The sequence below is a fragment of the Saccostrea echinata genome, unplaced genomic scaffold, assembly GCF_033153115.1.
Source record: "Saccostrea echinata isolate AGI-Se365-2 ecotype Australia unplaced genomic scaffold, CSIRO_AGI_Sech_v1 ptg000029l, whole genome shotgun sequence".
NCBI classification, from domain to species: domain Eukaryota; kingdom Metazoa; phylum Mollusca; class Bivalvia; order Ostreida; family Ostreidae; genus Saccostrea; species Saccostrea echinata.
The window spans coordinates 9,726,248-9,854,189 of record NW_026889778.1 but is presented as its reverse complement, the minus strand read 5'-3'; the positions used below and the strand labels follow the sequence as shown (position 1 = coordinate 9,854,189).

Below are 127,942 nucleotides of genomic sequence, written 5' to 3'. Positions count from 1 at the left end.
TCCATTTTATTTACTTGTATTTTTCCTTTGGTTCATTTTTATCATGTATAGTTACACTATTCTGAGAGAATGAGATTGTTATCAAAAGTAATGTACGAAAGCCCAGAAGGCTCATTCGAGATTCGAGTTTCGAAACACGAGATTCGAAATTCGAGTTCCGAGATTCAAGATCCAAACTAACCAATCAAAAGGCGGTTTGAGATTCAATTACTCCCCTTTGCTAAGTTTTGACCTTCAAGAAATCGTTGAATATATTCAAACCGAAGAGGTCATTTGATCATTTTACAATGCAAGAGAGAGTGTTATATATATCAGAACGAAATACAAAAAAAGAAAAAAAGAAAAAAAAAAAGAAATGGGTTTTTGGTCGGCAAAATATGCTTCAATTTATATTAAAACTTTTTAAATATTATAACAGGTTTATATCAAAAATATTTATATCGTATCATCTACTTTGTTTATAGGGTTGATGTCATTATAATAAATATTATCAATGGGATGCAAATATAATTGGGAGGGGGGGGGGTGTAGTCGATGAGAATTATAAGTGTGCAATTAAACAAGTGACTAGTGATTAATAATAATTAATTAAGTAATACGGGTTTCAAAGTGGATATAGTTTGTGACAATGTATTAGAAAGTGAACAGTGACTAATACGGGTTTTCAAAGTTTAGTGTGCAATAAAACAAGTGACTAGCGATTAATGACAATTAGTAATACGGGTTTATCGGTAAAAAATATAAGGGGAAGGAGAGGGTTGGGGGGGGGGGACACGAGCCCAGGGTCATATAGGTATGTTGTTTAATTTATTACAACGGTAGACAAATGGTCGGTTATCAACATTCAGTGTCAATCTTGCGATGCATGGGCAGAATAATTATATATTCGACAAGTTTGGCTTTCCAGAAAGCCTGAAATATCATCTCTTTGGCTTCATGAATGTCACAGAATAAACAGTGGAATGTTATATCATTTTTTCATCTATTGAAGCAGTAGTATCGCTTTTGAAAAAAAAAGGGGGGGGGGGCAGAAAAAAATCGACGACTTATCTGAACAATCTTTGACAAGGGGAAAAAGGGTCTGTCCAAACTCAACATTTTCATTTCTTGGAAGGGGGGATTACAACTTTTCCAACAAACATATTTTGTATTATAATACATTCCCATGGGATGATTTGACGTACGATACTGCAACAAAAGATGGAAGATGAGCAAGGGCGTGCCTTTCATTGAATATTTTTAAATGTTTGGGAAAAAAAGTGGAAGGGTCCGACCCTCCTGATGCTACGTGCCTGTATTATTTTACCTGTTGTAAATATGCTTTATTCATTTTAAATATTGTTTGTACAATGTCCGTAAAAATCTAACCATTGAGAAATATTCGTAAAAATTACATGTAGATAACAATTTTTCCGTATGAAGATGGATATAAAACCTTAGCCTTCCCTTTGACTTTAGTTCTTAGTCGCCTTAATGTAATCCAAACCTCAATTAATTTCCAAAGATTTTCCTTATTTTCCTTAATCGTATCCTCTGAAGTGACTTGGCCATCGAGCCACTGGGAATATAAAAAGGAAAAATTGAGACTCTCTTGTCTCATACCCTTCTGCTGTCCATGTAGATTCATGTTTTAACGCTATATTATGTATAATACAAGTGCGTGTACATGTATACGCTCCTGGGAAAATAGCATGCATAGAAAGGTTATAAAATTGAAGTTACCATTTAAAATTAAGCATTTGCACAATGAAAAGAACCCCAATCTACCAACATCGATTTTATAGGCTGTTCCATGAGACACACATTTTATAATTTTGGCTTTATTTCAAGAATACGAGGAGTGATTTTTTTACTCTTTCCTATTACATGTAGCAAAAAACGCAAATTAGAATTGCATAAAGATAATAAGTTGCTTTATTTTTTAATCCTTAAAAAATCTGAGCCAAGTAAAGTAAATTGTGTTTTTCCTAAAACTTTTCTGCAGGGGTAAATTTAAATAATAATAAAAAAGAATAGTGCAGACATCCGAGAAAATACTCGTAATGATTCTTTATGATCTTTATGCCAATGCCTGCAGCACTGAGTTACTTAAATCAGAGACATTTATGTTTCTGCTTAATTTGTGCTTTTAGGTAAAAAAAAATTTTCTTCGAATTTTATTTATTTTGAATCAGTTCTTTTTTATTTTACATACAATATATATACGGCAGTAATTATCGATTGATTATTAAGTACACATAAAAGTTAAGTTTTAGCCATTGTATATATGCATTTAACGTGAATGTTTTCACTGTTTTCTTTCGTCAGTAAATCTTGGATCCACACCTTGGCTGATACGTTTTGTGTGTTTTGATCCCCGCGCGCTGACCATCATTTTACACAATAGCCTAGATACAATGTTTATGTGTACTTTAAAGACCACCACCACCCAAGTGAATCTACCTCTATTACCCTTAATGAACCCTGTGTAGTTTTACTTTAAGAAGGACCATTTTGTAATAATAAGACAGAACGCTCAATTTTGTTTACATCTCTATATCATCATCAGGTCATTTGCCAGACCTACCAGCTTATCGATGGCAGCTTACACTAAGACTTCACTTCCGGATAACAAACTTAATGTGTCCTCTCCCGAGGGAGATGACAATAATTACTTATAAGGAAACCGCTCGGGTCTCGCAAGATACATAACCAATCAATACACAAGTTCCAATACATGATTTAATGGCCACAGAGAAAAAAGATATAAAAGTATTTGATATAAATGATTAAAAAAATAATTTTAACAAAACAATGGACCCTCTATACACCTCTTTAGTGTACCCAGGGAATCTTGAAAGACGTAGTAGTGATAAAGAAAAATCGCGGACGTGCTTTTCCAATGGCGCATTTACATGTATTCAATATGTTGCCTACACATCATTTTCTTGATGTAAAATAAACATTTATTTATACATGTATTTTGCTGAAAAATGGAGAGAGTTGATCATAAAGCGTATTTATTTACCAGTTATTAGAATATTTTTTCATCAAATGCAATAAAAGTATTTTTAGCCATCCATACTTTTATGCCTTTCAAATTTTTACAGCATACAAAACTTCTGATATAAATCTTAAATTGAAACGTTACCTTGAAGTCGATATCAGACTATTAAAAATGACAGAAACCTGGAGTCTACGATTAGGACAGCGAGTAGAAATTAGGAAATATGTTTGGGTTAATAGGAAGTCAAACAAAAACACATTTTAAAAATTATATTTATGTTTAAATGATTTATAATTATTTTCACTGGGAAAATGAAAATGATAGATGTCTCCAAGATCGCAGAAAGTGGTCCTACGACTCCCCCCCCCCTCCCCCTCTATTGAGAGGGGCGATTCCCTCCTTGCCTATCTGCAATTCGGCAATGATGCGCTTTAGGTGAAATCTGTGACTTCACATTAGCCTACACAATAGCAGAAAGGAATATACACCACTGTTTCCCAATAGGAGAAATACATAAGAATTAAGTTTTCAATTACTTATCTTGGTCTAAGGCTTTGCATACTTGAATTAATTAAAAATTATATATATACAATACAGACTGGAATTTATTTTATTCGATATCAAATAGTAGATCAGTCTAACTGCAAAAATACACGCTTAAATGTAATGAAATGTATCCTTAATTAAATTACTGTGCAGTGTATAGACGATCCTTAGTATTTCATATCAATAATAATTTTCTCCCTCATCAATAAGCTTATCGAATAAATTATAGACCTACTAACTTTTTAATTCAACGATAAGGCCATATAATATTCTATATACGTATCTATTGTTTTTTTTTAATGAGGAAAATAAGATTTTATATATATTTTTCAAAACGTTGCCCAAAACTCATTTTATTTTGTTTTGAAACATATAACATTTTTTCTTGCATTATTATTTAAGCAAATGACACATTTGTTATAAATATATTCAATGATTCCTTGATAGTAAAAACTTAGTAAAGGGGAGTAATCATTTATTGAATCCGCCTTTTGATTGGTTAATTTGGATCTTGAATCTCGAAACTCGAATTCTGAATCTCGAATTTCGAATCTCGTATTTCGAAACTCGAATCTCTAATGAGCCTTCTGGGCTTTCGTAGTAATGAGAATTTTTTAGCAAGTACATTTTTAGAATGTACACACATAGCTCAATAAAAAAAAAAACCAAAACAAAAAGAATGTGGGTTAATGCGTTACTTTTGGCGCTACGGAGCATTTAATATGACCTTTTTGCACTGTAATTAAGTCTAACACATAAATCAGTGTTTCAAAGTTTTTCTGCAAATATTTTTTATTCAAATAAATCATGGGAACAAACAAAATCTTATTTCATCTTGAAAATACACATTAAAATTTGTGACAACAAAAAATTTTCAACTTATTTCTCATATTCAATTATATGACTTTTCTGCACTCAAAAAGTGTCATTTATTTGGTATTAAAATTTTAACAAGCAATAAAATCATTTGAAAGTATTGTTATTTTACTAAACTTAAGCAGAATGGTTAGAATTATCCTATTTATTCAGAAAAGAAAATTAAAGTGGGGGGTCTGTGATGTTAATTTTTAGATATTACTAATAAAGTGTTAATTTTAACTTCACTTGGAGCTATTTTTTTATCTGGACTTTATGATAGAAATCATGACGGTCAATTTATTATATAATTTAATACCAGCATAAAACAGTTCACTGCACAAAATAATTTTGTGTGCAGGCTGTATGGAGAAAATAGGAATCCAAACTTAACAATACTGTAAATACTTTGCAAGAGAAAAATTTATGTCTTTCATTTGATTCGATACGCAAGAGCATGTTCTGCGTATGTGCAGTTTCTACGGCAGTTTCTCCGTCAACAATTCATTGGGTAAATAATGGCCTAACAATTGGTATGAAAAACGTCATTCAGCATTTGGCTTAATGATAGGTTATATTTGCTGACAAGGTCATTGTATCGACCATGGAAATTACGAAATGATGACTTTAAACGAGACTGTTGATATTCTTGTTTCATCAACTTGTTTGTCAATAATATACCACGTTTTAGACATTGTTCCTACGTAGAGCATGTTCTTGCGTATAGAACCATCTGAGAGATATAAACCTAATATGCAGGTATATTGCTGCATAAGTAAGGGAAGTTATCTATTGAAGAGTTAAAGTCATCACGTTTCTCATAAACCTTGATTGTTAGATTACCATTAACGTCTTTTTCTGGTAAAATATCCAAATATGAAACAGATGTGTCAGAATCTGTGGTATCTTTTATTTAAGCTCACTGGGATATATCGTTCCACATATGAATGGAAATAACTATTGATAATTGATAATACGTCGTCGATATATTTAAATGTCGAGTTGAAGGCCACAGCAAGTGTTTTCTTTTTCTCATGCATAAGATTTTGAATAAATTCTGCTTCATATGAATATAAAAAATAGGTCTGCTAGTAAGGGGGCGCAATTGGTACCCATGGGAATTCCAACAAATTGTTGGAAGACCGGACCCCGGGATCATGAAGTATCTAAAGCTTTAGTCAACATCTTAATATTGCACTAATTCTTATAGAAGTGAAGCAGAAGAAAATTATTTTTTTTAGTATTGGTTTACAAAAGTATTGTTATCTGAAAATTTAAAAATAAATTTAATAATTAATAAACATTTTACAGGCGATTGAAAATTTGACTTAAGTCTAAGTCTTTTTCATGATCCTGGGGCCTGGTCTCCAAAAAAAAAAAAAAAAACAAAAAACAAACAAACAAAAACGCGTAGATATTGTCAATGAGATATTCAAGCATCTTTTTAATATCAACTTCAGAGTACTTGTGTGTACAATCAGAATATTTTAACAAAACAAGTTTGCAAATAACCAATGACAAGGTAAGTAAATTTACAAGTTCGATTTTTACTGAAAAAGCAGCTGTCAATGATGTCAAAAAGCCTGGACATAATCTATCATGGTGAATGGTTGTATATAGAGTTGAAAAATCGTTACGTTTTGATGTTATTGATAACGAAATATTTTGTGGTTAGCAATCACTTCATTATTTGATTAATTATCAATCTAATTCTTCTCACAAGTATGCAGAAATTTGCTTGAGTTCTCAGTCATTCCAAAATAAAATGATCAATTCAGCGTATAAAACATGAAAAAAAAAATATTTCAAATAGCAAATAGAACATCATAATTCTCTAAACGAATATCAGTGAACTTGATTTTAAAAAAAAATTGTCCACGAATCTGGTGAAGTTAACTTTTAACATCAATTTCAATTCATCATTGATTTTAAGGTAATGTTACGGAAAATAATGCTTGAACAAGTCTTATTAATTTTCAAATAAAGCTGAATTTGACCAATTTTTCTTTTTCTGATATTCATTATAGAACGCTAAAGTATGATTCTTGAAGTCTGACATGAATCCGATATCAAGTAAAAATTTCGGTAAAGATATAGTTACGGAAGTTAATTTCGAGCAATGAAACTTGAAATTCTCGGCAATACTTAAACTTAAATTCTGTTTTAAGATGTTAAACAAGTATGAAGCATTTCGCTCCCAAACTAATAAAAATGTTCATACCTATAATGCAAAAACATTCCTAATTTTACCGTTACGGTAGTTATTTTTTTTTAAGAGAGACAACTGTTTTTGTCTAAATCAGTTTGTTATGTCGAAATTGTAATGGTCTTAAGTAGCTGAGTGGCAACTAAAATCGATGATATTAGGTTTCATTGTCACTTTCAGATAACTTTCAGTTCTTCTTTTTTTTAAATCTGCATTCTTTGAGTTTTATTTTAACCAAAATAATTACTGAAGTTTATTGATTTTCAGCGACATTCTATGATTTCGTATGAAACAAGATTCATGCATTTCTTTGCGAGAAGTGGTTTGTTTTCTCTTTAAATAGGAAAAAAACTTTTTTCTTTTAATATGCATTGCAATCTACTGTATTTAGAAATTTGTAAATGAATGAAGCGACATTAAAATTTGCAGTGAAATATGCTTTCAACATTATTTTGTGTTCATATCAAAACTTTAAATGGATATATATACATTTACAAAACCATGTACGTGTGTTAATTCTTAGAGTTGAAATCGATCTTTAAAATTATAGTTAAGATATTACAATGGTGAATTTGTAAGCGACATAAAAAATTCTTAATTGGGCATGATTTTGTAGAATGAATGACTGTTCTTCATTAACGATTTTTATGAACATTAGTCTTTGAAGACCTGTTCGTCTAATAAAAGCAATTCCATTAGGCTTTTGTTATGACTCAAACCTTGACCGGCCTGCCTGTATGCTATTAAGAGGAAGAATTTATTTAGAAACTAGCACAAGTGAAGAAGAGCCTTCCTGTTGCTTCAAATTCGATATTTAGACACACTGAGGACTTTAATTTTTATCGATTAGAAATATCCCTTTTCATTCATATATCGGTTTGAAATATCCTAGTAACATATCCATATCCTAGTTAAATAAAATACACCGAAGGGATTCCTACATCTGTTCCATATTTGCAACAAGCAAAGTAATTTAAAGTACGCAAGAGTTTGTCAAAAATAAAGAAGTAAAACAAGTGGGGTTACACGTTTATAATTTCATCTTACATCTTATGCATATGAAGTATATTGATAGGGAAGCGATATAGAGACCAGATTACAGCAAAGTTTATTATCTAGGTATATTCAATGAAAAATTTAAGAAGTATATACACCGATATATTTACATGTATGATAAGTCTGAGAGGTAGAGTAATATTGATTGTCACGCAAAATTTTAAATACAAATAATGTGTCAATTTTGTTGTCGTAAGGGATGATAAGAGCCTTTGAAACAAGCAATGATTTTAGTGTAAAAACAATTTTAGGATGGACTTTACATGTATTATCTTTTCAATAAAAAATAACATCCGCATATTGATTGTGGAAATAAACATAATAAATAAATAATGAGACTCCCAATTGTGAATTACATAAGCTTTAAATCAGTGTATTTGAAGAATGATAGAAAGACATGATTAAAAAACGATATCAAGATAAAGGTCAAGCAGCTCAAGGAAGGTTTATTTATTCCAGCCATTACCTCAGGGAGCAGGAAAAGGCCACAATATATAAATTAACTATATATAAACATTATATAAATATATAAAAATTTTCTTTTCAAGAACAGCAAGGACACGTGTATATCAACTCATTAGGGATGTATTTTATATCGATGAAATAGGGGAAGATAACGAAACTAGGTCGACCTAAAATACCTACAAACAATTCAAATCAGTGTACAGATAAACACGGACCTCTAGAAATTCCACGGGTGTGATCATAGGTGTCAAGGAAAAGTGAGCATCCCCTATAGAGTAAATTTATATAGCTTCAAATACTAGTAACACTCCCTCAGACCAGGGTAAATAGGAGCACAGAAAAGGGATCAACATCTAACATGCGAATATAAGTGAATATGTACAAAATATTTGCTCTAAACGCATGACTTTATTTAATCTTTCAAAATGAATGCATAATCACGTACATGTAATGAATATAAATTTAATCTTGTTTAAATAATATTTTAATGAGCTAGAGTTTAAGCCACAGTAGCGAGTCTGCAACACAACAAGACTACGTGTGATTACAAATTTGGTCACACTATACATATACTATAGAAATTAATTAAATCGTGGTTGTTTTTTTTTTTTTTTTACGTTTTTGATTACATATTAAGAAGGTGTTATATTTCAACAGGATACTTTTTGAAGAGGCAAATATCAATATTCTTATCAAACAAACTGTGAATTTTTTCACGACTTCATTAATGCATTCTAGTAATTCATAATCTGTACACACCGTTTACGGTAGCTCAGTCGGTAGAGCGCTCGCTTCGTGATCGGGAGGTCGGGAGTTCAAATCTCGGCCGCGACTGATCTAAGTCGATAAAAAATGGGTAGCAACTGTTCCTTTGCCATGCGTTCAGAGCATTGAAGTGAAAGTTGCGGGTCCTTCGGATGAGACCTTAAAACCGATGCCCCGTGTCACGGCAGGCGTTGGCACGATAAACATCCCTCACTGCTTAATGGCCCTGAGTGCCGAGTAAAGGTCAAATTTAAAGCCCCTCACCGGTATATGATGACGTTTCTATATGAGTGAAAAATTCTCAAATGGGACGTAAAACAACATACAATCAATTAATCATAATATGTACATTATTTTCAATATTCATATCTAGTCTGGAACAGTGATTTTTTTTTTTTTTTGAGGGGGGGGGGGTCATCATCTTGATATTTTTTTATACCGATAAGTGATAATTTTATTATCATGTACGGATATCAATCCTTGTCTTTCTCTTCACCAATTACATTTATAAAGTATATAGAATGTATAGGTTTTGTCCATTTCCCAATTGTTGTTGGATTTATTCAATAAATATGCTTAAACCATTATAGCTTTCGATTATTGTGAAACACATTTTGTTTGGTGGGGAGTTTTCGTTGCAATAATTTTATCAAGAAACCAAAGAATTCATGTACTCCATGACATTTTAAAATTCGAACTACATATTGTTTTTCTCCTGCCCGCGAAATAAACTCCCCAAACACCATGCAAGATTTCATCAAACCACAAAAATTGGGCCCTGCCAAAATTTGAATTTTTCAGTAAAAAGTTTCTGTGATTCAAACCAATGAGCAATTTTTTGACGTCTATGATGATAATTTGTTCCTTTTAAAATATATGTATGAAACAAATTACTTTGTTTGACTCTCAAAGAGCATCCCCCAAACCTCCTACCCTGGGCCACAAATTTCTAAATTTTGGAAGAAGCATTCTTGCTTATTATAACCATGCACCGAGTATATTTGCTATATATACAAGGAGAGAATTTTCATAGAAGTAATAAATTTTCACTTTATACTCAATAGAGCCCTTCTCTTGCGCACAGGACCCCTGAACCAGGGGACAAGAAATTCACAATTTCGGAAGAGGTACCCTTGCTCATCACCATTACTATACACCTAATTTGTTTGCTTTATCCCATGAGCAAAGTTTTTCAAAGTAATAATTATTTCACAATTTTGGAAGAAACACCCTTGCTAAAAATAATCTGTTCATCTGCCAAATATACAGGGGCAGAAAAGACTTTTTAAATAATTGATGAATTTCATAATCATTAGACACCAGCTGCAGAACCCCTGACCCTGGGGTTGTGAATTTCAAAGTTGCTGTAGAGGGTTCGAAGCTTGATACAATTATGATAAAATTTTAACGGTTAGTCCCTACCAAAAATACTATAGTTAACTATTGTTTACAATAGTTTACTATTGTTTACTATAGTTTACTATTCTTAACTATAGTTTGCTATTGTTTACTATAGTTTACTATTGTTAACTATGGTTTACTATTGTTAACTATAGTTTACTATTGTTTACTATAGTTTATTATAGTTTACTATTGTTTACTATTGTTTACTATAGTTTACTATTATTATCTATAGTAAATTAAAGTGTAAAAGTGATCACTTTCGTGTCAAAGTGATCACAATAGTAAATCAAAGTTTTCAAAGTTAACACTATAGTGTCATAGTTATCATTATAGTAAATCAAAGTTTTCAAAGTGATCACTATAGTTTCATAGTGGTCCCTATAGTAAATCAAAGTTTTCAAAGTGATCACTATAGTGTCATAATTATTACTATAGTGATTCAAAGTTTTCAAAGTTGACACTTTAGTAAATCAAAGTTTTCACCGTAGGAAATCAAAGTTTTCATAGTGATCACTATAGTAAATCAAAGTTTTCATAGTGATCACTATAGTAAATCAAAGTGTCAAAGTTATCACTATAGTAAATCAAAGTGTCAAAGTTATCACTATAGTAAATCAAAGTGTCAAAGTTATCACTATAGTAAATCAAAGTTTTCATAGTGTCAAAGTTATCACTATAGTTAACCATAGTTAACTATAGTAAACTATAGTTAACTATAGTATTTTTTGTCAGGGGTGTCCAGATTTATAGAAGATTTTTTTTAGGATAGCACGTATTTTGGCGTGCTATCTTAGTACGAAGCAGTGACAATGAAACCTACAATTTTTGTACCCTTTGACCCATTTATACTTTATGACAAAATTGTTTCTATGGTTCAAGAGAAGAAGCAGAATGTTTTCGAAAGTTTACGACCGACGAATGACCAAGACGCACAATGGTAAACGAAAACAGAAAAGAACGGGTTGCTTGAGTGACTCGGGAAACTAAAAATACAATTGAATATAAAACTTAGGTAACCAGGTTATAAAAGAAAAATGACTTCATATATGCAAATATCTTAGTAATTTAATGATAAAAATGCAAAATAAAAGCCGAAGTTGTTCACATTAGTATGTTTATTTTTCTTTTAGATAAGAGTTAATAACCTTCACAGCTTCTTTGTTTCTCAAACATGGATAGAACACACCGTTCCATATCAACAGAGTTGTGAAGGATTTCACTCTTTTGTCCTTGCAACTGTCCAGAATTTTTGTTGGCCTTTGAGTCGGTTCACATGAATGTATTATTATCAGCATAATTTTTCCTTAAAAATAAAGACAATTGAACAAATAATTTGAAACCCATTTTAAAGAGAAATGTTCTTTACTACGAAAAAAAAATCATACCTTCATAAGAAATGTTTTCTAATGCCGTATCAACTTCGTCCTTTAATCGAGAGGAAGCGTAACAAACAACTAGCACTAATGAATCCAGTGGAGGAGAATCTTTTTGGTTGATGCATTCTAATGAGTAATTTGGATATTCCTTGGAGAAAAAGTTCTCAAACAAATGACTGGATTTCAGTGGGTGTTGTATGTAAAACACTTTTTCTGTAAGAAGAATTAATTAGCAGCAATTTGCAAAACCTATATTAACCTTTAGGTCATTTTCCCAAAGCATGATAATATCCAGATTTTATATTCCTTAAAAAAGTTAAATCCTACGTATGCAAATTCATTACAATTAATTCGTCTGGGTACCTCGCGCACAACTCTTACCAGTTTTTCTTTTCGACCATTTGGGACATATGTGCATAAAAGCTAATGCTCCAGAAACCATTATTACTGTGTTTTTTCCTACAAAACACACAGATAAAATGATCAAATAACACTCTGTTCTTGATTTTTTCTTTAAGTTATATTTACAGTACTTTCTTTCGTTTGTAGCACTGTCGCACCTCTTTGTACAATAAATCCCTTACAAACGAAAGAAAGTGTCTGTAAATGTCTTGTGTCATGGTCATTTGCATAGTCACTTCTCCAGCACCAATCTGCTAGGGGTGAAACGATACACCCCCTTCACGGTTCAATACGTATTGTATAATTTTGTCTCGGTTCGGTTAATTTCGATACGATACATTTTGATAGAAGGAAACAAATTCAACGTTGTTTTATGCTTTCTTTTTCTAAATCTGGTCACATATTTTACGAATTTTATTTGCAAATTGACCTGAAGAAATTGGTTAAAATTATTTGACTGTCAAAAATCATTTTACAAGCTATCAGTCATAAAAAATTTACATTTTCTATACTTATTTATACTGAGTAACGTGTTTTACAATATGCCAAACCTGACTGAGTAACGATCCCAACCGAAAATAAACCGAACCGAAAATTAGAGATTTTGCACCGTGTATCAAACCGAGAAAAAATACCGCGGTGAATCGATACCGCGGTGAACCGTTTCACTCCTACAATCTGCACGCGACATTACGTCACAGGCCTTGGTCCATCGTAAGTGTAAATGGTGTTCAAACAAAGCTGAAAGTACGAAGGAGATGGTGGCATTGAAAAATCAAGCGATGTAAAACGAGCGTGCAATTGTATTTGATGGATTAATTTAAGCAGTATGAGTTTTTCAAAAACCATAATATACACAGGCACAATACTGGAAACTTTGATTCCCCCGCACTTTGATCCGCTTCATTACTGTTACTAGGAATACGCTTGCATGTCCTGAGGAAATCTGAGTCAAGTATTGTAGCCACAAGTGTCAAAATTATGGAATGTAGTGTGAAAGAGTCCAAATACATGCATATACGAACATGTATCCGTTTGCATGTAACTCAAGCATAGGGACTTGAGACAATCTTAGCAAAATTGGCTATATAGTATAATAGTGGAGAAGGGACCTAACGAGCCGCCATTAATTCCTCGGTGGAGTTCGATGATTCCCTTAATAGCACCTGTTGAATGAAATCCGCACTGAATGACTAAAGTTCAAACGCTGATTGATTGTATTATATTACTAGTTGTTTACGGAATCAAATATGGCTGACCCGATTGAACTCTGAGGCTAATCGAAGGTGAAAATGGAGCTGATCTCTCGAGACGGACGATCATCGGTCCCTCAAATATTGTGAGGATGACCAAAAGCAGTTATATTTTTAAAGGTGCTCTAAGATAGAGTGCAACATATGACAAGTGCGGAAAAATTTAGGTAATGCACGAAAATTGCATGGAAAAAATGGTGTAGGGTTAACGACGGCGACCCAATTCTCGGAAGTTTGAATATTTTTTCTAAGTTTTAATTAAGTAAGGTAAATGATCAATTTATGACAATAAAGGACAACATTCTGCCTTTCGACTGGCAAAACTTTTTCATGGGTTTTTTGAATAAAAATCGAAGTTTTTAGAGTTTGAAGCAAGGCAGCGAGGAATTAATGGCGGCTCATTAGGTCCCTTCTTCCCTATTATACCATATACCCGATTTTGTTATGATTGTCCCAAGTCCCTGTGAACTCAAGGAACCCAGAAAACAGGTGCTATTAAGGGAATTATCGAACTGCACGTGTTTTCAATATTGTCACATTTCAATTATCTGTTTTAATTTGAATACATGAAAATCTGTGTATTTTTAAGAGTTTTCGTTTAAAGCAGTTAACCGAGTTTCCCTGTATTCCTCTTGAAAATGGTTCTCACGTATGCATTTTCAGACTGAAGGGAGGGAGGTTGATTTTGTGAGGTTTCTCATGTTTCCTCTGCATAAGTTGTATATACTTACAGAAATTGAAGAAAAAAATATTCAAAAAGTATTGAGTTCTTTTGGATTTGGAAGTTATTGTACAGTGCATTGGAAGTTATTGTACGGCTAAGCTATGCCCCCTAGAAGTTATAGTACGTTGGAATTCAGCCAACGCTTTTCTATCTGATTTTAAGTATGGCTAACATCAAAAGAAAAAGTACCGCACCATGACACAAGTAATAATAATTCACACAAAATCTAGATGAAATTAAAAATAAACGCAAGTCTATCATGCCAAAAGAATTCCAAAAATTAGAAAAATCAATGTACGCGTAAGTAATGAAAATTTTTAGAGGAAATACAAAGCATTTTCTTTAAAAAGGCCGGTCGGCAAGAAATAATTTGTTTTAAGGTTGATAGAAAAGTTGATAACACTAGAAAATTTCGTTTTCTTAGCGCATTTATATGGTTATTTTTTGTGTTTGGTCATTGCAATACATGCCACCAACCATTAAACAAAAGTGTTCCAGGAACACTTGTGTCGCCTGCGTTATAGCATCATTTAAGATGCAAATAGATATTATAAAGGTGAACTATTTATTTGTTACTAGAATTATAGTTTATGCATTTGACTGAAAAAAAAAATTCCAAAATAGTAGACTGATTCCAAACATAGTAATTTTGTGATAGAATCAGAAATATGATTTCCCACACCATCAAAGTTTAAATGAATAATGAAATGGAAAGCATTAAAAAAGCTATTTACCTTTTTTAATTTAAGTGTTTAATCCAACAATCCCCCAATAGAGATTTCAGACTGTTTTTACTGTAATTGTCAGTCTGCAACCATCCATTTTGGTATACCGATCCCGATTTATTTTCAAGATAATTAAAATTCAGTTCGTATGGTAAGCTCAGGAACATGTGATATAATTGCTTATTAAAAACCTTCCCCTAAATATTCAAATGGATGATAAATTAACCGTCCAGATTATCAAGGTTAAGTAATCTGTGACGCTGGTATGTTTTTATAATATTTTATGACAAACTGTGGACCTGCTAAAAAGCTGAACTAACCAATAAATCGTCAAAAATATGCTGTATATGAACTATTTTGACACGTAGGTCAAATGTCATGTTCAAGGGTCAAGAGGTCAGTGGAATTTGGTAGTTTACATAAGCCATAATACCGAGCAATACTGAGTATATGTGTAAAATATCAAAACCATACCTCTTACAGTTCTCGAGAAATAAGATGTGGCAGACGGAGAGACAGACAGACATCTAGACAGACACAACAGACGCCGGATAAAGTGATCCGTAAGTGTCGCTCTGCTCTACAGGCGACACAATTAAAGATAAATGAATGAAAAAAAAGTTTATACAGCTGTATAGATGTATCAGAGAAAAATGCTAAATGCTTAACAGATTGCAGTTTAAATATCTGTACGTTTCGAGTTTTATAGAAAAATAAAGGGTATATGAAACTTATTTTAATGTGAATGTTACTGAAACAACAACCAAAAATAGCATACGAACCTGAACAAATATTATGGATTAAGCTGCGAGCAAAACCATATTGTGCTAGGAATCCTAATTTAAAGGAATAAAGAATTTACAGATATTAAATTTCTAAATAATGTGTATTACATTGCATTTACTCTTCGTGTGCTACTTTTTATGCATACCAATTTAAAGTCAACTCTTCATCAAAGTAAATTATAAATTAGAATGCTGTTTTCATCTAAACCGGGTATGTATATACACTGTAGGATATTGTAGGAAAGTTTTGTTTTTTTTTCTAAAATGACTTCATGAACGGAACTTCAAATTATTTAAACACCCTACAAGATCATAGTAATACTTTAATTGAATGAAAATCTAATTAACGTCTCTATGAAATAAAGAAGTTTTATAACGTGGTTAAAACTTGCAAAATATTTTTGTTCTTACCTAAGTCTAGAATATTTCCAGGCTTGAGTACAATATCAAAGGAATCACATATGCATGGGAAATCCATCTACAAAGAAGAAATTTATATCATATATCAGGTGTATTAGGATATAAACCAGGACACATATTTTCTCTTTTAACATATCAATTTCTATATCGTATATAATAATATATTGTATCAAAAAAGTCAACGTGTTACATTGATTTTATGCATCAGGTACTTTGTACATGTATATAAGGATAATATGATTCAATACAATTTTTTTTTTGGGGGGGGGGGTGGGGGGGTTGTTAGCATCATCAATTTCTATACTGTATTAATGTCTCATTATGTCAACATGTTACACTGATTTTATGTATCATATGTTTATACATGTATATACAATACTTTCTATTTCCATTACTGGAACTCTTCAAATTAGAGGCGCGTTTGTTCGTCTGAGTGGGACAATGCGTAGCGGAGAATACAAACATGCCGATCTCAATCCAAGTTTAAATGTTAAATGTATTTGTCATTCCACTTAAAGAATAGAAGAACTACATGTAATAGGCATATGTGAGATTGCGAAAGCCCTGAATGTATCATCCATTGATAAATATTACGACGTTTCTCAGACTGAGGCATGTACACTGTATTCAGAGACGAACCGTCAACACTAAGTCTTGTCAACAACTTCCTGTCAGTGTGGTGAATAAATTAATGATGTTGTTTCTACTTTTGATGCATGCTAAGTTCACAACAATACCTTGTCTCATTTGTATGTTTGTTAAGCTTTTTTTCATCGACATTCAACATACTGTTTAGATTGTCCTAGAAATCCAGCGAGATTTGTACATTTTCCGACTTTTGCACGAAAGAGTGCGCTAAGAACTATAACTTTTCCATATGGAAATAGAAAGCATTGGGAGGTTATCCTATTTAAGTTGTAAAAAAAAAATCGTTTGTTTAATTTTAGAAGTCAGTTCCTAACTTTCTATGTTGGAATTTTACTCCATATAGATTATTTTCATCAACATTTGATCAATGCAACTTCTTTGGAGATTGTTGTTATTCAGATTAGATCACCTTAAATCAACATGCGGAATAAAGTACTGAAGATGGTGAACAGCGATCGCATCACAAATACTCTGAAAAACATAGGACCCCTATGAAACACAAGAGGTGGAATCAGTATGTTAAAGGTGCTTGGACACAGATTTGAAGTTGATATTTTCTCAAATTTTCTGTATAATTTTAACGACTTATATGTTGCTATAGCATTTCATACTAAAATAGAATAAAAATCCTATTTCATCTCGTAGTTATTGAAACTTCAAATTTCTGAACGCGTTTGATTAACACATTCTTGCACTTTCACAAATTTCAATTTTATTTTTAATACTTAAGAAAAGTGGCAATTTTGTTGTGTATTAATGAAAAATATTAAAACTATAATCCAGAAAATTCAGAGTAGAAATGTTCGAAAGCAAAACCCACTCACAGTATTGTCAGTCCGTGCTCAGTGGTGTGTGCAGACTTTAACAATTGAACACACCCGGTGAATCGTAAACATTAACAATAACAGAGCTCGTGTCCTGTTTACAAAAACAGTTTACGTTTCAAGGGTGTATTCAATTTGTTAAACTCTGTACACAACACTGAGCACGGGCTGACAATATTAGTGAGGGGGTTTGCTTTCGCACATTTCTACTCTGAATTTTCTGGATTATAGATGTAATATTTTTCATTAATACACAATCGCTTCTAATCGCTTCTTTTCTTAAATGTTAAGGATAAAGATAAAATTTGTGAAAGTGCAAGGATGTGTTAATCAAACGCGTCCAGGAATTCGTAGTTGCAATAATTTCCAGTTAAAATAAGTTTTTAATTATATTTTCGTGTGAAATGCTATTGGAATATATAAGTCGTGATATTATACAGAAAAATTGAGAAAATGTTAACTTCAAATCTGTGTCTAAGCACCTTTAAGAAAAAGAGTAGGAATCCCTTGTAATGCGGTCCTTAGATCTTTTTATTGTTAAAGTGAAATTCGCATAAAAAATGGTTGAATTTTTTTTTTTTTGCAAAATATTTGTAAAAGTTCGATCCAGGATAAGGTTGAATTTGCCAACGAATTTATTATAAGGACCACGGAATTAATTAAATGGTGGCTTTCGTGTTATCATAACTCTTTAAATCCGTCTAATATCAACTTATGTATTTATAAGTAAACTGTTCTGGTTTAAAAAAAATGGTAGTAAACACGAATGGGGCTGCTGCTTTCTGAATCAGCGGGGAGATATAGACACCATATTCATGTAATAATGGAATAGTGCTACATAAATAATAGAAGTTGACAATGGTAATTGTTTGTTTGTTTGTTTGTTGTTTTTTTTTTTTTTCAATGAAAAAAAAAAAACATTTTGAAAAAAGATAATATTTCGTTTCATAAACTTGAACTAATAATAGTAACATGGACCTTGAATAGGGTAGTATAACTGTTAGTAAATGCCAACATGAGTTTTAGGAAATATTTGAAGCTAAGTAAATAAATAAATACATTATTGGCAGTAAATGTTATACGATGCAAAATTCTAAGTAAAGCTATAAATTAACGACTCACTTTACACTAGCGAAAACTAATTTTGGTCACTGAGAAAATTATTTAATGAAAAAGTGTAAATTTTGAGTCTTCAAAGACAACAAAGTATTGATAAATAGAAATCACTAGTTCTTAATTAGATGGAGAAAATACACAAAACTAAAGTGGTTCATAAAATTATATATGATAATATGTTAAAAATGCATAAATTGGTTACAAATTGTCAATGAGCAATTCACTGCATATCATAATTTATTTCAAATTACAAGTTTCTAGTTGCCTAAAAAAATTCTAAAAAGTGTCTTTACCCAAGCTTTTTAACCTTTTTTTCTTATGTAAACTTTAACGTTTGTCCCTTACATGTATATACCCATCTTTCTGTGTTTTCTTACGAAAGCGTATTACTGCCAATTGAAAAAAAAATGTTCTAAGTCGTATGTACGAGATACTACATGTAAGTCGTACGTATGAGATACTAAGTCGTACGTACGAGATTATATGTTGTTATCAAGATTTGTTTATAATTTTATGAAGCATCAAGTATGGACGGCGTAAAAACAGTTGTTGTGCTTGTGAAGTTTATTCTTGTTAGGATTTTACCACTGTGACAACAAAATGATTTTCCGGGAAAATCGCGTTTGAAAATCAAAGTTTCGTTGTCAAGTTATTTTTTACAATATATATTTCTAAATATTTCAGATTTGAATTTAGAACCTAAATTTCATATAAGCAATTTTATGATTAACCTTGCTTCAAAGTTATTTAAAAGAGGGTATTCATGGTAAAAAAAAAGTCTATTTTTGCATGAATATTGACTAAGAAGTCCGATCCAAAGCAGGCCTCCCAACCCCAACCTCCCCCCTCCCAACCCAACCCCCCACCCCCTCATATTTTGATAGGTTTAGATCTAAGGAATATTTATGAATAAAACTTTTCAGGGGTACCGATGGGGTTGAAATGTACAAAAAACCCAAAAATGCAAAATCATAATTCTGTAATCGTGGTTTATATTTATGCTTAATGTCGTTTTAATTAGAAAAGCTCGGATGGTTTGAGACTGACATTGAACATTTTTATAGTGGCCTGGTTCAAATCACCTGGTGGCACACGTCAGTTTACTTTTATAAAAACAGTATTGTGTATTTCTCTTCTATTTTCTTCCATAATTTTTCTTTCCTTTTGAGAAAAACGACGTTTATGACAATGCAGATCATAAATATTATTAAACTAAAAATAAAAACAAACAATTGGAACTATTCTAGAGTGTAAGCACATTTTTTCTGAGGACAAGAATTATTCACTCTTTCTTACTCGATACAGGAGTCACACAAATACACTCACGCCCCCCCCCCTCCCTAAAAAAAAAAAACAAAACAAAAAAAACAAAAAAACAAAACAAAACAAAACAAAAAAACAAATGACATGTAGTTGATCCTATACATCTTAACTCGGAAAAGTTTCTTACCAAATCAACCAAAATGAAATCGCACAAATCGGTGATATGAGGAACAGACTATCGTCAAGATTTGATTTTAGGAAGAGTATAAATCTATTAATTTATAAAAGATAACTTTTTTCTAACAGGTCTTACGTGTATGATCAGATTGAAGATCTGGGGGCCGTAACAGAAAGCAGGTTATTAAGATTTCAATTGACTTAAAGCAGGCGGGTCACAAGTCTAAAATATATGAAAATTTTCTTTATCAAATAAAGAAGCTGTCAACTATTATTTGATAAAGAAAAAATTCATATATTTTAGCTTTTAAATTTTATCATTTTTCTTTATCTTTATATGGAGCTCTTCTTCTTCTTAAGGAAAGCAATATAGTCTAAAAATGGCCATGCCCCCCAGCCCTCTTAAGAGATTGAACTGTTCATATCTATATTCAATATATAGCCAAAATTTTAAGTTAAAAGGGGCCGAAATTCCCAAAAATAAAGAAATTTCTAGGTAATATATGTACATCTAAATATTGTGTCCTAATTACCTATAAGGTTTCATGAAATTCTATGCAGCGGTTTAAGAAGAATTATGCTTATAAAGAAATAAAAATAAATAATAAATAAATAAAGAGGACTGACGGACAAACTGACGGGTTAAAAACATTATACCACTCGTAACTTGTTATAAACTTTGAGTTATTCCTGTTCGCTCCCTGGGGAGCATAGGGCCGCAACCACACTGTGCCATCGGACTCTGTTTTGGGCTGTTTTTTAATTGGATCCAGGTAAAACCTGCCTCTTTTGACTCCATGTTGTTATAAAAGTAATTTATAATTTTTATCCTACATTTAAACACTGTTTCTAGACGATATCCTAAATAGCCTTTTACTCTTAATAATACGATTTTAAGGCCGAAATTAATTAGGCTTTAAAAATAGGCAAGGTCATATGTCAAGGCAATATACTTTATTGCATAAAATCGTTATCCCTCCTATTCTATAATTTGTGAATTGTAACAAACTAACAGTTTTACAGATAAATAAAAAATGAAATATATAAAATCCCGAGTTCGAATCCTGCAAGGAAATTTGTCTGACAGTGTATTTAATGAATACGATTTTTAAAAACCGCACTTTTATCTAAAAAAAATTGTTTTTTTTTTTTTTTTTTTTTTTTGTTTTTTTTTTTTGTTTTGTTTTGTTTTGTTTTGTTTTGTTTTTTTTTTTTGTTTTTTTTTTTTTGTTTTTTTTTTTTTTTTTTGCTTATTTGACTTGTGTACATTTTATGCATCATGCTATCTTTCAACAAATCTTGAAAACTACATATTTCGTACGCACGACTTAGTATCTCGTTCGTACGACATAATTTCTCGTACGTTGGATTTAGTGTCTCGTACGTACGGCTTAGTATCTTGTACGTACGACATAATTTCTCGTACATACGACTTAGTATTATCTCGTACGTACGACTTAGTATCACGTACGTACAACATATAATCTCGTTACGTACGTACGACTTAGGAAAAAAAACCCAAATGGCAGCAATACGCTTCCGTAGTTTTTCCACTTTGTTACAATTTCTTTTTTTTTCTTTTTGGCCACTGAAGAAAAAGAAAAATACTAGGGATGTCAGAATGAGTATTTTTTCATTTTTGATTTGTACTTTTTGAATAATATTTGATAATTCGAAGTTTCATTACCACTGTCAGGAACCTTTTGTTTAATTTTTGAACAAAAAAATATGTTCAAGCTAACATAACATTGGAACTTGGTTGTTCTTGAAAATGATACACTGAACAACATATTGCAAGTTGTCGCAAAGTACATTTACATTAATCAGCATTTTCACTTACTTTATTTAGATGACAGTTTGAGTATGGTGTATTTTTTTTTTTTTTTTTTTTTTTTGACGACAGGGAGTTGGGATGTGTGATTTCTTTCCCTGAGTGAATTTATACTAAGACCCTTTGTAAAAACAGAATCAAATGTCTGCGGAATTTTAACCTTGAATTTTGAAAGGGATAATCCTATTTGGTGCATTCTGTGCATTGTAGGTTGGTAACTGTACAGCGAAGAAAATTTTTAACGCTGGATGCTCGAATTCATGAAATTTAATAAGCGTATATGATTCATGTGTCAGTCGGAGTTTAAAAATCACCTATGCTGATCACGATAGAATTACACTAAAATTGACATGCATGCTGTACATGTAATTACATGTACTTCTCTCTTTCTCCTTAATCTTATTATTTATTTGACATGATTTCCTATGAAATAGTTACGTATGAAAGACTTTTAATATTCTGCATGTATTATGACACTTGCAACATTTGTCATTAAAAACATGAAATTAAAAGGAAGCAAATGTTGATCATCAGAATCCAATCAGCAGTGTCGCTTTTGGTGGATGTAAATAACTCCCTCTTTTTTGTACAAGCAATGCATAGAGTTTTTACTGTTTTGTCCTTCACAAGAAAGACAAACAGGATTGGGCAAACTGTGAGGTATTTATTTTCAAATTTTTTTTATAACCAGCTCTTGTTGACATTATGCACATGGCAAAATCATTATTTCAATGAATTATATCCATTTTATTAGAAGGGGGCGTCCTCGATTTATCTCCAACGAGCATATATCTCTTATCCATATTTATCTCCAACGAGCATTTATGTCTTCTCTCTCTTTCTTGCTCCATATAAAAACTTCACATAGTATATTAACCGAAAGTAGAAGAAAAGTTTTAAACAAGGCTCAATATTACCTTATTTATTTGACATAAATCCAGTCCTTTTATTCAAAAAGCAATCAACATCAGTATCAATGTTCAACTATCGTTATGCTTCAGTAGTTATGTATAACTAGCTATTGTTATGGTCGACTTTTAGAACACTGCATAACGCAATATTCTAGAGTGCATCATAATTAGCCAGCAGAGCGATAGTTATTTATAAGGCCATATTCACTGATTAACATTGATCATTTCTTAAATAAAACTAACTTCAACGTTTAAGTCAGGTACATGTAGTACAACTAAAAAATATACCACCAATATTGGCAACATTGGCCTGGGGATATATTTGAAAGTAAATAATTAAAGAATGTATAACCTTCTTTGCAGACAAGTTTAGCGAAAGGTATTTCTAAATTAAGATATAAACATGTAATGACCGCTCTATTTACTTATGAAAAATATTATTTGGGCAATTTCTTAATCGGAAGTTGTAATCATTGAGGTAATCATCTTCTTTATCAGAAAAAAAAACCCGTTTACATTACTTTCTTAGCATGACCGGCTAGTGATTGCGTCTTTTAGCTAGGCCGTTAGGACAAGGGTTGCTATACCTCAAACAAAGAGATCTCTCTGATATTCCGAACTCTTGAATGTGATCATGGTCACATGGCGTGTATGTCAGTTTTGAAACTCAAGAACCGCACTGTGTTCACGGCAGATGATGTAACTTATCCAAATTTTGCGCCAGAATTAATATGTATACATTGATTATTTTGGTATTCACTTCTTTTTGCGTGACCCTGAGGTCTGGCAGAAAATCTATAAGCGAGGTTAAACCAGATGTTACAGGGAAAGACCAGCTTGTGCATGCTCCAGAATATTAGACAAATTGCAGGCCCGTAGGAAACAATTTCAGTTTTGGGGCGGGGGGGGGGGGGGCACAACCATACATTTTCAGTTGAGGGAGCACCCAAAAATTCCCGACCAGTAAAAAAAAAGGGTCATCAACTACCAAAATTCCTTGACAACCAAAAGAAAGAAAAGAAAAGAAAAAGGTCATCAGACGTGCCCCATCCCCCACCCCCCGGTTCCTACGGCCATGAATTGTCCCGACGACTACTCGCTCGTCGGACGAATAGCCGAACTCGAATTTAAAAAGTTTTCCCACCATCCACCATATCGGTACAATTCAAAACCTTTTAATCTGCAGAATAAAAGTGCTTGATATCGTATTTATTTATCTAATAGCGTATCCAAGGTCCGAATCCCCTCTTAGATACAATTAATTAGTAAATAAAAATAGTTCTTCATGTTCTAATACAATATAGTTTATCAATCCAATCAGCGTCGATTTCAGCGGAAGTATATTACATGTAGCACTCTCTCTTTGTGTAGAACGCGTGCATATAGTTTTACAGTTTTTGACCTTCACTAAACAGACACGACAGCAGGAGTGGGCAAACAGTGAGGTATTTATCTATTTAGATACTATTTTTTTCTAGAGCCGGCCCTTGTTAATATTATGTAATCATGTACATAATTTAACAATATTTCATGAATTATACCAATTTCATAAGGTGGGAATGTCCTGGGTTTTTTTTATTTACCAAAAACACATGCCTCTTCAGCCATAACTCTATAATGCACTCTCTCTCTCTCTCTCTCTCTTTCTGCTTAAATATTTTATATGGTATAAACCGAAAGAAGAACAAAGGATGTAAAAAATGCTCAAAATTACCTTATTTCCTTCGAACCAATGAAGTCCTGTGATTCAATTGGAGTAAAATATTCTCCTGAAGCATTCCTTCAAAATCCAATACTTTTATATATTTGTTTTGAAGAAAATTAAAAGAAAGTATCATTCACGTTGCCTGCATTAGTACGAGGCTAAAAGAAAGATAACTGGTACAATGAAGCATACTTCCGTTTTAAGTGGTGCCTGAATTCAATGGTAAAAATTGTTTCCATAACTTCTTTGCCCTTGAAATTTCACCCTCTATGTATCTATTTGTAACAATCCAGAGAAAGAAAATATTTTTTGAATATAAAGGACAGGTATGTCAAAAAGGAGATACAATTGTCCAAAATAATTCAACAACAAGAGGCCCATGGGCCATATCGCTCACCTGAGCACTTTGATTGGAAAAAAAAAAAACAAACAAAAATCAGTTCAGTATTGAAAAGTTGAAATACATGTATATAAGTGGTCCCTACCTATTGCCATCGGGGGGTCATGGTTTGAACAAATTTGAATTAACACTACCGGATGATGCTTCTTTATTAAAATGCTCATCATGGCTTTCCTGTTCTTTAGAAGAACAATTTAAAGATAGTTACTCTATACTTTCATGGAAAACTTTGATCGCTCATTGTTGCCCCATTCTTCCCCCCTGGGTCCTGATTTGACAGACTGAGTTCTACACTACCTGAGGATGTTTCCACATAAGTACATGCATCATCTTCAGACCTGCTTACCCTTCCGCTTTTGGCGTAATTTTTCCGCTTTTTACCACAAAATTACGCTGTTACGCCATGAAAACTAATTTTACGCTTTTAAATATTTTTTCATAAACAACTTAATGAAAGGCTAACTTTGGAGTTAAAGTAAAGGCTTTCCTTAATGAAAACGAGAAGGTAATTAATACTTATTAATAGAGGGTTTCGGTTTTTCACGATATGATTATTTACGATACAAACAACATACGTAATACACGTTGTAGTTATGCCTTTTAAACGGGTGGCATGCCAAAATTAAGGAAACAAAACTTTTGAATGATGTGTGCAATAAGCAAAGTCAGTTTAATTTTCAATTCGGTTTATTCTTACATTGCTAAGAACAACATAGAGACAAGTAAATGTAAGAAAAACAAAATCGAAATAGCGGAATAATGTAGAATTTGTATTAATATGCGACTGAAACTCTGAATTATGTGATTTGCTAATTTTTTTTCCAAACGTTCATTAGGAATGTTAGATAAATAAGTTTGATTTGACTGCAATTAGGATACCAGTTTTTACAACAAAGGGACTTTTTGTCTATAAATGATTTGAAAAAGAAACATTCATGCTTGCTTTGTTCAATGATGTACAATTTCAGGTTGATTCAGACAATATAGTATCATTGCAAAACATCAAAGTAGGGAAACATAAAGGATTACGCCTTTACCTCATAAATTCCACTTAATTGAGTCTTGAAATTACACCCTCGCAATGAAAAGGGTAGGCAGGTCTGCATCTTCCCTGGCTAAAGAGAGGACAAGTTTCCAAAGATGGCATTTGTTTTTCACGAATTCGTAATTATACGCCCTTGGAAAAAGGCGTGGCCTTTCAATTAAATATTCTAAATTCTCTTTACTTTAAGGATTCGGCTCAGGTGAACTTCATCTCTAACCCTTAGGAAGATTGAAAACCAAGTGGGGATTGTGGTCTGGCTCTCTGTGATCACATGGTCACTTTGATAAAGTATAAAACAACTAAATGCTGGCTTTTACCAACTAATCTATGGTCTCCATGACTTTACCTAATAATTATACGTCAATTGTCAATCATGACACAATATACACTGTACAATTGGCTATTTCGCTACATAAACAATCTTTATGGCAATCTTTTATACTGCTTTACAGACAAGAAATCGACTTTGAGCATGCTTTGCTTATTTGAACCAAATATTCATTTTTATTTTGTTTTTTTAAGTATAACATTCTTTCTTGTATTCTCATTATACAGTTATTGACTGGGTATGAGGGCAACATATGATTTGTTGGACCTGAAGGTTAAAATGTTGCCCGAGGCCGCATGCCGAGGGCAACATTTTCACCCTCAGGTCCAACAAATCATATGTTGCCCGAATCCCAGTCTATATAACTGTTTTGTTATACCCTTCACATAAGATAAATACATATTAAAACACTAAAGCAAAGATTTCACAACAGATTTAATCAGTTTATAAACAATAATTTCATAAGCACATTGTGGCTTAAACAATAAAAAAATTAACAAAGAATGAAAAAATTAATTATGTAATTATTATAACAGAGAAATTATATAATTAAATAACAGAAATAATCATTTTCTTTAATCAAAGTTTAATAATCACTTTGGTTATTACAATCATTTATCACACGGAATATATCACAGGTTATTTATAACTGAGCCTCTGTACTGGATGAATAATTGTTAATTGTAACAGTACAGCCATGAAAGTTATAGGACATTGCAGTGGACACTGCAGACTTTGGAAATTCTGGAACATTTGCATAGATGGTAGGGTCATCTAGAACTGCTGCCAGTGCCTCATCATCAATATCACCGAGCCAGTCGATGGACTCCAACAATTGTTGTACGATTTCGTTCGTGGCCCCGGGGCCTGTATTTGAGATTGGTTGGACAGTCGTAGAAGATGAAGGTCCAAATGAATATGTGATGGGTTGAACACTTGATGATAAAGGCCTTGATGGATATACTTCTGAACTATGAAATTTTGACTCATGTATTTTCCTGCTCAAAGCATCTGGCATTTCTCTTTTACGTTTTTTGCTCAATTTTTAGGGATAAAATTTTAGACTTGTCTCAGACTTGTGCTTTGATATCCCCATGATATGTCTAGATTCATATCCTGATTCGTCCAAGATTGTAATACATGTGGCTCTAATCGAATGATTAGTGTATACTGTGGTGAGTTTTGCCTCTCTGTTGATTATCTGCATAAATTTCCCAAGTGTATTCTTGCCCACTGCCATATTGTCATACCACAGGTCAAGGTTATCAGGGTCAAATGATGTTGGCAGGGATTTTGGTATTTGCCACAATGACTTGCGTTCTGGATTCAGTTTTTAATGTATTTTTTAAAGCTTGCCACTGGACAGTTGGGGTTTCCTAAAATGATTTTGAAAAATAATATAGCGCTTATATGGTTTTTCCAAAATAGATTGATTAAAATGTTTTTTTTTTAAATATTTGGAATAATAACAAGAATAATCTACATACCAGATTGTTCATACATGCGAGCAGCATTGATATCATCATCCCTTGAGTCTCCCCTGTGGTTTTTTGTGAGTCTGGATACATTACTAACAACAAAACGCCTTCCATCCACATCCGCATTAATGACGTAATCATCCTTTCCCATGTTCCTGAGGTTTTCTCGCCCTCTGTTACAAAAATATAACATTATTTCGAAAAAAAAATTTCCTGCAAAGTCTTGGGATTATCTACACTAAACACACCACAATCATATTGTTTTTGTATGTCTCCATCACTAATGATATCTTTATGTTTTACTTCTCCAGTCCCCTCGTGCTTAATTTTCACAAGACAAGCTGAAAACACAACATTTGCTCGACTAAATTCTTCATTGTTTACAATGTCAATGTCATTTGATCATTTCATGAATGACTTTTGAAGTCCAAACCTCATGGATATCATCGAAGACTTTGCGTACATCGATCCATCTTGTTTCCGAACTCCACAGTAGAATTTCTCCAGTACATTGCAGATTTCGATTTTAAGCGTAATTCCGAGAGAGAAGAATCACATGTACACACTAAAAAATCGTTCAAAATGTTTTCAGCTGATCGTATAACGTTCTTGATGTTTTTACTGTCTCTTTCATTAAGTATACATTCAATTTCACGTTCGTCTGTAGCGGGAAACCATCTTTCTAGCAAACGACAACTCTTGCAGCACTGAACTTCGGTTATTTCCGTGTCGCCGAAATTGACCGACAATTGCCTGTGACGTAGCTGTGACGTTGCGGTCAAATAATTCTTATGTTAGACTGACAGACCGGTCAACAATGAGATTGTTAGACCGATGAAAAAAACATTTACTTTGTTGGACTTTTTATTTGTAATAAATATATACAAAGATATTTATAAGGGTATAACAATGAATCATATACATGTAACCTGTTGATTAAATCATATAAATACATTTCTTGATTAATACAATTTAGCAAAGTGGAATAACTCTAATTTGCTACACTTATTACAATTTTGAGCTCCCTTTGCCTCCTAGATACCCAGGAACAGAGAAGAGGCACATTTATTTATATTTATTTATTTACCTTAATATTATTGCATTGAGTTTGTTTGCTTAATTCTCGAGCAGAGGAGAAGATTTTTAAAGCATGAATGCATTTTTGCTAGAAAGTCAACAGAACCCCACCCCAGCACCAGAATCCCTGACTCTTTTGTTCCCCTTCACCTATAGATGTTATCTGCCAAAATCGGTTAAAATTGGTTCAGAAGTTCCAGAAAAGAAGCTGAAAAGGTTCTAAAATTCACGACAGACAAACGGCAAACGACGGACGAAATCAGATAGCAACAGGTCACCTAAATGACTCAGTAGACCTAAAATCTTTTTTAGCTCACCTGAGCCGAAGGCTCAAGTGAGCTTTTCTGATCAAAATTTGTCCGTTGTCTGTCGTCGTCGGCGTCGTCGTCGGCGTCGTTGTTGTCGTAAACTTTTCACATTTTCATCTTCTTCTATAGAACTACTGGGCCAATATCAATCAAACGTGGCACAAAGTATCCTTGGGTGAAGGGAATTCAAATTTGTTCAAATGAAGGGCCACGCCCTCCTCCAAGGGGAGATAATTACGAAATAGCAAAAAATTAATGGCATTATTGAAAAATCTTCTTCTCAAGAACCAATGGACCAGGAAAGATGAAACTCATGTGGAATTATTGTCAGGTAGTGTAGATTCAGATTTGTTCAAATCATGGCCCCCGGGGGTAGGGTGGGGCCACAATGGACGATCAAAGTTTTACATAGGTGTACAGTGTATATAGGAAAAATCTTCAAAAATCTTCTTCTCAAGAACAGCAAAGCAGTGAATGGTAATATTTATGTGGAAGCATCCTCAGGTGGTGTGGGTTCAAGTATGTTCAGATCATGACCCCCGGGGGTAGGGTGGGGTCACAATGGACGATCAAAGTTTTACATAGGTATATATAGGAAAAATATTCAAAAATCTTGTTCTCAAGAACAGCAAAGCAGTGATTGATAATATTTATGTGGAAGCATCCTCAGGTGGTGTAGACTCAAGTTTGTTCAAATCATGACCCCCGGGGGTAGGGTGGGGCCACAATGGATGATCAAAGTTTTACATAGGAATATATAGGAAAAATCTTCAAAAATCTTCTTCTCAAGAACAGCAAAGCTATGATTGGTCATATTTATGTGGAAGCATCCTCAGGTGGTGTAGATTCAAGTTTGTTCAAATCATGACCCCCGGGGGTAGGATGGGGCCACAATGGATGATCAAAGTTTTACATAGGTGTATATAGGAAAAATCTTCAAAAATCTTCTTCTCAAGAACAGCAAAGCAGTGATAGGTAATATTTATGTGGAAGCATCCTCAGGTGGTGTGGGTTCAACTTTGTTCAGAACATGACCCCCGGGGGTAGGGTGGGGCCACAATGGACAATGAAAGGTTAACATAGGTGTACATAGGAAAAATCTTCTTCTCAAGAACAGCAAAGCTATGGTTGATCATATTTATGTGGAAGCATCCTCTGGTGGTGTAGATTCAAGTTTGTTCAAATCATGACCCCCGGGGGTAGTGTGGGGCCACAAAGAAAGATCAGTTTTACATAGGTGTACATAGAAAAAATCTTCAAAAATCTTCTTCTTAAGAACAGCAAAGCTATGATTGGTCATATTTATGTGGAAGCATCCTCAGGTGGTGTAGATTCAAATTTGTTCAAATCATGACCCCCGGGGATAGGGTGGGGCCACATTGAACGATCAAAGTTTTACATAGGAATATATAGGCAAAATCTTTAAAAATCCTCTCAAGAACAGCAAGGCCACGGCAGATCTCCAGGGGTAGGGTGGGGCCACAATGAAAGTTCAAACTTGTAGAGAAAAAAGTCACAGTTAGTCAAAACATTATGTAAGCCTCCTTCGTTAGTGTAGATTCAAGTTTGTTCATATCATGACCCCCCCCCCCCCTTCACTTTTAGGGGTAGGTAAGGACCACTTATGCATATAAGCTTTTCAATACTAAACTGATTTTTCCTTTTTTCCTAGCCACAGTGCTCAGGTGAGCGATGTGGCCCCTGGGCCTCTTGTCTTAAGAGCCACTGGACCAGATAAAAAGAAACTTAAGTGAAAGCTTCAGAATTATATTTTAGATTTAATTGTCCCCTGCTTTCAATGAAAGTTGAACATATTAATTTCAAATTGGGTCTGTCTGTCCGTCCGTCTGTCTTTCTGTCTGTCAGTAACACTTTCGTTTCCGCATGATATCACGAGAAGCCTTTGAGCTTTTGCTATGAAATTTACCATACCATCTCCCTATGCCCTAAAGAAGACCCAATCGATTTCGAAGTCAAAAGGTCAAAGGTCAAGGTCATAAATTCATAAGTTCGGTCTGTTTTTTAACACTTTCGTTTTCCCGCGATATCTCAAAAAGCCTTTGAGCTTTTGCAATCAAATATTCATAATACAACTCCCTATTGCCTAAGAAAGATTCCTATTGATCTGGACGTCAAAAGGACAGGGTCAATGTCGTATATTCATACGTTCTGTTTGTAACACTTTCGTTTCCGGGCGATATCTCAAGAAGCTTTTGATTTTTTGCAATGAAATTTTATACCACAAACCTCTATGGCCTAAGAAAGATCCCTAATATGTTGACGGTGCGACCGTTAGGGCGAGCGCAGATACCTTTCAGTTTTAATTTAGAACCGCACGTGGCATTTGCTACGTCTAGACTCTGACGTCATATGACGTCGTATGTATGTTGCATTACCAAAACGAAGTCTGAACAGTGATATTTTTAATCAAAAACGAAAAACGTTTTATCTACTATTCCTCTGATATATATCAATTAAATCAAGGTGATTTCATATTTTGTTGAATTTTTGTTGCTACCGCGAGAACGTGGTTTGCGGCGAGATGCAATTCGCTAAGCATTATGGGACCACAGGTAACTGCGGAAAAAAATTCACTTGGATCAATGTGCAAAGTCCGAATTTTCTCTTCGCCCAGGCGTTGCTTTAAGAGCTCGCAGTGACGAGTGGCGCTTGGCGCCGCTCGCTGCGCTCGCTATTAATTTGGAGGTCAAAAGGTCAAAGGTCAAGATCGTAAATTCATATAATCTGTTAGTATGTAACAATTTCGTTTCCGTGCAATATCTCAAGAAGCTTTTGAGCTTTTGAATTTAAATTTTATACCATAACTTTCTATGCCCCCGGCCGCCCCTCTCAAAGTGCCCCCCTCTTTTTTATTTTGGTTGTTTTCTTTTTTCAAAAGTCAGTTTGTTGACATCGATTTTGCTCAAAGTTTTAGAGACACTCCCCATTTGTATAAAAAGTCGCACGACACTATTTTTAGCACAGGGAGATCTGGAGAGTTATTACATAAAATACAGGTTGTCGACGGACTTTATATTATAATTACGTCTATTTGAACTGTTTAGTAAAGACTAATATAAATTAGACACCAGGTGTTGTGTAAAAATTTGTCAATATCAAACATAAATATATACATGAACTGTGTCCTGCTTGCATCTGACTTGTATCATGCAATGTCAAGCGCCTCGTTGGTTTTTTTCTTTCTTTTTTTTTTAATGTTTTATTTTTTTTTAAATCAATTTCAAATTACGATCCCTTGGAGTAGAGTGGGTGCATATAAAGTCATCAAAGCTTTACATAAGAATATGTAGGAAAAAAAATATGCTGATGAGGAACAGAAGGGATATATATATATATATATATATATATATATATATATATATATATATATATATATATATATATATATATATATATATATATATATATATATATATATATATATATATTGTTACTCAGGTGAACGTTTTTCCCCATGGGTCTCTTATTTTTCATGAGGCTTTTTCTCAGCTATAAAAACACATTTGTTATGATTTTCTATGACTTGGTTGATCACGTGACAGATAATTACATGTTTCAAAGTGTCACAGAGAAATCGCTTAGACGCAAATAGTTAACACAATTATTTATTATTATTTATAACATAAAAGAGCTCATCCTATCTAAGAGTAAAAAAAAAGTGCGTGGGAAAAGTAATAGTTTACTCGAGTTTAAAATATTTCATCCGAATTTTATCATCCCGCACATCCCAAACATATTCCACTTTAGAATTTTCTAAAATGTCCAAAGTAAATCATCACCCGCGTTAGTCATTTTTAAGCACAAATAGTCTGCTTCCTCCAACCATAGACAGAGAAAAAGAAATGTCGGGGTCTTTTATTTCCCCGCATTCAATACGCTGAATTTTAATCAATGGCATTTTTTTTAAAGGTATTCAAAATTAATTATGGTGATTTAATTCTACACGTGGAAATCCAACTTATACCCATAGCTCCCTTTCTAAGAAGGAAATTCTTCAAAATCATATGTCAGTTTTGAATATTTTTAATATTCCCAACAACCAAAATGAATTTGAATTACCATATCTATATTGGATTCCGAAACTTCATAAAAATCCTTATAAATAAAGATACATAGCGGGTTCCAGTAAATGTTCTACCAAGCCTCTTTCTTTACTCCTCACTAAGATATTAACAGTAGTGAAGGAGAAACTTCAAGAATACTGTGCAACAATATATTTGAGAAGTGGTGTAAATCAGATGTGGATACTATACTCTTAGAACATTTGAAATCACAAAATTTTACCAAAATCAACAACTTAAAAACTTACGACTTTGCAACTTTATATACGACTATTCCCCACGATAAATTAAAGTCCAGACTTTCTGACATCGTTGACAGCTGCTTTTGCAATAAAAATGGAACTCATAAATTTACTTACCTTGTCATTGGTCATGTGCAAAATTACTTTGTTAAAAAACAATCTGATTGTACACACAAGAACTCCGAAGTTGACATTAAAAAGATGCTCGAGTTTCTGACTGACAATATCTATGTGGTTTTTGGAGACCAGGTCTTCCAACCATCTATTGCAATACTTATGGGTACCAAGTGCACCCCGTTATTAGAAGACCTATTTTTGTATTCATATGAAGCAGAATTTGTTCAAAATCTTTTACGTGAAAAGAAGAAAGCACTTGCTGAGGCCTTCAACTCGACATTTAGATATATCGACGACGTATTGTCAATTAACAATGGTTATTTCTATTCTGATGTCGACGCGATAATTCCCAGTGAGCTTGAGAAAAAAGATACCACAGAGTCTGGCATATCTGTTTCATATTTGGATATTTTATAAGAAAAAGACGTTAATGGCAATCTAACAACAAAGCTTTATGATAAACGTGATGACTTTAACCTTTCGATCGTCAACTTCCCGTACTTATATATGCTGCAATATACCCTTATCACCTTCATACGGGGTTTATATCTCTCAGTTGATTCGATACGCCAGAGCATACACTACCTATGAACCATTTCTTAAACGAGGTAAGTTATTGACAAACAAGTTGATGAAACAAAAATATCATTTCGTAAGTTCTATGGTCGATACAATCACCTTGTCAGCAAATACGGTCTATTATTAAGTCAAATGCTGACTGACGTTTTTCATACTAATTGTTAGGCCATTATTTACACACTGAATTGTCGACGGATTTTTCCGTTATTTTCCGATTATGACAAATAGCACACGTTGGGTGTGACCGGTCGGCAGGGGATGCTCACTCCTCCATGGCACCTGATCCCACCTCTAATGTCTTAGAGGCCCGTGTTTGTTCTGTTTCTATTTTGTAATTTTTAATGGACTTCTGAGCTCGAGTACTGTTCGTTATCTCCACATATTTCATGAACATAGACCCCCGCAGATTAAAATAATTCCACAGTAATTCTAAATGCATATTGTATTGATATGATTTTAAATGTAAAAGGAGAACATTTGTTTTAACTTCTATGTTTCCTTCCGAGATGAATCCCCCCTCGCCCCCTGTACATCATTTAATTTTGTTGTTCTCGATATAGCCTAGAGGATTGGATAATTGTTAATAAAGACTATACAGATATTAAAATCCATTTAAAAAGTGATAATAGTTATGGAATAATTCAGACTCAACTTATCAGCGGAAGTTTCTGTCAATGTACCATTTATCATTTCCTGTCAGAAGATATTTTAAGCTTGTAAAAATTCAAACCTACTTGATTATTTGGAACTGAGTAAAGAGGGATATTACGGAATTTTGATATAAGGACATGATTTGTTTTATGAAAATAATGATCTGACTTTGAGCCTTGTTTGCAACACGTATATATATATATATATATATATATATATATATATATATATATATATATATATATATATATATATATATATATATATATATATATATATATATATATATACAAATAGAAAGCACAAAGAAATTGACTTTTAGAATAATCCGTCTCCTAGCAGTACAGGATTAGAGCGCTAGACCACTAGGCCATCTAGGCATGTCAAAAAACTTGCTTGAGAATTCCATAGGTATCGAAAGCAAGCTTTTTGACATGCCTAGAAGGCCTCTCTCTCTCTCTCTCTCTCTCTCTCTCTCTCTATATATATATATATATATATATATAATATATTATATATTATATATATATATATATATATATATATTACGTCATTTTTGTGTCTGTAGAATTTAGTCCGCATCTACGTAGATCTACTTACAGTCCCTGAAACGTTCTACTTTCCCATTTTTCCGTTCGCTCACCGTTCGTTCACCGTTCGTTCAGCGTGCGTTCACCGTTCGCTCTCCGTTCACAGTTTTGCGTTCACCATTTACCGTGCGCTCGCGTTCACCGTTCACAAAGCGTTCACCGTACGCTCTTCGTTCGTTCACTTTGCGTTCACCTTGCGTTCAGCGTTCACTTATCGTTCAGTCTTCAGTGTCATTCGGAACTCCGAAGTGAAAGGACTTATTTTTTTTAAAGTAAGGATTTAAAGGTTTTGATTTTAATAAATAACGTACCGTGTTTAAAGAATCATTATTTCATGGGAAAAAAACAATATTTATTTTTATTATTCTAACTTAGCTGTTAGGTTATTTATAAAATTTATCTGGAAAATAAATGCTGTTATAAGTACATGTATGTACCTATGCAGAACGATGCTGAAAAATTAAATTCAAATACGGGCAAAATACTCATACGTCAAGCACTGCAACATTTTGTTGTTATGTTAAAGACGACAAATCGTTTATGGATAGATAATAATCGAAGTCAATTAATTTACCAACTGCAGCAAAAATACGAAAATATTTATTTCTATCGCATTTACTTTTTCAAATAATACAGAAATACATGTTAGAACTTGTTCTGAGAATGAAAAACAGTACTGCGGATATCCCGGTTAATTAAATATCTTTAGAGCCAATTAAATTGATAGTGTGGTATAAAAAAATATTTGTTTAAAATGTAATACATTAAAAAAAAATTTTCTACTTTACAAATATAAAGTCTTTAACTAGTGCTAATTGTAACGGGAACCGTTACAGATGTTCCCCAAACGGCTCCCCAATCCCTTGTGATGCCCCATTCCCTACAAGCTTCAATAAATTAGACAATACTTTTGTAATATAGATGGACACTTTATTTTTAAGGGTATTTCATTGGAAAACTACTCCGATATAGCCATATGGGTATGAGCCAATCTAATAGCTACATTTTTCACATTAATTATCTTATAGTGTCTCACAATACATACATTTGTTTTAAATATTAAAGAATTTCATTGAAAAATAAGAGAGATGTAACCCTTTAAGTATTAGCCAATCAAAATTCAGCATACGCGCATGCATGGCCTTGCATTCAAATTTGATAGTATCATAATGTAGGAGCTCTATGTGCCTATCCATGTCGTAAATTTCATCCTGTTTTGTTAAAAACCAAGGGAGTTAAAGACATTTAAAGTTTCAACCAATCAGTTTGCAGCACACCTGCATGCGCGTGTTTTCAAGAAATTTCCTATATAACATGTTGTAGCACCTTATAATATATACTTATATTCTAAATTTCAAAGTATTTTGTCAAAAAACAAGGAAATTATTGAGATTTTTGTATCAGCCAATCAGAGAAGAGCGCACATGCATGCGCGTGAGTTCACGCTAATTTGACCATGTTGTCTTGTCTAGACTACTAATATATCTTTATATTTTGAGTTTCAAAGCAATTGATCAAGAAATATAAAAGTTACGGCTTCATCAAGTATATCAGTCATTTCACTCATTGCATGCGCGCGCACGTGCATGCATGTGCGCGCAAAATGACCTTCGTTCCACACACCTACACAACATGCCTATTAACCCTAAAAAGGTTTCATGTCAATCGGATGAGTGGTTCTATGAGAACACTCCCGGACAAAAAAGTACCGGAGAAGAAAGTAGAAAAAAAGAATAATAATAATAATAATAATAATAATAATAATAATAAGAAACAGAGTAAAAACAATATGTTCCCAAACTTCGTTTGGGGAACATAATTAGAGAGAGAGAAATGCCTTTATAACATGATTATTATTTATATAACCAAAGTGATTCTCCAGTAATGATATTTTTCACCGTAACTTTATATGTTTGTCATTTGATATTATAAAGAGCCCCCCCCCCCTTTCCCCTAAATCAGTTACTTAGTTAATATTTCCAGTATATTTTAATTAACATTTAAAAAGAAGTTAATGTGTTTTGTAGCACAAAAATTTCAGTCTCAAAACAAACATGCATCTAAACAAAGTCATTAAACAATAGTAGTTCAAAATATACATGTGCCGGCGGTGATATTTTAAATTGGCATTGAGTATGTTTCAAATTCAAGCAGCTTAATTATTCCAAGTATTTATTCCCAATGTATTTTCTTCATTTATTTATTTATTTATTTTTTAAGAAATGTTGGAATCAGATCTAGAAATGATAAGAAAAAATTTTAATATTTCTTGGAAATACTAACACTTTGCCTTCAGTGTGACGAAACTTTCACCCCTGCACAGTGTCGAATGATTTTGATTGACAGGTCAAGCACGTGGACTTCGTGTGAACTTGAAGCAGGAAAATAAAAACCGATTATGACTGTCAAAAAAATGGATTTGTCGATAAAATAATGGTTACTTTCACTGCCTGATATACTTAAAGAAAAATAAAAAAATTAGATTTTTTTGTTTGATATAGGTACAAACATTTGAGGAAGGGAGGGGGCTTAAACCGAATATCTCTCTCTCTCTCTCTCATTTGTCTGTTTAATGAAAACTATGACAGCATATTACTTAAATATCAAGTTGTGAAAATTTAATATATAACAAATAATATGATTGCCTCTTTGTATCATCTTGTCCGATTATAATCACGACCGGGAAATGTCTACAGATACATGTAGAAGTCTGCTCAATAAATCATCATAAAAAATAAAACTGACACATAAATATATTATTGCATTAAAATCTTAAAATACGAGTGTATATATGCAATACGTCCACATACCTTTGTAAATTTTTTTTTTTCTTTATTTTACACGGAATCGCCTTGTATGGTTGTCACAACCGTTGTAATTCATTCTATAAGTCCGTAGTTTTCTCTTCTAAAATCCACATTATTTGTAATGGTTTTATATATCAAATAAAAATAAACATATTTATTTTACAACTAGATTAATTTCATTTGTTATACTACAGCGTTCGGTAACAATTACAATGTTTTACAGCGATAAAAATCGTGTTATCAAAAGTTGAATTTAAACATCGTACATATGTGCAGAAAATATTGTAAGAAACTTAATAATTTTACTTAATGTGCATATATCGTCTTTCCTAGGACAATTTTCATTGATCTGTTTATTTATTTATTATTTATTATTTTTTTAGCACCAGGCATTAGAATACAATAGAATAGTTTCAATGCAAGGAAAAGATCAGAGGCATTCCGAATAAATCGTTCATCTTGCGTTCACCGTTCGTTCACCGTTCACTTCGCGCTCGCGTTTGCGCTCCGTTCGCGTTCTGCGTTCGCTCACCGTTCAGCGTTCACACATCGTTCACCAAGTTGCGTTCAGCGTTCACACATCGTTCACTCACCGTTCGCTCTGCGTTCGTTCAGCGTTCGTTCACCGTTCGTTCAGCGTTCGCTCACCGTTCAAGTGGGAAAGTAGAACGTTTCAGGGACTGTATAATTCAATACACAAGATCAATAAACAATACAAAGAAGAGTAAAATACCGTATAATTCGCTGTCAATTACTGTTATTATACATCTACTGATTTTTTTTCCCTATATAACATTGCATCTTAGATGTGACTAATTTCCTAGACATCGTTATGAATGGACTAATCCCCGTGCGTTAGTCAAGTGAGCTAATCCCTGCTTCGAAAGCTAATTCCCGATTATCCGGAATCCTCTAGATTTTACCTTTACAATGGTATGATACGTGAATTGACTAATCCCCTTGTGTTAGTTCAGCGAGCTAATCCCTGATTTAAAATCAAGCTATCTGATTCCTCTAAATTTTAACGTTTGTTTCGGTATAATAAACAGTTAAAAGTGTATCATTGCGGGAGTTAGCAAGATTCACCTCGGGAAAAAGTCCTTGCCTTGGGGAACTGGAATCTTGCTAACTCCCACAAAGATATACTTTAACTGTATAAAATACCGTACTTTGTTCTTTCAATCATCAAATTCTGTAATTTCAGACAGATAATAAATTTAGTATATTAAAAACTTATATTTATTAGAGACCTATGGGCCACAAGTTCAAATGAGCATTTGTGACGGTACATATTGTCGTCGGCGACAAAATGTACCTACCCTGACTGCACATATTGTCGTCCATCGGTACATATTGTCGCCGGCGACAAAATGTACCGAGACGAGCCTTATTTTCCTCCTGCATAATGGACGACAAAACGTGCAGTCAAGCACAAGCACATATTGTCGTCGGCGACAATATGTACAGTGAAGGTTGGCATATATTGTCGTCGATATATTGTTTTGACGAATATTTACTTGAGAAAAGAAAGAGAGATTGACAAACACACACATGCACGGAGGGACACAGACAGGATCACTTGCAATACTGTATTGAGAATACTTTTCAGTCAGCAAATTCTGTCAAGGATTGATGTACATTACTCTGTATTACGAAATATCTGACGTTTTCCAGGCTTTTATTTTTAATGATTTTGATATTTTACGTATCAGGAAAACGTAAAAATATCAAATCCAGAAAAAAGCCAGGAAAAACGTCAGATATTTCGGACTAATCACTATGATATGTCAAGATACCGTTATTCTTGAGATATCTGATAAATCAGCCAATTCTTTTTTTCTTGTAATATATACTTTGAAACTAAATACATGTATTAGACTGTTTGTTTGTTTTGTTTTGTTTTGTTTTTTGTTCAGGAGTAATGATTATTTGGAAATTATTTTTTGCGTTATTTTTATATACAATCATGTGCCGATAAAATTGGTTTTGGGGTTGACATTTTCAGATCATTTTAACTGGAAGTTGAAGTGAGTTTTTCTGATCACATTTTGTCTGTAAACTTTTCACAATTTCAGCTTCTTCTCAAGAAAATCTTCTCAGGAACCACTGTGTCAGAAAAGTTGAAACTTATATGAATGCTTTATTATGAAGTGTAGATTCAGTTTTATTCAGATCATGTCCTTTGGGGGGAAGGGTGTGGCTACAATAGGTGATCAAAGTTTTCAAAGAATATTTAGAAAAATTCTTTCAATTTTTTTTCAAGAACTACTGGGTCAGAAGAAATGATACTTATACAAAAGCTTCATTACATAGCAGCGTTTAATTTTGAGGTGCTGACACAAAAAAGATCCCTCACTGCTCAATGGCCCTGAGTCTAAATGTGTAGCCCTCCGTCTGGAACTTGTGACATCTACATACGATTGAAAAATTCTCGAGAAGAACATTAAAACAACAAACAAACAAACAAAAACGGAATCAATTTTGTTCAAATCAGGACCCCAGGGGTAGAGTGGGGCCATAATGGGTAATCAAAGTTTTACATAGGAATATATATAGAAAATCTTTAAAAATCTCAAAAACGAGATAGATGTAGCATCGGCGGAACCCTCCCCCCGGGTGGTTTAATTTTTTTTTTTTTTAAATTCTGTTTGTTTAACTTGTATATACTCACAATTTATTCCACAGATAAGATTTCATAATAAAATAATTTACTTAAAATACACCTTTACATACAAATAACTTTTTTTGTTTGTCAAAAAAAATTCTGAACCGCATCCCTCCCCTCCTCCGTTCTAAAATATCTAGATCCACCACTGAGGAACAGCAGAGCTGTAGGTCCGTCAATAATGATGTTTATATGGAAGCATCTGTGACGGTACATATTGTCGTTTTGTACATATTGTCGTCGGCGACAATATGTACCTACCCTCACTGCACATTCTGTCGTCCATCGGTACATATTGTCGCCGGCTGAAAAGTTACACATGTACATATTGTCGCTGGCGACATTATGTGCCTCACCCTCACTGTACATATTGTCGCCCCACATATATTGTTGCTTAAAGATTTCTTTTGTTGTTTTTCAGTAATTTTATGAATGTAATTGGTGTGTGAATTACACTGACGTGTCTCATGTTATTTCATGCAGCGTGTTGTGACGGTACATTTTGTCGTCCTGTTCATACTGTCGTCGGCGACAATGTGTACCTACCCTCACTGCGCATATTGTCGTCCATCAGAACATGTCGCAGGACAATGCATGGCAATGCTCCATGTAAATGTCTTAATCATTGCTTTGCTCTTTTTGAGAAGATAATTTCCATATACATGATTGTATTCATATATAATTTAATTCTGGTTATAACACGTTATTTGATTGGATAAAAAATTTACTTTATATCGTATAAATTGGGTTGCCTAGGTCACAATGACTTGCGTCAAAACGCATCGATCCGCCTTACTTTACATTTAAATTTTGTACAACCTGAAGTCATTTTTTAAGGACAATAATCTTTTTTCTTACACTAAATGAATGAAAATAAAATTATAAGGAATGAATTTAATAGCAACCCAATTTATACGGTATAAACTGGGTAGGAACAGTTTACGCTTTTATTTAAACCGCTTCGCGGTTTATAAAGCGTAAACTGCCCCCAACCCACTTTATATCGTATAAATTGGGTAGCTATTAAATCCATTCCTTAAGTAAAACTTTAATCGCCCATTGTGGCCCAATGTACCCTAGGCCCGGTTTGATTTGAAGATACTTGAATCTGTACTACCTGAAGATGCTTCCATTTAAACATCACTAATCACGGACCTACTGCTGATTCTCAGTGGCGGATCCAGCAAAAAAGAAGTCATTTGTATGTAAAGGTGTGTTACTGTATATGTAAAATAAATTATGAAATTTTAGCTATAGACTAAATTGAGAGTATAATTATTATACAAGTTTTTACCAAAACCACAAAAAAATCAAACCGCCAAGCGGGGGTTGAGAAGGGGGGCGGGGGGGTTGCGCGGGTGCTTCATCTGTCTTTGGCTTTTTAGAAGATTTTTAAAGATTTTCTGTATATATTCCTATGTATAACTTTGATTGACCATTATGGACTTATCATACCCATGGGTTTATGATTTGAACAAAATTAATTTTGTTTTTGTTTGTTTGTTTGTATGTATAATGTCCCTCTCGAGAATTTTTCATTCATATGGAGACGTGACCACTTGACGGTGGAGGGCTGCAAATTTAGACCTATACTTGGCACACAGGGTCATTGAGGGATCTTTTGCGTGCCAGGACCTCAAAAGTGAACGTACGCTATGTAATGAAGCTTTCTCATTAGTATTTTCTGACCCAGTAGTTCTTGGAAAGAAGATTTTGAAAGATTTTTTTTTCAAATATTCTATGAAAAAATTTGATCACCTTTTGTAGCCTTCCCCCTAGGGACATGATCTGAATTAAACTGAATCTACACTTCATAATGAACCTTTCATATGAGTTTCAACTTTTCTGACACAGTGGTTCTTGTGAAGATTTTTAAAAGATGTCACTAAATTTTCTGAACTCCTTCCCTTGAAAGAGGACATGGCTCTTCATTTGAACAAACTTCAATCCCCTTTATCCAGGATGCTTTGTGACAAGTTTAGTTGAAATTGACCCAGTAGTTTTTGAGAAGAAGCTGAAATTGTGAAACGATCACAGACGGACGGACGGTCAGACAAAATGTGATCAGAAGAGCTCACTTGAACTTCCAGTTCAGGTGATCTAAAAATTAACCCCAACACCAATTATATCGGCACATGATTGTATATATAAGAAAAACGCAAAAAATAATTTCCAAATAATCATTACTACTGAACAAAAACAAACTAATACATGTACATGTATTCAATCTCCATGTATATATTAAGAAAAAAGAATAGGCTGACTTATCATATATCTGATGAATTACGGTATCTTGACATACATGTATCATAGTGATGTACGTCAATTCTGGACAAAATTTTTTGACCAAAAAGTTTTCTTCCTACAGTATTGCTAGTAATGCTGTCTGTCTCCTCCGTGCGTGTGTGTGTTTGTCAATCTCTTTTTCCTTTCTCAAGTAAATATTCGTCAAAACAATATATCGACGACAATATATGCCGACCTTGACTGCATATATTGTCGCCGACGACAATATGTGCCGATGCTTTACTGTACATTTTGTCGTCCATTATGCAGGAGGAAAATAAGGCTCGTCTCGGTACATATTGTCGCCGGCGACAATATATACCGATGGACAACAATGTGTGCAGTGAGGGTAGGTACATATTGTCGCCGACGACAATATGTACAAAACGACAATATGTACCGTCACAGCATCCTCAGGTAGCGCAGATTCAAGTGTTTTTTTTTTTTTTTTTTTTAAATCAAACCGGGCCTAGAATGGAGCCACAATGGGCGATCAAAATTTAACATAGAAATATGTCGGAAAATTCTTTAAAAATTATCTTCTCAAAAATAGCAAAGCAATGATTAGTCATATTTATATGGAGCATTGCCGTGCATTGCCATACGACATGTTCTGATGGACGACAATACACGCAGTCAGGGTATGTACACATTGTCGCGGCGACAATACGAACAGGACGACAAAATGTACCATCACAATCACGCTGCATAAAATAGCACATGTGACACGTCAGTGTGATTCACACACCAATTACATTCACAAAACTACCAAACACAACGAAAGAAATCTTTAAGCAACAGTATCTGCGGGGCGACAATATGTACCGTGAGGGTGAGGCACATAATGTCATCAGCGATAATATGTACATGTGTAACTTTTCAGCCGGCGACAACATGTACCGATGGACGACAATATGTGCAGTGAGGGTAGGTACATATTGTCGCCGACGACAATATGTACCGTCACAGCATTTTTTACTCCATTTGACAAATACATGTATACATTCTGTGTTAATCATAGAATTATTGTGTTTTATTCCCTGGTTACCCAAATATAAAGGAGGGTACATTTCGAGGCAAAAGTAGAAGTGTGGGTATATTACTGTTATATTTTACAGCATCTACTTTATTTTTACTTCTTTTTACAGGACAGGCTATGGGGAACGGTAGTTCTAATGTTGGTGAGTAGAAGTTTGTAAAATTTGATGTTGCATGACTCAATAAATTATGGTTGTTTGATGCAGGTGCTGCTATTCAAAGGAGAGAATATAAGAAGCTATTATTAAAAGCATAAGTAATATCTTATTATAGTGAAATTCTCTCTCTCTCTCTCTCTCTCGTTATATATATATATATATATATATATATATATATATATATATATATATATATATATATATATATATATATATATATATATATATATATATATATATATATGTACAGAAGTAATGATCCTTGTGGTCTTTTTGATAGAGAACATCTAGGAATAGTAATTGATTTTTACTGGGATCTATTGTACATTTGATGTTGGCATTCAATATTTTATGAAAGACTTCTAATTTTTCGACACTTTCATCCCATAAAATAAAGCAGTCATCTAGGAATCTATTCCATTTAGATTTAAGGCTGTTGGCTATATCTTCTCCCCAGTTTGTATTCTAGGATACCTAGAACATAAAATTTAATTACCCTGTAGTTTGTATTCTAGTTTATTCAAGGATCATTACTGATATATATTACAAAGTGACGGATACACACCAATACTTACATTTTGGTTCTTGTCATCCAAATCATACCAAAACAACCTTTCCTTATATCCTCGCCAGACGTATATGCGCCATTGTCAGTGAAAAAGATACAAGGGACATTCGTTTATGTGAACTTAAAACCTATCTTTTAAATCAGAAATATCAAGTCCAACTTATATACAGTCCCTGAAACGTTCTACTTTCCCATTTTTCCGTTCGTTCACTGTGCGTTCACCGTTCGCTCTCCGTTCACAGTTTTGCGTTCACCGTTCACCGTGCGCTCGCGTTCACCGTTCACAAAGCGTACAGCGTTCGCTCTTCGTTCCGTTTACTCTGCGTTCACCTTGCGTTCAGCGTTCACCTATCGTTCAGTTTTCATTGTCATTCGGAACTCCGAAGTGAAAGGACTTATCTTTTTGTAGTTAAGGAGTTACAGGGATTTTTTTTTATTTAATAAATAACATATCGTGTTTGAAGAATTATTATTTCATGAGGAAAAATATCTACAGTACCCGCATCGTTATTCTTTACAGGATACACGAACAATACGATAGGATAAACGCACGATATGATAGGATACACGCACGATAGGACAGGATACACGCACGATAGGATAAACGCAAAACACGATAAATGCAAAACACGATAAACGCAAAATACGATAAACGCAAAACACGATAGACCTGATAAACGATCTTCACAATAGGATAAACGCAAAACCTGATAGGATTGTTTCAAAATGCAAAACGTTTTTTTGACAAGACGAAAAGTTTCCTTTTTGATATACTGTAGTATGATAATTTTAATTACTTAAAAAGTCGCAAATCGAAATGATAAAACATTTTAAATTTATCATGATAAAACATTGAAGTAATTATGCTTTGTAAAAGATACGTTTTTTTTTTTTTTTTTTTTTTTTTTTTTTTTTTTTTTTTTTTTTGGTCAATAAAATTGATCGTCATCAAATTAAAACTATAATTATTTTAAGATTAATTCCACTCTATGATGGAAATTAGGCAATTTTTTGTGTAATTATACAAATGTCGAAATTCCTTCGAATCGTTAAATTTGAATTTTGAGTCCGTAGACAAGCGAAGATTTACATCCAAGTGCAATAAATTCACGAAACGCTATAAATATATTCATTATTTTAACAAATAAAACCTTCATAACAAACATAGACTATTTTTACGGAAAAACATGTAAAAAAAAAAATTTTAAATACTTGGATTTAATATCTTTTGCAAGATGTCTGCGAAGTATTCAAAATCGCTTTTAATAGTTTATATTTAATAATTAAAATCTTACAAAAAAAAAAAATACTAGTCATAATTTGGGGGGGGGGGGGAATTGAAAAATTATTGTTATAATTATTTTAAGGTTAATGCTTTCTCCTCCAAGTTTTTACGAATTTAATTTATATTTTATATAAATTAATTAATTTTTTTGCGTTTTAAAATTGCTGAAATTGCTAGTTGTATTGAGACAGACCGTGCACTGGACTGTGATTAATTAATTTCTCTAATATATAAATATATATGTCGCACATATCCCATGCACATAGAAATTATTTACATATTCCAAGTACATACATTGTATATGTATATATGAGGAAGGAGACCGGCGAAAGAAATCTAATTTAATGAAATTAATAAACGTCACTAGATCTGTCATCATCTATTATCCGAAAAAATACCGCATTTCCATTCTTTTGTATTTATTTTGGTATTTTTAATGTTATAGGCCTGTAAGATTAAGCTAGAAGGGAGCATGCAGTCGTATAAAGAAAAAAAAAATGTTACAGTGTACCAACATGTGTAGTATACAGTAGTAATATAATTTTTATATAATATTGCCCATCGACAATAATAATGTCTTTAGCCATTTTTGTTTGCTTTTCAAAACATTTCTTTTTAGCCCCCCCCCCCCCCCAAAGAAACGATATTGCTTTCTTAGCGTGCTTGTGTTATAAGCATTTACATTAACAGAATTTGTATCTACTATAGATACGTGTAAACTAAGTTTACAATGTATGTGATTATATTTATTGGGTACTTAAACTTTGTTTTAAATAAATAACATTGAATGGTTACGTACACTTGTTTACAACATATTAGAACACACACAAAAAATAAATAATAAATCAATTTCCACAATTTGACAAGTGGATTTTCGGATTGAATAATTGTCAATTATTGCTATTAGACTTTGTAATAATTGTTACAAAACTTATCTTATATAGGACAACATCGGCAAAATTGGACAAAACTTTGTAAATTATGAAAGTCTTAACCCCATTTGAGGCACAGTCAGCGGGGAAGGGGGGGTCCATACCCCCCCCCCCCCCCAAAAAAAAATTCCGATTCAAAAAGCAAAAAAAAAATAAAATAAATAAATAAATAAATAAAAATATATATTGACTTCTTCAATATAGTCACGTATAATATGCAATCGATAAACACGAATAAAACTAAATACAAGGTATTTACCAGTCTTGTGTATCACTGCAGAACCGGGCGATTTCTTTTTTTTTTTTTTTTTTCATGTATCTTTGAGACGCCTTTACATGTAACAACGACAAACAGCACAGAAAACCCTAAGATCGAGAAGTACCGCAAGCGCAGTTTTTTTTTTATTTGATCACACCAATCATGTTTATGACTGTAAACCTATAAAAATTATATAAAAGTATGCAAATGGACTAAATCAACGGAGTTCGGAGGACAAACCTCGCCTATATTTTATTTGATTCAAATATTCAATTTTTAATCTGTAACGGAAGTGTACATTTACCAATTTTCTTAGTATAAAATCTTTAATTGTTAATTAAGTGTTGTTCATACAAATTATGAACAATATCCAGAAAATAAGTAGATGCATTTCATTGAAACCCAGTAGGGTTCAAGGTAAATACTTGACACCAGATGAGAGCTAGATTTCAGGTATGTCTACGTTGAATGCACACGGGCCGGTCATGTAGGGGAAAGGGGGGGGGGGGTTCTTGACTTGACAAGAAGACAGTGTACTGATTAGGCAGGTAAGTGTCATTTCTCTTGTCACGGGAGCGCTTCCACCTGTCACTAAGTTACCGTATATATTACTTCATTTCCGCGCCGAAGTAGATAAGATGTATAATAAAAATTTGTGTGGTTTTGTTTATTTATTCATTTAATTTTTACATCTTCTAAATGCAGTAGTTAAACATGAATGACAAACATCTATATTGTAATATAACTTATCAGATGATGGATTGAATGGAGCATGTTCATTTATAATAAATTGTTATTAAACTTGTAGATATATCAGAGAAACGAATGAATAAAAATAATGATACAAAGGAACAACAAAACTTGCGCGCATAGACAAAATTTATGTTTCCGTTATTGACAAAAAGGATAGACTTAATAAAGATGCTGATATTTTTTTATTCATAATTTATTTTTTACACACATACCTAATGTTTTATGTTTCTATAATTATCAAAACAAAGTTAATAAAGTTCTCGCTTTTTTTACTCTGACTGTGTAAAGGGATTATAATATTTCTATCTTTGACAAAAATATTTCTTACATATCGACAAATAAAAAAAAAATAATAACAAATGACTCAAATAGTAGATCGATTATTTCATGTACAAAAATAGAATGACTTTCGATTTAATATGCTCTCTGCTTGGTCACGGTACTTGACGTTTATTTATTTATTTATTTATCTATTTATTTATCTTTTTTATTTATTTATTTATTTTCTTAAAAAAATATACCAGAGTTAGAGTATTAATTTCTCTTTCTGTTCAACAGTTAGATTAATCCTAAATAAATTAACAAAACGAAAGATGAACTCGAGATATCTCGGGTGTTTCTTTTCAAGGTAAAGATAAAAAGCGAGGGTTTCCGAATGCACACGATAAACGCAAAACACGATACACGATAGAACCTGATAAACGATCTTCACGATAAACGCAAAACCTGATAAACGGAAAACACGATAGAAAACGCAAAACCTGATAAACGGAAAACACGATACGATAGGATACGATAGGATACACGCACGATACAACAGGATACACGTACGATACGATAGGATAAACGCACGATAGGACACGATAGAATTGTAAAGAATAACGATGCGGGTACTGTACGATTTATTTTTATTATTCTAACTTAGCTGTCAGGTTATTTATTAAATTACTCTGGAAAATAAATGTTGTTACAAGCACATTCTGTACCTATGTAGAACGATGCTGAAATATTAAATTTAACTAAGGGCAATGTGCAAATACTTCAAGCACTGCAACATTTTGTTGTTTTGTTAAAGACGACAAATCGTTAATGGAGATATAATTATTCAAGTCAAATAATTACGCAGCAAAATTACGAAAATATTTATTTCTATTACGTTTTTTTTTTTCAATTACAACAGAAAATATAATAGAACTACATGTAGTTCTGAGAGTTATACATAGTACTGCAGATATCCTGTTAAATTATTATCTTTAGAACGAATTAAAATGATAGTGTGGTTAAAGGAAATATTTATTTAAAATGTAATGCACTACAGAATTTTTTTACTGTAATATTTAAAGTCTATAGTTATAGAGAAAAAAAAATCCTTCTTCACCGTAACTTTATATGTTTGCCATTCGATATGATTAATACCCCCCCCCCCTTTCCCCCCAAATCGGTGACTTAGTCAGTACCGTATTTCCAGAATATTTTAATTAACATTTTAAAAAAAAGCTACGGTCTTTTTATGAACAAAAATTTCAGTCTCAAAACAAACATGCATCTAAAAAAGTCACAAAACAATAGTAGATCAAAATGTACACGTGTCGGCGGTGGTATTTGAAATTGGCAGAGAGTATGTTTCACATTCAAGTGCTAATGCCCAATGTATTTTACTAATTTATTATTCAAATGTTGGAATCAAATAACTTGTTGGAAATACTCGCACTTCGTCTTCGATGTGACGAAACTTTCACACCTGCACAGTGTCGAATGATTTTGATTGACAGGACAAGCACGTGGACTTTCTGTGAAATAAAAACGAGTATGACTGTCAAACAAATGGATATGATTTGTTGATTAAAAAAAGTTACTTTCACTGTCTGATATATTTAGAAAAAAAAATCAAAGTTTTTGTTTGATATAGGTACAAACATTTGGTGAAGCCTGAAAGGAGCTGAGTGGGGGGGGGGGGGGCTAAAACTGAATAGTACTCTCTCTCTCTCTCTCTCTCTCTCTCTCTCTCTCTCATTTGTCTGTTTAACCACTTCTGTGCCACGGGGCCGATTTTGGGCAGATTTTATTGATCTGAATTGTGACCATGTATTTCTTTTACTTTTATTCACCGTAAATAATTGTTAAACCTTTGCACCTTTTTATTGCATAATGTTAAAGTTTTTCATGACTTATTTGTAGAATATCATGAAAATTTCAGGCAAATATACGGATAAACGGAGTAAAATTCATACCACTGATGACTCCATGATATTTTCCAGATAAATGAGTTGTTATTCATAATTATTATTATTGAATATACTCAATGAGATGTATATTGTACACGATTTCATTTCAAATGTATTTTTTCGTACTATTATAAATTCAATTTATGAGGTATATACTCTTCTATTTTTGCAGCAACGTTTAGAATCAACGTCATTTTGCGTAAATTACGTCATAATTACGAGTACGTGTAAGCCAAACCTTGAGAAAGGTTCCGAGTTTATCGTTCTCCAGTAATTCAGGCCGTTAGATTGATTGATTGTTTGTTTATTGTTTAGCGCCGAGTCGGCAATATTTCAGCCATATTTCGGCGGCAGGTCCTTAGAATATTCCATAAATACGACTAGGCGAGGAGGGGCGGTTCGCCGGACCCCCGTTTACTTACTTATAATTTATATAAATAAATTGCGTCGGACCCTTCAAGAAGCACAGACCACATACGGGAGTGTAAGATATATAATGAAAGTGACTCCCCCCCCCCTCTCTCTCTCTCTCTCTTCGTGAAATAGGATTTTGTGATAAGAGGATTTTTCCCATTGTAAAAAAATCCAATTCGGGTATAATAGGACATAAGTGATGTGATAGTGTCAAGTTTATTTATTCTATTTTGTTACATATGTAGAAATTGCACATGTAATATTTTAAAAAGAACAAATTAAATATTGTTCCCTGTATTGTCTCGTTTCCTGTTTTCGATTGCATGTATGTTCGATCTATTTTTTCTGGGTGTTCTAGAACACAGGCATAGGACGTATGCCTATATGCAGAAATTACACGCTGCTTAACTAATTTTAAAAATATATTGTAAAGATAATCAAAGTTAATGAGTTCATAGGTTTATTTTTGCTATAATTTTCGTTTGAAATTCTCATCATTACCAATACTTTTTTTCTGTTTTGTTCCGTTTTAACTTTATGTTGTATATAATTTTAATATTTCATAGATTTTTTTTAGCTCTGTCAGTAAGACGCATGAATACATAAATGTATTACAGTGAAAGGGGTAATCCGATGATTTTGATATCCATGCTTGATGATGTGACTGGTATGATTATATTTCTTCCAGAATTTAATGAAAAATAACAACGTAATTTTATTGAAATCTCCTGATGAGGAAATACATGTACGGCCAATGAATAAAATTGGTCTTATGACAAAATGTTTTTTTTATTTTATTTATTTTGTTATTAGGCAAATGATCTTTTTTTCTTTGTGTAGGATATCCTAAATATATTCCCTATCAATCTGACCGGAAGTACAGATTATTTTAGATTTTTGCTAAGGAAATTGCACCTCCCTCTGATGATGACTTACAGATCAAGTTAACATGTGTACAAAATACAAAGTGTGGTTATATATTTTGCTGATTTTTTTTTTTAAATCATGCTAATCATGCATCAGTTTATGCTATTTTTGGGACTATGTTCAAGTTCAGTTTATTGAACCCATACCAAAATATTGGTACATGGGGTACATTAATAACATATATACATTATACACAAAACTGGTTAGAGGTACATATACAAGACAAAAATCATGACAGAAGATTGAAAAATATATAAATTAATTAATTAATTAATAAAAGGGAAAAAACAAACGATTCAATTATTTGAAAATCTAATTAAATCTGTGGTAGAAACTTTTCTAAAGCGCACTCTGGTGAAAACGAAGGGGGGTGGGGGAGAAGAAAATGAAAAACAAGAAGCAAAAACCATAACAAACAAACTGAAAAAAACTACAAACCTCTTTCATTTTGAGGTGATTATTCTGATCATTCTCACTCTTATTTTTGGCTTCAACACAAAAAAGGGGGCGGGGTCTTTGAATAAAAAAAAAAACAAACAATAAATATAAATCAAATATATAGGAAATGACTATTACTCAAAAATTGGGTGTATCTCGATCCAACCCCCCCCCCCCCCCCCTTCACCCGTTTGTACGTACCTGCAACGAAATACGCCTTTTTAAACATCGACCTTCTCCTCACAAACACATGCGATTTCACATACATGTACATTCGTATCGCACATTTAAGTTCAGTGTTGCATTTTATTTCATTAAGGTCTTCCGTTCCAACGGAAGACCTTCTACTGATTCTGATGGTTAAGATTATTATTCTTTTTAAGGTCTTCCGTCACAACGGAAGACCTTCTACTGATTCTGATGGTTAAGATTATTATTCTTTTTTTTTTCTTCTCCTTTCTAGACGCCAACTTTGAGACCTTATATCTCGCTCATTTCTCAACGGATTTTGCTCAAATTTGCAGGGTTTATAGACGTTACAAAACTCTATCAGAATGCTGTCAAACATGTCAAAAATCCACTTCCGCTTTTGGGTTATCTCCCTTTAAATGAAAATTTAGGGGGTTTCGTTTCCAGACAAAGGCTCAGAGACTAAAAAAGCTGGAGCAGAAATACTACTGAATTTGAATAATAGAAGCATTGAAGTTGTGCATATCTATTTTTGTTTTTTGATTTTTTCGTTCAAAATGGCGCTAGATAGGGGTCAAAAATTAGAACGCCTTAAAGCGCGAAAATTTACACATATTTTCCTATGTATCTTTTAAACTAAAAATATTTTGTTAAGACATGTAGAATAAAAGTTGTGCACAATTTTAAGGTCTTTCATTTGGCACCACCAAAAAGGGGCTGGTCCCTTAAATTAGGGATCTTGGGTCCTTGAAAGTTTTCGTTTTATAACTCAAAAACGTTAAATATTTCGATATAGCTGTCGCTTAAAAGTTGTTCTTTAACTTAGTATTGAAATCATGAACTTGTTTATTTTGTTCGAATCTCGTTTAATAAATGAGCTAGAAGCTTGACCCATATACAGATAACTGGTTTCATTAGACAAGTGAAGGTGAAATCTTTATGCGCATAACTGAAATAAACTTGCTATAAATGATAAACCTATCCAAAATAAATATTACTTTAAAATAACTTTTTACGTGTTCTGTGGCTTCATTCCAAATTATTGAGTCACACATTTTCAATACGTCTCGGGATTTGTTTTTGTTTATAATTATGTAACCGGCCATCCCCCGATCACGCGTGATCTAGATCCAGTGATCAGTGGCCATACACTAAACAGGCATTGCCGTTCTAAATCTTTTTGCAAACTCAACGATGCACGGATAAGTGTGTTTTATTTTTAATCTAATCGGATTTTTCAAATTATCTCATCTTATCTATGTTGGTCAAGTTGGTGATATACTTATTAAATTATTGTGGCGGAAATCACAAGTGATCCATTGCGTGTGAACCAGCGATCTGCGTTCGTAAACAAAACATCTTTTCATTGTTTAATGTTGAAACATACACTATATTAAATATTTAAAAAGTAAGCAAAAAATAAATCACTCTTTAACTGCATTTAACCATATTTCACATACATCCCGGGTTTTGTGTTTGTTTACAATTATGTAACCTTTCCCTCGATAGCATATGGCCGAGGAAGCAGCTATTAGTGCTCAAACACAAAACATTGTCGTTCTATATTCATTTTGCTAACACGATGATTTACGGAAAATTATTATTTAAATCATATCAGATCATTCAATTAAATCATTTAATCTTATCTTAATTTGATTTAATTTAAATCCAAGACATTTTATTAAGGGCATATAAAGATCCCCGATTTCATGAATCGTAATCTTAAAACTGCATACATGTACATGTATTTAATAAACGATTTATTTCTCAGTTATGTACTATTGTGTGTTTAATTTCGGAAATTCATTGCGTGTGGTTAATTCTGCAGATAATTCTAACTTAACACAAGGTTTGTATACAAAGAATTCAAAAGAGATATATTTTAAAAAACAATAAGACGCATTGCTTAACACTCTGACATATATTTGCATTTTAAAATGGCTATCTTTATGATTACACCAGCTCTGAACATGCTATGTGAAAAACTCTGTCGACTAAAGTTTTGTAACTCCAGCATATGGCAAGTACGTGTGCTTTTATTAAACACCCAATTTTCCATTAATGCCCACGAAATCTACCTAGCTTAAGATCGATAATATACCGCCAGTCAATCATACAAAAATAAAACAATAGCTGCAGATATGATTGACAAGCCAGCAACCTGTGCTACCTGATAGTCTGAGTTTGCATGCTTTGAAAGCAATAACATGTACATGGTCACGCGTCAAAGCTTTCATGTACCGCTTGAAAAGTCGCGGTAAAGTAGTTTTTTATACACTCTGGTAAAAAAAAACTTATATATTGGTTGGTAATTATATTTCAAAAAATAATTGAGAGAAGAGAATTAAACTTTAAGTTCATTATTTTTATTTTCACTGCTGTTTTGTACCCTGTACTTGTACGCTATATGTCGTCCAAGATAACTGTACAGCTTTTCGAAAAAAAAAAAAAAAAAAAAAAAAAAAACTGGCGGCTATTTGATCCCCTTTTCGCCTTCAATGTCTACCTGTTTACAGAGAAGAGATCATAATTTTTCAATAAAATATTTCATATTATATGTAATTTGATTTGTATGTATAAGTATCTGAAAGGCTATACTGTGCTGACTTTTTTAAAATACATGTTTTATGTATTACATATTTTTTAGCATACGATTAAATATCGCCAACACTATAAGTTTAATTATTTCTCATGTCCAGAACTGTGTAACGTGAATGCCATGCATTTAAGAACTACGTTAACTTTTTATAATTTAATTCCACTTGCACGCGCTGTTCAAAAGAAAAAATGTACAAGGAGTACATATACATGGACTTGAATATAACAATCTTATTAGCAAACATCTAATGATGAAAATGAAAATAATTGATAATACACTTTTACAACTTCATTTCAATGGTGAGTTATTCTAAAACATTACTTCAAATGTCAGAAAGGCCAGCACAGCCAAATTACTCTTAATTGTCCCTGTTTTAATTACAATGTCAATCACAATAACTCTTTTCTTTAGATCCCTTCATTTCATTCTTATTTGTACATAGTTACATGAAACCCATGCACGGCGCTACTTCTGTCAATCAAAATTGTAAACTTCTGGTGCCACGGAATCATTTCCCCTGTGGTGTAAAATATCTTTAGGTCAATTCTAATTTTACGCTTTTATATATAGATACAGTGTAATATTTCGAAACAACGTTTTAATTAAGGCTGAAGATGCATGCTGTGAATTTATCAAACCTGCAGTCCTAATTGACGATCCGTTCTTACATGTATATTATAATTAATCAGAGAGTGCAGTATTTGTGACAAATTTTGACTGAGATTTCACTTTCCCTTTAGGATAAAATGATTGATTAAATAGATTATGCATATGAGATGGATACCTGTACTACATATAAATGTATACTTTTCACTTTGTAACAAGAATCTGTTATTGACAATTAAAAGTGAAGAGTTTAGGTAAAAGACTTTGACAAATGACAAGTTATTCCTTCTTAGTCACTATATAGCTTAAAGCTATATGGTCGTGCCCCCCCCCCCCGTAATTATGTTTTTATTTTTATTTATTTTTTTTTTTTTTGCTTAGATATTAAAAAAAAATTGATTGTTTTTGCCCCGTCCCAGAAAAAAATGAAATTGCTTTATACAGGCTGAAGTCAGAACATGATTTTCATAATGATAGTACCTTTATCAAAATGTTTCTACCCCTACGATTCGTAGTCGTGGTTTCGAATACCACCAAGTCGCCCGCGTGGCGCAGTGGTTTGAGCGTTTGCTCTAGAGTCGCGGATTAAGGAGTTAATCTTTACGTCGCGGGTTCGACTTCCTCTGCAGGACGTGGAGACCGGTCCTTTGCATGAGACCGTATAAATCGAGATTCCGTGTAGCAGTAGATGCTGGCACGAAAGAGATCCCTCACTGCTCAATTGCCTTGAGTGTCGAGTATAGGTCTGAATTTGCAGCCCTCCACCGGCAAGTGGTGGCGTTTCCATATGAGTGAAAAATCTCGAGAGGGACGTTAAACAACACACAAACAAACAAACTATTCCACTACGGGACGTGGAGACTGGTCCTTCGGATGAGACCGTATAAACCGAGGTCCCGTATAGCAGTAGGTGCTGGGATGAAAAAGATCCCTCACTGCTTAATGGCCTTGAGTGTCGAATTTACAGCCTTCCACCGGCAAGTGGTGGCGTTTCCATATGAGTGAAAAATCTCGACGGGGACGTTAACACACAAACAAACAAACAATTTCACTACAGAACGTGGAGCATGGTCCTTCGGATGAGGCCGTATAAACCGAGGTCACGTGTAGCAGTAGGTGCCGGCATGAAAAAAATCCCCCACTGCTCAATGGCTTTGAGTGTCGAGTACAGGTCTGACTGGCAAATGCTGGCAGCTCAAGGGACGTTAAACAACAAACAAACAATTTTTGTGTCGCCTGCAGAGCAGAGCAGCACTTAGCGAACAAATTTCCTGGCGTCTGTCTTGCTGTCCGTCCGTCTGTCACACCTTATATCTCGAGAAATGTAAGAGGTATGAATTTAATAATTTGCACATATAGCTTGACACTATGGCTTTTGTATTTTTCCATGGCTTCCGACCTAGATATCCTTGAACTTGACCTTTGACCTACTTTTCAAAATAACCAATAATGCCGATATACAACTTCTTTTTGATATTTATGAGGTAAGTCTATGCTATTTAGGATGTGCACTGTTTGTCATAAAACATTTTGAAAAATACCAGTGTTACAGTCCACTTGACCTTGACCTTTGACCTATTTTGTAAAATATACTGCGGAGGGTTAAATTTAACTTATGTTTTTTTTTAAATTACAGAGGCAGAGTTTGATAATTAACAGTTATACATGTTTATGAGCTCATGACAATGTATTTTGACACTGTATGGAATAAAGAAACCACAAAAACTGAAATTTAAGTACTATGAAAATACAACGGGATCGGTATTCCAAAATGGATGGTGTAGACTGACAATTGCTGATATGATAGACTGAAACCTCTTTCGAAGGATTGTTGAAATCGTGTACTTAAATAATTTATATATGATTATTAATAATAAATTTATTCAAATTTCATTAATATCCATTTTAGCTTTCAGGGGTTAAGGATTTGCATTTCTATTTGATTGTAAGATTCTATCGCAGTCTTACTATCACTGGATTTTTTTTTTTTTTTTTTTTTTTTTTTTTTTTTTTTTTTTTTTGCATGAACTATATTCAATGCCGTAGCAAATAAATAGCTGATAACTTTTAGACTTAGTTACATCTTTAATGAAGCTAAAAGCAGGCGACACATGCGTTTCTGGGAACACTCTAGTTCTGTAAGAAATCGGCAAAGATAATTAAGCAGAGATTTTTGATGAATAAAATGGAGGGGTTTTTTTTACCTTTTTATAACGCTGACTATATATACATGCATGGTCTGCGTTATAAAACATTATATGACAGGGTAACGTAATGCACCTTGTACACTACTCAAAGACGCCGACATCTTTCAATATCGAAATTGGACATAAAACATATTTACAATAAAATTTGAAGCCAGCGAGTTAAAAGTAATAAATTAAAACTATATGGAAACGAAATGAAAAAAAAAAAAAAAAAACATGTGTAAACTTTTTAAGTTAGAAACACTCAGAATGGGTATTGTTGGTATCATACAGACTGTGTCATGGCCTTGACTCAAGTTCAAGGTCACTAAGAACAAGATGCTTTTACTGGATGTGTGGTCTGTAAGAACATGTGTTAACTTGTCAAGTCGGTAACACAGATAGGTTTGCGTCATAACCAGAGTGTGTCATGGCTTGACGCAAGGTCATATGGACAAGTTCAAGGTCACGTAATAGAAAGTGTACATTATTTTATTGTCTTTCTACTGGTGAAGCATTGCAAGTTGATAGTCCCTTAAAAGATTATTTATCATCTTAGAATATGGCATGACCTTGACTCAAGGTCACTGCTCCAACGGAAGACCTATTCGTTGCTCTGCAACGAGCTCGGCTCTAGTTTTTTTCTTCTTTTTCCTAGACACCAACTTTGAGAGCTCATATCTCGCTTATTTCTAAACGGATTTTGCTCAAATTTGCAGAGTTTATAGACGTTATGAAACTCTATCAGAATGATGTCAAACAGTTCAAAAAGTCACTTCCGCTTTTGAGTTATTTCCCTTTAAATGAAAATTTTGGAGGCTTCATTTCCAGACAAAGGCTCCGAGACTACAAAAGCTGGAGCACAAATTCTACCGAATTTAAATAATAGAAGGATTGAAGTTGTGCACATCGGTTTTTGTTTTTTCGATTTCTGTATTCAAAATGGCGATATATAGGGGTCAAAAATTAGAACGCCAAAAAGAGCGAAAATTTAGACATATTTTCCTTTGTAACTTTAAAACTAAAAATATTTTGATAGGACATGTAGAATAAAAGTTGTGCACAATTTTAAGGCCTTTCATTTGACATCAATAAAAAGGGGCTGGCCCCTCTAATTAGGAATCTGGAGCCCTTTAAAGTTTTTGCTTTATAAATCAAAAACGGTAAATATTTCGAAATGACTGTCGTTGAAAAAGTTGTTCTTTAACATCTTATTGATCTCATGACAATATTATTTTGTTCGAGTCTTGTGTTTTAAATGCGCCAGAAGCTTGACCCATATACAGGTAACTGTTTTCATTCAGCAAGTAAACAAGAGCTCTTCATTCGTGTAACTAAAATAAACTTACTATAAATAATAAACCTGGCTACATAAGATGCTAATATTCTTGAGAATAAGGTTCTTGAAGTGTTTTGTGCTTTATTTCCTAGTTATTTTTTGACAACTTTTCCTTTTATTTCATTTTTTTCAAAGTCAAATAAACCAGTCTACTAAAAAAAATGGAAAAAAAGATAACCTTTTCTTCTTATCATATAAAAACAAACAATATAGTGAGAAAATAAAACATAACTTTGAAGTATAGACTATTCACAGCCATTAAGTGCACGCCACCTTGTGTGTTTACAATTATGTAACACCTCCCTCGATAGCGCGTGGCAAAGGAGGTCACCGGGGATCAATCGGCGTGTGATCCAGCGACCTAGTCATACACAAAACAAATCATAGAATGGTCCATTCCAAATTCATTTCGTAAACTAAGTCATGAGTGGATAAATATGTTGAATTTTTCAGATTATTTCATAATATCTTTGATTAAATCGCTAATGCATTCCATTTAGTATTTTATTTGCTGAATTACAGAAAAGTTGCATAATTATTTTTATAAACAATTTATTTCTCGATATCGAGGTAATTGTCTGTTTTATTTAAAATAAAATTCAAAATATGTTACCTTAATTAATTCCTACTAGTACTGGAACTTTTGAAACTTAAATGTACATGTATGTAATCTAATATAGTTACGTTCTTTTGTCGACGCCCTTAAAATGTACAACTGTATATATACAAAGTGCCCCATATATAAGCATATCGAGCGTATGGAAATACAAAATCCCACATTCACACGCGCCTCCAAAATATGTAGAATGAGACATACATGCGTAACGTATGCGAACAGAATGATAAACTTGTAATTATTTATAGGTTCCCATTATTTTTTCTGAAAATTAGAACACATTTATCAGCCCTCTTAAGGTTTTACGGACACATACAATGTAAACGCATGCAAGTACAGAACATGCACGTTTTATAAGTGCATACGCAAGAGCGCCCCAAATATATGCATATCGAGAGTTTGAAATACAGAAAAATTCTAAATCCCAAGTCTTTTTTCCATTATCTTTGCAATAAAATATCGGTTAAACTGAAATGATTTTATTGATTTACTGATTTCATATATTAAAGTCAATTATAGGTCCGCTGCGTTGATCATGAGTTGTTTTTATAACGGGTAGTCCCCCTGGCCAGTCATCGTCACGGTTTGTAACATCGTAATTACACAGGTAAATACTAAGATGTCAATATGTATATTTTCCATAAGAAATGAATTACCGGGAGATGTCTCGTTTTCTCTGATCATATATTAATTGACAGCGTTTATGAACAGCTTTTAAAACACAGGCCTTTGTAAACCAGTAAATCACAAAAAAAAAAAAAAAAAAATCCGAGATATAAAAAAAAACAGAAAATATAAATGTCTCTGGAAATAACATTGCCTTTAGATAACTAAAGTAAATTAATGTCCGCCGATTTTTGAATTAATCCGAACATTCATTGATGTGTACCTGTACAGGCAGTGTGTCACTTTTTTTGAAGCCTTCGTCCAAACGAACAATATAATAAATCTTGAATGAATTAACTAACCCCTTCAGTACACACACATTCTCCTACACCTGAAATCTAATCAAAATCAGATCTTTTTTACGGCCCGAAATTCTGATAGTCGCTGTATTTTTAATCTGATTGACTATACATGTACCTTTAACAAATATTCTTTAATTTTCTTCGGGACCCCTGCATCACTAGTCAGGTGCTGTACCGACTGAGCTACCCAGGCCGATATCCATGACCTAAACCACTACAGTTTTATTAACTAATATCTTCATTTTCTTTTCTTTAAATCTTTTTTTTTTTAAATTTTGTAACTTAATTATAAGAAATCCATGCAGGTCTTCCACGTGTCAATTATTGTGATAGAAGTACTTACCATGTGACCTGATCATAATGCATTCATATTGGTCAACTCTGTGATGCATGGTGTGTATTTATCAAACCTTTCAAAATCTTTCCTCTTGACTTGACCACATCTTTACGCAGCTCTGTTAAGGCTGCATAAAGGGGGCGGGGCCTAATTTATACGGGAAAAGTTTACTGTGACATCACACAAATATAGCAATTCCTCACAATAACGGAAAATGAAATATTTTGCGAATCTAAACTGCATAAGACTAATGAACTACATCAAAACTTACCACTGCATTCATTTTTGTCGCTAGTTAAATCCCACACAGCAAGATATAAACAAGTCACTGATCGCAATGCACTTTTCGACTTGACGTCATCATGGTAAAGTTTGACGCATTTTATGTGCAGTGAGAGGCGGATCAAGTAATTTTTTCACAGGGAAAAATGCATTTTATTATTAAACAGAATATTATTTGAAAATCTTAGTTAGACCATTAATACAAATCTGAAACGTTTGTTTAGTGCCATTATTTAAGAAATATCGAGAGAATGTATTGAATTAATTCTACCGTGTTTTTGTCTACAAGGTGTGCATGTTTCACGCCGAGGTGCCTCATTAAATCGCCTTTTCGCAAGGGCGTACACTTAATAGATCTTGACCATTTTTTGAATACACATAATGGACATATTCCTTAACTTGAAAAGTGCTGCTGCTTTCCTGAAATCAATAGCATAACTTAATAAATACATAAAATACTTGGTAAAGGTCACACATATTTCGACATTAGCAAGATAACTTGAAATTTAAACTAATAAAATGCGAATTCTATTTAAAGCAGCAGCACTTTCCATAAACTACAAGTTATGTAGAAACAATCTATTACTTTAATTTTTAATTTTAACTAGGGTATGCCCTTGCGATATTGAAATTTGTTTGTGACCTACATAAAGTACACATTACATGCATTTATCACGTGACTATCAAATAACGTGACCAAACCAAATTCAGTACAGAGCGGGGTATACAATGTTATTTCAAAGAATGTTAAAGTCATAAGATAATATAGTACCTTTACAAAATTAAAATTCATTTTAAAAAGGTATGTATTTATGCACGTTTATATTCTGTTGATTTCTTCAAAGTACGCCTTAACAGTGCTGCGTAAGTGTATTAAAAAGTCAAACGACTTCCTGTCAATTTTGAAAGTCGACACCGCACGTGTATTTTGAACTTAGTTTACCAATTTCATTATTTTCATCAATAATACATATCCTTTTAGACTGTCATTTTCGGATTTTTAAAAACTTAATTTCACACAAAAAATCACGGACTTCTTGTTAAGTTATAATGCAAACAAAAGACTGAAGCATCTTGAACACAAGAAAGGTGGGTGGGGTGCATAACTACATGTATAAAATAAAAAAGCAAAGGCGGATCCAGGGCCGGCGCGCCGGGCGCACGCTCCTCCCTCCATTTGAATTTTTTGTATGTAGAACTTATATGTCCATTATCCTAAAATCAAGGGAAAAACTTCTCTTATTTGTAAGAATTTGTCAACTTCTGGGGGCTTCGCCCCTGGATCCCCACCAGAGATTTGTCATAGACCCACTGGGGGCTTCAATGCAGCCCCCCCCCCCAGACCCCTCCCCTGCCTTCTACTTTTCCCCCCGTTATGAAATTCCTGGATCCGCCACTGCAAGGGGCGTAATAAGCAAGAATAATATAGCTTTGAAGGGATGTGATCTTCGGTATTGGTACTTTTACCTATGATATATACACAAAGACCCCTAGATCTACACGACAGAAATAAAGCTTGAGCGGCAGCTCTGCTTTAAAACATGTATCTACTTCTTGGTACAATCATAGAAAATTATAAGTATTTAGCAAATCCTTGCTACAAAGCACAAACACCATAATATTAAACTTGACATGTAACTAAAATTATTCCATCAATAATCCACGAACATACATAAAAGGATTATAAATACACGTGTCTGTAGAAATTAAAAAGCAATTTGAAATTATTCAATGCTATTGCATTGAACATGCCATTTGATTGACAATCTCTCTATATATGCCAGGACAGACATCTCTACATATTACTTTTCAGGGACGTAGCATCGTTTTTGAAAGGGGGGGGGGGGGCAACCAGAGAAAATAAATAACTTACCTGAAAAGACTTCACAACTAAAACCAAACCAAAATAACGTCACAACTATTGTTACGTCATGTACGTATGACGTTACTTTTTGGCAATTCAAACATTTATGTTGGCAGCGAAAACTATAACACCATATTACTTAAATATCATGTTCTGAAAATTGAATTTATAACAAATAATATGAATATGTATCTTTGTATCATCTTGTCCGAGTACATGTATAATCACGGCCATCTAGAGATACATGTAGAAGTCTGCTCAATAAATCATAATGAAAAATAGAAATGACACATAATATATTATTGTATTAAAAATCTAAAATACGAGCGTATAAATGTAATTAATTTTTTTTTTCATTACTTTACACGAAATCGCCTTGACACGGAGATATATATATATATATGAATATAAGTTACAACCGCTTTAATTCATTCTGTAATCATAAGTTTTCTCTGATTTGTTATCAAATAAGAATAAACGTTTTAATTTTCCAACTAAACACAATATCTTTTATACTTCAGCGTTCGGCAGCAATTGCAATGTTTTAATGCGATAAAAATCGTGTGATTAAAAACTTAATGTGCATGCATCGTCTTTCTTAGGACAATTTTGGAGAATTTATTTTATTGACTTATTTATTCATTCATTAATTTGTTTACTTATTTATTATTATTTTTTTGGGGGGGCACCTGACATTATAATACAATAAAATAGTTTCAATGCAAGGAAAAGATCAGAGGCATTCCGAATATATCGTTCATCTTGCGTTCACCGTTCGTTCACCGTTCACTTTGCGTTCGCGTTTGCGCTCCGTTCGCGTTCTGCGTTCGCTCACCATTCAGCGTTCACACATCGTTCACCAAGTTGCGTTCAGCGTTCACACATCGTTCACTCACCGTTCGCTCTGCGTTCGTTCAGCGTTCGCTCACCGTTCAAGTGGGAAAGTAGAACGTTTCAGAGACTGTATAATGGAAAACTTAAAGCCAAGGAACATGGTGAAAGATCAGAAATACTTTTAACCAAAGGACGTGAGGATAAGGAGAATATTATTCCCTTTGTACATACACATAATCCTCAGAATCAGAATATTCACTCCATTGTTAACCAACTGAACACCATTCTTAAAGAGGACCAAACAACAAAGCCAATTTATGAAAACGTACAATTTATCTCAAGTAGATGTCAACCCAAGAACCTGAAAAGACTTCAATGTAATCTAATTTTGAAGAAAACTATTCAGTGACTAAACGTAAAAATCCTCGATGTGGAACCTGTGACCATCTTACTCAAGAAACTTATAACTTTAACGGCCGAAGATTTACGTTGAACGTCAATATGTCGTGTGATACAAAAATGTTTTATATGTTATGAAATGTCCAGGGTGTAGTGAATATTATATTGGTCAGACCAGTAACACTCTCTGTAACCGGGTTCGTATTCATAAACAGCATATCAACACACAAGAAAACAGACAGATACCACTTAGTGAACATTTAGACGTGTGTTGAAAAAAGAAATTCAAGATAGGCCTATTTCCTTTCTATAAAGTAACAGGAGGAAAAGATATTTGTAGGCGTCAAGAAGAAAAACATTTTATTTGTAAATTGAAAACCAAAGCTTTACATTCTGATTATATATATATATATATAGAGAGAGAGAGAGAGAGGGGGGGGGGGAGAGAGAGAGAGGATATTCAATATTTTGTTGTTGAATATGGAAATTATTTCACAAGTGGGACAGAATTTTTTGATATTTTCACGAGTGCGAAGCACGAGTGAAAATATAAAAAAAAATCCTGTCTCTGGAGTGAAATAAATTTCATATCTAACTACAAAACATTGAATTTTCTGTTAATTACATTTTCTTTGATTTCTCTTTGCCTCTGTCTTTTCTTAACGCAGTGTTGTAGGCTGTGACGTCATAGTTGAGCGGCTGAGACGTCATAGGTTAGCAATTGTGAGATTGAAAACATTGCAAAATTGATTTTAGCAATGCATTTATATATATATATATATATATATATATATATATATATATATATATATATATATATATATATATATATATATATATATATATATTTACATTTCAAAATATTTTTCCTTAAGATTCTTTGCAAATTAAAGACTGTTCATTTTCTCATAAAGTACCATGGATGAGCATGAATATCTCTATTGTTACGTCATTATACCATACTTGACGTCAAAACTATAGTGCAAACTGTTTTGCTTTAAAAATGACAGTTGAATTGTGGCAACTCATCAGAAAAATAATGTAAATATAAGAAATGAATTTAATTTTTGAAAATTCATGAGGTACATGAACTACAACGCTTCACGCCGGCATATTTACCATGAAGCGGTAACGCGCTTCATGAAATATGCCGTCGTGAAGCGTCGTAGTTCATGTCCTCATGAATCTTCAAAAATTAAATTCATTTCTTAAACATATCTATCTATCTATCTATCTATCTATCTATCTATCTATCTATCTATCTATATATATATATATATATATATATATATATATATATATATATATATATATATATATATATATATATATATATATATATATATATATATATATATATATATATATATATATATATAAGGGATGTCAATTTTGTCAATAAATCATATTCGAATATTCAATGACAGTATTCGAATATATTAGATATTCGATAAAATAAATAAGATCTGTTTTATTTTAAATATGCATCATCCTACTCTCATGAAATGTTTAGCGTAGGTATACTTATATTGGAAGTAAAATTGTATGAAGACTTTTGTAGGTGTAGAATAAGAAATTCCATTTTATATTTGTTATTGATTGAAATAAATAATTGATTAAAATGTAGAAAAGGTTTAGCGTAGAAAAGTATAATTTTAACAAATGAAACGTGTATTTATAGTAGCCCCACCTGAGGAACCAGTCGTCTCACAAAAGGCTAGATAGCCGTAACGGTATACTGTTCAGATTTCAATACGTGTAATAAATTACAATTATCTGCCTGATAAGAGATATGATTATAATCTTTGATACAATGTAAACAAATATTTCCATAGACAATTTTCCTAGGTAATTAACTATTTTCCCGATAATGAATATAAATTATGTACAACCCGAGATAATCAAGTAATTTACGCATTTATTCTGAAATTAAGCCCTTTACAATATTAATTACAGATTAATTCTATCGGACATTCATTCAATGATCAATTAATTTTATTTTGATAAGTATACTTTTCACGCCTTTTAGATATTCTTAGATTTCATTTGTTGTCCTCGATTCTTTTAGATATTCTTAGATTTCATTTGTTGTCCTCGATTCTTGATCCGATCGTATCTAACTAATAAAAACTATGAAAGTACGTTTTGTATTATATATAGAGCATGATTGTACAATTCTTTATAACACTTTACTCAAAACAAAATACATGTAATTCAGAAGATTTATAAGACAAGAAAGTAGTGAAAGAAATCAGTCGATGGAAATTGATCGCTAGTAAATTAAACAGGGATAATTCCAGCACTGTTCTAATCAAAATTTATTAATCACAGTACTTCTTTTTATGAAATCTGACAAACACCGAATATTCGAATCTTAAATTCATATTCGAATATCAACTCATCGAATGAATATTCGAATGTTCGAATATTCGTTGCCATCCCTAATACATTATATATATATATATATATATATATATATATATATATATATATATATATATATATATATATATATATATATATATATATATATATATATATATATATATATATATATATATATATATATATATATAAAATTAATTATGTATGCATATGTATATCTGTATTTTTATTGAAGTTTTCCCGAACTTTTTACCTGAACGCAAAGAGCAATTGACTATGACGTCATAGTTTATTTGACTTCACAATTACGACGTCATATACTCCGCACATCATTGTGTAAAGTTACTATGTAACTACTGTTGTTTATTTTGTATTTTTATATATATAATGAGCCTGTAGTTAGACTTCATGAATCTCTACTTAACTATTTAAGGTATGCCAATTAATGTTAAATCATTTGTTTGGTACAGATTTCATGGCGCAGTGGAATAACAACATTGAAGCAATAAATGGTAAGACACTTTTATTACGTTTTTAAAAAAATACAGGGGAATCGATTGCAGAAAAGCAAGTAATCTCAGCTATATGTGTTTGAAGTTTGATCGTCTAAAGACAATAGAACTTGCTCTGAAAAAATACGATGAAAGAAAGATGAATCAACTTGAAAATCTGTACAACTTTATGTGTCTTTATTCAAAGCTAGAGGTGTTTAATGCCTCAGGGATTCAAGTGTAAGTGCTTTTGATTAAATTGAAAATATGTGTAATCAAAATACATGACTTCGCATGTGAGTTAAGGCTAGGTATAGGCGTTTCTATGCAAATGAGCTGATAAAAACGTGTAAGAGGTATATTTATTATTCAAAGAATGTTTTGATTTATTTTCTTATGCATACTTAGTACCCACGATATGTTATAGCCAGTACACATTATGACGTCATATTATGACGTCATTGATCTTACCTACTGGTGGTAATATAACACATCAACAAAACAGCTTCGGCGCAAGGGATTACCCTATTTATTTTTACATAAAAATTGTATAATGCTAAGAAGAATATTCTGTAGATTAATAAAATTGCTGCACAAATCCTAGGCATTTTCTCATTTGATCGGAATTTGAGGAAACTTATACCGGACTGTATATTTTTACCCTGATTCAACTTAAAACTTTACAAATAGAAATTATACAACTGAGCTGTTGATGTTTGTGCAGCAATATCAGCAAACGTTGGAATATTTTGCTTCTAAATTTACTTTGTTTCAGTTAAATAAAATAGAGCATGCCCTTGCGCCGAAGCATTTTTGTTGATGTCCATTATAATCTTGTGTAGTAAAGAACAATGACGTCATAATATAACGTCATAATGCGTACTGGCTATCTCATGTCGTGGGTACCAAGTATGTATTAGACAATAAGTTTTAACTTTCTCTGTATGATAGATATAGTCCTTAGGCATTTTAATTAGTTTATTTGCATAGAAATGCCTAACCTAGCCTTAACTCACCTGCGTTGTTTAATTTTAAGCTCACCTCGACGAAGTCGGGATGAGCTTATGCTATACCCCCGGTGCCGGTGTCAGTGTCGGCGACGGTGTCCCGGTTAAAGTTTTAGGAGTAAGTCCATTCCCAAGTAACAGTCCATTCCCAAGTAACTATAAGCCAACCTGTAACAAACTTGCTTGGAGGATGCATCTAGGGATGGACACTATTACAATTGCTTCGGATACTAGACCTGACCTAGATTTTCCAGATGAGTGACCAGGTTAAAGTTTTTGGAGCAGGTCTATTCCCAAGTAACTATAGGTCCTACCTGGACCAAATTTTTATGGATGATGCTTCTAGGGATGTACACTAACCAACCTGCTTCAGATGCTGGATCCGACCTAGATACTCCACATGAGTGAATTTTAGCCATATTTTAACCAAATTAGCATGGTTGATGTATTTAGGGATGAACACTTCCAGAATTGCTTTAGTTTCGGAATCTGACATGCATTTTTCAGTTGAGTGACCAGAGTACTTTTTTTAGTAGCTAATACAATTATGGCCTGTTCTGATTAAACTTGCATGGATAGTGCATCTAAGGATGAAAACTTCCAGACTTGCTTTGAATGTTGGAACTGACCATTTTTTTCTTGATAAATAAACATGTTAAACGTTTTTTGAGCAGGTCTATTTCCAAGTAACTAAAAGTCCTACTTAAACCAAACTTGCATGGATATTGATCTTGGGGTGTACAATAACTAGAAAAAATATGATGTGAAATTTGCCTTACTTATAGATAACATATTCGTCAAGGTGATCCTCGTAATCTTTGATTACCTATGTTTTGAAGGATGAACATTATGTAATTAAATTATGTGGAGCTTCATGATGTTTTATATCAATTCAAGAGTATTTTAATAATCCTTTACCTAGTATGTTGAACTAAAAACCAGAGATGTTTCTTTATTAACAAAGAAGAGATTGTAAAATAAGATTTATAAATGTGAAAAACAGGAGATATAGTTAGGGTCTAAGCCACAGCTACACTAAACTGAGGACTGGAATGAAAGATATAGACGGGAATGATTTGACAACTGGTTACCTTAGTCAATCATTTCGAACTTGAATTTTCAAATCAACAAAAACGGGCATTGCTCACGAACTTGTTGGCTTTTTTGTACCTTTATTTTTTTTTATTATTTTTTTTTTTATTAATTTTTTTAAAGTTTTTTTTGTACCTTTATCTTTTTTATTTTTATTTTTTTTTTTTTTTGGGGGGGGGGGGCTTTTTTGTACCTTTATCTTTTTTTTATTTTTTAACTTAACAAATGTCAGAAAGAAGACAGGTTGTAAATTTCGAGCGTTGAAATTGACACCCATTTTCTACACATTTGAAGACATTCAAATAGCTACTTTCCAAACAAATCTTATGTTCTTTAGCATAATGTGACTACTATAATTTAGAATGAAGGAATAAGAAGCACTGTACGTTAACTTCGAACCTCTCAACTTAAAAAAAAAAATATTTCTCCCATTAATGCAATATGATTTATTACTCCCTTGCAGTGATTTTTTTTTTTTGGGGGGGGGGGGGGTACTAATATGTTAGAAAACATATATTACATGTATGACGCCCCGTTCTGCTACGTGTTATCGAATCTCATATTTCGAATTTGGAATCTCGAATGTAGAATGTTAGACAGATCAGACGGTTCATTCGAAATTAGAGATTCGAAATTTGATTTGAAGATTCTTTATCTAAATCAACCAATCAAAATTCTTGTTACAATATATATAGATGATTTTATAGAAAATAGAACATATAATATTTAAATCAGGTTCATTAAATGTCATTAGAGGGGAGGGGGGGTATTAGTATTCATCCCCCACGAAGGGTATCCTGGGAATATCATGACGGACTGACTACATAGTACTTCAAATTCTCGGTATATGTCCTAGGTGTAGATTAAACTCATATTTCAATTATATCAATGATAGTAATTATTATGAAATTTATTTCATATTTTAAAAATTGATGCATCTCAAGGGGTCAACTATTAGGAAAAATCTACAGCGTAAACATCAATAATTGTATGTTAAGCAAAACTGGTAACTAACAATTTCAAAAAATTAAAGGCGGGAATGGAAGCAAAAAATGGAAGACAAACCCTCTGTTTGTGTGTTTAAAAAAATGAAATTAATTTGATTGATTTTGTATGATAAAAATATGTCACAAGGTAGGAAGGCCTCCACATTCCCTTTCGCGTTGAAACGTTGGTTAGTTTTTATTGATTCTTAGGCCTGCACATTCTATTACAATTTCAATGAGTTACTAACAACTTACTGCATGGTTTTATTGTCCAAGTCAAAGATAGTGAAGTCGGAATTCAGTTGCTATGTTACTTTTCAGCATATATATAGTATAATCGATTTTATAAGAATTTGCAGAAACATGTCGGAGTCAAAACCATCACAGAATATTCTTTAACTAATATGGAAATTGGCGAACAAGGCGTTCAAAATGCCTTTAGCTTCAAACGTATAAAGTCATTTTCGTGTTTAGAATAAAGTTTGTATTATTGAAAGGTATGAAATCATGACAAACCTTTTCTGCGAAAAATTCTTTCAGTCAACAAAAATCATTCATATGGTGTTGGGGGGTTCGAACCCAAGCAATCAAACTCTTGAGTACGTGTATCATTTCTTAGTGACTAACATGCTGGCTTCTACGCTACACAGCCCATGATAAAAAATCGCTTTCTAAATCATGCTTGTGAAATGACCCTTGATTAAATTGTCATCAAATATTTCTCGGAAAGTTGGGAATGATGTGTCAAAAAGTGAATTTTTAGGTATGGGGGGGGGGGGGGGTCTTTCCTCCATGTTTTTGTTAATTGAAATGAAAATACTTTTAAGCATACTTTGAATATAACCTTTCCTTAAAAAAAGATCAAAGACTCACTCATGTGGGGAAATATTGGTATATATAGTATGAAAAATAATCCTTTTGCCCTCTTTGGGGTGAATATGCTATTTTATAGAAGAATCATTTCATTTTTGAAAGATTGTAGCGAATTTATTTTGGATGTTTTACATGAACTACATGTTAAGATATGTAATATCAAAGAAAATTTTAAAGAACTGCGAACGATAGTATTGTTCTCCCGCCTACCTCCAAGTCAATTTTCAAAAGTTAACGCATTTGAATGATTTTTCGTATCTATATAGATATTTATATGAATTTTCATAAAACATTGCTTCTTTGGGAAAACAAAGAGAGATAACTCTATAAATTTGGTAAAACTTGTGTTTTTCACTGTAAAAATCTACGAAAAACGGAAAATATTTTTAACCCCCCCCCCCCCCCCCCGTGAAACAAAAATTCCTTTTTTACAGGTAATATGGACTCTCATTTCACAAATTCATACCAAAGCTTTTTGTGTTTCACGGGGGGGAACATACGTTTACAGACAAAACACTACAAAAATGCTTATTTTTTCACAAATTGCAAAGGGGTTTACAACTAAAACATTGTATTTTATTAATAATATATGTTTAATTTTATATGAGTAAAACATAAGAAAAGATTTAAGGAACATTTATTCATATCCAAAAATATTTTTTAAATGTGGTGATACTTTAAAGCCCGATTTCAATGAAAATATCGTCTACCTCCCTTATTTAAAGAGAGGGAATTAGGGGTAATTAACTATTTGACACTGGAGTTAGAATTATCAGTCAATTACCATTGAACTGTTCTTTGGATTCAACAAAGATTTTACGGCCAAATTCCCATTAGTATTGATTTAAATGGGTGTAAAATGTAGGCGGGAATCGAGAGTTAGCGTGCTTAGTTCTTTGTCATAATTAAGATATAAGGTAGTACAAAACACCCATGAAATCTGTCTTTACTCATTTCTTATAAGTACACCAGAAAGAATAATATCACTATAATGTCAATAATTAATGATCTTTGTAAGAGAAATATTAAGTTGTGACATATTTTCGCCATATTGTGTAAAAAAAAATTATGAATCCTATATGTTAGGCATTAGAGAGCCTACATTTTAGAATGTTTTCATGCCATCTACATGCGATATGACAAGTCTGTTATTAAATGCAAAGTAACTTTTGATCCATTTTTTGTAGAGACCTGATGTTTCGACAGTTTATAAGGAGTCTTCATTCCTTATACACAATAAAGGTCAAGGTCATATTTAGAGGTCAGGGGTCAAATGTTGTAAGGTCATCTACTGATTCTTTTCATTTTTTGCATTGAAAATACTTCGCCAAAATATCTGAAACTGCCAGTTCAATGTTCCCTCATTTTTTTTTTTTTTTTTTTTTTTTCGTTTTTTTGTTTTTCATGTTTTATTTTTATTTCTTAATACAAACAAACATAGAAATATATATATAACATACTTAGAACAAGTTACATTACGAACTTAAGATATGACAATATTGACTTAATACAAAGTAAAGCAATTGAGACATGTATTCAAAAATATTTTAGGCAAAATCTTTAAAAAGCCTGTAGTCTACAAGAGAGTTCAAATTTTTCAGAATGGAAGCATAGAAAATTATTGAAGATTTAACATGATTAAAAATGTTGTAGCTAGTTTCTTCCAAGGAATGTAGTCGACAGTACATCTTATATTTGTAAATTCTATAGGCAACATAAGAGATGAGTGTATTGAGTGATACAATATTTCTATTACGCTCAGAACTAAATCCAATCATTACATGTTTCCATTTGATATCTATTTTCAGGTATGAACTTAATCTGTTCCATATTTCAATAACATTTTTACATTCAAAAATGAGATGTTTTGAAGTTTCGTTCACATGGCATAATTTGCAATGGCTGTTCGTTTCTTTTTTTCCATTTACTGAGATAGAAATTATTACAGAGAATATTGTTTAAAAGTTTATAGTTGAATTCTGTAAGTTGTCTATCGGGTATGTCGTATAATTTACATTGATATATATTTTTCCATTCTACAGGTTCAACACTGAACTCTTTGTTTAAAACTGTTTGATAACACGGTTTACAAAATTTTTTGTGTACAAAATTTTCATAGAAAAAGCTGCATCTTTGATCTAAGACATTAATACATATTGTATATCCTGTGTAGAAGAGAAAATAATTTCTGTAGCGTATGTGCACAAACTTACAATTTGAAAAATCATACTTTCGTAGTAAAGGTTTGAAAACAGAAGTAAGAATTTTAATTTCACACAACCAGTTTGACTTGATTTTTATACACTTCGAAAAATCTAACAATGATTTGAAATTACCATCATCGTCAAACAAATCTTTAACATGTAAAATCCCACTTACTATCCAATTCTTTAAAAATAATGTATTTCCTCTATAAACAAAGTTACAATTGTTCCATATCGGCTGTTGAAGAATATTATCGGAAGACATTTTGTTCAAAGAACAAGGCTTACAATCATTGAAGCAACATAACATTTGTTGATAGAAAATAGGTAGTTTCTCTAATTTCTCTATATTTTCTTTCTTTTTATCGGAGAAACGTAACTTATAAGGAGCACCAAAATTTAATTTTTTTACAATAGCCATCAAAAATGTTGTACAAAATACCTTTTTTCCTTAACAACCTAGGTACCCAAGCCGCTTTTAAAGCTTTTAATTTACATTCAATATCAACAATTGAGAGGCCACCTTTTGAAATTCTACCTATTAGCGTGTTTCGTTTAATTCGTTCATTTTTATCCCAAATAAAGTTATAAATTAGACGTTGTATTTTTTCATGTAAGCAATATCAGGAAGACTAAGTATTGAAGCAACATATGTAAGTTTAGATATCGCAAGTGTCTTTACTATACATGATTTACCAAATAACGTAAGTTTTCTTCTTTTCCAGGATTCAAAAAGTTTTTCAATATCGTGATAAATTTTCATCCAGTTTTTAGTGTAACATTCTTCTTTGTCGTGTCCAATGAAGATTCCTAAGCATCTTACTGCTTTATTCGTGATTTTTAGGCCGTGGAGTTCATTATACATCTTTTTTAGTTCCCCTAACAAAATGCATTCTGTTTTATGTATGTTTACTTTTGATCCCGCATGTTCACAAAATTCCTGTAATTTATCTAGAGTGCGCTTCATTGACATTTCGTATTTTAAAGCTACAGTTAAGTCGTCCGCATGTTGGATGTTTTTAATTTCGCAATTATTGATTGTTATGCCTTTGATGTCCTTATCACATTTTATCTTAATAGCCAACATTTCTGCGACAAAGAGGTACAAGAGAGCGGAAATAGGACATCCTTGCCTAATGCCTCTTGTCATTTCGCAGGTTTTAGAAAGCCAGCCATTGTTTTTCATTTTAAACATTGGGCTTGTATATAAAATTTTTGCCCACTTTATAAAACTATTGCCAATATTAAATTTTTGTAAGACTTGAAAAAGAAAATTCCATTCAACCGAGTCAAAAGCTTTTTCAAAGTCTAAGAAAAGTAATACACCATCTGAATTTTCTTTTTCACAGTATTCAAAGACGTCAAGTACTAATCTAGCATTTTCGCCGATATATCTTCCTTTTATGTATGCAGTTTGGTTTTCGTTAATTAACTTAGATAATATATTTTGTAATCTTTTTGCAAAGACAAAGGCAATAATTTTGTAATCTGTGTTCGTTAAACTAATCGGTCTATAATTTTTTAAATTATTTTTTTCGCCCTTTTTATAAATCAGTGATATAACAGAAAGTTTTTTTGAGTAAGTCAATTCACCTTTATCAAATATATCTTTAAGGGCTTTATAAAAGAAGGGCACAATTTTCCCCCAAAAACATTGATAAAATTCACAAGGGAAGCCATCAAGTCCAGGTGATTTTTCTTTTTCATGTTATCAACAGCTTCCTTACACTCCTCATATGTTGGAAATTCTTCTAGTAATATTTTATCTTCTTCACTTAATTTAGGGATATCTTCTATCTCTGATAAATATTTTTCAATTTTTTCGTTTGAAATGTCTTTACTCGTGTAAAGATCACTATAGAAAGAATGCATTTCACCTAAAATGGCATTAGTTTTACTGATTTTATTCCCTTCTCTTGTTTTTATTTCTTTAATTATGTTTGAAGATTGGTTGCGCTTTTCTAAATTTAAAAATATTTTGAGTTTTTCTCCCCCTCCTCGATCCATTTAATTTTAGATCTTATCTGTGCACCTTTAGATTTTTTATCGTATATAGCATCCAGTACCGCTTCTTAAGTTTTCAATCTTTTGTAATCAAAATTATCAACATTTCCTTCTATATCTTCTATTTCGCGTTTTATTGATCTTATCTTTTGTTTCATTGATTTTTTTCATTTTTTGCTAAATAAATAGAGAAATCTTTAACCTTCGTTTAATCAAGTCCCATGTCATTATAGGGCTTAAAGAGGGATCTATACTATGAATAATATCTAAAATTCTTTTCTCTTTTTTTTTGTGTATTTTTCATTATCGAGATAGGAAACATTAAGTTTCCAATATCCGGGAGCTTTTTTCGTTTTATTAATATCAAAACTAAATTTTAAGTATCTATGGTCACTCATTCGACTTCCGTTTGAATGGGAACCTGGAATTTTTCTAACCTTAATATCTACTATGCTATAATAAAAAGAATCGTTTATAAAGACATAATCTATTCTACTTTTAGGGTCATTTTTTGCATCACACCAAGTGAAACCTGACATGCCTGGATTTTATTTTGCCCATATATCACCCATATTATAATGTCTTATCAAACCTTTCAAATAGTTTACACTTTTGTCAGCATTATTGCTTAACTGGCAATTAAAGTCTTCACATAGTATAATATTTTTGTTGACACAACTTTTTGAAATAAAATATTTAAGTTGTTTTTTTTTTTTAAAAATCACACCACTTCTTAATTTCATTAGGAGCATATATATTTACTATTGTAAAAATATTACCGTTAGCTTCAAGATTTATCAAAATTTTCCTACCATCAATAGATTTTTTGACATTTACTATGTTTACATCTAATTTTTCATTAAATAGAACAGACACGCCTCTACTAAATGATGATTCGCTATATGCGTGAAATGTTTCTCCTTTCCAGTTTAAATTATACATAGATTCATTTTTTTTCTCTACAAAATGCGTTTCTTGCAACAAAATAATATCTATGTTACATTCTTTCAACCATGAATAAATTTTTCGTCTTTATTCAGGAGTATTTAACCCCCTTACATTAAATGAGATAAATTCCAACTTTTCCATAAGAGATAGTCTTAAAATGCTTAAATTTGTTATAGAAAAAGATACCGTTATATTTCATTCCAGTCCGCTGATCGAGAATCAAAGTCCTGTGACATTCAACCATTACACAGTTTTTGCTTTATTTGTCCTTCTTAGCAGGGTCGTCCGAATCAGAGTCCGATGATTCATAAAAACCTGACATGGATTCAGAATCCGATTGATTTCTTAAAGCATGTAACATCTGTGCAATGTCCCTTTGTTTGGAGTTAACTTTCGGTTTTTGTTTCTGCTTCGGTTTGTTCCACTGGTCGCTTATTTTACGTTTCCGTACTTTTTTGCCGATCTTATTGATGATTTTCCCCAGCAATTTTTTCCAGGCCAGGAATCCATTTTGGTGTTCTCCGTACCTTTTTTATCCAAACCTGTGCCCCATATGTCGCTGTAGGTTGATTCGGCGAAAATAATGTCTTTCTTTACCGATCTCAATTTTTCCCGAAACATTTGGACTTGTACGCATTTATTTTCAATTATTTCGGTCATGACCGCTTCCATGGTCTCAGACCATTGATCGTTGGGTTTGACCTTGTCACCAAACCTTTTGGCAGATAGGGCATCTTCCGGTCAAGTTGTAGACAGTGTAAGGAATTTCCGACCACTTTCGTGATACAATCCATTAAATCGAAATATGTTATTCTGCCATTATCAGAGCTTTGAATTTCGGAGTCCTTTAAATATAAAGGTTTAATCGTACGTTCCTCTATCCGATCACCCATGACGGATTTTAAACCTCACTGTACAGCGATCAGGGGGTGAAGAGTGTTCACCAAGATTCACCAGGTAAATGATCAAGGAAATTGGAAAATCCACAAAAAAGAAAATAATATTCAAATCCAAATGAAAAACATATATACACAAACCAAAAACTCTCCTGCGCCACTTACATCAGTTTTTAAGTGTGTAAAAATGGAATTTTTGGTGAAAACTGTCAAAAAACACGAGAGCGGATAAGACGTCCATCCTGTTCCGTGCCACGTGACACGTCGTCGTTCCCTCATTTTGACATTTTAATCTGGGTTCAATCATTCTGTTCATTTTTTGTAAAAAATGAATTATGCATTTTCCCTAAGAGAACATAAAGTGAAGAATACTTACATGCGAATTTTCAATTCCTATGCTATGTATGTTTTATTTATTTTTGTTATTTTTTTTTTTTTTATCACTTTTTACTCAGATATGCCAGTATCAATATAATTTACTGAAATTTAGTTACAGAAATTTATTTATAAAAACATCACTCAAATTTGCAATAGATCGATCGGTAATTTTGAAAAACATACGATGTCTGAGTTTACAAACTTCTTACAGGGGGCTGATAGGCTATATTTCAAGCTATGTGGGTAAAAATTGTGCGGTTGAATTTCTACAAATTACATATAAAGAGATACTGTGTACCCTAGAGCAAAATTTCAAATTTAAAAAAAATGAATTTGAGGAAAAATTTCGCTTATCTATCGTGTACTACATTAATTATATCCCCGTTCCGAAAGAGAGGGGGGTATACTGTTTTACCTTTATGTGTCTGTCTGTCTGTCTGTCCGTCTAGCTAGCTGTCTGTCTCTCCGTCTGTGTGTCTGTCCGTAACAAATTTTGGTCGCTGTTTTCTCAGCAACTACTCATCGCAGTTGCTTGAACTTTTAGCACACTCAGTTTAACCATGCCATATGTTGGGATTCATTTTTGTACGAATCCGATGTCAACTTCCTGCTTATCCGTGCGTCTGTCCGTACCATACATAACAAATTTTGGTCGCTGTTTTTTCAGCAACTACTCATCACAGATGCTTGAAACTTTAGCACACCCTTTATCTAAGCATGCCATATGTTGGGATTCATTTTTGTACGAATCCTTTGTCAACTTTCTGTTTATCCATGCGTCTGTCCGTACCATATATAACAAATTTTAGTCGCAGTTTTCTCAGCAACTACTCATCACAGATGCTTGAAACTTTAACACACCCTTTGTTTAAGCATGCCATATGTTGGAATTCATTTTTTTTAAAGATCCAACGTCCACTTCCTGATTATCACTGTGTCTGTCCATAACTGAACTTGTATATTCACATCAGAGTGGGGGTATTATTACTGAGCATTGGCCCACAGACTTCTTGTTTTTCACTGTCTTGTTGGTCACACTATAGGTCATTTGCTTGTTTTGTTTGCCCATCTTCAAACTTAGAGAAGTGGAAAAACTACTGGATACGCAGTGCGTTGATTTAATTTGGTACAGTTTATAAAGTCCGGATGTAACTGGGACAAATTTTCTTCCACTCCCTTGCTTTAATCACAAAAAAATATTTTGTTGTCAGGTAGCCATTTTACAACGCACGTGCTTGTGAACACTCTCCCAAACCCCAACCCCTCCCAGTGAATTTCATTTCTTTTGCTGTATGAACCATTCCTTTTTAAGGAAGGATTCTTGTCTGGTTTCTGACTCGATGAAATATTCAAAGTATATTTGGTTATATGTCTTATATACTTAGATGTAAGAGATTTAAAAGATCACATGTTTCTTTCCTAATCATAATTGTACAACTTTAAATAGAAATGGTAAACTGAGTTTGAAATCTAAAAAGAACTATATTTTTGGCGGAATGGCAGCGTATGAAAATATCTCCTTTTCTGCTTCTCAAAATTACTATAGAACAATGAATTTAGTTAAAATTTTTAAACAATCAAAGGCTAAAAGAAAATTTTAAATGTAAGTAAAATTAAAAATAATGGACTGAAGTTTTTAAAATATATCAAATTAATATGATTTTCCAAATAAACTACAATTTTGTTAACTTTTAAAAAGCTTCCGATCTAAGTACAGATTTGAGCCAAAAATCCGTAAAAAAAAGTATTTTTTCTCTCTTAAATTAGTAAACGGTCAAAACTTTTTGTTTTTGTATCAATTTGTATCTTTATATGACTACCTTACCATATGTGAAAATAAGAAAAATTTAAATATACGAAGCATATAAAGATAATTTGTATATCTAAAAATGTCAGAGAAATAGAGGAAATTCGGATTAGCCAATATCTATTTTAGTTGAATTTTGGTATGTCAATTTGGTAGTATCATCTGATAGACCCTATATGGTAATATCTTTTTATGCAAAAAGAAAAACATTAAATCTTTTAAAATAGAAGTAGGCATTGCATGATTGGCAACAGTTTTTTTTTTTCTTCCTAAGGTCAAGAAAACAGATAATGACCTTGACCTGTCCTTGCTTTTAAAATAAAACGGTCAAATTTAATCTTATTGATACCATTACTTAATGATAATGTCGTCTTGAATCTATGAAAATTTCATTAATTTTTAAACACAAGAAATATGAGAAGAATCCCTCCTTAATCGTGCAATGCGAATTGCTCGTGCTTCCTCTATAGTCCTATTAAGCATCACCAAACGAGAAAGTGCTACAAAATTTGGAAATGTCTGAGCAAATTATTTTATTATTATTGCTTAACGCAGATTTAGCAATATTTCAGCCATATTTCCGAGGAAATTTTCAGAGCAGAAATTACAAATATAATGAGAAAACAACTCCTTATTGAGTAGCTTGTGAGTTACGAGTGTTAAAGGTACACTCTTTATGTCACTCGTCAGTTTTTTTTAGAAAAGTTCAGTCAGAACCGTTAACTTCAAAACTATTTCTAACAAATCAATTTTTATAACATATTTGAATTAAAAAATGAAAATTATTCAACATTCAAATAAAAAAACTGCTCAAAAATTCATTCAGAAACAAGATTTATGAAGGACTATTTCTTGTGGTGGAAGGATATTTAGAAGAAAATTCTTCAAATCTACACATTTGCTGGATTTAAAATCTTGGAACTTTAGACCCACATATTTTTACTTAGAGAATATTTTCCTTATGATATGCTAAGAATATTAACTATAGGAATCAATTTATATTTTTAGAACTAATTTTACACATTCACTCAACAGACTTTGCCAAGAAATGAAGATATATCAAAGAAGTTAAGATAAAATTTACACCGTTTTTTGCTTGAAAATCGCACATTTTGACCAACATCTCAAAATTTACATCACTGACCCCAACTTTTTCTTTCATTATTTTAAACAGCACGATACTCCAAACCGATCAGCACTTAAGTCATAAAAAGTTTAATACAAGAAAATATTTTATTGCCGGATTAGATTTTTATTAACCCAAATATGATATTTTTTTTAGTGCAAAAAGGTCACACAATAATTTATGCGCATTAATTTGCATGATTTGTTCCAATATAAATTTTATTTAAACTATTTTATGTAAAATAAGATTATATTTATTGCCATGATTACATCTGATAAAATGTGATAAAAAAGTGATTAACCAAAAAGTTAAAATTAAAGTGCAAAGGGGTCAACTTCATTGTACGGTAGCTCAGTAAGATGCACACTGACCCCCCTCCCCCCAATTTTCTTTTGCGATTTTGAGTCATGCTATATGAGTACTTATCTAAAATATACTTGATCCTTGATATAACTAATTTCACGAGTGCCATACCTTAAGGAGGAGAAGAGAGGCAACCTTTTTAGAAGAGTCTTTTGACGTTGATATTTATAGGATGTTTTATACACAGAGTGGCTGCCTCACAATTCATTGCTATATGATGCTATTATCCTCTCACGTTATTCATCTGAGAATATGTTTCCTCCACGATTTTAAGATTTTGAGTTTTACGAAACAGCAATTTCCTTTCTTCGGTTTATTTATTTTTATTTTATCAATTTTTTTCTTTGATAGACTTATTTTTGCTCCCCTTCGAAAAACATTTAGAATGATACAATACATTTCGTGAGAGCAATCCTTTAAAAAGGAAAGTATATCAATCACAGCATCATAAGTGTAAATGACAAGAAGGACGACAGACTGCATGCTTCAACAAAAGTTTGAATATCTTTTGAAATTGGTATTAGAATAAAGCGAAGAGTTTTTAACCTGAAGTTAATTTTGTTTAAAAGGGTATGTGTAAGGATATAGTAAAACGATGATTTGGTCATATTCTCATATTTTTTTTTTATGATGAGACGTATTTACTTAAGGAATGTTTTTAAGTTTTGTGTGACTTATTGGTGTGTAATTCACACAGACTTGTCACGTAGGCATATTTCATGAAGCGCACTAGCGCTTCATGAAAAATATGCCTACGTGCAAGTCTGTGTGATTTACACACCGATAATTCACACTAACCTTAAAAACATTCCAAGCATTTCAAAAGCACCAAAAATATACTCAATGTTTGAATTATTCGCTGCCCTATATCGTTACATTTTTAATAACTCCTGTGTAGCTAATCGTGACGTCACTTTAGCGAGAGTTTCTCCGTGCATATCTTTACGCGTGAGTATACACGATAATGGCATTCAAATCGGCTTAGTAGAAAAACATAGCAAATGTAGATATTTTGTAATAAGATTTGAACGTCAAGTAAGTGTAGGTTAAGGCTTCCCATAAAATTTCACAGTGCACTCTGTGCCGTCACTTCGATATAATAGAAAATGACGTCAAGTCACTGCTCATTTGAGCGGGAAGACGAGGAGAGTGTCATGAACTTTACACTATTTCATGCTAGAAAGCTTTTTGCAAAATTCACGGGTCGTTAAAGATTTTTAAGTTTTTTATGTCTGTATATTTTAAAAATACATCGCTTACGTACTCTTGATTGAAATTCAGCATGTTGAAAATGTTTACGAAAAATATAATTTTGAAATGTACTCTGTTTTATACCCGTGGTTGGGGGGGGGGGGGGTAGAATTCATTTTGTGTGTATAAAAGAGTCTGGCGCAGGTGATTAATGATGATTAATCTGATTTTTTTGTGGAAATCTGTACGAAGAGGTTTTTCTCTAACTGAATCTTGCTTGGGAGAAATGTGTGATGGGTTTGTTTTAATACAGATTACGATATTGTGTGGAAAATACCCTAAAGTAGTAGTAGGGAAGTTGAATTTTTGTATCCAAGTAATACTATGACCTTTCCAAGCACATTTTGGGTACACAAGGATACGGTGAGTTAATTTAAATTGTAAAATATTAAAAATTTTTGTGTTAATCGGCTGCGCCGAAGAGATTTATGTAAAATCCTTCCAAAAATGATGAATGACGGTCACGTGATCAACAAAGTTGTGATATCATAACAAATATGTTAGTATACAGCAGGGATGGGGTAATTCAAAAAAGTGATTGTAATTGAGTGTAATTAATTGCATTTTTCAAAGTAATTGGAAGTAATTTGTAATTGACCACTTTTTCAATGACTTGTAATTGAATATAATTAATTACATTGAAAAAACACCCTGTAATTTCAATTACTTTTCAATTACATTTCAATTACTTTACATAATACATGTGTATTATACAGTACCAACCAGACCCAACCTGACACCTAAGCAGTCCCAGAAAGCAGTCCCCGGGACTGCTTTGGGACCGCTGTGGGACTGCTGTGGGACTGCTCTGGGACCGCTGTGGTACTGCTCTGGGACTGCTGTGGGACTGCTCTAGGACTGCTCTAGAAAGCAGACCCAGCAGTCCCAGCAGTCCCTGGGACTGCTTTCTGGGACTGCTTTGTTCACTCATGCATGAAAAAGGTTCTGAGTGACATGATAGCTCCGCCCCTTGTGTATTCTGAATTTGCAGGCTCCCTGTTGTTGTTTTGTTTACTTTCAGCAGAGAGGTGTTTAAGATAAAGAATAAAAAACAAGGTTTTTTTTACAACATTTTAATAAGTAGAGATAGATATACATGTAATTACTAAATGTCTTCAGAGGCTGTAAATTTACACAATTGTAGTCTAGAATTAATTTTAAAAAATGAAAGTAGTTAAAAGGGAAGTCAGGAGATGACTTTTATCCTTTAAATTAAAGTTTAATACAGGTGTTTGAAAAAATATATATATCTAGGCCTATTTAATTAATTAATGCTAATTAAAACTTTAATACACGTGATTGAAAAAAAATATCGAGGCCTATTTAGCTAATTAATGCTGTCAAGTTACGGAATGTACTCAAAGTTTGCATTAGCACTATTTAAAAACAAACAAACAAAAAAAAAAAAAAAACAAACAAACAAACTTGTCATTACAATAAGACATTCAGAGGGACGTACTGTACTGGATTTTTTTTTTAATTGAAAAAGCTAAAACCATATGCATGCTAAAAAAGAGCATTCCATGCTATTTTTTACCGCCCTCAAATGAAACCTATTAATTTATTAAATGATCATGAAATAAAATTATTCTACCATTCTTCAGTCATTTAAAAAAATTATATTTGTGAATAATTATTGGGGGATTTATTTATGAATTTGTTTTTGATTTATAAACAAGTAATTAAAAGAGTAAATTTATAAACATTTTAAAATATTGGGAATTGTGACTTATTTCTTATTTGTTTTGTTTGTGTTTTCCTGGCCGATTAATGAAAAGCAATACAAATGTATAAAATGGTGTCAACACCTGAAGTTTCAATCGCCTTCGGGCATGATTAGCAGAAAGTCAATGCATGTTATTTGGGTATCAGTGTTACACATCACTGAACATGCTGGTCAACAATGACACTAAGTTCAATCTATGTACTGCAAAAAATCTTCGTTTCAATAAATGTGTATAAATTTATTTCGGGATTAATTAATTTTGAACATAATCTGAGGGTTCCATTCGCATGATTTACAGATGTAAACTCAAACGTTTATATAATAAAAGTATTATTGTTTTCTGTTACATAGATAATTTAACGATAATTAAATTGGCAAGTCAGTGAAAATAATCATGACTAAAATATAATACACAAAGAATTTTTCAAAAGCTCCAGTACTTAAGAAAACTGCATTCAGAGTATAGTATGGAAATCGGCCTTGCTTTATAATTATAAGGCATATTTAAAGCTAGTTTTGATAGAAAATAAATAACTCAAGCTTAATTATCTATAAAAAAAAAAAAAAATTAAATAAATATGGAAACCAATATCAATCACAGTAATTTAGAAATTGATTTATTTTGGTGAAAAATTAATATACCACAAAACTGTGTTTAAATATTTATGATATTTATAGGTGTGAACGTCTTCTTTGTTCAATAATTATCATTTGTTTCTATACGCGTAGTGTGATTTTCTTAACAGTTAAAAAATGACTGTCGTATGAGAATTGATACTGCTCAGAAAGAAATTGATCATCAATTTCAACTGCCTTTTATAGTTACATTGTTTATTGGTAATCTCATTTCTGAGTAAGCTCCGCCCATTAAATTAATTAACCCCGCCCACTGGGACTGCTGGGACTGCTTTCTGGGATTGCTGGGACTGCTTTCTGGGACCGCTGGGACTGCTGGGACTGCTCTGGGACCGCTGTGGGACTGCTCTGGGACTGCTTTAGCAGTCCCAGAGCAGTCCCAGAAAGCAGTCCCCGGGACTGCTCTGGGACTGCTTTGTGTCAGGTTGGGTCTGGTTGGTACTGTATGTATTTGATAGGAAAATATTTCCAACACAGTCACATTTTACAGGTATTTTAATTTATTCAAAGAGCCCTTCTGTTTTTCAAAATCTGAAACTCTTTTATATCTCAATAAATGAATGTGATATATTAGCTTATTTATAAAAATATATTTTTGTTTCATAAAATTTATAAAGCACATAAAGAATTAATACTAGTGTTTTATCAAAAAAAATTCTTCCTCTCATTGATATAGGCATGAAAACATTTCAATTTTTAGTTGCTTGATTATCAAAACAGAATAGAAATTAATTTAGTGTGTCATTAGGACCTGCCTTGTTGCCCTTCAACTCCCAGCTGTAAATTGCTATCAAAACAAAGTTTTATATAATTTTATACCATGCTTTATTAAATTCAAAGATATGACCATTAGAGGTGATTTATCAAGTACTATTAAGAATGCTCTACTATTTATATACTTCAGAAAAGAAATAAATATTGAATCACTATTTTAACATTTAAACAGATTTTTATATACATGTATGCATTTGGTATCTGAAATAGTTATTACATAAAACCAGTATTATTTGTCAACATTCGCAATTTAAGGTGTTTAGCTTGCCTACCTGTAGCTAATTTGAGAGTATTTTATGGTTGATTCATAAACTCTTCAAAACTTCCTTTTAATGAAATTTCGTAAAGGCAGTCAATTGATAAATGTACATGTAGGACTAAGTCTTGTGTTGATGAAACACACAAACATCACACGCACCTGACATTATTTATTCTAAATATTCCCCCTACCTTAAATTAACATGTATTTGTTCTTCAAGATTTTTGAAAGTGAAACAAAAGTAATTGAAATGTATTTAATTACATTCTTGAAAGTAATTGAGAGTAATTAATTACATTTGTAAAAATGAATGTAATTGTAATTGCAAGTAATTGACAAAATTTTCAATGTATTTGAAAGTATTTAATTACATTTCAAAGTTATTGACCTCAACCCTGGTATACAGCTGAGGGAACCCTCTATATAATTTGGAAGTCTTAAAGAACAAAACATTAATTAAAACCAAACCGACCTCGCAATGCAATAGTATGTTTTGAGCGCATTTTTAAGCTTCGGGAAGCCTTGACATAGCTGCGTAAGTGATGTTTATTTATTGTGAAATTTTGGAAGTTCCCAAAAGTACCTCCACGTTTCATTTTTTTGATTTGTCTTATCCCATCCCATCAATTCCCATTAATTCGATGACAAATCTATAAAGATTACGAAAAATGAATTTTGCAGAATTCCTAAATCTATAACGTACATATGAGATGTATATGCATCAACTAAGCAGTTTGTTTATTACAGGTGTAAAGGAACAGATGAAAAACTTGATAAAAGAAAATACAGGTAATAAATGCAGCTTAAACAGTACGTTTTTTCTTAAACCCCAATATGCCAACAAAGGAATCGACGCGGTTAATAGAAGACTTGTATAATTCTTAATCATAAAAGGGTCCAGTCTTGTATTCCACCATATTTGCGCATCATAATTAGCGTAAATGACAAGAGGGACGACAGACTGCATGTTTCAACAAAAGTTTGAATATCTTGTGAAATGTTTCATGAATTTTTGAACGTTTAGAATATCTGCAAAGAGTTTTTAACCTGAAGTTAATTTTGTATAAAAGGGTAATATGTGTAAGGATTTAGTAAAACGATGGTTTGGTCATATTCTCATACTTTTTATGTTGAGACGTACTTACTTTGTAACAAGAATTGAACGTCAAGTTAGTTGTAAGTGATATTTATTCATTGTGGAATTTTGGAAGTTCCCAAACGTACCTTCACATTTCATTTTTTTTTTACCGTGGCTACTCAACATATCTTATTAAACATCCTTAATGGGCAAGTCTAAAAGTGATTTTGAATGATGATTTGTCTTATCCCATCCCACCAATTCCCATTAATTCGATGACAAATCTATGAAAATTACGAAAAATGAATTTTGCAGAATTCCTAAATCTATAACATACATATGAGATGTATATGCATCAACTAAGCAGTTTGTTTATTACAGGTGTAAAGGAACAGATGAAAGACTTGATAAAAGAAAATACAGGTAATTAATTGAAGAAAATGCAGCTTAAACACTATTTTTTTCCTTAAGCCCCAGTATGCCAACCAAGGAATCGACGCGGTTAATAGAAGTATTATTCTTAATCATAAAAAGGGTCCAGTCTTGTATTCCACCATATTTGCAGGAAATACAAGGTGAAATCCTGCATCATACACAGCATCATAATTAGCGTAAATGACAAGAAGGACGACAGACTGCATGTTTCAACAAAAGTTTGAATATCTTGTGAAATGTTTCATAAATTTTTGAACGTTTAGAATATCTGCAAAGAGTTTTTAACCTGAAGTTAATTTTGTATAAAAGGGTAATATGTGTAAGGATTTAGTAAAACGATGGTTTGGTCATATTCTCATACTTTTTATGTTGAGACGTACTTACTTTGTAACAAGAATTGAACGTCAAGTTAGTTTGTAAGTGATGGTTTTTCATTGTGGAATTTTGGAAGTTCCCAAACGTACCTTCACATTTCATTTTTTTTTTCACCGTGGCTACTCAGCATATCTTATTAACATCCTTAATGGACAGGTCTAAAAGTGATTTTGAATGATGATTTGTCTTATCCCATCCCATCAATTCCCATTAATTCGATGACAAATCTATGAAAAATATGAAATTTGAGTTTTGCAGAATTCCTAAATCTATAACATACATATGAGATGTATATGCATCAACTAAGCAGTTTGTTTATTACAGGTATAAAGGAACAGATCAAAATCTTGATAAAAGAAAATACAGGTAATAAATTGAAAAAAAAAGCAGCTTAAACAGTACGTTTTTCCTTAAACCCAAATATGCCAAGAAGGGAATTGACGCAGTCAATACGAGGAAATATTCTTAATAACAAAAGTGTCCAGTCTTGTATTCCACCATATTTGCAGGAAATACAAGGTGTAGTCTTAGACTTCCTACTATCCATTGGAATTTACATGGATACCAATTGCGCCCCGTTATTAGCAGACCTATTTTTGTATTCATATGAAGCAGAATTTGTCCAAAATCTCATACGTTAAAAGAAGAAAATACTTGCTGTGGCCTTCAACTCAACATTTAGATATATCGACGGCGTATTATCAATTAACAATGGTATTTCCATTCTTATGTTGATACGATATATCGCGGTGAGCTTGAAATAAAAGATACCACAGAGTCTGACACATCTGTTTCATTAATGGATATTAATCAGCAACTCCCCTTACTTATGCAGCAATAAACCTTCATCACCTGCATACGGGATGAATATCTCACAGTTAATTTGATATGAAAGGGCATGTTCTACGCATGAACAATTTCTAAATCAAGCTAAGTTATTGACAAACTAGTTGATGAAACAAGATTATCAGCAATCTCGTTTAAAATCGTCATTTCATAATTTCTATGGTCGATACAATGACCTTGTCAGCAAATGCAATTTATCATTAAGTCAAATGCTGAGTGATGTTTCTCATACTAATTGTTAGGCATTATATACACACTGAATTGTTGACAGATTTTTCCTTTTTTCCCGATCATGACAAGTTGCAAACGGCGGGTGTGACCGGTCGGCAGGGGATGCTCAATCCACCATGGCACCTGATCCCACCTATGATGTTTTAGAGGTCCGTGTTTGCTCTGCTCCAAAATTGTATTGTTAAACGGACTTTTGAGCTTGAATACTGTTCGTTATATCCATACATTTCATTCTACCTGAGAGGGCTAATTCTAAAAAGAATCGAAATAAAGAATTTAAAATGAATTCAACTATTCAAAGATGTCGTTTGTGCTCAAAGCATTAAATCAAAATGCAATTCAAAATTCAGAAAATAATATTGAAATATAATAGGAATTAACTGAGAATCAATAATTATAAAAACTTCATTGCACTTCAATTTTAAGCCTTTGGTGCTTCGGTCCTTTGGAGTTGCAAACGTATGTGCATATAATTAAAATGATAGTCACAATATATACAGAAATACAGGGAAAGCAATGCCTCCAGAGAAGATATTGAATATTGTTACCATATGAATTTTATAAAGCGTATCTTACTTATCATTTTCCTGCCTTGTTGTCTAAAAAGGTAAATGTCAAAAGGATAATTTAATTATTTTGTTGAACTCTGAATGTAATCATAGGACGTACGTTTTAATTTAAGTAATTTATGTTTTTGACATTCTTGAAGAGCCACAGTCTTTTCTCAATGCTCCAGCTAAGGAAAGTTAATATTATGCAAGAAATAAAGTTCATGTAAGGTATCGGCCTCAGCACATAATCACTTCAGCACACCGTCTTTGCTGCAATAAATTTGTTTGTTTAACGTACCTTCGAGACATTTTCACCCATCACTTGCCGGTTGAGGGCTGTAAATTAAGACCTATACTCTTCACTAGGACCTATGAGCAGTTAGGCATCCCACCTTCTGTGACACGGGAGTTTCGTTTACACGGTCTCATCCAAAGAACCGGTCTCCACCCCGAAGTGTGAATTTGAACTCCGGATGTAAAAATCAACACCTTACTCCGCAACTCAGAGCAAACCGTCTGACCACTGAGCCACGCGGGCGACAAATAAAAATCTTTATTAACCTAATGTTAAAGTTATTAGTTGAATATTTCCAATGATCTTTTAATGTAATTAGAGGCATATAGGAAAACAAATTTCTTTGCGAAATTTTCATTTGAACAACAGGTCATGACAAGTCAGCAATGATATTGTCTAAAATATCAGAAATGTAAAAGGCGGTGATAAGAAACAGTGAACTATCTCATAAATCCACCAGAGAAAAACGAATGGAGAAAATAGGAACCCTGAATACATCAGAGGTAGAATCGTTTGTCCAAGAGAAAAAAGCATCTCCTTGACTCCGCCATGAGCAATCATGTAAATCATGTAGACTCCGTAGTTTAAGTATAAAAAGAAACAATGTGTATTAAACATGTTAGACAAAGTACGACCGGATGATAGATTGTATTTACAAGGATTGTTTGATTGATTGTATGTTGTTTTACGTCTCATTCGAGAACTTTTCACTCATATAGAGACGTCACCATATATCGGTGAAGGGCTTCAAATTTTGACCTTAACTCGACTCTTAGGGCCATTGAGCAGTGAGGGATCTTTATCGTGCCAACTCCGCCGTGACACGGGGCTTCGGGTTTTAAGGTCTCATCCGAAGGACCAGCAACTTTCACTTCAGAGTGCCGAGCGCATGGCGAAGGAACAGTTGCTACCCATTTTTTATCGACTTAGGTCAGTTGCGGTCGAGATTCGAACTTACGACCTCCCGATCACGGAGCGAGCGCTGTACCGACTGAGCTAACGTGAACGGTGTATTTACAAGGAAGGTAATATATTAGAATTTGCGAAACACTGACTTAAAATGAGGTTGTTGAAATCCTTGTAATATCGACATATCTGTTAGTTGCTTAATTTTCTATAAAAAAAATGATAGTATTCTAAGCATGCTCTTGCATAATAAATCAGGGAACATTAAAAACCTATACTGGTATTTGCGGAATATTACTATATGATTAAGAAAATTTAAGGATGGATAAAGCTGAGGTCATCTCGTTTGTCATAAAATATAGTTGTTAATTAGCCCTTATCCTCTAAATATGAAACAGATTTGTCAGATTCTGTAGACTCTTATTCACTGGGATATATCAATTCGACAAATAAGGGAAAATAAGAATTGTTAATTGGTAAAGCTAAGGGCCGTTTTCTTGTTTTTTTTTTTTTTTTTTTTTTTTTTTTTTTTTTTTTTTTTTCCCGATATCGATTGTATTTTTTGAAATATAGAATTTGACATGTGACAGTGTTTTGATAGGAAAATACAAAAAGAACATCATTTTTAGCAAAGTAATGTCGTTGGGCGTTAAATTACCAAGCCATTATACATGAATGAAATTTTGACTTTGAATTAAATGATATAGTGAATAGACATATATTTTATAAAAATCATGATCAATTTCCTACAATAAATATCAGGTGTAAATTGAATTCATTGTAGTTAATGTGGTAACCGTGAGTTTGACTGAATGAGTTTTATCGTAAGCTAAATAATTTTACTATGTGACCTTTCTCGACAAATGATTGTGCAGATGTCAAAAAAAAGATCGTAAACAGACCGTAACAAGGGCTGACATCAGTGTTAACAGACCGTAACAAGGGCTGACATTCGAGTTAATAAACCGTAACAAGGGCTGACATCAGTGTTAACAGACCGTAACAAGGCCTGATATTAGTGTTAACAGACCGTAACAAGGGCTGACATCAGTGTTAATAGACCGTAACAAGGGCTGACATCAATGTTTGATTTATGTTTATCGAAAATTTAAAATTCCTTAGGGTCCACCTTTTTTCTGTCATATGCACTTTGTAGTTGTTATTTGTTAACCAACATGCAACACACAAGATATTTAGGTAAGCTTGTCTGTGTATGTGATGAAAACTGCTCAATCACAAATCCAGGCGTCTATGATTGTATAGATTATTACTTCATCTATCCATTTTACTCGCCCTCATTATTTTACGGTAAACTCTAAGTAAATGATTTTTGCAAACATGACGGTAAATCCAGTTTTATATACAATGAACTGATGCTGAATGAATTAAATATGAAACATAAAAAAATATACAAGACTGTTATGCAAATTCTAAGTAATTTCTTTACCACAGTTGTACAGACAGGGATTAAAAGTTTGACAGAAGAAAATAAAGGTAAGATCCAGATATCTTGTCAGTGACCTTTTGAATGGAGCTAACATTCTGATCCACCACACTCCTCTTTTCAGATGTAATCTTTGGTGTTGAAACAAATAGTTTTATAGGCATTTTACTCCTCATGCACTGGGGAGATGAACTTTTACTTGCAATTCTAGATCTCTGAAATATTGCATTAAATGTTTATTACATAATTGTTCATTTTATTCATGCTTCATATGCTACATAATTATTGACATTTACGAACTTTATTTTCATACGCTTTCACTCCACTTGTAGCACTAAATAAAGTGCCCTTATTCTCTTCACACAGAGGGCTACATTATTGCAGACAATTTCAGCCCCTCTTCCATCATAAATTATGAGTTTTAAAGCATCTAATGACGTGTCATGGTCATAAATCCAGTGATTTGTAATGTGTAGTAAAATATATCAAATTTATCTCTCTCCTACTACTTTTTGGTCATAGCACATCAAAAACAAGTAATACACCCTTTATATAATAGTTGTTGTACTTTGCATGCGCTATGCCTAAATAGTAGTCAGGGTTTGATACACGGTGCACGAGCCGGAGGTGAGTGCACTATGTGTCACACCATGACTACTATTTAGGCATAGTGCATACAAAGTACAAAACTATTGTTATTATTATGCTGACTGTTGTATAAAAACGACAATATTTTCTCCATTTCCAACGTTTCATCACCTCATGTTAGTACACCCCTATTATGACGTCACGTTGTGCTACATGTACGTCATAATCTTTTTTCTTTAATTTTGAATGTTCCATGTACAGAAAGTTTCAAAGAATTTTAGTTGAGTGAAGGGGAAATATTGCAAGAAACTATTCTAGAAAAAAATATTTTGTTTATTTTTTTACTTCTAGTGTAAAATATTTGAAACTAAGTTTATATATATTATAATACAGTGCTTCAGGTATCGGCGTCTGTTGCATAATCGGTAGCACGTCAGATTGACAATCTCGGGGTCGCGAGTTCGTTCCCCGGCGTGGGTGATGGATTTTCTTCAGAAAAAGAAGCCGTGCACTATTTCGGCTTAGTACGCTTACGCTGTATAAATCCTTAGAACACGTACTATGCGAAAATAGTTGAGTATTGATTTTATAGAGACAAACTGACAGGAAGCATAAAAATTTATTAATATGCTGTCTGTTTTATGTATTTCATAAGATAATTAACTTCGTAATCCCTAGCCTCTTTGAGGACGTTAAATCTAAATGAAAGTTTTCCTGAACATTCTCAAATGAAGAATAATATCAAAGAGCGTTTTAATGACTCAAAATATGTCATTTAATCTAACGTCAAATACTTAATAAAATTTTTCTTTAGAATCTATTAAAATGAAATAAAACGTTTGCTTTATTACTTTTTTAATTGTGAAAAAAACTACCTTGCTAAAATAAACTTTACGTAAGAGAACGGTTAATGTGGCGTAATGGCGTATTGGAATGGTTTACGCCGCACTATTTTTAGTCGCTAGGTGGCGCGCAGGAACCAAGGGGTATAGGCTACTTTTGCTTTACGTTTAACGTAAATATTTATACTATGCCCAAGTACTGTTGTGTGCCAGGTTGCTGCGGGTTTGGGGGGCATAAATTTCCTACAGACAAAGAGGCCTTAAAAAATGGAGAATCGCTGTCAAACGTATCGATCCTGTGACTAAGCAACTGTGGAAACCTGGTCCAAACGATGTTGTTTGCAGAGCTCATTTTGTGTCCTCTGACTACAAAAGCACGCTATTAGGTTAGTAAGAGAATTTGTAAAGAAAAAAAAATGTTCTGTAACAGATTAAGTTATGTTAATTCAAAGCAAATGCATTTTTAATGTTAAAAATTACTACGGAAAGTCCGAGATTCCTCCGACACATTTTCGTGAAAACACTCGTAAGCACATGTATCTGTGTCACAGAAATTTCTGATCAGCTTTTTATAATTAACATATTGATGTCATTTATTTTTATAGGATTTAAAATTTGTGCATGCACAGTCATAATGTCACTAAGCCCCTGCATAAATTAATTTTGTATATGAATATTATATACATCAGTCTACACTCCAGGAGTTGACCCCCATCCCCCAGTGGGATTTTATTTCTGTATGTCAAGTACATGCACTAATATTACTTTATTCTTTTGTTGATTTTTCTTTAAATAATGATGCTTTGTAGTTGTGTTTTGTTTTTGTTTCAGATGTCATCAAGATGTTAGTCCATAAATATTTCTGCACGGATAAGTAAAATTTTGTTATTTTTTTTTACTCATATACAATGCTCATAAATTAGCTTTCCAATTTAATCAATGTATCAATTGCTATTATTTAATGAAACACTGAAAGAATTTAATTAACGTACAAAATTTTTATCTACTTTCAGAAGAATGTATATGAAGTATTTAAATATAACTATGTCATATGTATGTATGTTTGTGTGTCAATTCTTATTTCTAATATATACATATTAAAGATTTCATTTTAAATATGAATGACACAAAAACTGGTCAGATCAATCAATCTGATGATTTTTTTTTATGATGTTGATATAATCACAATATATTTATTGTTTATAAATTTACAGGTGAACGAGCACGCCTTAAGGAGAATGTTGTTCCATCAGTTTTCAAATTTAAATCTTCATCTGAAGAGCGACGACGTGGAACCTCAATTTCAAGAAATAAAGGAAGCACGTCCACTATGTCTACGCCTTTTGATTACTGTCATGGTGTTCAGCAAGAGCTCACAGTTGAGTCTTCAAACAGCAGCGAGGAAAGTGTTAAACAAGTAGAAGTGAATTCAACTCAAGTTGAGAATTTTTCTCATGAGGGTATTCAATGCAGTCTTCTTCATGGTCGCTATTCAATTGAAAAGTTTAGGACAAACTCTAAGGCAATTAACTTTTACACAGGATTTTCAGATTTTGAGCATTTTGAATTTTTTTTTCATTGTCTTGGCCCAGCAGCTTCAGATCTAAAAAAAATCAACCAACTATAATTTCCCCCATTGATCAACTTTTCTTAACTTTGATCAAACTTCGCCAAGCCAGGGAGGATTTTGAATTGAGTCTTATGTTTGAGATTAGTGAAACAACTGTATCAAAAATAGTTATAATGTGGATTAACTTCATGTACTTTCAGCTAAAAGATCTTGATATATGGCCATCTCGAGATATCATTGATAAACATATGCCAGAGGATTTCTCCAAGAAGTTTCCCTCTACCAGGGTGATTCTTGATGCAACCGAGAAACCAATTCAAAAGCCGTCAGATGTAATTGCCCAGTCAGTTACATGGTCTGGATACAAGCATCGTAATACTTTAAAAACAATGATTGGTTGTACACCACAAGGTGCAGTTTCCTTTATTAGTGATTCTTTTGGGGGGTCTGCTTCCGACAGAAATCATCGAGTGTTCTGATATTACAAAGCCAGAATCAAACAGGTTTTTACCAAAAATTAGTATAATGGCAGACAGAGGTATAATGGTGCAAGATTTAATTGCACCCATGGATGTGTTTGTTAATACTCCAACCATGCTGAAGGGGAAATCTCAGCTTGAGCCAAAAGATGTTGTAAAAGACAGGAGAATTGCATCCAAACGAATACACGTAGAGAGGGTCATTGGTCTTAGTAAAAGATACAAAATTTTATGTTCTCCACTTCCATCTAGCAAATGTGTTCTCGCATCAAGAATAGTGTTTGTTTGTTTTTCTTTGTCAAATTTTAGGAAACCAGTCGTGGATGGTTATGCCTGAGTGAGTAAATAAATTAAAAAGATTTTTTTCCATAATTTATTATTGAAAAAATGGTACGTTTTCTGGTACACGTCAAAACAGTCTTTTATAGTGCAAGACATTGCCAAATTTACAACCTTGATATACAAAGAGTTTTAATGTAATTTTTCCCTTTCAAGAATCCTCTAAAAGTGGGAGCTTGAATTTGTTACATTGAGTCATCTCTTGAAACATGTACATTGTACAATATATTCTGAATGTCAAAATCTTATTTAGTAAAATTATAAACAAGAAGCAACATAAGGTCTAAAGTGTTTCTTGTAGAACATTTCCAACTTTGGCAGCAAACTGAAACTGAAGTAATCATCATTACACTGAACCTTGAGAATCACAATATCACAGAAAGTAAACACAACAAAATGACAAATTTTTCTTCTAGAAAGAAAGAGCTGTCCTTGCACTTGATCATAATATTTATGAGATTGTTTAAGTGTAACAGTGCCATCAGATAATTCAACAAGGAATGGGAATTTCTTCCCAGGTTCGATTTCCTCATTTCTACCAGTATAAGGACATTTAACTTCAATAATGGCATCATTGTCTACCAACCAATCTGGTGTTGCACCAACAAATGGATAATCCAAAGACACAAACAGCCTACATCTTTGAACTTTGAGACCAGAAATTTCCTCAAATCTACATATAGCTTTGTTTTCATATTGTCTACCATGCATGATAGGTGAAGTAGAAATTAAATTTGTTTGATATAAACTCGAACAAAGTTTTCGTGTGTCTCTGCGGCAAGTTATTTTTGCAATGTCTCCGAACCTGGATGCTGTTAATCTCCATTCTCTTTCACCAAACCATTGTTTGCTTTTAGTTTGTAACTTTGTAGTTTTCTCTATTGTCTCTGCTTTTTCTGGAGTTACCATATATATAGGTAAACATTCATTTTACACAAAGCTAGTTATTGAGCAATAAGCAATACTGAAATAAAGGATTTCAATTAAAAAATACTTACACACAGTGCTCTGTCTACAATATATTCTGTAAAGGGGAGTTGAAGGTAATCATGATCTCTACTTGCAACCTGAAATAAAAACTATACTTCTTTATTTATTTATTAATATCTATAGAAAGAATTCATTTATTTTTTAAACTGAAACTTAAAAAAATGGAAATTTCTCAGTAGGATATGAATGCCCCACAAAGGTACATTTGTATTTTAAAGTGAAGAGAAATGTGTGATTTTTTTTTTAAATTATATATTAAGAGAAAAATGAGGTGTGTGTGAAATAATTAACAGGGAAGGTCAAGGTGAAAATAATTATGCCACAGTTGATTAGGCTAGCTCTCACCAATATAAGTGTATGAATTTGGTTTATAAATAAATCTTAAACAGTTTCTTTGAAACTGAGTTAAACACAAAGTGTGATGGACCAACAGACGGAAATGACAAACACTATATGCTCCTGCCATATTCATAATGGGGCATAAAAATCCCAAGAAATAAAAAGTTCTTTACCAGAAGACTTGTAGAAGGTGTTGAATATCTCATAGTGATGTCCATGGAAGAGGCAGAACAGTAGTTGACCATGCAATTGTAAACATAACTGGAGTATCCTGTGGCATATCTTTTATACTTTTCCTTCCTTGGGTCTTCAAGCATTTCATCAGAGATTTTTCTTTTCCACGGGATTTTCTCAGCAACCAGTGGCTTACCTGGATGATAAAATTTGAATTTTAATAGGTCTATATAAATTTATGAAAGTCATTTGGAAATCCTCAAATTTTTAGCCCTGAAATCCATTACTGTTAAATATTAGCAGAAAACACATTAAAATAAATGCTCAGTTATCACTATTGTTTAATAGAAGGTTTTCAGTAATATACAAACCTTCATACATTTTCTTAGGCACATGGAAGTTCTGTAGATTTTCTGTACATCCTTTCATTACAGAAATCTCCCCCTTTTCGATGAATGCTGCCACCATCAACAAAACAGCTCCAATATGCTTGCATGTCCCATGGGGCCCTTTCCCAGCTGGGCACTGACAATGTGAATTTAAGGGTTCCCCATGGGTTTTTCCGAGCCTAATCTTAAAAATATATGAAACCTGTAAGACAAAAAGAGAAGTGTTAAATAAAAAAATATGGTAAGACTAGGTAAAGGCAGGGACTTATATTATATAGGTCCCTGGTAAAGGTAACATTTTTTTAATTACATGTATAAGACTTTTGTATATTATTTATTAAGTTTGCACTAGATGCACAACTAATTATGAATGGTTCTGACTATTTTCAGTCTTTATTTACTGAGAAAGAGAGTAAATCATTGTAATACAGATTCAATACTGATCAGATTTGAAGTAGCCAATTAAGGAAAAAATAAAACCTTTTGTTTCATAGCTTCACCAACTATTCCAGACAGGTACACATCATCCAAGACACACACACTGCAGGCTAAAATTCTGTTACCCTTCAAAAGATCTTTTCCTTTCTCCAGGGCCTTAATATCTGATGTCATTTGTTTATCTTTTAATAAGTAAAAATTATAATATATATGGGTTTTTTTTACATTGTCAATAAAAAACCTAAAGTGATATTAACAGATTGCTTCATTAAAGAATCATTCTGTACAAGAAATAGTTTTCAATCTGGGTAACTGATAATTTTGGAAATAGTAGTCTGTGTTCTTGTCGCAACTGCTGGAAGACGCATGTAGGCCAAAACACATCTACTTGTTCGGGTATTACAACAGGGTCTTGTCTAAAATTCTTGTTCCGGTCGTATGCTTCAAGCCTGCATTATTGAGTATTGAAAAGAGTGTAAGCGCAACTGAATCATCTTCATTATCACTAAATAAACCAGGGGAAAATGTATTTGATTTTGCGCGAGTGCTATATTAACACAGGTCGACTAACTGAGTAACTTGGTATGCGACAACATTGTTTACGTATGGTGAAGGTTTATTTCGACCTGTAATATTATTTTTCAGTTATAAATATATCATATCTTTGAAAAAAATACTCTTACCTTTCAATTAAATCAATCTTTCTCCAAGTAGTCACGGCGCCTCTTTGTGAAAGTTCACATTTTAATCGCGGTACCGTCCAGTGTTTGTAATTATCCGCCATGTTAGTTTTCTATACCCCTCGCGCGCCACTTAGCGAGTAATGACGACGGCGTAAACTATTCCTGAGTTCAACCCCTAGCGAGCGTGGTGAAATTTTCTCTAGAAAAGGAACCTGTACACTATTCTACGTAGTATGCTTAGGCTATATAAAGCCATTGCATACTATGCAAAAATATTCAAACCTTATCTGGTTAGCGTTATATCTAAGAAGAATTCGATTTATTGGATCCTACATCTACAATTGTGTTAAACATTATTTTATAATGTTACATTTCAGGTATCACGGAGGCACTGCAACAGTTAAAGATTTCCAATGGTAGGGATAAAGCTCTATTTCGCTCTTATTATTAAAAGGAAAATATGAATGCTTATGATGGGTATTCTTGATTTTCATTTAAACAGTATTTCAAACAATAATTTATTATGTTATATACTTGTTTTGAATTGGCAACTGGCAATAATTCAGTTTCTGTATGTATTATCTTTGATAATACCACCAAAACCACTGCATGTAATATATGAAGCCCGCTTTTGATGTATGATGATTTATTTTAATCATTTTTTCCCTTTAATGAAGACAGAGATTTGAAATCCCAATCAGCATTTTCTCTGTCGTTCTAAACAACAAAGATGCAAAAGTTCAACACTATACTGCATGCTTTGAAACTTGTCAATACCAAGAGCTTGTGTTCTATAGTACTTGGAAAGTGCTGATAGAATCGAATGGTTCTGATTGACAATATCTATGTAGTTCAGGTCTTCCAAAAATCTGTTGGAATACCCATGAGTGCCAATTGCGCCCCCTTATTAGCAGACCTATTCTTGTATTCATATGAAGCAGAATGTATTCAAAATCTTCTACATGAGAAGACGACACTTACTGTGACCTTCAACTCGATATTTATATATAATTTATATACAATCAATTAACAATAGTTACTTCCATTCATATGTCGACTCGAGCTATCCCAGTGAACTTGATATAAAAGATTCCACAGGATCTGACACATCTGTTTCATATTTAGATATTTTACTAGAAAAAAAGACATGAATGGTAACCTAACAACAAAACTTCTGATAAACAGGATGCCTCCTTTTTCTCAATCGTCAACTTCACTTAATTTGGTATACATCTCGCAGTTGATTCGATACGCAAGAGCATACTCTACGTACCAACAGTTTCTAAAACAAGGCAAGGAAAAAAGTTGATGAAACAACGTAAATTTGTTTAAATAAAAGTTGAAAGTCTTCTAAAGTTTACTATAGAAAAAGAGAAAAACAGCATCAGGTATAGGTCAGTACAGGGTGGGCTCAATAAATACTTCAAAAGATCATCAAAAATAAGAAAAGGAAGAAAGGCAGCTTCTTTATATTTTATAATCCTCAAAGTATTCATTGTTGACCTTTAAACATGTCTTAGAACTTTGTTTCGATGACCTGAACACAACAACATATTCTTTTTGGGGTAGCTCAAAATGAAAGCACTCCTCAGGTCAGATCAAGAATTTGTGTAATCTTCTTTTGATTTTCTTTTTTGAGTTTGTGGAATAGAATATGAGGTTTTAGAACCTTTCGTTAGTGGAAAAAAAATTCACGGCTTCTACATTTATTATGATGCACTTTATGTTGTTTTACTTATTAAACGTCCCTCGTAAAGTGACTCAAGGGATTAAAAACGATGTAGAAATAGCGAATATGATTACTATGACAAAATAATTTGAATATAAGGGTGAATTAAATAAAAATTACCAAACACATATTTATCGATCTGCACTAAAAATACAGGCAATGGGAATACATTTCTATGTCTCAGCATATGTCTTTAGATAGTGTCTAAATACCAAATATATCATTGATATCTAAATTCACAAAGACGTTATGCCCAAGAATGATGCAAAAAAATGTCAGGAGTTTAACACTTTTTGTGACATTTGAAAATTCAATAATTTTTGAAGATCTGTGAAATTAATAATAATGGTTTATGTTGGAAATAAAGACTTTCCTGATAATACTCAAAGTATTGAGATTTAAATTTAGCTACATAGACTGTAGCAACTTTTGATTGACCAAGTTGTGGTCATAGCTGATGTTGAAAAAAAAGTTATACCAAGTCAGGAGTGCAGTATATGAAAATTAGTGTTGCCAAAAAACACCGATTTAAAAAGGTGGAAGACAGTTAAGTCAAAAAAGAATTTTGAAAGTGTAAAACAATAACTGATACACAATTTAAAACTTAAAAAATGTTATATAAGTCACAAGCAGCATTAATGAGAGTCAAGTATCTGTGCATACTCAATAATGTCAGGAGTGCATCATTTGATGTTTTTCTCCCCAGCTTAAAAAAAATCTTTTATCGGTATATGAATCTCTGATTTCTATTTTTGAAGATAAAACACAAAGAACATTTTTACCAAAAACATTTATCAATTACAGGGTTTCAGATCTATATTTCTATGTTCAGGAGTGCAACACATTCAGGTTATATAATGAAAAAGACTTCTATTCTTGCTAAGAAATATTTTTTAATTAATAATGATCTTTTTGAATAATTTCATACTAAATTATTGACATTTTTAATATTAAAATCCTTCTTTTTTTATATTATAACTTCAGATGTGTTTTTATCTTTTGTTTGATTTTTTATGAATGTAAAATAAACAGACTGAAAAATTGCTATGAAAATTAAGTAATTCCACCTCAACTACACTGAAACAATTGAACAAGTTTTGATGTAATTTTTGCTTCACAATTCTACTTTAAAGACTCCCAAGCTCTTGATCAGGAGTGTAAGATATATGTTAGAATAATTGCTGAGCAAATATGAATAAACAAAAGAAAAAATTGATGAGTAGAATGTTTCTGGTTGACCTCCGTTGCTAACAGTGTTTGTCCCGTGAAAGAAAATATACTATATCTTCCAAATATATATTGACATAGATAGGGAATAATTCAAAACATGAAGCCAAGTTTATATACTTTCATGTGTTTGAATGATGAAATATTGGACTATAAATATTGCAAAATTTCGTTACCACTTAAATTTGCCAACACTTTATGAATGTTTGTGTTCTATGGTTTGAATATTTAATTTTACTGCAGTCAGGAGTGCAATAAAACCGTTTTATAATTATCAATGATCTTCATCTATCTTAACTAAAAAATAAATTGCAAAAATTGTTCGATACTATTTGATGTTTAAAACATTATGTCTATCAACTAATTACAGACATTTTACAGTTCATTTAAAGAATAGTTTTCATCAACTATCACATATTTTTAAATAAATAAATAAATATATATATATATATATATATATATATATATATATATATATATATATATATATATATATATATATATATATATATATATATATATATATATATATATATATATATATATATATAAAGACTCCCTTTTGACACTCTGACTACAAATTGATATTAACTGTGCATCTTTCATCTCTCTGAAATTTTCTGGATATTAAAACAAATACTCTGGATGCATTCTTTTTTTTTGTAGCCAGTTAAAACATTCACTAGGTCTATACTAGTTTTTCCAGGTGCGAAACTTAATAGAATGTTGAAAAAGAAACCCCTTCTTCTTTTTGACGACATTTTCAAGCTCTTTATTGTTTGGAACAACATATAAGATTTACGATAAAAGAGCTAGGTTCACTTTATGCATAAAATGGCCCTGTAGATATACCAATTTATTGACTAATACCCCGTGTACCATTTTCAACATTATTATAAAGTAGACACTTAGTGCTTTCAGTTTATACAACAGAATTTCCTTTGAAGAGTCCAGGCATTGAGAAACAGGTTGTGTGAAATTGCAATGTTATTGAATTTCGCAGAAAACAGGTGTTTTTGAGAACCTTCAGCAAAGAATTAAAATATGAGCACACCCCTCGATCCAAAAATTAAAATATGTTTTATAATCTTCATTAACAGTTCTTTTACAATATATTTACACATTTTGGATCGGAGGCTGTGCTGTATATGAAATATTGAAACCTGGCATCATAATTTGGCTATTTTTGAAGAAATATTCAGGATATGTAAATAATGACGCAATTCATGACGACATAATGCATTGACTAGAAAGAAAATTACGTCATTTTCAGTAGATATTCATTCACCAAGTGCTCAAGTAATATTTATTGCCTTGTTGACTAAAACTATACAGTTTTGAATTTTCAGAAATTCACAGGGCCAAAAAAGGCCCTAAGTTGCTCTTGCTCTTTCATAGATCTTACAGAATGGGTTAAAAATTGCAAATTTTACGGAACAATTGTGTCGTACCGCATGGCTGAATAAAAGGGATTTTTATGATGACAAATGCTCATATCAAAAGAGTTTTTCTCAATTACACTCATGTAGAAAAAACGTCATATTTGAGGTTGCGACACCTGAACATACCATTGCTTACAAAATATTAACAATTTATTTAAGAAATGAATTCAATTTTTGAAGATTCGTGAGGACATGAACTACGAAGCTTCACGCCGGCATATTTATTATGAAGCGCTAACGCGCTTCATCAAATATGCCGGCGTGATGCGTTGCAGTTCATATACTTCATGAATATTCAAAAATTAAATTCATTTCTTATATTTACATTATTTTTCTGATGAGTTTCCACAAGTTACGCCATTCAACTGTCATTTTTGAAGCAAAACAGTTTGCACTATAGTTTTGACGTCAAGTACGGTATAATGACGTAACAATGGAGATATTCATGCTCATCCATGGTAGTTCATGAGAAAATGAACATCATTCTAATTTGCAAAGAATCATAAGAAAAAATATTTGGAAATGTAAATATTAAAGAATGAAACTTTTGATTTATGGTTTATTCTGTAGATAGAAAAGATGATATTAAATAAATGTATTAAAATTCATTAATATACCTAAAGCGATTTTAATGTTAGGGCGCTAGTCCACGAACTTTTTTATAACCCCAGTATTGTTTCATATTTCTTTCATATTAAAACTTTTCAAACCAGAATTGAAAACAATAATAATCAAATAGCTAAAAAGCCAATTTTCGATCTAATCATTTATATCCCTGATACCATTTTGATGCATAAAAAACATAATTTCTTTTATATATTTTAGAAAGTCTATTAGGATGTAGTAGTATGTTCTTTTTTCAAATAAAGTTTTACTTTCTGAAACTTTTTTATCCAATTGGCTATTCTATTGAAACTTCAAGAATTTTAACTAGAATGCATGTTCAAAATGATAATATATTTATAAGGGAAAAATATGTTATGGTTAGTTGAATGTTTAAAAAAAATCAGTTTGGTGGTCGTTATTTTTTGATTCACCCGTAGAGTATGATATAAATGAGTAAAACAATAATGTGAAAAGATATGTTATCTTTAGTTTAAAGTCACTGAATACCCTAGACAATGCTTGTAAAATTTTGTTGGAGCAATAGGAATCACAGTGTACGTAAACACAAAGTCTCAAAAAATAAAAAAAAATATTTTAAAAATTAAAATCAATACACATAAAGGTTTTTTTTTTTGTTGCTTAATCATGCAACTCATGGTGCTCCATCCATACTTTTTTTTCACTACAACTTTTGTTCACTATCTTTTGTAAAGAAAAGGAAACCAAAATAGTAAAGAGTTTGAATACTGACTGTGATCTTCTGTTTTGTCATCTATATTGAGAGTCACATATCATCAGCTACGTCAACGTAAAAATTCAGATACCAAACAGTGATTAATTTCATAAATGTAGTAACAGAACGAATTGTGAACTGGGCAAAACACCTGGAAACACCAGAGGTTGTATCAAATGCCAAAGAAGTGTAAGCATTCCCTGTCGACTGGTTACACATCGGTCATGAACCCAATATATTTGGCACAAAAGCAATGACCTAAAATTGTACATGATTGTATAAACATTTTAGACAAAATATGATCCAAGGATGGGTTGTATTTATAAACAAGGCCATTATAAGGACCGTAGAAATTACGAAGGCTTAGGTTTAGGTCAGACGACACGTTCCTCAATATAATATAATTTTTCCAAAGAATTTGTCATTGAAGTACTGCTATTTTAACAACTTTCTACACAAAAAATAGTGTACATTACCAGACATTTGTGCAAGATAACAGAAAGTGGTGTTTCCTTTTTAATCCTATTTGAATCACTCGAATTGTTATTATCACAATTTTTTATGTATTTATTTTCTAAGACATTCTTAAAACATTTTTTGAAATCACAAGATAATATTAATACTACTATAATGAATATTTCTTATATATTACAAGGAAACACAAAACAGACATTTGAGGAACGTGTCATCGGACCTCAAAGAGATTGATGAAATCCTTGTGAAATCAACTGATTTGACTGTAGGTTGCCCCATTTAAAGACTTATCGTATGCTCTTGCGTATTAAATTAATTGGAAGGCCTAAACACTATATGCGGTTGGTGTTCGAATATTACTACATAAATGAAATAATCCGGTTTGTCATAAAGTGTAGTTATTATTTGGAAATCATCGTAGACGGTAGAGCATCCAAATATGTAGGATGTGACAGACTCTGTAGCTTCTTTTATTCTAAACTAACTTGAATATATGGAGTCGACATCTGAATGAAAATACTTGTTTATTGATAAAATGTTGTCGAAAGATCTGAATGCTGAGTTAAAGGCCAAAACAAAAGTTTTCTTCTTCTCGTGAAGAAGTTATTGAATAAAGAACTACTCACGCTAACTCTCGATTCCCGCCTACATTTTAAACCCATTTAATCCAATACTAATCGCAATTTGGCCATAAAATCTTTGTTGGAATGCAAAGAACAGTACAATGGTAATTGACTGATAATTTTAATACAAGTGTTAAATAGTTAATTACCCCTAATTCCAGCTCTTTAAATAAGGGGGTAGACAATTTTTTCCATTGAAATCGGGCTTTAAAGCATCACCACATTTTAAAATATTCTAGGATATGAATAAATGTTCCTTAAATCATTTCTTATGTTTAACCCATATAAAATTAAGCATATATTATTAATAAAATACAATGTTTTAGTTGTAAACCCATTTGAAATTGGTGGAAAAATAAGCATTTTGGTAGGTTTTTTTTGTCTGTAGACATATGTTCCCCCCGTGAAACACAAAAAGGCTTTGGTATGAATTTGTAAATTGACAGTCCATATTACCTTTAAAAAGGACTTTATGTTTCACGGGGGGGGGGGGGGGAGATGTTTTAAAAATAGTTTCCGTTTTCCGTTGATTTCTATAGTGAAAAAAACAAGTTTTACCAAAATTATAGAGTTATCTCTCTTTATTTTCCCAAAAAAGTAATGTTTTATGAAAACTCATAAATATCTATATAATTATGAAAAATCTTTCAAATGTGTTAGCTTTTGAAAATTGACTTGGAGGTAGGCGGGAGAACAATACTATCGTTCACAGTTCTTCTGCTTCACAGGAATATGAAAACAAGTCGCCAATTAATGGGGAACCGTCAGTTCCTATGTGAATTCCAACCGGTTTTCGGAATACCTGTAGACCTTTTCACAAAAATTCTTACGATTTATCGTAAGATTTTGGGTTACGATTCTCTTAAGTTAATTCTTAAGTCAGTTTCACGAACGCATTCGTAAGATCGAAAAAAATCTTAAGATAAATCTTGCGATTTTCGTCTACGACGCACTTAAGATTTCACTTACAAGAAAAAGCTTCCCTGACAACGTACTTTCAATTTCATTTGCTCATGCGTATTGCATACTTCCGTGTTTACATCTGTCGTCTGAGAACTATGTCAATTATGTCGAATTCTAAAAGAAAGCCAAATTGGAGTGGATCTGAAATTGAGGCTCTCGCACAGGCTGTGGCTGAGAATATAAGAACAGTGAAGGGGAAGTTTACCCCCGCCCTGACGCAGGACGTGAAGAATAAGTGCTGGAATGCCATAACGGAACGGTAAGTTGTTACGGTTTCCCCCTATGTATATATATACACTAGCTAAACTAGGACAACTTCCGTTGATCTTTAACAAAGAAGCAATAGACTGGATATAAATGTTGAAGATATTTTTGTTGCACTTTTAGTGCACTGTCCTTAAGAAGACTGACTGCAGAAGGAACAATTTAAAGGGAGTTTTAGACCTTTATTAAATTGTGTGGATGTTATAACAGAAAAAGAATTTCTTCTTCTGTTTTTTTGTTCTTCTTCAAGAAGAAAAAAAAACGACCAAAAATGTTGATCATGTATAGAACCACACGTCAAAATATGAAAGTAGGGGTTAGAAAATGAGAAACTTTATGATGTAAAGATAATGATAATGATATATGAATGAATTTGAAGTAATAGGTATATATGATTCATCTTTAATCTAAAACTTATCTTTCAGCTAGCTTTCCTCTCATTTGAACATGTTAAAAATGTCACATATAACACTTAACTTTGTTATTTCTTTAAAAATGAAAAAAAAAATGAAATATAAATAAATTTAGTTTCATTAAAATGTTAAAATTGTGAAAAGCATGTAAAAGCATGTAAAAGATTCATGAGTATATATCTAATCAGAAAGAAAATCAGTGAGAATAATTTTGAAAATACAAGATTTTAATTTGACCTACTACGGGAAATTTTTGTTTATATTTATAATATATACAATACCAGTAGGTATTCAAAATACAATACCAGTAGGTATTCAAAATACCTAATATTATGCTGTATACCATATATAAATCTCCAAATTGTGTTGTCAATAATCATGAACAAATTCTGTTCAACTTTCCATATTATCCCTCTTTGGTAGCATATAATGGACATATGAAATACATGTATCTATTATTATATCAATCAGTTTTTTTTTAATCATTGATGAATTTTCTAAGTTACTATGTATTTTGCTTTAGAGTCAATGCTGTTAATGACTCTAGAGCAAACAGGGACACTGCAGAAGTGAAAAAGAAATGGCAAGACTTAAGCAGTTTGACTAAGAAAAAGGAGGCTGAGAGGATTAAACATCGCAGAGTTACAGGAGGAGGACCCGCGATGAGTGATCATGATGTAAAGCCATGGGAACAACTGGTAAATTTTTGTACTGCATTTATTCAACACAGTCTGTTTTGAGGTATATTATACTCATATTATTTCAAAAAAACATTCTATAGATGCATTAGTATTAGTATTACATGAATATTATTTAAATAATTATAATCAACACAGTGTATACATTTCAAACTTCATGTATGCACAATGTATAAACTGGCTAATTCAAACAATAACATACATCATTATGACTGCATGTAGATCATTGGAACATTTTCCAAGAGTGCTCTGGAGGGGGTGCAGGGAGGAATCGATACAGGGACACCAACCGAGCGAGGTACATATAATTATATATAATTTTTTCAATTTCTTCTTCATTTTTATGTATCATTAAAAAGGAAACCAAGATAAGTGAAAAAGAATTTCATTAACTTATATTGTGAAATCATAATAATACAATTTACGGGCACAATTATATAATCTCAATTACACTATAATACATTTTACAGAGACATCATACCCTTTTGAAGAAGCTGTTGAAACTACTCCAGCAGTAGGTATGTATATACCCTACCTCAGAGTATAAGTTCTGAAGATATTACTTTTTATCACATTTACCACATAATATCCTGTGGATATCACTCATTGGATATTTTTTCATATCCCACTGCTGTGACGTCACAATGGGTTTTGCATGAAAGTGGTGATTAGAAGTAAAATAATGTGGATTCATATGTTAAAACACTTAACAGTGTAAAATATTGATAGTGATGTAATTTTATTTGATAGTTAGACAATCTGAATACAGTAGGCTTATCTAATATGTATAAGATAACTGTTATTATACAATTGCAACAGATGGACTGTAATAAGTAATATTAATACTGCAATTCATGTAATTTTAGACACTTGTGAAGAAACAAGTGAGGAGTTTGAGACAGGTAATATATATTAATTCATTATTCATCCACTGAATAAATAATTATGAAAAGTGGTTTTAATAAGGTGTCATTTTTAAACATCTATCGGGATATAAATATGGGTTGGTTTCGAGATCAAATTCCATAAAGCCCAAAGGGCTTTATGGTAAATTTGATCTCGTACAAACCCGTATTTATATCCCGATATATGTTTTAAAATGACACCTTATTACTTATATTTACATTTGTGACTGATTTATAATACAATTCTGCATAATTTTTCACTCTAACTTATGAAATGTTTTATTTTTCAAATCTTAAAGGCACAAGTTTGATCGCGTCGACCCTTTATGACGTCACCGAGAAATTATGTCGAACATTTATGACGTGAGAAACCTGTGTTTATACAGTGATAGATACAAGTTGCTTAAACAGTGTTATATAAAAGGGAACATTTGGAAATGTAAATATTATACAAATATTGACTGAGGTTGAGGGCAACATTGATTTTGTTAGCCTCCAAGGGATGAAATATTGCCTGACGCAGAGCGGAGGGCAATATTTTCATCTCGAGGAGGCTAACATAATCAATGTTGCTTGAAAACACAGTCAATAATTGTTTTGTTATATGAAAAACAAATCATTCAAATGGTATTCTGTTTTAAATGAATTATCTGCAACTTGACTGTATACTAGTGATACAGAGTCTTGCCTTGATTGTGTTACTTGGCTTTTTAATTGGGACGCTATGTTTTTGGAAGTCTCGACGGTATCATAACGTCACAATAAATCAATCTTCTAATCAGAATCCAAATCAATAAAAATGTGGGGAAACTCTCTTTGCCGGTCAATAGTGAAAATTAAATGACCATCAATATTTTTCGTCAGAGATTATATCAATTTTGTTGACTGTTTCTGTATATAGAAAATATATATATATATATATATATATATATATATATATATATATATATATATATATATATATATATATATATATATATATATATATATATATATATATATATTACATTTTCAACAGTGAAATACTGTGATTTATTTATTGAATAAAAGTGATATTCTCTCACAGTGTGAAAGGATACCAAAATGATATTCTCTCACAGTGTGAAAGGAAATCAAAGTAAGTAAAAATAATTTCTGGACTGTAATAAGATAGAGATAGTAACTTGTTAGAGCTAAAACTGCAAATTTCTTCCCAAATATGTTGCTGAAAACCATGCTATGTAATGTTTTCAATCTCAGAACTGCTTATCTGTGACGTCTCAACCGCTCAACTATGACGTCAAGCCTATGACACTTTGTAAAGAAAAGACATAGGCAAAGGGGAAATCAAAGAAAATGTAATAAACAGAAAATTCAATGTTTTGTAGATGAATATGGAATTTATTTCACTCGTGAGACAGGATTTTTTGATATTTTCACTCGTGCTTTGCACTCGTGAAAATATCAAAAAATCCTGTCCCACTCGTGAAATAAATTCCATATTCATCTACAAAACATTGAATATCCCCTATATATATATATATATATATATATATATATATATATATATATATATATATATATATATATATATATATATATATATATATATATATATATATATATATATATATAATTATTATATATATATATATATATATATATATATATATATATATATATATATATATATATATATATATATATATATATATATATATATATATATATATTTTATTACGTATTTATATGTAATAATATATATATTACGTATTTATATATATTAGTGATAATTCATCTCTTTTATTTATTTAGGTATTTTTGCAAATTCTCTACCCTCTGCAGATGGAGCAGCTGCATACCCGTCCATACAGAATAAGAAAAAGAGAAAAAATCCTCAAAGTAAGTATGGATATTAATCTGATGATGAAGTTGGTATTTTTGTTTAAACACTGGTTTTTATACCAGTAGATTAAACTCATCTGAACAAGTTTAAGTGTGCAGTGCACTTTTCTGAAAGTTTTTCAAGTTTGCTCAGGTGATGGACCATAGCTCAAACCATTGGATACACTGTATCCAGTTTGAGATAACAAGGCTTGATTGTACATGTGCTCTTTGTCATATACAGTTGAACTTTGGTATGTTGAACATTGATATTTCAAATACCTTGCATGGATATGCTGAAATCATTTGGAAGTCCAAACCATTTTTCTGTGATTTAATTAACCTTTAATATTTTGAAAGCTCAGATGTCTTGAAGTTTTTTTCTCAGTCCAATAGAGTTCAAGTTAACCAGATTTAACTGTAATTATTCAATTGCTTGAAGTTGTGTGGATTCTAGTTTTTCCACATTAAGGACTCTGACTCTAAGCTTAAATTGGGGATCATCTTAGTCACATTGAAACTGCATGAGTAAGTTGTATAGATTCAGTTTTGATTAATCATATCCATTGGGCTAATGTTAGGCCATAATATGAGGTTAAAATTTTCATGGCATTAAAGAGGGGAAAGAATCTCATTAAGTTATCTTTTTCACAGGTAATGATAGTTGCAAATATGACATCAGAAGAGAGTTTCTTGATGGGGAGAAAGAAAAGAATGCGGTCCTTGAAGAGTACAGGAAGAAGAAGATTGCCTTAAATGAGAAAATTATTGAGCAGCAAAGTGAGATGATTGCATTGCAGAAAAGGACAGCAACAGCTTTAGAAGTTATAGCCTTAAGATGTGAACATACAGTGCAACCATCATCACCATTTTCAGTTTCACCTATCATTCATTTTAATACATAGTTTGATGTCTTAAATGTCATATATTTTACAGTTATGGATCTTTTCCATGGTGAATATGGTTTGTTACATGTATTCATCAGAGAAATATAAATATTGACTGTATTATAACATAGCCTAGATTTTAATAACAAGGCAAAACAGAGTGTGTGACAATAGCATTTTTATTAACAAATTTCTGTTGCAGAAAGATTAAAAATGTCCAGATTACAAGTTGTAAATTCCATTTCTTATCTCTATAGATTTATATAGGAACTATAAATAGACTGTGAAATAATATTTTTCACATTATGGTATTTTTTTTACAAGGGCAAGTACACAATTTATGGATACATATATTTTCAATCTTTGATCACTGAGAATATTTACCATTTAGGATAATAGAATTGAATGCATAGAACTAATACTAATACTAAGGTAATTTGTATGAATCAAGTATCAATTTCAAACTGTACATGTAGGAATATTTTATGCCAAGAGAGATATTCACTGCAAAGGTAAATTTTCAAATCATATGTGTGATTATTTATAAGTATTCTGTTTTAATTTGGATAAGAGTGTTGTGTCTGATTTATGTTGTTGCTCTCCCTTTGCTGCAGTACAGTTCTCTCATATTTTCCTATTCCTTATATAAACGCATGGAAAATTATTATGTACATCATTGTATGTTAATTTTAAATACTGTCTATTTCAAGGGGAAATATCTTTTATCTTAATGTGCTTATTTTAACACTTCTACCTCAAATCCAATGCAAGTGTTCTAATTTAAAAAGTTATGCCCCTTATTAGCTCATCTGGGCTTTCTGAGGTAGTGTAGATTCTAATTGCTCAAACCATGGCCCCTAGGGATAGGGTGGGGTCACAATAGGGAATTCGAGTTTTTGCATTGAAATACATAGGAAAAATCTTCAAAGATCTTCTCAATAACTACTTGGCCAAAAAAGCTGAAACTTAAGTGGAAATATCCTGAGGTAGTTTAGATTCTAAATTGTTCAAATAATATGTCTCCCGGGGATAGGGTGGGGCTACAATAAGTATTACAAAAGGGAGACTCAGATGAAGAACAGCAGCAGGACCATAGTTACTCAGGTGAGCATTGTGGCCCATGGACCTCTTGTAGTTAATTAAACATTGTACATGTTACAAATTTTCTGAAATCCTATTTTTAAAAATGATAATTTTTTCACTTGTTTACCATTCTCATTGGTTGTTGAGGTTTAGAATTTAAAGAGGTGCTCAGGGTAGCTATTTCTTTGCAGTAAATGGTGAGAAATATTTTTAAAAATATATTGTTCTTTTACAAAATTGATTAAAACACTGTTTTAGGATAGTTCCATGTATGTGAGCTCTTTATTTGTAATAATCTTGAAAACAACACCAATCCATGCTCATCAATACATAGAGATACATGTAATAAAAGCTTTGGTAAATTTAAATACAAGTGTACATACATTGTACTTTTATTAAATCAATCTCATGTTGGAATATTTCATTGTAGTGTTCAGTACAGTTTGTACATAGGTATTCCATTGCTGTATATATTTGATTAATTTGTGAGTGGAGAAGAATAAGTTTATGTTTTTGTGTTATTTAACTTTCATTGTAGTGTTCATTGTTGTACATTTGTACATATGTTAAGGTATTCTAATGTTGTACATATTTGATTAATTTGCGATTAGAGAGGAATACCAAAATCTAAATTATTTTTGCAACTGTTGATGAGAAACTATATTTTAAAAAAGCACAGTGAAAATAGTTCAATCTAAGATATGAATTAATGTACATTATAAATAGATAGAGAAAAAAATCTTAAATTTATACAAAAAATACTTAATACCATTATTATTATATGTAGAATCGTGTTATACATGTACATGTAATAAACAGCAGCAACACACACACACACTATTTTGAAATGTAGACCATCATACAGGGTTCATCATATTTATGGTTCATTCATATACATGTACAGATTTATTTCTTGCTATTGGATAAAATGATTTTCATATACACTAATGATTTATTTATAAAAAGAGCTTAATTTTTATTTGATATTTATTGCTACTGATGTTCCACTAAAATAATTCCACAAAAACAGATTTTATTGACAATACAGTATATTAAAATAATTTACAATTTCATTAATTGACTTTGTATGTTATGTTTTCTCCCCTAAAATCTCTGTGAAACTGTTTGTCTCACCCCATAGCCATCATTGGCATTTCCTTGGTACACAGTGTTGTCATGGAGGATTGGGATTGGATCATCAGCAGCTTGGAGAGGGAGTCTTTCATTGATTGCTTTGTTATGGAGCCTGAGACAGCATTCTATAATTTTTATACTCTTAGATGCTGTAAACTGTAGACTCCCTCCTGTTTTGTGCAGGCATCTGTGAGAAGTAGTGAATTATTATCATAAAATAAGTAAATAGTCACTTGAAGTAGAGGAAAGTCAATGTCATAATTCCACAAACCTAAATCTGCACTTGAGCACTCCAAATGCTCTCTCTACTGTATTCCTGGTTGAGGCGTGGGCCTGGTTGTACCGTTGTTCTTGGCCACCTTTAGGATTGGTAAAAGGGGTCAACAGCCACTTTTTCAAGGGATATCCCGAGTCACCCAAGATCCATCCATTTACTCTTCCCATTATTTGGGGTACAGATGAATTGGCTAAGACAAAGGAATCATGGGTTGCCCCAGGCCACTTCACCACAATATTGGTAAAACTGAAAGAATATGGAACTAAGTATATAGAATTAAAAATTAGAACTACAAGATTAAAATTTGTGGTTTTCTCCCTATTTTTCCAAGGATTGATTGATTTTTTTTTTCCTTGAGTTAAAGTCAATTAGAGGATGAACTTAAGATGTCCATATATTCTGCAATTAATATATAATTACCGAAGGTCTGCGTCCACAACTCCCTGCACGTTTATTGAAGGGAAACCCTTACGGCAGATGAAGTTGGGTTCCTCATCTCCAGACATGCCCTGTATGGGTATCAAAGTGCCATCTATAGCACCAACTACATTAGGGAAGTGTGCAATCTTGTAAAATCCATCCTTGACTCTATTTAATTCATCCTGTGTGTTGGGAAAACTGATGTTGTCAAGGTGCTCACTCAGAGCCAGGCAGACGGAATGTAATATTCTTGATGCTGAGGAAACAGAAATTCCATGGAGGTCAGCCACTTCTGATAAGTAGTCCCCCTTTGCTAAAAAGCGCAATGTGATTAACACATTAAAGAATAAAAAAAATATTGTGATATATACAGTATACTTGGAATAAAGTGTTCATAATACATTAAAATATTTTGATTTTTGCGTAATTCCCCATTTCAAATTTATCTGAGGACAGTTTTACATTAAGAACAGCTAGGAGTACATGTGATTAAACTAAATTTTAAAAGGAATTCATATACACAGATTATGCTGGGAAAAATATCTGCAGTGTATAGTACATGTATATCTATATAAAAGTATTAAAGTTATACTTTTAAAAAACTTTGAAATATATGTTGGAGAGAGATGATAGAAAAAGACATTACAGATTTTCACATATGTTCTATTTTTACAGGTGAGCATTGTAGCCAAAACGCCATAGGCCTCTTCTTTAAAGTTAATGAAAGTATAATAAATAAGCTGCTGCATAGTCTCTTAAGTATACATTAGCTTATAAGCTAAAATATTCATATAGGAATATAGAGCAAAATCACTGGGTGCGAAAAATAGACATAGTACAATATTAATAGGAACCGTTAGCTCTCTTGGATATAGAGATAAAAATACTGTGAAAACTTACTTGTATGTGAGCAGGAATTGCAGAAGACTGGGAGGTAGGGTGTTGTATGGCGTTTTTCGTTAAATTGGTTAGTTCTAAAATAATTTGTCTTGGGAAACGGTATCTGGCAATCAATTCGTCGTCAGTGAATTTGTCTAGTGAGTCTATTCGGTCGCAAAACACCCTCTCCCGACGAAATGCTCGATCATTTTGGAATAAGAAAATAAAAGCAGCCATTTTTGTTTATTTAAGACAAATCTTACGATAATATTTTGCTCTTACGAATTATTTATCGCACTTACGAGAGGGTTAAGGGTCTCGTAAAGTTACTACAGATTTTACACTTAAGAATCTCTTAAGAATTTTTGTGAAAAGGGACAAAATCGTAAGTTTTCTCTTACGATAGAAATTAATCGTAAGAATTTTTGTGAAAAGGTCTACTGGTCTCCAGAGATTACATAAATGTTGTCAATGATGAACTCGAGCCTCTTTTTTGATATAAAGTTAAGAGTCCTTGTATTTCGAATCAGAATGATTTTTAACAAGGCAATCGTGTAGAGGACTAATCACAAGATATGGAAATTTAGTTCCATTTTAATTTAGGAAGCAATTTACAATGATGTCAAAAATCCTCCCTGAATATGTTTTGAAAGAATTTCATCCTCAGAAAGGAAACGTTGGAAATAAGTTGGATAATCCCTATTAAAATTTAATCGAGGTTGAAACGATTGTAATAATGAGCTAAGACTATGTTGTTTCCTGCCAGGTGGGACTAGTACAAATTTATCAAGTAATTAATCCAATTCCTTAGAGATTTATGAATGACTGACGACAGAAAGATATATGGTTTTCATACTACCCCTTAGCGGCTTTAAATGAGACTTTAACATCCAACTAATACTTTTAATCCACTCTGACACAGCTTTCTTTATCATGTATGGCCCACCTCCTGGTTTTATCTAATAGTATATCTATAATAGCTGAAAACACTGTGAAGCATTATATACCTACTTGCTTTTATGTCAGCTATTGAATGTATGTCAGCTAAGAGGTGGAATAAAAGTTAAAGAAAAATTTTAAAGTTCAAATTTATTTTCTTAATTTTGTACTCTTTTAATGCTTAAAAACTTTTGATATGTTTAATAATATAACAATTAGAATTAAAAATTTGTTAAAGTAAATTCTGTTGCTATTAGTTTCATTTTCCCTGGACTAAACTTACTATTTCGCGACTCTTTATCTAGTACGTTACTGTTGATAAGACAACGAAAATCCGTCATGGATCAAGTTATTTTATGACAACTGTGGACACCCATAGGATGAATATATATCTGCCATTCAGTCACCTTCCCAGACCTTTCACTGACAACTCACACGATACATTTCTCCTGTGACAAATGCGTTTCCGTTCATATCAGTTTATATTAGAATTATATTATTTCAGATAAAATACTTACAAGATTGATTGCTATTCCCGCTGTCATTTTGATCATTTATGGCATAAAAGGTGAGAATACACTTGTAACAACAACATTGTCAAAACGTTTTCATGGCCAAATAACAACAAAATATTATCATACCTCCTCAGTCATCAATGTATCGTTGCAATTTAATCATGCATTATTCATAATCTTAACACAACACAATGATAATTCCTAAATTTGTAACATTCGAATAAATGTCACAACAGTCACACATTTAATTGCACGATTGTTTAGTTCAATTTTGTTGTACTATTTTGACCATATCTTGTAGAATTCCTGTCAAAACGTCGTAGGAATACCTAGAAGATAGAAGAAGTGATGTCCCTATTCGCGAATTGCTTTTGAAAACAAAGTGGCAGAAATGATTTTTTTTTATATAATAAGGGATCGGCAATAGGGTTTTTATTTGTGTGTTGACTAATCGACTAATTGATGTGTAGATTTCATTTTCACCCTAAATATAATAAACATATAATATATATTTAATTGGGGGGGGGGGGAGGGATATGGTTTTATTAGTTTAGTATTTGTGGATGTACTTGATTTCTCAAGTGTGGAAACTATCTTTTGATGCTAAATAAGTAGTGATGTCTAAAGCAATTATTATACATCTGCCTGTCTAAAACACCCTCTAGCTTGTAACTGATGAACACTTATCACATTCGTTGTATAGTTTGTTATTATAGATATGTGTAACTATTACAGAATGGTTTAATTTTCATAGTGTGCATAACATATTATCACTGTGCATATTAATCAAAGAGTACGACAGCTTCGAAATTTGATTTTATGAAGAAAAACGTAAGATACTGATTGTGCACACAAAGTGTCTTGATTATATCAAAATTTCACCCACAGTAGACGACTGATAGGATAAGTTACGCTAAACTGCACAAAACTTCTGTAACTTTTTGTAAGACGGCATTTTTTGTGAATTTATTTAGAAAAAGGATTGTCTGGTAAATTTATGTTAGCTTCATAAATATAAAGTATTGTACTTATTGTTTTATTTATTGTTTAACTACCGATGTTGCAACCACTGTTGAAATAACGACCACTATTGAAATAATTATTTCAATAGTGGTTGAGAGTGCATTTCAAACCAAACACAGGTTGTAACCACTATTGAAATAACGTTCACTATTGAAATAATTATTTCGGTAGTGGTTGAGAGTGCATTTCAAGCCAAATACAGGTTGTAAGCACTATTGAAATAATGTTCACTATTGTTTTCCAAATAATTTCATCAAACTCTTGCAAAATTGATGTAGTGGAGGAAATATAGAAAGAAAATCTACATTTACAATAAATTGCATTAAATCTATTTACAGGAGATTTATTTACCTTTTCTTTTTTTAAAAAAAAACTTTTTAAACTCTATGTTATCTTAGATAATCTATATGCATAATGCCATACAATAACAATACTTAATTAACACAGACATTTGTAAGCACTTCTTTCTAATATTCAAAGGAAGTAAATTAAACCTCCACTTTAAACTATTGAAACTTTTTCCAAGAGTTGTCCAGAATTACAGAACCCGCTGTCTTTCCTGTATATTTCTTTGGTTTTCAATTATAAGAAAATAATCAATTTTCTAATTTGCATTACATCTATGAAATGTGCAGCATTTTTTATTGAATTTCTATCTCGCCAAATATCCTCTAGTTCATAATCTCTTAGAAATTGATTGAGGTCATCTTTGCTAGGATCATCTTTAGCTGGGACTGCATGCCTATCCATATTTCCATCTATTGCGCAGATAGTCACCACATACTATCCTATAATCCAAATTTTTATTGTATTTATCATAAGGCATATGTCTACATGTATTTCCCGTTCATTTCACATCATTAATTTCTAATTCATTTTATTTCATAAATAAAATCCCAATAACACGTGATTCACTAGACCAATTATCCATATAGTTTATATGGTATAATTTCTTTTCATGCCATATTATACCATAGATGCAAAAAATGAAGCAAAAACAGGGTCTCTTTAATTCAATTTTTAACAAAGGACAAGGTATGGTAACGGCCGAATCTGGCCCATTATTTGATGTAAAAGTCAGAACACAGTTAAAATTGTGATAGTTTGTAATTGAGAATAAAAATGATGTTTGTTTTAAAACCAGCACTAATTTTGATTCAAAGCTTACACGGGGGCAACAAGAGGGTGCAGAAGTAGGACATTTTCCCAAATTTCCTCAATTCTGGTCGAATTTCGTCAAATTTGAGACACTTTACACTTTGAGAAAGATAGAGCACACGCTTGTCTATCTAAGATTTTTATACATAAGATGCATCTGATACTATTGTATGAAATATATTAATTTGGTAAGCTTGTGCCCTATGTTTTCTGATCCAAAATGTGCTGTAAAATCGATGAAAATGTGCATAAAAATGAGAAAATTCGTAAATTATATATTTTCTGACCTTCCTGTGACCTCTGTGTATCCTATAACTTAGAACCAATACTCATTTTGTGGCAGGGGTGGCAACAGGTTTTTAATTGATAAACTATTGCACCATTCTAAAAGACACCCCAAATAAGGGGCCAAAAAGGGGTCTTAGCCTATCTTGTCCTTTAACTTTTGTACCACAAATAAACAAATTTATCTGAATTTGTTTACAGTCAAAACAAATCTTAGGATGCCTGAACGTTGTTCATAAAGGCAACTTTTAGATTAATTTCCAAATTTAAATGTGAAACTAAACTGATTAAACCCACTTTTCAACTGGTTCAGAATTTCTGTTGCCGGAGTTTCCGATGGACCCGCATTACATTTCAGATCAACAGAGGAATCTGGTAGCCTTGCCAAGCTGGGTATCACATCCACATTATAATTTTTTTACCGGAACTACATGTAGCATTTTGAACGCACAAAGACGAATCTTCAATAATTTTCACTTTTTGTTAGAACAGGGTGGTTCAAGAATATTCGGCAAATCTCTCAGCTGGTCGTTAGACACACGCTTGTATTTTCGCACATCGTTTAAACTTCTATGCCCGGTCCTGCTCATGATTTGTTGCTCGTCTAAACTGCTCAGGTACAATTGGGTCGCACATGTTCTTTTACCCGACTTATTTGTTAAGTTTCCCTCTAAAACTGTTTTTCAGCACATTTCTTTCTTTAAGTTTTCAAATCTATTCACGCAATTATTTTGCTTGGAAAATTTGAGTGTTCCAGAAGAAGGGCGTTTGTAGAATTTCCCATCTTTGTCACCAACAAAATCAATGTAAGTAGTGTACAAACGGACAAGATTTTGGACACTGTCCTCGGTGGTAACATAATGTTTTTGTGGTCAACATTGCGATGTTTCAACCCTTTAAAGGTTTTGTTTGCGAACTGTATGAACTTGCCAGTGTCGTCCTCGCTTATTTCAAACTGAGAAATATCAAGGTCGTGATGCTCATCTCTACCCCTCAATCCAAATAGTTTGCAGTTATAGAAAAAAATGCCTCGCTGGATTCATGACCAATCTCACCGGATGTCCAAAGCCTTTCTTCCTGTTTGCGGCTTATTGGGTCTGCTTGACGCACAGTTGAACCATAACCTATGAAAACGAGCAGATAATACAAAACAAAATGGAGAGAGAAGAGAGAGAGAGAGCAAGCGTCTGTTTGACAATTTGACAAAACATTTAAACTAATAAAAGTTATAAATACAATAACCTTTAGGTGTTAAAAACTTCTTCGAAATCTGATAAAACGGTTATCTTTTTCGTTCATAAAGTTTAGGGTATTTCCATTTTCTCGCTACAGCGCAGAATGCCTGTTGTTAAAAGGTAGAGCGATTTGGGAGGGTAAAAGTCCCCATCACGTTTCCTTACTTCAACTATGAACCTCGACAGCCATCTGTTTATGTCATCCACGGAAAAATGGTCAAAAGAATATTTTCAAGAGCAGCATTTCGTGAAATGTGCCAATTATTAAACACACGAACTGCCCATGCTGTACTCTTCTTAGTGTTGCCCTGAGTTGTCCCGGAGATCACTTCGTCCAAATCTTCGTTTTTGACTGGATTTCCGAATCTTGGCGAATTCTCCGAAAGAGTAAACGTTTCCTGCAAATGGTTTCTTCCATGCTAAATGACTCGGTCCCGTTTCTCTGCTCTCAGGCTGATTTCCTAGATCAAACGTCTAGTCCGCTAAATCAGATATCATGCATTCTGATGTAATGTAATCTAGTTCTAGTTCTATACGATTGGCTATTTGACTAAATGTAAAGTTTTCCTCCTCATCCCCAAGTTCATTTCCCAAAGATTCCATAAAATCAAGATCGTTAAAAAAGCTGTCGTCCTCTATCGTGTCTCTTAACTCAACTGTTCATCTCTTCGCGCTTGACACCGAATTTAAATCACGTGATCATTTGAAAGAGGTTCCCCGTGAGGTTAAACTAATTTTTTTTTACACTTATCGCGCTTTTCTCTTAAATATTTACTCAACAGTTCTATCACACTATAGAAAATGCAATGATAAATATTGTCTTTTTAATATTCATTTTAAAATATCAATATTTATTACTTTTTTCTCACTGATAAAAATTTTCCCTTTTCACATCACTATTTTTCGAGAATATTGATAATGACCCTAACAAAAATATACTATAGTTAACTATAATTTACTATAGTTAATTATAGTAAATAAAAGTGCTATAGTTATCACTATAGTTAACAAAAGTTTTCAAAGTGATCACTATAGTTTCATAGTTATCACTATAGTAAATCAAAGTTTTCAAAGTGATCACTATAGTAAATCAAAGTTTTCACCATAGTGAATCAAAGTTTTCATAGTGATCACTATAGTCAATCAATGTTTTCATAGTTATCACTTTAGTAAATCATTGTTTTCATAGTGTCAAAGTTATCACTATAGTTAACTATAGTAAACTATAGTTAACTATAGTATTTTTTTGTTAGGGGATGCAATACTTTATATCAGGTTCCATAGGGATAATGCTTGAATAAACTATCTTACACTGAAATGAATTTTGATAAATATGTTATGTGCCTTTAAAATAACTTTAATATTTGCGCATCATAGGTTAAAACAGATATACCATACATATTTTGACTGTTTTGTGGTGTATTGTAAATTATATCATGGTTTGGGTTTCACGACCCTCGGCTTCGTCTCGTGAGGTTAAAACCAGGGTCCCAAAACCCAAACCATGATATAATTTACAATAAACCACAAAACAGTCAAAATTTTATGATTTATCTATTACTTCTACTCCAGTTGTAAAGGGACTGAATAATGATTCAGTCATTTTCAACATGAATGATTCGACCTTGTATTTACAGATGATAACAAAATGTGCTTTGTGTTTGACATTCACACTTGATATATATTTCTGACGTAATGATGTCGATACTATATCACATATAATTTGAAGGTTGTATATACATGTATAATATTCTTACAATGCGTGAGGCGCTTTATAACTCTTGCTATTTATACATACAATATATGAACAAATTAAAGTTTTTTATGTATTTTATTCTAATTACAGCCCTTGCAGCTATTAAAATGTTGCATAGACATTGCATGTGTAAATCGAGTTGAAAAGAATTACGAGTGCAAACATTTTTGAAATTTAAAGCCAAAGCCGGGCCAAAATAATGGTTTTGTGAGGCGAAATATTGACTTTTACGTTCTACTCCTTGCAACAAATTGCTCCAAATATTCCAGTAGGAAAATTCCCGTTTTATGAAGGGTTTGGAGTAATTTTTAAGTAACAACCCTGAATTTCTTGAAATAAATATAATTCTTGATGAAAATCTGAACTGTGTATACTAAAAAGGTAAATTATCCCGTGCTCACAGGGAAAATAAGTCGAAATTTAAGGTGACCTTGGCCTTATTCTGCCGTACTACAAATTGAAATAATATTTGAAGGAAATGATTTTTTTACATATAATAATAATGTTTTTAAAAATATTGTTATAAATTTTATACATTTTTGACTTTCAAATATCATTTTCTTCATTCTGCAATTGTAACCTCGGACATAAGGTTTTGGTCTTGAATATCGATAAAGTTTAACCTTACGAAATTAATACTGAAAAAGTGAAAAAAGACAGCAATACATTAATCAAACGTTTCAAGTTTTATCTCGATATGATTTTTCATCAAAATTGATCTTCGAACCTTTAATAACGACAGGCATCTTCCTATTTTGTTTTCATTTTTGTTTTATAAATTCAAATGCATTTTTGTTCAAATAATAATAATAATAACTAGAGCAAAGCTCGTTGCTAAGCAACGAGTAGGTCTTCCGTCCGATTTTAAGTATCATTGCCTGTAAAAAAAAAGTTCAGGAAGGTAAGCCATTCATCATGAAGTAGGCTACTAGACCAAAAACGATGTTGATCTGTCTTCTGTATGTTTTTTATGATTGAAATCTATGCTGATATACTTGATATTAAGCAATTCATGACTACTTCCGATTTGATTGGAAGTGACGCCAAACCACAGAAAATGAGGTTGATAGTCTTGGGTGATGTTAATCATTTAATTTTACGTCAAAATTTGCAGAAATAAGTCATTTATGGCCATTTCCGGTGTAACCGGAAAGGAACAAAAGTGCACGTGGTGTTACTTCTTGGAAAATACGGTTGAACGTCCTCTGTGACATTACTAATTCAATTCCATGCCAATATCTGTGACAGTAATCAATTTTTGACTACTTCCTGTTTGGCCGCACGTGACGTCATTCGACGTCTTTTGACAGTCTCACTAGCTCCTACTTGTCATTTTGAACAACTTTGCTTCTTTGATGTATTACAAATTCTCAATACTTTTTGAGATATTAAGAAAAAACTTTCGGCCCTTCTAGACCCCTTATTTTAGGGGCCATTCCCTTTTCATTGATATGATAGAAAGATCTTGTTATTATGCACTACCTTTGTTCTATACATTTTGACAAAATATTTACAGGTAAAGAGATACTGAAGAAAATATGATAAAAATTCTGAAATTCTCGATATGACTTTTTTCGGTCCATAGCGAGCAACGGCGTTTCGTACTTCCCGTGCTAATGAAATACAAAATTCTCTTCTACATATGTTGTTTTATCATCACTGAAGATATCATACTTCTATATTCAGTGATTTTTGAGATAACACTCGGACAAAGTGACTCTCCGAAAATCACTTAATCGCGGAAATCTCCGAGCTGAAAGTGGCGTCATCAAAATAAAAAAAAATATGTATCTAGATTTTTTGATGTTTTATCAGACCTGAAAGTTTCTTGAAAATCGGTCAACCCGTTCTCGAGAAATCGCATGCACAAAATCGGTAAGAAAAAAACCCCAATAATAATAGAAATAGTGGAAAAGAAACCTAGGAATATCAAAAAGGTCTTCCGCTGAAGACGAAACACCTTAATAATAATAAAAACCATCATGGCGCCGGAGCGTCAATGGTAAGTATTAGGGATGTCAAAATCGTAATTCATATTCAAGCATTCGGTAGGAGTATTCGAATATATTCCAATATTCGATGAAAAAAAATCAGTCCTGCTTCATTTTCTATACATGTATCACCCTAACGTTAGCTAGAACGTTCTGCGTCAGTATTTTGGAGTACAATATCATGTAATTCAGAAAAAATATTTTGAAAATTTGTTAGAAAATGATAATTCTTACATATGTATTACATGCAGGATTAACAGTTATGTGCAGGAGAAAAATTATCTTAATTAATATAATAATGTTTTGAAAATAATATAAAACACCTTAGCTTATTTTTTAAATATACACAGATTTGACAGATTCCACAGAGAAAAACCCCGACCAATTGTCGCATGTTTCTTATACCAGGCGGATATCGACGCGGTGTTGGAGAGAGCCAACTGGCTTAGGGTGACATCATGGAGAGTCCATCGTCAGTTCCTGGCTGCAATAGACGAACGACGCAGGTCTCTGATTCCTGTAATGAAATAGTCTAGAGAAGATGGCGCTTGTACGTGATCGTGTATTTGTGAATGGTCAATTATACGACCAAGACAGTTAGGAATCTGCTGATTGCGACCCAACAGAACCTATGAACTATGCTCGAGCTGTGCAGGATGGCACAAACATCAGAGATGCATCTGATCCGATCCCATAGGGACGCGCGGCTGCAAAGCCCAGGACAAATACGGAACAGTAGTAATATGAAAGCGGCCAAGACTGCCCATATGGTCTTAATATTTTCTCATGGAATGTAAACAGGTCAATTGTAAATAAGCTAGTAGGTGATAAAAATTTTGTTGAAATTATTCGAAAATATGATACAGTATTTCTTTCAGAATGATGGATCGATAAAAACAATAATTTTTCAGCATATTTTAAGTACAGTATTAGACATAAATATATTTCACAGGAGTAAAGGAAAAGGTGAGTTCTCATCTTACTGATAAGAATATTTTCGAGGAGCTGGAATATGATATGTTAAACTAAAGTGCATTGGGTTCAATTGGTCTTATTGGAGATTGGAATAGTAGGGTGGGTTCTCAGTTAGATTGTATAGAATCTGATTAAATTTCGAATGTGGTACATAGAACACTGGAATGTGTTTTTTTTTTTTATTATTATGATTCAGATAGTGATATGTCAGTGCGTTTAACAGAAGATAATAATACTAATAATTTTGGTAAACGTATGATAGAAATGTGTAAATCTTTTTGTTTGAGAATTAATATGTAATGGTAAAAAATCCGGAGATATTAACGGTAAACTGACTTTTTACAATCACCTTGGGAGTACTGATAACTTTTGTAGGTAGAATCAAGATAATATATCTGAAATGAGAGAGAATTTACAAAATGTACTACACGATTTAGATGGTATAGTATCCTCTATGGAGGATGGTGTAGATATGTCGGAATCTGTTTCAAATTTTACACATTGTCTAAACGAGGTTTTTGAGCCATATTGTAAATTACAATATATGTAATAAACAAAAACGAAAGGATCTTGTTAGAAAATAAATCATGGTTTATTGAGAGATGTAGAGATTTGTATAAAATTTACAAAGAGAAACTTTTTTATATTCAATAGATGTAGAAGTCATTTTAATAGACAATTATTGATTGAATGTAATTACGATTATAAAAATGTATGTTTAGGACAAAATGTGAGTTTATGCGATGTCAAGGTAGCCAATTAGAATATCTGAGGCGCACTTCGCCAGGAGAATTTTTTTAAATTTTTTAAGGAATCGTAGGCCAGAAAACAATTGTAATCATAGTGTAGAAGAATTTTAAGAACATTTCAGAAACCTGGGAGTCTGTAAAGATGTTATATGTACTGGTTTTCGAATACAGAGTATGATATGAATGCTTTATTTGATAAACTAGATGTTAATATAACTGTTGAAGAAGTTGTAGAAGTTATAAACTGTTTAGAAAGCAGAAAATCGCCAGGAAAAGATAATTTGATAATTAAATGAGTATTTTAAATATATGTGTGAAGACCTAAGCCCACTTTTACCAAGAATATTTAATGTTATTTTTGATACAGGTAATATTCCTCTCACATGGTGTGAAGGTGAAATAGTACCTATCCTTAAAAAGGCAGACCCAGATGTAACAGATAACTATAGGGGCATTACCCTCATGCATTTTATGTAAAAATATTTAGAACCATACTTAATAAAAGACTGATGAAATGGTCCGAAAGTAACTCTGTTTTAACTGATGCACAGTTTGGATTCAGATGAGGGGTTGGTACATATATGTACCATAGACGCAATTTTTGCACTGCAAAATATAATTGGTAAACATGTTTCGAATGGGAAAAAACTCTACTGTTGTTTTGTTGACTACCATAAGGCATTCTATAGTTTTAATAGAAATTATCTTTTCATAAAGCTCATAATATTTGTGATCAAGGGAAAATATTTAAAAGTACCGGTATATGGTCTCTGTATAAGAATGTTAGGAGTTGTGTGAAATACAAAAACAATTTTAGTGACTTTTTTTAGAGTGGAATAAGGAGTCCTTCAGGGAGAAGAACTGTCTCCTCTACTTTGTTAGCTCACCTGAGCTAAAAGCTCAAGTGAGCTTTTCTGATCATCCATTGTCCATCGTCCGTCCGTCTGTCTGTCTGTCTAGCTGTCCGTCAGTTTGAAACTTTCCACATTTTCATCTTCTTCTCAAGAACCACTCAGCCAGATTTTACAAAACTTGGTACAAAGCATCCTTGGGTGAAGGGGAGTTTAATTTTTTTAAATGAAGGGCCAAGCCCCTTTCCAAGGGGAGATAATCAAGAAAAGACAAAAATAGGATGGGGTCATTAAAAAATCTTCTTCTCAAAATCCACTGGGCCAGAAAAGTTGAAACTTATGTGGAAGCATCTTGGGGTAGTGTAAATTCTAAATTGTTCAAATCATGGCCCCTGGGGGTAGGGCGGGGCCACAAAAGGAAATCCAAGTTTTACTTTGAAATATGTAAAAAAAAAAAAAAAAAAAAAAAAAAAAAAAAAAAAAAAAAAAACCAATAAATCTGAAATTTATGTGGAAGCATCCCGGGTTAGTGTAGATTCTAAAGTGTTTGAATCATGACCCCTGATAGTAGTGCGGGGCCACAATATAAGAGAATCCAAGTTTTACATTGAAATATAAAGTAAAAATCTTTTTTTTAAAAATCTCCTTCTCAAGAACCACCGGGCCAGAAAAGCTGAAACGTATGTGGAAGCATGCTGGGGTAGTGTGGATTCTAAATTGTTTGAATCATGACCCCTGAGAGTAGGGCGAGGCCACAATAGGGAATCCAATTTTCACATTGAAATATATAGGAACAATCTTTACAAATTTGCTTCTCAAAAACCACAGGGCCAGAAAAGCTGAAATTTATGTGGAACCATCCTGGAGTAATGTAGATTCTAAATTGTTCAAATCATGACCCCAGTGGTAGGGCGGGGCCACAATAGGGAATCCAAGTTTTATATTGAATTATAAAGTAAAAATCTTTAAAAATCTTCTTCTCAAGAACCACTGAGCCAGAAAAGCTGAAACTTATGTGGAAGCTTGCTGGGGTAGTGTAGATTCTAAATTGTTTGAATCATGACCCCTGAGAGTAGGGCGGGGCCACAATAAGTACTACAAGGGGGAAATCAGGTTAAAAACAGCAAGGCCAAAGTTACTTAGTTGAGTGTTGTGGCCCATGGGCATCTTGTTTCTTTATGTTTAAATGATATATGATTTAAATGTTATATGCAGATGACGTGGTATTATTTTCCGATTCTCCTGAGGGATTACAAAAAAATGCTTGATGTGCTTTACTCATATTGTAATGTTTGGAAATTATCTGTAAATGTAAGTACAACTAAAATTGTAG

At 32.5% G+C, this 127,942-nt stretch overlaps 4 protein-coding genes across 5 annotated transcripts; 2 read left to right on the top strand and 2 right to left on the bottom strand.

Annotated features, from left to right (window-relative positions):
- Nucleotides 1-11,381: 11,381 nt before the first annotated feature.
- LOC133194464 (uncharacterized) lies at nt 11,382-24,562 on the bottom strand. Its single transcript, XM_061330417.1, has 6 exons — nt 24,453-24,562; nt 15,960-16,026; nt 15,546-15,599; nt 12,041-12,118; nt 11,669-11,872; nt 11,382-11,586 (listed from the first exon to the last, which is right to left on the bottom strand). The coding sequence occupies exons 2-6, from the start codon at nt 16,024-16,026 to the stop codon at nt 11,399-11,401; spliced, it is 591 nt and encodes a 196-aa protein (XP_061186401.1). The 5' UTR covers nt 24,453-24,562; the 3' UTR covers nt 11,382-11,398.
- On the top strand, nt 24,120-117,079 carry LOC133194465 (uncharacterized). 2 transcript variants are annotated; one of them, XM_061330419.1, is made up of 10 exons: nt 24,120-24,183; nt 44,247-44,279; nt 67,170-67,211; nt 86,268-86,309; nt 86,980-87,021; nt 87,733-87,774; nt 91,690-91,731; nt 98,890-98,928; nt 116,577-116,639; nt 116,888-117,079. In XM_061330419.1, exons 2-10 carry the CDS (start codon nt 44,255-44,257, stop codon nt 116,917-116,919), a joined length of 369 nt encoding a protein of 122 aa, XP_061186403.1. In that variant the 5' UTR covers nt 24,120-24,183; nt 44,247-44,254; the 3' UTR covers nt 116,920-117,079. The 2 variants fall into 2 exon arrangements, with proteins under 2 accessions (XP_061186403.1, XP_061186404.1); XM_061330420.1 differs by lacking the exon at nt 87,733-87,774.
- Nucleotides 106,414-111,357, top strand: LOC133194220 (uncharacterized). The gene is made up of 7 exons (XM_061330223.1): nt 106,414-106,568; nt 107,510-107,684; nt 107,907-107,982; nt 108,155-108,202; nt 108,551-108,586; nt 110,384-110,470; nt 111,107-111,357. The coding sequence occupies exons 1-7, from the start codon at nt 106,414-106,416 to the stop codon at nt 111,355-111,357; spliced, it is 828 nt and encodes a 275-aa protein (XP_061186207.1).
- On the bottom strand, nt 113,453-115,369 carry LOC133194219 (putative nuclease HARBI1). The gene is made up of 4 exons (XM_061330222.1): nt 115,154-115,369; nt 114,254-114,630; nt 113,828-114,079; nt 113,453-113,743 (listed from the first exon to the last, which is right to left on the bottom strand). Exons 1-4 carry the CDS (start codon nt 115,367-115,369, stop codon nt 113,527-113,529), a joined length of 1,062 nt encoding a protein of 353 aa, XP_061186206.1. The 3' UTR covers nt 113,453-113,526.
- Nucleotides 117,080-127,942: the final 10,863 nt, after the last annotated feature.

Excerpts from the sequence above, each read along its gene's own strand:
- LOC133194464 (XM_061330417.1), bottom strand. The coding sequence starts at position 16,026 with ATGGATTTCCCATGCATATGTGATTCCTTTGATATTGTACTCAAGCCT. Across the intron at positions 15,600-15,959 it reads TGGAAATATTCTAGACTTAG|GATTCCTAGCACAATATGGT; the intron begins GTAAGAACAAAA and ends CCTTTAAATTAG. Across the intron at positions 11,587-11,668 it reads AGAAAACATTTCTTATGAAG|GAAAAATTATGCTGATAATA; the intron begins GTATGATTTTTT and ends TTTATTTTTAAG.
- LOC133194465 (XM_061330419.1), top strand. The coding sequence starts at position 44,255 with ATGGGGAACGGTAGTTCTAATGTTG. Across the intron at positions 44,280-67,169 it reads GAACGGTAGTTCTAATGTTG|ATTTCATGGCGCAGTGGAAT; the intron begins GTGAGTAGAAGT and ends TGTTTGGTACAG. Across the intron at positions 67,212-86,267 it reads CAACATTGAAGCAATAAATG|GTGTAAAGGAACAGATGAAA; the intron begins GTAAGACACTTT and ends TGTTTATTACAG.
- LOC133194220 (XM_061330223.1), top strand. The coding sequence starts at position 106,414 with ATGTCGAATTCTAAAAGAAAGCCAAATTGGAGTGGATCTGAAATTGAG. Across the intron at positions 106,569-107,509 it reads TGGAATGCCATAACGGAACG|AGTCAATGCTGTTAATGACT; the intron begins GTAAGTTGTTAC and ends ATTTTGCTTTAG. Across the intron at positions 107,983-108,154 it reads AGGGACACCAACCGAGCGAG|AGACATCATACCCTTTTGAA; the intron begins GTACATATAATT and ends TACATTTTACAG.
- LOC133194219 (XM_061330222.1), bottom strand. The coding sequence starts at position 115,369 with ATGGCTGCTTTTATTTTCTTATTCCAAAATGATCGAGCATTTCGTCGG. Across the intron at positions 114,631-115,153 it reads CAATTCCTGCTCACATACAA|TATACTGTATATATCACAAT; the intron begins GTAAGTTTTCAC and ends CTTTATTCCAAG. Across the intron at positions 114,080-114,253 it reads GTTGTGGACGCAGACCTTCG|TTTTACCAATATTGTGGTGA; the intron begins GTAATTATATAT and ends ATATTCTTTCAG.